Source organism: Cetorhinus maximus, chromosome 8, assembly GCF_964194155.1.
Source record: "Cetorhinus maximus chromosome 8, sCetMax3.hap1.1, whole genome shotgun sequence".
Lineage (NCBI taxonomy): Eukaryota > Metazoa > Chordata > Chondrichthyes > Lamniformes > Cetorhinidae > Cetorhinus > Cetorhinus maximus.
In genome coordinates this window covers 77,714,094-77,858,272 of record NC_135886.1, presented here as the reverse complement: position 1 = coordinate 77,858,272, position 144,179 = coordinate 77,714,094, and positions in this window count along the sequence as shown.

Here is a 144,179-nt window from a genome sequence, read left to right as displayed (position 1 = left end):
GAGCTGCCTTCTTGAGCCATTGCAGTCCATGCTGGTAAAGACCTCATATTGTATATTTTTATTAAACATATATAGATATGCTCAATGGTATTTCTAAAATTTAAAAACTGAACAAAGTTCTTTAAAATCACTGAACCTATGTCTGTTTGTGACCCCCGAACAAAAGAAGCTACTTGGCAGTTTCATGAAAACTCGCACATAGTTATCTCTGAGAAGCCACTAATGACTGATTGGCCCAACTTCAAAGATAGCTAAATAAAGGCTGCCTGCATGTAATAACAAAGGATGTCCAGAAGGACATAGATCATCTTCTAAAACAAACCTTCCCTTCAATTCTTAATGACATTTAACAGTCTTTAGAATCGAGACAATGGATGCACATCCTTTGTCAAAGATGGCGGAGAAGTGGGAGTCATGTGACATGGGCCTCTGGCTTGTGGAACAAATAATATTGCCTTGCTGAACTGAAAAGCTCAGTCTGCTGTTTACCATCTGACAATAGCCTCGCAGGAAAGGAGCTCTGCCCAGGTGGAATACCTGGGCCCCATCTACACTGCTTCTGCTGGAAATTCTGTACCATCACCTACAAGTCTGATTCATCTTTGCATGCCTATCTCATCGTGTGAAGTCAACACCACTGGAAAAGTGAAGTATCCAGTATCGCTTTTCAACCCACTGACCTCCATGAAGGGGTATCTCTTTGGACTTTGATCCTGGACTCTGGAGCTCATGTGAACCAATATTTAGTTTCTCTGTGGTCTCTGAACTGTAGAACCTTCTTTTCTCTATCCCTCTCCTTACTTTCTGAGTGTGGAGGCAATATTGCGACCCTCGTTTCACGGTTTGAATGTATGCAATAAACTAACCCTTTTTTAGTTCATCTCATCTCGAGTTAGCTGTGGGGTTATCAATAGAAAATTGGATCATACAAAAACTGAGGGGTTGGGAAATATGCCACCACTTACAATCAGAACACCTTTCCGTTTATGGGTGGGTGATGAGAGAAGAAGTTAGTGCTGTTTAAATTACCCCCCTCCTGTCCATAACAAGAAGGTATTCCTAAGATTTTGAATCAGCTACAATGATGGGACAGCACTTCATTTTCAACACAAGATGCTGTGTGTTTTGGAAGGGAACTTGCAAGAGGTGACGTTCCTATACACCTGCTGCCCTTCTCTTTCTAGTTGGAAGAAGTTGCAGGTTAAGGTGCTGAATCCTTGGTTAGTTCCTGCATCTTGCAAATGGTACACACTACAAACTATGTCACGTTGCTCAAAAAGAGACTGAATGTTTTCAACCAATGGATGGGATACTGATACTTTGGCCTGGATAGCGTTGTTGAACTGCACTCATCCAGACATAAGGGAAGTATTCCATCACACTGGGCTTCATCTTATGGTGGGGGTGGGTGTGGGTGTGGCAGGGGCAGACTTTTCGCCCCGCCTGGAAAGAAATTGAGCTGGCAGCTGACATGCCAGAAAGAAAGCAGCCCTACAGCCATAATATGCTGCTGACGGGCTAAACTAAGTGAGAGAGGGACTTCTGCCCCTCAGTGGGAGGAAGTCCCACTTTCATAGCTGCCAGACAGTCTGATTGGCAGTGCCAATGCTCAGTAATGGGCATGGCTCGGACTGCAAGAAGGAGCCCGAAGGAGAGTGATGGCTACCGCAGAAAGGTAAGTGCCAGGCTTTTAGGGTGCGGAGGGATCTGAGAGCCCAGGGAATGGGGAAAAGCATATCGGGGGGTGAAGTGGTGGGTGTGCGTTTTGGAGGGCAGATGGTATGGATGAGAGGGGGGGGGTGTGGGGTGACATATTGCGTGGGAAGGGTGGCCAGATGCACACAGGTTACCCTCCAAATGAGGTTCTCCCTTTACTTCCTGTCTTTTTTCATCTAGGCCACAAAAAAATGGCCCACTCACTTGCCGATGCCACCTGTGCTATGGCCTGGGCAGCATGTTATCCTGGTCAATAGTCCTGTGAACAAGCCTAATTGACCTTTAATTATTTAATTAAATATGGCAGATGGGTTGCCAATTTCATTGCCTGCCCACATAGCGTATTATGGAGATCAGCTCGGGGGTGGTCGGGAAGGGGGTGGACTAACCACCTGACATATTTTACATGCCAGCCCCACCAAAAACAGTTGGAGGCCCAATATCCATCCCATTATTGACTTGCACCTTGTAGACAGAGGAAAGCCTTTCGGAATTCAGGAGATGAGTCAATCACCACAAAATACTCAACCTATGACTGCTCTTATGGCAACAGTATTTATGTGGCTGGTCCAGTTAAGATTCTGGTCGTTGTTGATGGTGGGGGGATTCAACTTTGGTAATGCCATTGAATGTCAAGGGGAGATGGTGAGGCCATTTCTTGTTGGAGATGGTCATTGCCTAGCACTTGTGTGGGCAAATATTACTTGCCACTTATCAGTCCAAACCTCATTGTTGTCCAGGCCTCGTCACACATTGACACGGATTGGTTCAGTATCTAAGGAGCTGTGAATGGAACTGAACGCTGTGCAAACATCAGTGAACTATCCCACTGTAACCTTATGATGGAGGGAAGGTCATTGATGAAGCAGTTGAAGATGGTTGGGTCTAGGGAATTGGTCTGAGAAACTCCTGCAGCTATTTCTGAGGCTGAGATATTTGGCCTTCAACAACCACAACTATCTTTCTTTGTCCTCGATGTTACTCCAACCAGTGGAGAGTTTTCCTTCTGATCTCCATTGACTTCAATTTTGCTGGCACTCCTTGATGCCACACTTGGTCAAATGTTGCTTTATTATCAAAGATAGTCACTCTCATCTCCTACTGTAATAAGCGCTAGAGCTGAGTGGTGCTTACGGAACCCAAACTAAGCATCAGTGAGCAGATCATTGGTGGATAAGCAGCTCAAAATAACACTGCCAATGACATGTCCATTACTTTGCTGAGAGTAGGATGATGGGGTTGAAATTGGCCGGATTGAATTTGTCCTGCTTTTTATCGCAGGACATAATTTTCTACTTATGCCAACTCGTCCCTCATACTACATAGTTTTGTTCAAATTTGAGACCTGTTTCTAACTTAACTAAATGACTCTCAAATTCAGTATAAAATTCTATCATATTATGATCGCTTTTCCCTAGGCACTTTTTTACTATGAGATTCTTCATGAACTCTTCCTCATTACACAATACTAGGTCAAAAATAGTTTATTCCCTATTTGGGTCCTATAAGTACTCATCTACAAATCTATCTTGCATGCATTTCATGCAACTCACACTTTTACTCAAATTTAGCTTAACCAATCTATTTGAAGGTTAAAGTTTACCATTGTTGTCATCCCTGAAGAGGCCAAAAATTTTTAAAAAGAGATTTAAAATCCCAGTGACCAACTTAAAGGATCACACAACTTGATTTCACAACTTTTTAAAATTCTTTTATGGGATGTGTTACTGGTAGGGCCAGCATTTGTTGCCCATCCCCAATTGCCCTTGAACTAAATGGTTTGCTAGGTCATTTCAGAGGTCAGTTAAGAGTCAACCACATTACTATGGGTCTGGAGTCACATGTAGGCCAGACCAGGTAATGCTGGCAGATTTCCTTCCCTAAAGTGCATGAATGAACCAGATGGGTTTTTACAACAATCAATGATAGTTTCATGGTCAGCATTGCTGAGACGAGGTATACATTCCAATTTTATTTTTGATTTTAAATTCCACCAGCTGCTGTGATGGGATTGAACACTTATCCACAGGTCATTAGTCTGGTCCTCTGGATTCCTTGTCCAGTGACATTACCACTACGCCACCATGTCCCACCTAAGGCTTCTATTGTAGCAAAGTAAAATCAACATCGACTGAGCATTACTTAGGAGGCAACTAATACATTAAATTGATGGCATACATCTGTCTTGGGGGATGATGGACTGTGCCCAAGGTTTATGTCACTTCTGAATGGATCATCATCTGTTGTGGCTGTAGAGGCTGATTTGTGAGTGGCAATCCCTTTTGTAGCTGGCACAGATGAATAGTTCGAGGTTGACAGGTGCTTATTCCTTCTGGCCATCTGATCAGTTCTTTTGTCCTCTGCTGTTTCCATACCCTTTCTGACTGTTTATCTCCAGGCATTCTGGTCAGCAGCAAGGCTTCGCATGCATCAACTGCGATCCTGCTCAACTTAAAGTCTCACTTACAGACGTCCTTATATCGCAGACATGGGTGACCTGTTGGTCTGGTGCCGATAGCAAGCTCGCCATAGATCATATCTCTAGGGATGCAGCCGTCATCCATTCTGCTCACTTGACCCAGCCAATGTAGTCGCCGTTGACTAAAGAGAACAGAAGTGCTGGTGACTAATGTACGGTGGTATAATTCCATATTGGCACTCTGTCTTGCCAGGAGATGCCCAATATTCATTTGAGGCAGTGGAGGTGGAAGCTGTTCGGCCACTTTTCTTGACTTGCATAAGTTGTCCATGTCTCACTACTCTAATGGAGGGTGCTGAGAACACAAGCCTGGTATGCACGGAGCTTTGTATTTTCAGATAGTTCTTGTTGGTCCACAGTCGGCTATTCAACTTTGACATGGCCTTGGCAATCCTGGTGCTGATTTCGGTATCAAGAGACAGGCTGCTAGTACTTGATGATCCAAGGTATGTGAAGCTGTCGATGACCTCCAGAATGAGGTTGTCAATGTTGATGGAAGGTGGAATTTCTATGCCTGGGCCCATAACTTTGGTCTTCCTGACACTGATTGTCAATCCAAACTCCTTGTAGGCCCAGGAGAACCAATCTACAAGCTGTTGGTAGTGAACTTCAGAATCGGATGCCAACGTGGTACTATTAGCAAACAGCAGCTCATGGACTAGGGCATTATGCACTTTGGTCTTGGCATGCAGTCTTACAAAGTGAACAGCTTGCTGTCAGCTCTGGCATGCAGGTAGGCAACCTCATTTGAGTCACTGAAAGCATACAATAGCAGCACAGAGAAAAATATGTCAGGTTGGCAGGAGGATGCAGCCCTATTTTACCCCACTGCTGATCTTGAAAGTGTCCAATATTTCTCCATTGTAACTGACAAAACTGTGCATGTTCTTGTAGAAAGAAGAAATGGCACTTGTGAGCCCAGGTAGGCAGCCTATTTTCTGCAGCAATTTAAAGAGTCCATCTCTGCTGACAAGATCGAAGGCCTCGGTGAGGTCTATGAAGGCAATGTAGAGTGGTCTGCACTGTTCATGGCACTTCTCCTGTAACTGCTGAAGTGAGAAAATCATTTCAACTGTTGATCTTCCAGCTCTGAAGCTGCACTGAGACTCAGGGTAAATGCATGATGGCAGGGGTCTGCAATTTGGTCAGAGCAACAGAGCAGAGACCTTCCCCATGATACTTAACAAGAAGCTGCCTTGGTAATTGTTGCAGTCATTGTGATCCCCTTTGTTTTTTGTCCAAGATTTTCACATCATGCTTGTCTTGAGGCACAAATCGTTCCTTTCAGTAAAGACACAAAAGTTCATGGAAATGCTGCAGCAGTGCTGATTTCCCACTTTTGATTATTTTGCGTGGAATGCCATCATTCCCTGAGGATTTCCCATTGGCAAGATGGGTCACGGCTTTATTGAACTTTACTATGGTGGGCTCACTGTCCAGCTCCTCCATGACATGGAAGTCTGGAATGGCCCAAGAGCTTCTTCAGTGACTACGTTTTCCATTGCGTGGAGTTCAAGGAAGTGCTCCACCCACCTTTCCATTTGCTTGCTAGATTCAGCGACCTGGGGGGCTGATTTAGTTTCTGCTGAGCATGTTGCTTTCTTGATCTCTTCATACACCCCTCTAGCATACGTGGATTCAGCAGCAGATTGTGTGCTGTTGCAGAATTTTAGCCAGTATTGATTGACGCAGTATCATGCAATCTGCTGAGATTTTATTCTGGCAGCTCTGAGAGCACCTAGATTTTATTGACTGGGGACTTGCTAGTAGTTTATGAAGACTTTCCTCTTGGTTGCAGTAAATGGCTCCATTTCAGTCCAAGAAGCCTAAAACCAGTCAGCATTGCTCTGATCTCTTTTCCTGTACACAGTGAGTGCAGAGTTATAAATGGTGTTGTGAAGATGATCCCACTTTGACACCACACTCTGGCCTTGGGCATCCTAAAGAACCTGATCGAGGATGCGAGTCCTTTCTGGGTCAATGGTACCATAAGTGTTGATCCGAGGATGACCTTTCTTCTTGGAGAGCTATAGTTGCCTTGGCTGAGGCCTGACCTTGCTACACACTAAGGAGTGGTCAGTGTCACAGTCAGTGCTGTGATAACTATGAGTGGCAAGGACACTGTTGAGGGTGGAATGTGTGGTGATTATGAGATCTAGCTGGTGCCAGTGGTGTGATCTCAGATGTCTCCAGGGCACCATATGGCATGGCTTAATTTGGAAGTAGCTGTTCATCACACAGAGTCCATGATAACAGCATAGCTCCAGAAACCTCAGTCCAGGTTCGTTTATCTTGCCGATTCCCCGGTGCTCTATGAGCATTGGCCAAGTTGTGTAGACGATACCCACCCTTGCACTGAAGTCCCCAAGAAGGTACAGTCCCTTGGTGTTGGGAATTCTGCTGATGGCAACGTCAAGGGCCTTATAGAATTTCTCCTCGACATCTGGGGTGAAGGTGAGTGTTGGAGCATAGATGCTCATGAGGTTAACTGGGCCCACACTTGTTGACAAGCCAAGAGTAAGAAGTCTCTCTGAGTCTTCTGTGGGGGGCTCAATCATTGCAAGTAGAGTTGATTTTACTGAAAAAACCAGTCCATACTCACGTGTTGCCTCTTAGGTGTTCCCGACCATAAGAACGTGTAGTGTTTCTCTTTAAGGGATCCACTTTGAGCGAGCCTAGTTTTTTGCAGCACAGCGATGTCTACATTGAGCCTTGTAAGCTTTTTGTTGATTTGTTTTGCGTGTATCATCAACCTGCAGGGGATAATCAGTAAGGCCAGGATGCAGCTTGTGATGCAAAAGACTAGTGTCTTCTTTGTTGAGTTTATCTTGACTGGTACATAGATTAGCAACCCACCTGTCGGGACATGACTCTCCAAACTCAACCACCCATTGAAGCAAGCAGGCTTTGGCAGGACAGCATCTAAATGACTGGGACTGCCCAGCTTGAGATGGGCCGGAGTGGTGATCTCTCCCACCATGGGAAGTAACCTTTGGCGCTCACATTCTACGCCAATTGAGCAAGAGCTTATAACCAGTAACTGTTTCTCCCATGTTGTTTGTTTTATACTTTCATGGGATGTGGGCATTATTGGCAAGGTCAGCATTTGTTGCCCTTGATTGAATCCTTAACTGCCCTTGAACTGACTGGCTGGCTAGGCCATTTCAGAGGACAACCACCTTATTTTACATACCGGCCCCGTCAAAAACACTCCTGGAGGGGGCACATAAAATGCAGCCTCATGTCTCTGCAATGGCTACTGGATTAAACCCATTAATTTCTATCTGTACTATTAATTCATCTTTTTTGTTGGGAATTTTTTGAGCATTCAGATATTGTACCTTTAGCTTTAACTCTTCTATTTTCCCCTGATGTCACTTTAGTCACTAATGCCTTTGTTAATCTCTCTGCCCCTTCCTGATCCACTCTGATTATTTTGACCTAAATTGTTAACCTGCTCTACAGCCTTAACTTTCTCTGAGGGAGGATGATAGGAGATAATCAGCAAGAGGTTTCCTCACCATGATTGATCTGATGCCATCAAACCTCATGGGGTCTGGAGTCAATGTTGAGGACTTATAGGGCCAGTCCCTCTTGTCTCTGTACTACTGTGCCGCCATCTCTGATAAGCCTGTTCTACAACTGGGACAGGACATGGTGATGGGGCATTGGCTGAAAAGTATGATTCTGTGAGTATAATTATGTCAGGTTATTGTTTGAATAGGCTATGGAACAGCTCTCCCATTTTGGCACAAGTCCCCAAGTATTACTGAGGAGGACTTTGGAGGATTTGACTGGACTGAGTGCACCTTTAAAAAAAGAAAATACTATGGATGTTGCAATTCTGAAATAAAAACGGAAATACCCAGCAGATCTGGCAGCATCTATGGACAGAAAAACAGAGTTAACGTTTTTGAGTCGAAAATGACTTTTTAGAACAGGAATCAGTTGTGAAGAATAATCATATTTGACTCGAAATGTGAACTCTGGGTATACCTTTGCGTGGCCGGTGCCTAAGTTGATGCCAGATGGTCTGTTTTGTTTTATTCTCATTATAGTATTTTGTAGTGGTTTTGGTACAACTGAGTGAGTTGCTAAACCATTCCAAAAGGCACTTAAGAATTACCCACATTGCTATGGGTCTAGAGTCACATACAGGTTAGACTAAGTAAATATGGTAGGTTTCCTTCCCTGAAGGAAATTGGTGAATGGGTTTTATGACAATTCAGTAGTTTCATGGGCCAGATACTTACTTACGTTGGGTGGGCTGGGCGGGAGCGAGTGGGGGCGGGCATGGAGCCGATCGCCGCTCGCAATCGGCTGTGCACCGCCATTTTGTGTGGGGTGGCCAATTAAGGCCCACCCAGCGTGACGCACGGCCGGTAGCACTCAGCACTACCTGTGCAGGTGGGAAGAGGAGGGAGAGTCGGGGCCTGCGCTCTTTCGCGCATGTGCGCAAAAGAGCGCAGAAATCTCCCGGAGGCCCAGATTAAGTACACATTGAAATTTTTCAATAAAGAAAGAGAAAAATTATTTAAACATGTCCCCTTATGTGACAGTGTCACATGAGCTGGGACATGTTTGTCAATGTAACAGAATTTATTTATTGATTTTATTAAACCTTCAGGAAACCACATCTCGCCCGTGGATGAGGTTTCCTGAAAAACACGAAGGCCGCTTGGGCTGTTTGACTACCCGCCAACCTTAAGGTTGGACGAGCAGTGCTATTAATTAGCTCAATTACTTTCCTAATGGCCTAATAGGCCTTTGACAGTTGCAGCGCGCACCCATCAAACAAAATATCTAAATGACGCGCGATGACGTTGGGACGCATGCCCAATGTCATCACGCGTCATTTTGTGCATCGGCGTGTCGGTCCCGCCCCCACGCGCCAATGCCAATATTCTGGCCATGGTCACCATTACTGACACTAGAATTTTTTATTCCAGATTTTATTTAATTAACTGGATTTAAATCCCCCAGCTGCTCTAGTGGGATTTAAACTCATGCCTGTGGATCATTATTACATGCCTCTTGATTACTAATCCAGTAACATAACCGTTATGATATTATGCTGTATTCTGTGCAATTTATTCCATTTCTGGGAAAAATGTGCATGAAGTCACATTAATATTCAAAACATTAGGGAATGAAACAATATGACATCAACTGATTTTCTTGAAGACTTTGGAGACCCATTGGTTTCTGGATTGTGTTCATCTCATTGATGATGACAACCAGCTCCTTATCTAAAACTCAAAGTATACACTTTGAAGTTGACTTAGCCACTTATGTTAGTGGTGCCTTCCTCTTAAGGGTGGGCATAAGTTGTTATTATTTGTCCTGCTGGCATGGGTTCATGCCCAGTTTCACTCTATTGACCCAGGTTTAAAATATTTCTAATACATCTACTGAATAATTGAGTGAGCTACTTATGAACTGTATTAAAGAATACCAACTCATTCATTTAGATACCTTCCTAAATTAGTATAGAATTGAACTGAGATCCCATCTCCCTGTTCAAGTGCAAATTGAATGTCTCATGATGCCGTTCAAAAAAGAGCACATGGTTCTTCCCTGTCCTGATCAACATTGTTCCCTCAATGAATATCCCCATAAAGCAGCAGATTGGTCAATTAAATACTATCTGTGGGGCACTTGCTGTTGTGTTTGCTCCACATTATAAGGGTCAGAATACTCTGAAAGAGATTCATTGTATGAAAGCAATTTGAAATGTTTCAACATGATAAGTTACAGCCAAAATGGAAGCCCCATAAACAATCTAAATATCCTCTGCTCAAAGGCAGCCTCTTCATTAATTACCCTTTTTCAAATTAAACTGTTGGCAAGAATCAGGATTAAAATCAACATATTCCTGTTTTGTTTCTCTATCGTGTTTTTATAAATGTATTTTCATTTAAATAGCTAATGCTGATGGCGTTATCACTTTGGCATTAAGCAGCTGAGCTCAACAATACTGTAGTCTCAAAATCTACTTTAATAATTAGACCACATGGAATAATTTATAAGCGATTTGGCTGCAAATTATGCCACACTGACCCCAAAACATCTGACGTGCGCACACATGCTGAAACACACATTTAACTCCCAGCAGAAAGGCAGTGGGAATGGACAGTGAGCGCATGGGAGTGGGAGTCGATGGCCCAGCAGATTTTAACTGCTGAGCTTTATTTTAATCTCATTAGTTGGCTGCTCGGCTGCTTCCAGTGGAAATGATGGCTGCTCAGCAGAGAAGGACAAAAATGGCATCCTGGAGGCTGTCTGTCAGTTAAAATTCCATTGAAGCCCATATACATCATAGACCCCCGTTCGCATTTAATGATGAGGTTCTTTCAGAGTCTGCCGGGAACCTCATTTGCACCAAAATTAGCAAAGTTAAAGTCATGGATGGGCAGAAACAGCATAGGAAATGACACTGCACCACTTGAATTTCTCCCTGCTCTGTTTCCACTGATTGAGGAGAATTAAAATCACTCCTGTATACACAGACCCATCTGCATGTTCATGTATCTGTCTCCACGCCATAGATTCATAGAACCATTACAGTGCAGAAGGAGGCCATTAGCTCATTGAATCTGCATCGGCACTCTGCAGGAGCAATTCAGCCAGTCCCACTCCTCCCCTGCACATTTTTTTCTTCAGGTGCTTATCTAATTCCCTTTTGAAAGCTATAATTGAATCGGCATCTACCATCCTTTCAGGCAGTGCCTTCCAGGTCGGAATCACTCGCTGCATAAAAAAATGTTTTCTTATGTCGCCTTTGGTTCTTTTGCCAGTCCCTTAAATCTGTGTCCTCTGGTTCTGGACCCACTCTGCAAATGGGGAACAGTTTCTCTCAATCTACTCTGTCTAGACCCATCATGATTTTGAACACCTCTGTGAAATCTCCTCTCAAACTTCTTTTCTCTAAGGAGAATAACCCCTGCTTGTCCGATTAATCCTTGTAACTGAAGCCCCTCATTCCTGGAACCATCCTTGTAGATCTCTTCTGCATCTTCTCTAAAGTCTTCATTCACATCCTTCCCAAACTGCAGTGCCCACAATACTCCAGTTGAGGCTGACCCAGTGTTTTATTAGGTCCTTGCTTCTGTACTCTATGCCTCAATTTATAAAGCCCAGAATCCTGTATGCCTCTTTAACCTCTTTATCAACCTGCCTTTCACCTTCACCTTCAATGATTTGTGCATGTCTACCCTCAGGTCTCTCTGTTTCTGCACCTCATTTGGAATTGTACCCTTTATTTTATATTGCCTCATTCTTCCTACCAAAATGTATCACATCACAATTCTCTGCATTAAATTTCATCTGCCACGTGTCCGCCCATTCCACCAGCCTGTCTATGTCCACTTGATGTCAATCCCTATCCTCCTCACAGTTCACAGTACTTCCAATTTTTGTGTCATCTGCAAATTTTGAAATTATACCCCTGTGTACCCAAATGTAAGTCACACGTGTCAAGAAAAGCAGTGGCCTTAGTACTGACCCTAGGGGAACACCACTGTATACTTTCCTCCAGTCAGAAAAACAACTGCTTACACTACTCTGTTTCCTAAAAATCACCCAATTTCATATCCATGCCAACACTGTCACTTTAATTCAATGGGGCTCAACTTTGGTGTCAAACCTATTATGTGGCACTTTATCAAATATCTTTTGGATGTCCATACATACCACATCAGCCAAATTGCCCTCATCAAATTTCCCTGTTACCTCATCAAAAAACTCAATCAAGTTAGTTAAAATGATTGGACATTAATAAATCCTTACTGGTTTTCCTTAATCCACCCTTGACCAAGTGACAGTTAATTTTGTCCTGGATTATCATCTTTAAATGCCACTGAGGTTAAACTGACTGGCCTTTTTGAACAAGGTCATAGCATTTGCAATTTTCCAGGTTCTCTAGCATCAACCCCATTTCCAAGGAGGAGTGGAAGAATATGGCCAGTACCTTCACAATTTCCACCCATACTTCCCTTAGCATCTTTGGATGCATCTGATTTGGTTCTGGTGACTTATCAACTTTAAGTACAGCCACCATTTCTAATAGTTCCTCTTTATCAATTTTAGCCCATCCAGTGGCTCAATTACCTTTGCCTTCACTATGACTTTGACAGCATCTTCTTCCTTGGTAAAGACAGATGCAAAGTGCTCTTTTAGTTCCTCAGTCATGCCCTCACCTCCATGTATAGATTCCCTGTTTGGTCCCTAAATGGCCCACTGCTTCTCTTTCTACCCTTTTACTATTTATATGCTTACAGAGGACTTTTGGATTTTATGCTACTGCCAGTCTCTTATATTTTCTCTTTGCTTCTCTTATTTCTTTTTTCACTGCCTCTGTGAACTTTCTATAGTCAATCTGGTTCTCATTTGGGTTATCAACCTGACACCTGTTATATACCCCCTTTTTCTGCTTCATCTCTATCTCTACCATCACTCAAGTGGCTTCTGGACAGTTAATAATAACCTTCCTTGAATACACATTTTTATTACAGAATGCATGCCACACTGATGTCTATAATGCACATGTAACAGCAGACATTTCGAGATATTCATCTGATTCTTATCACTTGAGGAAGCTCCACACAAAAATTCACCACTTTAATCAGGTAAATCCTACAGTTTCCTGGAAATGCTATCTGCACAAGGCACACAACAGTTGAAGGGGAAGGCCCATCACCTTCTCAAGGTGGCGAGAGATGGGTGATGAATGTGATCTTTCCAGGGTCACCCACATCCCAAGAACAAATAAAAAAAAAGCTTCCTCTTTTTCTCACCATGGAGGCAGGAATAAGGATGTTATTATAATACTGATGTCAACATGATTGACCTTATCAGTTTTATAACCATAAAACTGCTGGCAATTTGTGAGTTTTTTTAAAGAAATACAATGGAGGCATAAAACTTACAAATGACCAATTTTTATGGGAAAGAACAGGTATCAAAGAAGATTCAGGAGAATAAGCAAAGGATATGTGACTATTTGTTTACTGGCCATCTGTTAATGTTTCAAAAACCATTTTAACAGAGGGTCCTCCCCTGTAACATGAAGCTAATCCCTAGTAATTTGCAGCCTAGAACAGACTGTCACTGTGGTATTTTATATGCATTAAACTGATTGGCATTACTTAAAAAATATTCAGAAAAAATGTACCTGATATCCAAGGTTCCTGTAAATTATACAAATAAATCATTCATTTTCCAGTTAGATTAAAATAAATTTATATGCAATGGCAACATTTCTTGGGCATTAATAATGCTGATTGGGAGAAGTTGAGAAATAAGTTCTCTGAAACACAACTGGTACCAGTCTGAATGTTTCAATTCTAATAATTGTGCCAAGTGTGAATGGTGGGATCAGTTTGAAATGTTTGGTGAAATATTCTTCTTTAATGTTATTTGAAAGGTGTTTTCTTTTCCTTGGTGCTCCTTTGCTAAGTTCCATACCAAAACTAAATGCTGAGAACACACAGCAGCTCAATCGAGAAGAGGGATGTCATTATAATACGGATGCCAAAATGATTGATTGTATCAATTTTCTAATCATAAAACTGCTGACAATGTGCAAATTGTTTGTCAGGTATATATATAAAAATGTTTTTGTTAAAAGCAGAGTAGAGGCACAAAACTTATAAATGGCCAAATTTTATCATACCGGACAGGTGTCAAAGATTGTTTAAAGAAAATAAGCAAATATTCCAAAACAGACAAGTTAACTTTTTGTGAAGAATCAGCAATCATCTCACTCAAGTAATGGACAGAAACATTAAGATGTTAAAGACATAAAAGGGGGTGTAAACAGCTACCACACTACTGTACCCTTAGAAATTGAATATTTGTATTTCACCTTTCCCAGTGTGTTTGTGATTATAATTGGGGCTGTATTGCATGATTTATCCTCATTCTTCTTGGTCTCTTTACTGCCTTTGACACGGGTAACCACAAAATTCCCTTTCAACACCTCTCATTTTCTTTCCAGTCTGGTGAAACTGCACTCATTTGGTTCCACTCTCACCTACCTGATTGTAGCCTCACCAGGAATGGTTTCTCCTTCTAATTTGCACTGTTAATTCCTGAAGGAAATGTCCTTGACATCACCTCTTTCTCATCTCTATGCTGCTTCCAGGTGATGTCACTTGCAGACGTGGTATGAGCTTCTGCAATGTGCTGATGACATTCAACCTCTATCTCACTACCCTTTCTTCAACCACTGCACTGCCTAGTGCTGTCAGACTGTTTATCCAACATCCAGACTTAGATTAGCTACAGCTAAAGTCACCACTGTTAGCAGTTACTCTTACCATTGATTTCATCACCCTCCCAAGGCACTGTCATGCTGCTGCTGAAACCCTCACATTTATCTTTTTCAGACTCAACTATTCCAATGTTCACCTGGCCAGCCTATGATCCTCCGCCCTCTGTAAACTTTAGCTCATCCAAAACTCTGCTGCCTGTAAGCTATCCTACACCAACTGCCACTCACCCAATGCCCTGTAGTTGCTGACCTTCATTGGCTCCTGGTCCCCCAAAACCTCAAGTGTAAAATATTCAATCTTATGTTTGAATACCATCATGGCATTTCCTCTACCGATATTTTTACCCTCCTCCAACCCAAAAATTACCCATTAAACTCCCATATCCCCTGATTATGGGCTCCTGCATATCCACCCTCCCTTTGCCCACGTTTTATGTCAGTGTTGTAAGATTCCTAAGCCTTGGATTCTGGAATTCCCACATGTTATGTTACTTCTGCCGGCTCGCTTTGCTTAGTGAACATGGTTGGACGCCTATCTACTGGTGAGTGAGTTGCTAAACAATATACTGCAGACGCAGAGACCAATGTCAGATGAAGCACATGCTGTTTATTAACACAAGTACCAGAGCACTAACACATGTGTGCTTCTCAAACCAGACCCTATTCTAAACTAACGTTGTAGCCTGCACTACACAGCGATTGGGTAATACAATCACGTGGTCAATCTTCTCACATTCTCTTAAAGGTGTATTGCACCTCAGATTACCACATCCCTTCCCCTTTACTTGAAGGTACAATTTACAACCTTTACAATAGATCAACTATTTACATGAATAAACTATTTACAAATTCATTCTCTTTGGAGGCTACTTCAAACATGTTGAATGCTATAGTTCTACGATTTCAGGTGGTTTGTCTGAGGCCTCCCTCTAAGGGGTCATCTGTCCACTAGACTCTCCAGTAGGAACCTGTACTTTTGTCTCCTCAACTTTCTCAGGCTCAGCAGATCCAATAGGCACTTCAAACCAAGTGGAGTTCCTTCCACATGAGGTGTAGACTCCAATGGGAATGCTTTCACCGTCTTTTGGACTCGATCGCCTGCACTCCTGCTGGCCCTCCCCTCTAAGTTCAACAATATGAAAGTCAACTGTCAGGAAGGTTCTCAAAATCAGGATGTTGGGCAAGGCTAAATTCAACATGGTATGATCAGCTTCCTGTTGTGTAAAAAATTTTTTGGGGCCTTATTAGTAATTCCGCTTTTTCTTCCTACGTGTCTTCTTTGATGGGTTTTCTTCTTGGCAATGCTGACTTTAATCTCAGTTTTCTTTTCAATTTCCCTATTGGCCAGACTAGGCGCAGGTATAAACTCAACTTGACTGAACTCGGTGGTTGAGTCTTCCAGCATTTCCTCATCTGTCAGCTCCTTTGAAAACTCAGGGATCTCTATTTTTAAAGCTTCTTGGCTTCCATGTAGCTGATTCTTCAGCTCTTCCATTTCTTTTTTGTTAGTTGTTTCCTGGAGAATAAAGTACTGCTGTGTTTTCTTATTATTCATCTTGGCTAGAGATATGCTGAATTCTTTCTGTTCTTCCTCACACCTTTTTAGTGGTATAAATTGGGATCTGAGGGAATCTTGCAATGTGCAAAAATCCTTCAGCAGGTTTTCTTTTTCTTTTTGGAGGTTACTCACTTCAACTCAAACTCTGTCCTGAAGCATCATCTCTATGAGTTCCTTGGCTGAGTATTTACATACTCCTTTTTCCAAACAGTAGCATTTCCTGCTTCTGTTTGAGATTTCAGTAGTCTCTCAAGATTAATCTCTCTTAACTCAGACCTCTGCCTGCTATCACCATGGGAGGTAGATTAGCAGACTGGCTTCTATATTGTACTGGAACCTTGCATATACCTTTTACTTGTATGTCTTTGCCAGTATATGTCTTTACTCTGGCATCTGAGTTTTCCAGTTTCAGTGAGTGGCCTCCTCCATTCAGATATTTGAACGTATATTCCCCTATAACTTTCGTGGATGTCCCTGTATCCACCTCCATTCAGATGTGTTTCCCGTTGACTGTCATGTAGTTGGCTGTTTTACCCATTTTTAAGTTGTTTGGTGAGTAAATATCTAACTTTGTTTCTTCTGCTTCCTCTATTATATGGATTTCACAATTTCTACCTTTTTGCTTAAAGCTTTGTCTTAATCTGTCTTTACAATATTGCATAATGTATCCATTATGATGGCAGAAGAAACATTCAATTCTTTTAAATTGTTATTCGATTGCAAGCTACCTGGTTCAATTTCTGTCATTATGATTGTGGGTTTTCTCTGTTAAACCATTGCTTTTTGCTGGTCTGCTAATGGTGGCTGTTTCCCGCCTTTCCACTGAGCCCAGCGATTCTACCCCATTTCTAACCGGTGCCTCCCTCCCGACATGAAGGATGGCGCCGTTTTGTGCTCTCTTGATTGCTTCTAAATTCCTGACTGCGCTTTCCATTGCGAGCGCCAACTCCAGCGCCTTACTGAAGTCTGAATTCATTTCTGACATCTACCTTTTTTGAATGATGTCTTCATTAGTCCCACATACTAATCGGTCTCTTAACATGTCGTTAATCAATGTCCCGAACTCACAATGCTCTGTCAATTATTTTAAGGCTGCTACATAGCAAGTGGCTGCCTCTCCAGGGGCGCAACACCTCAAATTCAATTTAAAACGCTGTGTTGTTACCAAGGGTTTTGACTGAAAGTGGCTTTTCACAAGATTTTCCAACTCATCAAAGCTCTTAGAATCTAGGGCATTGGGTGCCGTTAGGCTATCTGTTAGGCCGTATGCTTTACTGCCACACATCAATAAGAGGATTGCTTGCCTCTTCTCCTCCCCCAATATGTAGTTGGACAAAAAGAAGAACGCAAAGTGTTAAATATAATGTGACCAGTCATCGGTGGTCTGATCAAATGGTTCGATGTGGCCAAACTGTGGAATACTGAAGGGAGATAACTTCGAGGGCTATGATGAAGGCTGTACTTCCAATTGTCTTGCAAGGTACGGCTGATATACTTCTGTTGAATTTCCGCAGTTTTCTTTGGTGTCATCAGCTGGTCGTGTTTTGCCTTGTTGCCAGTTGTAATGTTCTTACTGTTGGGTTGCTTTGCTCAGTTAACATGGTTGCACATCTATCTACTGGTGAGCGAGTTGGTAAGCAATATACTGCAGATGCAGAGACCAACATAAGATGAAGCACATGCTGTTTATTAACACAAGTAGCAGAGCACTAACACACGTGTGCTTCTCCAACCAGACCCTATTCTCAACTACTGATTAACAATGTAGCCCGCGCTACACAGCCATTGGGTAATACAATCACATGGTCCATCTGCTCACATTCTCTTTAAGGTGTATTGCATCTCAGATTACCACACCACACTACATTTCAGCTCCTTTAAGCTCCTTCTTAAATCCACCTCTTTGATGAAGCTTTTGGTCACTCCACTTAATATCTGCTTTTTTGGCTCGGGCTGGAATTTTCCAGCCCCCTTATGGCAGGTTGCCCCAATGGCAGGGCCGGCGAGCCATTGAAATCTCCGTTTACATCGGCGGGACTGGAAGATCCTGCCAGCATGAGGGGCTGGAAAATTCCAGCCTCAGTGTCTGTTTTGCTACATTAAAGGTGCTATATAAATGCATCTAGTTATTGTTGTCTGGTTCAAGTATTGATAGTTTTGTGATCTAAGATGAAAAGGCAACTAAAGACTTGAGCTTCCCCAAATTCTATGATTTAGAAAGCAGTTGTGTTCCTTTGTTGAATAGTTCCTTAGTAAAAGGTTAATACAAACCACAACCTTTGCCGTTCAGCTATCATTAGATTTCATTAAGATAACTACTATGTGACAAACCAATGCAGTTACATTCAAAACAGTGTTTCAGAAAAACAGATGAGGAATTCTAAAATATTCAAAAATAAAATCCATCTTCTGATATTAAGTGAAGACATTAGCCCAGTTAAAATCTTTTTTTAAATTGGGAGATGGGGTGGTGGGAGAAGCAAGTAATGTCTATCAAACCTTTGGAGGGAAACTGTCAACTAGTAAGATATTGACCATGTGTCAATATCCTAAGCCCCAGAGCTTAATGGGGTCTATTAAAACAAACATAAGATCTTATAGCTATTATATTTTGCGAGATTACAGCCCACACATTCTAAGAACCATTATCTGTCCAAAATAAAAATGTTGATAATCTGCAGCGGAGACTCTAGTTCTATTTCAGGTTACATAGAATGTGTATGAATAAAGGTCCCAGACCTGTACAGTCATCCATCATTTTAATGGAGGAGTCAACCCTCATTTGTTACCAAAATTCCAGGCTATCACTACAAGTGGGAGTTCAGATTTCTATTGTACTGCTCACAATTTGTCATTCTTTCCTCCTACTATAAGTACATTCCAATTGAAATCTACAAATTGCTTTGAAAGCTAACCAGATGTTCTTTACTTTCCCTTCAACTATTATCCAGCCCTTATGCATCCAAATTGATTGGCACTCCTGACTTATGCATAATTGTCACAAGTTCTTCAAGGCATCCATGTTGCATGGGCACAGCCTGTGCCAGATACCATTTTGAGCAAGTCGGTAATCAGGCTTCAGGAGAGTGCAATGGAAGTATGCAGAATAGACATGATTGATGTCAGTCAACATATAATGCTGATTTGACACCAGCTCTGCCATTTTTGAACTCACCATTTAGCTAATGTCTTCTTTAAGCACGCACAGTTGAATATATATTCAACTGCAGGAAGGACTCTTTCTATCAGGGCTCTTAAATTTTCACCTTAGTTGCTGATCAATTTGTACTGGATCTATCTGAGTTTATAGAAGTGCTTGGTGATTTGCAGAGTTTTTTAAAGTTGATGAAGCTGTCAGGGAGTGGCATTGCATGTGCTGAAGGTCTTGGTTCTGACTTCAAGGGTTCTGGTCAGGCTACTTGCTCCCAGTTATGTGTGCAATTGTCACTGTCCCCCTTGGACTGCAGCATAGGTGGGAAATGGACCAAAGGTAAAAAAAGAGAGGACAAGCTGCTTGCAAAGGGAGGAAAAGAAGGGATAGAGGGTTTCAGCAGGAGACCATATCTAACTAGGATCTCTGGGAGCGTTGTTTACCTCAATCCCTTTCCAGCCAGGCTGTAGGTGTGTGCTTCATTCAACAGTCCCACTGATCACAACCCAAAGCCTTCATTCTATGACAGTCACACGTTTTATCTTCCTTTGTTCACTGACAATCGGTGTCCCCTTGGCCACAATGCTGAAATAAAAGTGACCACAAAACAACCATTCCAAACCAACTTTATCCAACAAATCGACTATTTCAGTCAAAAGTCAATTAACCATCCTTGTGCATTCTCTTATTACCTATCTTGTGGGTGCCTTTGGCTGTCTCATTCTCCTCTGTAGTACCATCCTCGTGGCTCAGCATGGCATGTAGAAGACTGGTGATTGTAGATGACCTTAGAGGACTCCGTTGTGCAGTGCTGGGCCTGGAAGGCCAGTTTGGATTGCATCACCACAGCACGGAGGGTAGCAGCCTGGTCTAGCAGGCTGACAGGCAACAGCAAGGACATTGGCCGAGTTGCAGGGTATGGGAGGACAAATGCAGTCATCCTGAGAGAGGACAGCAGGCTTGTGCACCACTGAGCCACAGTTACTCCCCCAGGGTGACATCTGAACTATCAAGACAATATTTTGGAGGATAGGTTACTGTGAGACCCTGCAAGCCACTTTAAGCACTGGTATCGCAGCCATGATGGCAGGAGTCTGAGTCCTCATGGCATACAGCCAAGATTTTGTGATTTCAGACAGCTTCTATTGCAGCACTAAGATGTTGGGTGGCTTTCACTTGTGCTGAAGCTCAGAATCAGCCAGCAGACATTGCATCATGGGCAGTTTCACAAGTGTTTTCATGGAGTTGACCACCATTTCCATGCTGGAAAGAATAGGCTCCAAGTTCTGTGCAAAGTCCTGTGCCAAGTTGGAGCAGGACTTCTCCATGCTTCTTGACGGTGATCACAGGAGCAGGCTTTCTGGCAGGACTGACAAGGACCCAAACATGTTAATGTGCATACACATCAGTCTTTTGCTGTACACTGCCCCCTTGAAGTCCTCATCTGAGTTCCCTGAAGCAGAATATGAGTGTGGCATTGCCCCTCACAGTGCTGGCAACTGCGCTACCCTTTGCCCCTGCCCTAGCTGCAGGTCACTCATACCTGGTATATCACCATATGCAGATCCCACCTCTGAGCTAGCCTCTAATATGCGCAGGGTCAGTGTCTAAGCTGCTGGCTTTGAGTGTGAGATCAAATGGTGATGTTTCTTCATCATCAGTGTCCTGTTCCTCTTGCACTTCATACTTCCACACCATTGCTTGATGAGGTGGTAATCCCTATGTATCTGAAAGGAGAAAGGCACAGGGTTAAAGTTGTGGTGAGGGAAGGCTGGCTGGATGGTGGGAGGAATGCTTGGGTTACATGCTTACACCATATGCAGCCTGTATACTGGAAAATGTTGTAGGATGAGGGGCAAGTGGGAGGCGAGAAGGTGGATCAATTAGGAACATAATGTCAACATCCATGGTTTCAGCCTTGCCACTGGTTATGGCCTAAATCGTGGCTGCACTAATGATTCCTCGTGCCATCACCTCCATTGGAGTGAGGGCATGCAGCTGTGTTTATCTCCCATTACTTAGGTGCTGCTGCCTGCATTTATGCACCAACTTGTCTTGCAAGAGAGGAAAGTGTGTCAGTGAGTACTTTGCAAAGTGTTTGGGTGATGTGCTTGTCATAGTTGAATAGCTGAAAGTGTGCGCAAGTTGTGAGATATGGGAGTGAGGATTTTTTCTTAATCCATTCTGGGGATTAAGGCAAGGCCAGCATTTGCTGTGCATCCCTAATTGTCCTCCTTGAACTGCTGCAGTCCATGTGGTGTAGGTACACCCATAGTGCTGTTAGGAAGGGAGTTCCAGGATTTTGTCCTAGCGACAATGAAGGAATGGTAATATAGGCCAGAATCTTCGGGTCGGCATGTGGGAGCGGGGCCCGCTCGCCGACGTGTAAAATGACACGCGGTGACGTCAGGCATGCGTCCTGATGTCACCGTGTGCCATTCTGACCTTCAGTTCGGTGGGCACCAGAATCGGCTGCGTGCTTGCCAAACTGTCAAAGGCCTATTAAGGCCATTTAAAAACTAATTAAAATAATTATCAGAGCTGCCCATCTAACCTTAAGGTTGACGGGCAGGCGAAGAGCCCAGGTGGCCTTTGCATTTAGCATGAAACCTCATCCATGGGCGGGATGAGGTTTAATGAAAGTTTTTAAACTTTAATAAATATTTTTAATAAAACTCATAGACATGTCCCAGCACATGTGACACTGTCACATTGGGGGACATGTCTTAAAAATTATTTTTTTTCTTTATTTAAATTTTTCAAAATCAAACTAATCTCCCTGAAGCAGCTATGATGCACATGAAAGGGCACAGGCCTTGACTCAGCCTCCTCCCCCCGCCTGCACAGGGAGCACTTAGCGCTTCTCGGTGCTCATCACGCTGGGCGGGCCTTAATTAGCCTGCCCACGTAAAATGGCAGTACACAGCCGATCACAGGCAGCAATCGGCTGCGCGCCCGCTCCCACTCCCGCTCCCGCTCCCGCTCCCACTCAGCCTCCCCCGACAGGGAGAAAATTCTCCCATAATTCCAAGTCAGGATGGTGTGTGGCTTGAAGGAGAACTTCCCACGCATCTGCTATCCTTGTCCTTCTAGGTGGTGGAGGTCACAGTTTGGCTGCTGTTGAAGGAGGCTTGGCAAGTTGCTGCTGTAGATAGGAAACACTGCAGCTCTAGTGTGCTGGTGATGAAGGGCATGAATGTTGAAGGTAGTGGATGGGCTGCCAGCCAAGAACGCTGCTTTGACCTGGATGGTGTTGAGCTTCTTGAGTGTTGTTGGAACCGTACGGACCCAGGCAGGTGGAGAGTATTTCATCACACTCCTGATTTGTGCCTTGTAGATGATGGAATAGCTTTGGGGAGCCATAAGATGAGTTATTCTCTGTAGAGTACCCAGCCTCTAGCCTGTTCGTATAGCCACAGTATTCCCCCGTCGCATTCCATAGGGACCATTCCCTCCGTGACACCCTGGTCCACTCCTCCATCACCCCAACTCCTCATTCCCTTCCCACAGCACCTTCTCATGCGATCGCAAAAGGCGAAATGCCTGTCCCTTTACATCCCCCCTCCTCACTGTCCAAGACACCAAATAGTCCTTTCAGGTGAAGTAGTGATTCACTTGTACCTCCTTCAATTTGGTCTCCTGCATTTGCTGCTCCCAATGCGATCTCCTCTACATTGAGGAGACTAAACGTAGACTAAGTGACCACTTTGTGGAACACCATCGCCCGGTCAGCAAGACTTAGACCTTCCAGTCGCTTCCCATTTCAACATACCATCCTGCTCCCATGCCCACATGTCCATCCTTGGCCTGCTGCAATGTTCCATTGAAACCCAACACAAACTGGAGGAACAGCACCTCATCACCCGATTAGGCATTTTACAGCCTTCAGGACTTAACATTGAGTTCAATAACTTCAGACCATGAACTCCCTCCTCCATCTTTATCCCTTTCTTAACCCAATTTTTAAATTTTTGTTCATTTCTACTTGTTTATTTATTTGTCTATTCATTTTTAATTTTTATTTTATATATATTCTTTTTATGTTTCTTTTATTTTTAAAATCCTTTTCTTAATCCTTTCCCCATTGCCCCCTTCCACACCCACCCTCCTACCCCCCCTGCCTCCGCCCCATTGGGCCATCTGTCACTCATTTCTATGTTTTGCTTTCACAGAATGCTGACCCTTGGTTGGCCAGTGCACCTTCCGCTATCTTACTTTTATGCCACTATTAGCACCTTCTTTAGTCTTTAACACTACCATTAACACTTCCTTTGTCTTGTGCCTATGGCATCCTTGTCAATCTCACCTGAGCTCCCACCTAGCCCTGACCTTTTATTTTGCTCCACCTGCTCCACCCCATCTTAAACCATATAATATCCATACATTTCTACTTCTCTTTATCTCTGAAGAAGTCATACGTACTCAAAACGTTAACTCTGTTTCTCTTTCCACAGCTGCTGCTGAGTTTTTCCAGTGTTTTCTGTTTTTATTTCAGATTTCCAGCATTCACAGTATTTTTTGCTTTTATCTTATACTCTACTTATCTAGTATTTATAAGGCTGATCCATTTCAGTTTCTGGTCAATGGGAATTAGGGGGAAAACCCTCCAGTTATCTGAATCATACCTAGCAACCCGTTGTGGTTGTTGGAGGGCAAACACCTCAGGATATTGCTGCAGGAGTTTCTCAGGGTAGTGCCCTAGGTCCAACCATCTTCAGCTACTTCATCAGTGTCCTTCCCTCCATCATAAGGTCAGATGTGGGCATACTCACTGACGGTTCCACAGTGTTCAATACCATCATGACTCCTCAGATATTGAAGCAGACTGTGTCAGCACGATTGGACAACATTTAGGCTTGGGTTGATATGTGGCAAGGAACATTCATGCCACACAAGTGCAAGACAATGACCACCTTCAACAAGAGAGAATCTAGCCATCTCCTCTTGGTGTTCAATGGGATTACCATCACTAAATCCCTCACTATCAACACCCTGAGAGTTACTATTGATGAGAAACTGAACTGATCCAGGCATATAAATACTGTGGCTACAAGAGCAGATCAGAGGCTGGGAATTTTGCACAGAGTAACTCACGTCCTGACTCCCGAAAGCCTGTCCATCATCTACTAGTCACAGTCAGGAGTGTGGTGGAATATACTCCACTTGCCTGGACAAGTGCAGCTCCAACAACACTAAAGAACAGATCTGCTGATAATCCATGAGGTACTGTGGGCCATTATCAGCAGAATAATTGTATTCAAACACAATTTGCATCCTCATGGTCTGGCATATCTTTCACTCTACCATTACCATCAAACCAGGGAATCTACATTGGCTCAGTGAAGAATGCAGGAGAGCATGCCAGGAATAGCAACAGGCAGACCTCAAAATGAGTGCCAACGTGGTGAAGCTACAACACAGGACTACTTGCACGTTAAACAGCAGAAGCAGCGTGCGATGGACAGGGCTAAGTGATCACACAACCAATGGGTCTGATTAAAGCTCTGAGGTCCTGCCAAATCCAGTGATGAATGGTGGTGCACAATTAAACAACTAACTGGATGAGAAGGCTCCAAAAAATCTCCATTCTCAATGATGGAGGAGCTTAGCACATCAGCACAAAGAGACAGAGCTGAAGTATTTGCAGTAGTGCCAAGTGGATGATCTATCTTGGCCTCCTCCTGAGATCCTCACCATCACAGATGCCAATTTTCAGGCAATTCAAATCACTGCATGTGATATCAAGAATTGGATGGAGGCACTTGATACAGCAAAGACTATGGGCCCTGACAACATACCGACAATAGAATTGAAGATTGTGCTCCAGAACAAGCTGTGCTCCAAGCCACGCTGTTCCAGTACAAGTATAACAATGGCATCTACCTGACAATGTGGAAAATCACCCATATATGACCTGTCCTCAAAAAGCAGGACATATCCAAAGTGGCCAATTACTGCCCCGTGAGTCTTCTCCCAATCATCAAATCAGTGATGCAAGGTGTCATTGACAGTGCTATAAAATGGCACATCCCCAGCAATATCTTGATCATCAGTACTCAGTTTGATTTCTGCCTGGGCCACTTAGCTCCAGACCTCATTACAGCCTTTGTCCAAACATGGGCAAAAGAGCTGAATTCAAGAGGTGAAGTGAGAGGCAGCAAGTGACATCAAGGCAGCATTTGACCAAGTGTGGACCACATTTGGCCCAATCCTGCAGCAGTGCTAAGTGTGTGAGGGCGAGATGAGACTATGAATATTAGAGATGAGTTGCCCTTGATAGGAAATTTTGGTAGGTAAATAAAGCAGGTGTGGTGAATTGTGCAGTGTGTGAGGCGAGAAAGGTTGGGTGAGTGGGCAAAGACATGTCAGGTAGAATACAATGTAGTGAAGTTACCCGCTTTGATAGGGAAAAAAAGAAAATTTTTTTGAATGGTGAGAGACCTGGGTGTTCGTGTACATGAATCACAGAAAATTAACATATAGGTATAGTGAGCAATTCGGAAGGCACATGATATATTAGCTTTAGTAAGAAAGGGATTAGAGTATAAGGGTATAGAAGTCTTACTACAATTATACAAGGCATTGGTGAAGCCACACCTGTATTATTTTATGCAGTTTTAGTGTCCTTACCTAATGAAGACCATACTTGCCCTAGAGAGCGTCCAACAAAAGGGGTCCTAGGGTGAGGGGATAATCCTAAGAGGAGAAATTGAGACTAGACCTACATTCTCTTGAGTTTAAAAGAATTAGAGGCGAGTAGGTTCGAAAAGCCAAATGGCCTACTTCAACTTCTATTTTTTAAATTCTCCTGTAGAGATTCATTTGTAAGAATATGTCATTTGAAGATGCATTCACTGAACTTGACTAGTTGCATGAAATCATTAAACTTCTTCCTGCACTGGATCTAGGTTCTCTGCACAAGACTGCTTGCACTGACACCAGTAGTTATCTGCTCCCACTGACTTTGCAATGTCTGTCTGGAGGGCCTCATGGCCTACTGAGGGAAGAGGGCCTCTCTCCTCCTGCCCACCTCCTGCACCAAGGCCTCCAGTGTTGCACCAGACAACCTCTGCACTGTTGTATTGTTCTTCCTGCTCAGAGACTTTACCAGCCACTTCTAGCACCTACTGCAAGCAGAATGTACTGTCCCTCTTAACATGCATGCTGACTTTAAGTGGTGCTAGTGTTACAATGATGTGGTTTGTAAGATTATAATATCTTGGGAGTGTAGCTTTAAATTTAGGACAAATGAAGGGGGTCATGTGACCTCTTCTGAAGTCTGCCTGACAGTAAGCCTGGGTGGTTTAATTTTTAGAGATCAATGGAAGGCTTTGATTGTTTTACTGAGAAGGCGGTGTAAGGTATTCACACCTGGAGACAATGGCAGCAGTCTCTGGGTTTCTCAAAGTCCTAGAAAGATGGTGAAGGTACCGGGCTGTAAACAGTTGTGCTGTGAACTATCCATTTACTTCTGAGGTGAAAGGGAATTGAGATCAAGGAGAGCTAATTAAGGAGAGGCAACTTGGTTTTGTGAAAGGGAAATCAAGTTTGACAATTTTATTAGAGTTCTTTGATAATGTAGAAAGCAGGGTGGATAAAGGAGAATGAGTTGATGTAGTGTATTTGGATTTCCAAAGGCATTTAATAAGGTGCCAAACAAAAGATTAATATACAAGATAAGACCTATGGCGTTGGGAGTAATTCATTAGCATGGTTAGAAGATTGCCTAACAGGAAGCAGAGAGTCAGGATAAATAGGTCATTTTTAGGTTAACAAACTGTAACTAGTGGAGCCGTAGGGATCAGTGCTGAGGCCTCAACTACTTACTATTTTATTTATGTGAAAGACTTGGATGAAGAGACCAAGTGTATTGTAGCCAAAGTTGCTTATGATACAAAGATAGGTAGGAAAGCAAGCTATGAGGAGTCTGCAAAGGGATATAGTGTTATCACTACTGGACTTTATAAGGTGGTTATATTGTAAACTGTCTCCTTTAATTCAAAATAAAATGGAGTAGTTTGAAGAGGGGGGTGTGACTTACAAAATTTGCCTATAGATATATGGACAGTTAAAGTCAGATAGACAGAGGGATATGGGGAAGAATACCGCTGTCATGCTGAGAAGAGGAAAAGGACTGTTTTTGTGTTAACCACCAAACTGAGTGATGGCGAGGGCAAATTCCTTGTTTGAAGGGATGAAATTTGTGGAGATTTAAAGACCAAGGAGTTACTAGAGGGTGCCTTGCTACTAGAAGCCACAGATTCATTGATGGCACAGAAGGAGGTCATTTGGCCCATGGAGTGTATGCTGGCTCACTGCGGAGCAATCCAATCAATCCCACTCCTCTGCTTGATTCCTGTAGCCCTCTGAGTTTATTTCCTTCAAATACCCATCCATTTTTAAAAATAATCATTGTTTTTGTTTCCACCACCCTCATGGACAGTGAGTTCCAGGTCATTTCCATACAATTATGCTCAGAAGATTGTGTGAAGGGACTGTTTTGAAAAAGACACTGGAAAATTAACCCAGTTGGGACAGGAAAAAGAGATCATATAAAAGACAGGAGGAGCTTGGGACTTTATATACAAACCTACATTTCTACTGACAGTATGGCATAATACATAAATGTGACCTGAGATTTTGAATTGTGTTAACAATTTACTGGGGAATACCTTTTCTCTAGTTTTGAGTACACTAGTTGCCTACTAAGTAATGTTTAGCTGTGTTGATTTTATTTTGTCACAGTAAAAGTCTTAAATGGTGAAATCTTGTTGTCTGATCCTTTGTTTCAGCCATTAGGAAATTCATATCTCTTTTTGGAAGTAATTGGTATATATGGGGATTGTAACAATAGTTAGGTTAAGTGAGTGGGCAAAACATAGATGGAGTATAATGTGGGAAAATGTGAAGTTGCTCACTTTGGTGGAAGAATAGAAAAGCAGAATGTTATTTAAATGGAAAGTACAGAATGCTGTGCCACAAAGGGATCTGAGTGTCCTTGTACATGCATTATAAAAAGTTAGCATGTGGGTACAGCAAGTAATTAAGAAGGCATATGGAATATTGGCCTTTATTGCAAAGAAGATGAGTATAGAAGTAGGGAAGTCTTGCTACAACTATAAAGGACATTGGACATGATGGACATGACCATATCTAGAGCATTGCATACAGTTTTGATCTCTTTATTTAAGGTGAGATAATCGTAACATTGAAGGCAGTTCCGAAAAGGTTCACTCGGTTGATTCCTGGGATGAAGATGCTGCCTTATGAGGAAAGGTTGAGTATGTTGGGCCTATGCTCATTGGAGTTTAGAAGAATGAGAGGTGACCTTATTGAGACATATAAGATTCTCAGGGGGCTTGACAAGGTACATGTTGACAAGATGTTTCCTCTCTTGGGGGAATCTAGAACTAGGGGCACAGTTTCTGTGGAAACTTTGGAAAGGGATCTCTGAGTTAAAATGAACAGAGGGAGGAATTTCTTCTCTCAGAGCATTGCCAATCTTTGGAATTCTCTACCCCAGAGAGCAGTGTAGGCTGGGTGATTCAATATATTCAAGGCTGAGTTAGACAGATTTTTGATCTACAAGAGAATAAAGGGTCATGGGACACAGGCAGGACAGTGGAGTTAAGGCCCAAGAAAATCAAGCATGAATCAAATGGCAGAGTGGGCTCAAGGAACCAAATGACCTACTCTCTGGCCCTGTTTCTTATGTTCTTATCCCAAGAACCTCTTCATTGCTCTTGTGTTCTCTCCAACTAACACACTCCATCCTTTTCCAGAACCACATTTCATGACTTTCTAGCCTTTGGATGTCCGCTTTTCTTAAGATCCACATTTCAGCCCGATAGAACAAGATACTCAAATCACAGTCCCGATAATTCTTTTCTTAAGATCTCTACTTATTCCTATGCTGAGCAATCCTTTATGCTTGGAGGCTGCATTCTTTGCCACGGCTATTCTAGCTCTGATTTCTTTATGTTAGTAACCATCATCTGACGAGGTGTTTCTCAGCAGTGGCTGTCCCTTAATTGGAGGATGATGTCTATTCATAACTGTAAGTTTCTTGCCATATGTCTTCATTTGACTGAGCTGACCAACTTTCGATCTGCAGATCTTTGGGCACAATGGGCAGGATGTCCAATGACAGAGGTCTAGGGTGCAAGATTTACTTCCTTTTCTTTCCTTCTCTGCCATCATTCTGCCTCATCATTAAGATGTTGGGGCTCAAAGTGTGGTGCAGCTTATAGACAAATTGTGACCATTGTGAACAATTGGTAGCAATCTCCTTCCAGTATAAGGTCAATGCTTTAAGGAGAGCTTCAGAGTGTCTTTTAAGAGTTTTCTTTGTCCTCCCCTAGAACGTTGGCCATTTGAGAGTTGAGGAAACAGGATCTGGTGGGAGAAGATGATTTTCAGCCAAATGGACATAGTGACCAGTTCATCGATGTTAATTTTGCAGGAGCTTTTCCTGAATGCTTGTTGACCTGGTTTCACCAGCATTTGCTCAACAATCTTCCCATTGATACCCTAGCCTATGTCTCACTGTGGCACAGGAGCATGGTGATGATAGCTGCTTTGTTTACTAAAACTTTGTTGATATGCAGAGGTCTTTGTTGTTAAATACTCACTGGTATAATTTGTAGAAGGCTGAATTGGTGTGTCTGATCTGGTGCTGGATCTCCTCATCAATGACAGCCTTTAGAGAGAGGTGGCTGCCAAGATATGGGAAGTGCTCAACATATTCCAGCATATATGGGAGGTGGAATATTTGGCTGACCAAGTGTGGGTTGATACATGAGTTTTTTTGACAATATTCAAGGACAGGCCAAGAGTCTTGTATGCAAAATTGAAGGGATCAATAGTGGCTTGCAAATCTGGTGCAGAATGACAATGACACTGCAATCATCCACAAACTGTAGATCATGTATATCTATGGTGGTTAGTGCAATTTTGGCATGGAGGTGACCGAAGTTAAAGAGTTTTCCATCTAGTTGGTATTTAATACTGACACCAGAGTGCAGTTGATCTTTGATAGTGCGAATAGCCACCATCAGGTAGATTATGGATAAAATAGGGGCTGCCACACAACATTGCTTGAACACAGTCTGCATTTTGAAGACATCTGTTTCAAATGTTCTACTCAAGACAGTTGTAATCATATCATCATGAAGCAATTGCAGGATTGTGAAGAAGTTTCTTGGACATCCAAATCATTGGAGCACAATCCACTGAGCCTCATGATTTACTGAGTCAAATACTTTGGTCAGGTTGCTGAATGTAATGAAGAGTTCCCAGTATTGTTCTCGATATTTTTCTTGGATTTGTCCGGCAACAAAGACCATGTTGGAGATTCCCCTCTGGAAGGGCTAAAGCCTCATTGTGAACCTGGGAGGATTTCCTCAGCCACAATAAAGAGGAAATTCAGGAGAATGCATGTCAGGATTTTCCCTGCTATGGACAAGAGGGAAATGCCTTACTAGCTCCCACAGAATGATTGATCTCTCTTCATGAAGATAGTTACAATTGTCACATGTCTGAAGTCAGGAGGTGGGATAGGGAGTGAGGGGTGGGGTGAGGTGGTGGGGTGGTGGGGGGTTCTTTATCTTCCCAAATCCATACAATGAGTGCATGGAGTCTTCATGTGAGGGCAAGTCCACCAGCATTGAAGATCTCATCGGGGCCATAGGCTTTGATATTTTTCATCTGTTTGTTTGCTTGTTACAGCTCTCCCATTGATAGTGTTTCACCCATGGATTCTACCACAGGACACTATAGTATAGCCTGGAGGGTATCAGCTGCTACTGTGGATTCATGGTTGAAGAGGTGTTCAAAGTGTTCTTTTGAGCATTGATGGATGGCATTGTCATCTTTAAGAAGAGAAACACCATCCTGTGAATGAAGGGCACTTTGTACATTTGACCTTGGTCAATAGATGGTGACTTCAAAAATGCCTCTCATGTCATGGTGATCAGCATACTGTTGGATCTTCTGGGCTTTCTCCTCACACCACATCTCCTAAATTTGACTTTGGACATCAGCTTTGAGCTTTGGATCTGCTGCTTTCTTGAATTGCAGCCTTGGGTTGTTCTGCCAGTAATCAAGGCTGCTTGCTATTTTTCTCCCTAGGAGGTCACATATTTGAGCAATAGTTTCATGGAACCAGTCTTGGTCACGATGATGCTTGAACACAATGATCTGGCCATTTAAGCCTAGTACAGCTGATTTTATTTGGCTCCACTGTTCTGGAATTAAGTTGAATGTGTGAAGATTTTCCATTTTGATTGTAAACCACACTTGGGATTCTTCTCTTTGGTTGGGCTGTTTTAAGGCTGGGACATTGATCTTCTTCCTTGTGCACTTTTGAGCCTTGTGCCAGGTGAATGTTCATTACTGACTGAGCAAGTCCACAATCTGTCCAGCAAGCATCAGTCCCCTGCATGGATCGAATGATATAGACATCATTTTTTCGTTACTTAAATTGTGTTACCTGTTCCAGGTGTTGACCATTTATCTTGATTTGTGGTTTCCCACCATTATTTCTTCCAATCTTCATAAAATTCATCTTTTTTATCTTAATTTTCATTCCATAAGCTTTCACCACTTCATTTAATCTATCCAGTAGCATCTGTGGATCTTCTTCTGTGCTAGCTGCTAGGGCCTGGTCTTCTGCAAATCTTCTTTGGTATCACCATTCTCTTGAAGTCTATAGTCAAATCATTTACATAAGATGAACTGAAGCAGTTCCAAAACCCTGTGACATGTTACTATCCAATTCCAACCACTCTGAGAAAATGTCTTACCTCCTGTTCTCTGTTTACTGCCACACTCTAACCAGTTTTAGTCCAATTTGCCACACTTGCCCTAATTCCAAAATCCTCTATCTTTTCCAGTGGTGTCCTCTGTGGCACCCTGTCAAAGACTTTCACAAAACCCATTTACACCAAATTCACTGTATTTCTCACATCCACCATATGTTTCACTCTCTCACAGGTCTCTATCAAGTTTGTTAAGCACAATTTTCCTTTCTGAATTATTATTGCATTCCATTGTGCCTGAAGCATTAGAACTTCAGTTCCAGTTTTTAAAAATATTTTAATTATTTTTCTCCCATACCAATTCCTGACCTGCAGGGTAGATAGGTGACCTGTGCCAATGTATTTGCCTTAAACAAACCAGATTGAAAAAAAATCCCTTGATTATTACATATTCAGGACATAAAAATGTAGGTTTCATCATTATTTCTTGCAAAATTATTATTGTTGTTCAGAAAGAATAACCAGCAAAATCTCCCCTCCATAATATACAAAAGGTACACTCAATAGCTTGACTTTACTACTTCAATTTTCTTCTGCTCTCCCTCAACAACCTTTGCTGAAACTTGGAACACGCCATGTATATCATTAAATAAAGTAAAATTGTGGATGTGTAATTCAGTAGCCATTAATAATACTGACTACAAAAAGTGTTGTTTACAAAAGCAAAGCTTTAGTAATAACTGAGTGTGAGTTCTGCATGGTACAGTTGGCCCTACTTCAGGAGTTGGCAAAAGAATATACAACGCTAAAGATTTAATGTGGAACCTGTCAACATTTTATGTACCTCTCTAATTGTGTGACAGAGGTTAATAAATCATTAACTTAATTTGGAAAAACAACACAGTACAGTTGTTAATTCACAAGTTTTCTGCTAGCACTTGTAACTGATGGCTTCACTTTATATTCAGCTTGGGAGGGGCATATGTGGATTCTGTCAAAGGTAAGATCAAGCAGCAAAATATAAAAGGCTCGATTATTGCCAGAATATTGGAGCCCTGTACTGGCACGTTGCATCAGTAGCTGGAATCATGATTATGAATGAGGCTTTTTCCCGGTAGCAGTCCAAAGTCTCTGGCACTAGTTCTTCTGCAGCTTTGAGTCATTGCCATTAACTAATGCAAATATCATGAAATATGGCAACAATAAATCATTGTGCATGGGCAAACGGCAATGGAATGGACTACTTGATATGCTAATAGAGCAGAGTGGTGAATATTCTATTGTATTCAGACACAATGTACTGCTAGTGTTAACATTCAAAATATGCCAATTTTAAACTGCTTACTGCATCAAACAATAAAAAGTTGCAACTTTAATTCCTTTAATGTACTAACAATAACCTTCAATCACCAGTGTATTTTCAGAGAAGTAGCTCTTGTACTTTAATTAAATGCCTCAGCCACCATTTTCCCTAACTGATCAACTGGGGCGTCTTATACTGATACATGCAAATGGGCATTTTACCACATAAATATATCATTAAGCACAGAATTTGCTCATGTTATCACAGCTTTGTCATGATAATGAAGGAAAAAACACTGAATTGCACCTGGAAATATTGGACTTTAAAAATAAGGCCTGAGCTTTTGAAAAATGCACACAAGCCACTGACTGGAATGGTGCAAGGTGACTTGCTAGAGGTATTGGAACCCCACCCCGTTGCCAGATAAGGTACTTCTAAAGACATCCAGAAACTAATTGCTCCCTCCGGTAGAAACAATGGGACATAATAGGAGATGAGTAACATCTCTTCAAGAAATCCTGAGCAATGCCCAGACAGATTTGTGAATTCGCTTCCCACTTGGAGTATACAAAGGAGGGGTTAAAAGTGAGCTGAAAAGCTGCCCTGGTGCCTGTCTGTTGGTGGGTGTCCTGAGAGAGAGCAAGTGCTGGAAGTTTGACTCAGAAGTAACAGCTACATGCAGTATCCCTGCAAATCACTATTTGCAAGCATCCAGATCTCTCTCCTCTCCACTGAAGTCAACACTACTGGAATGCCGAAACCGACTATTTGCCTACAGAAGTCAACACTACTGGGACCTCGAAACTGACTATTCGTCTACAGGAGTCAACTCTACTGGAATCTCGAATCGCAATGACTGCAACGCTCAAGCACCATATATGCATGTGTTTTATCCTTTCTTGCCTTTAGTAGTTAATAAACTTACTCCTCTTTAACTCAAGAAAGTCTGATCAAATTAGCTCCTCAAAACCAGAAACATTGTGTCTGGGAAAAAGGTATCCGCGAAAGGGTCCTTTTTAGATCAAATCTTGTTGTGACCAACAGAGGGGGTGGTGCTGAATAAAGACAGGGGGGAGAACGTTCTCCCCATCGGGAGGGTTGGGCGGGAGTGGGTGCGGGTGGGCGCGCAGCCGATCGCCATCCATGATCGGCTGCGCGCTGTCATTCTACGTGGGCGGGTCAATTAAGGCCCGCCCAGCGTGACACACACTGAGCTCTCCCTGTGCGGGCGGGGGGGAGTAGGCTGAGTCAGAGCTTGTGCTCTTTCATGCATGTGTGCAAAAGAGCACAGAAATCTCCCTGAGGCACAGAGCTGCCTCAGGGAGATTAGTGTGATTTTTAAAAATTTTAATAAAAAATTTAGTGTCACATGATCTGGGACATGCCAATGAATTTTACTAAACGTTTTTACTAAACTTTAAAAACCTTCATGAAACCTTATCCCGTCCGTGGATGAGGCTTCATGAGAAATGCAAAGGCTGCCTGGGCTCTTCACCGGCCCGCCAACCTTAAGGTTGGATGGGCAGCTCAGTGAATTATCTTAATTAGTTTTTAAATGGCCTTAATAGACCTTTGACAATTTGGCGGGTGTGCAACCGACTCCGCTGCACGCCCGGTCAACTGAAGATCAGAATGACGTGTGGTGATGTCGGGACACACGCCCGATGTCACTGTGTGTTGTTTTATGCGTCGGTGAGCGGGGCCTGCTCCCGCTTGCCGACCCAAAGATTCTGGCCAGGGAGCCAGTTCACCCCTCCTCACCCGGGGCTTAACAATTTTGGGGTGTCCCAGCCAGACGGTGACAAATGGAGGGGTCTCGCCTCGATCAACAACTTTGGGGGATCTCACCTGGGGGTGGCTCATAACAAATTGGGGCACTTGTCTGGGATTTGAACAAATTGGGGGCTCGGAGTCTGGAATATTTTTTCCCCACAGACAAAATAAATGAATTCGAGTGGGGAAAGTAAATTGTCCTTTTGAAATCAATTTTTTAGAAACTGCCAAATGACTTTCTTGAGTCTTTGCTACTGAAGTGTTAAAATGTCCACTTTTGATGCCAGTACCTTTCTGGCAGAACCTGAGGCAGTTCCATTCAGGATCTAAAAGTTCTTCCTCTCTAACAGTTAAAAGAGGAGTTCAGGGTTAGAGTTTTGGCCGAAAGCCAGAAAACATGCAAATTTCAAAGGGGCGGCCAATGGTCTACGGGTGGAAATTGAGGATGATGAAATGGACAGCATAGCAGTGGAGAGGTTAATATTGGAGAAGTGGAAATTAGAATTTCAGGAGAGAGAAAAGGAAAGGGAATTTCAGGAAAGGGCACAAAGGGAAGAGAGAGAATTTCAGGAGAGAGAAAAGAGAGGGAGTTTCAACTAAAACAGATTGAACTGAGGAGCAGGCATCCTGCTGGGTCCCTTGAAGACACCACTAGCTCGGATTTAAGGATTAAGGTAAGCGGTTTGATCATCTAATCCCTAAGTTTGATGAAGCAGAGGTGGAAGCCTTCTTTATATCTTTTGAGTGATTAGCACAGCAGTTAAAGTGGCCAGCCCAAGTAATGGTCCCTATTACTGCAGAGTAAGCTTTCAGGGAAGGCCCACGAGGTTTACTTCCTCCTGCCTGAGGAAAGTGTCACTGACTATGAGGCAGTAAAAAGGGCTTTATTAAGTGCGGACTAGTTAGTGCCGAGGCATACTGTCAGAAATTCCACACCCTCAGGAAATGGCCTGATCAGATGTACCTGGAATTTGATAAGCTTAAGCAACTTGTTTTGACCAGTGGATGCGGGCACTTAAAGCAGCAGCCACTTACAAAAACCTCCGTGAAATAATTCTCCTTGAGGAGTTTAATAACTCCCTACCCTTTCCAATAAGGAGCAGGGGGTCACAGAGCCAGGCAGGCAGCCACACTGACTGACAATTATGAGTTGATCCACAAACCCTTGTTTCAGAAGAGATCCTCTCCTGGTCACCCCAACCAACTGGGAATGATAGAAGGGGGTGGTGGTGGTGGAGAGTGATAGGAAATTGAGCATCCTTGGGAGAGAGGGAAATGCTGTGGGCCCTCCTCAGGATAGAAAGTTTGGTGCTGAGATAGAAAGTGAAGCCAAGAAGCCTGTGTATTTTAACTGTTGGAAGGCAGGGCACGCCTGGGACAACTGCTGGCAGCTATGGGAAAAACCAGTGGGATTTATCCGGGCACATACACCCCATGCAGAGAATGGGAGTCAGTCAGAGAGCTTAGCAGACCAGGCTATGGCTCTGACTGTGACTGCGAATCTCTGTAGGGGCACTTCTGAGAGGGTGGATGGGGTTAAATGAATCCCTGGGATTTTGTATCCGAAGGAAGGGTGGCCACATTTTCCCAGGGTGAGGTGAGTAAGCCTTGTAGTGATACTGAGGGGTACAGGGGCCAGCCAGACTCTACTGCTAGGAAAAGGCAGTACCTTCCCACCAGAGAGTGTCATAACTACTGGTGAAGGAGATTGAAGAATGCCCGTTCCCCTATACCGGGTACATCTGGAGTGTGACCTTGTATCAGGGCCAGTACCATGGGAGTCTTCCCCCGTTTGCCTGTGGATGAAGTCAACCTGCTCCTCGGCAATGCCCTGGCGGGATCAAAGGTAATAGCATCTCCAGTGGTCTCAGAGAAGCCCATTGAGGTCAAGGAGACCAAACAGCTGCAGGAGAAAGTGCCGGGCATTTTCCCTGACTGTGTGGTAACCCGGTCTATGGCCCGACAAGCTCCATCAGAGGAAGTTGACGTGGCACTGCAGACAGAAGACCCTCCGGTCTGGTTATCTGAAACCAATTTTGGGAGTCCAGAAGACCCTAAGGAGGAGATAAATAAATCTTCCTTGGTAGCGGCCCAGCAAGCTGACCCACTCAGAGCTGAGCAGCTCAGACTGCTCACAATGAGGCCGAGGCAGAAGCAGTCCATGAATGCTGCTACATTAAAAATGAGGTGATGATGAGGAAATGGAGACCCCCTCACAGATCTGCAAATGAGGAGTGGACAGTGATCCACCAGGTGGTAGTGCCGCTGAGGTACCCTGGGGAAATCTTGCAGCCAGCTCATGAAATTCCAGTGGCTCGGCATGTCAGTATACGCAAAACCTAAACTTGCATCAGCCAGCATTTCTACTGGCCGCAGTTCCACAGGGATGTGGTAAGGTTTTGCAGAACCTGCCACGTGCCAGGTTGTGGGAAAACTCCAACCTGCAATATGACCTACGCCTATGATTTCTGTGCCGGCTTTTGGGGAATAATTCAGCAAAGTGTTCGTGGACTGTGTGGGTTCCCTACCCAAAACAAAAGGAGGATACCAGTATATCCTTAACATCATGAACGTGGCTACATGTTTCCCAGAGGCAGCTCTCCTGAGAACTATATCTGCCAAAACAGTGGTGAAGGAATTAACCCAACTCTTTACCAGGTATTTTCTACCCACCGAGATCCAGTCAGGTCAGGGCTCAAATTTCATGTCCAAGATATTCCAGGAAGTCATGGGTAACCTGGGAGTGACCCAACTGAAGCCTTGACCCGCAATTGGAGGGGCTAGAACGGTACCGCCGGACCCTAAAAACAATAATCAGGGTATACTGCCACGGGTACCCTCATGACTGGGATAAAGGACAAGGTTTCCTTCTGTTCACTACCAGGGACTCACCCAATGTGTCCACCTGTTTACTCCGTTCAAATTAGCTTACGGGCACCAAGTGCGAGGGCTTCTGAAACTAATCAAGGAGAGGTTTTTCGAGCAGAAGGAGGAGCTATCCATGTTGGATTACATAGCCGTGTTCCAGGAGCAGTTCCTGATAGCCTGCGAGGGGGCCCAAGAGCATTTGAAAATATCCCAGGTGGCTATGAAACACAGGTCGACAGACATGTCGAGACCCGAACCTTTCAGCCAGGAGACTACGTGTTAGTACTCTTACCAATACCAGGTGAACCCTCACAGGCCCGGTACAGTGACCCGTACAGAGTAGCAAAGCAACTCGGGGAAATGAACCATCTAATTGAGACCCCAGATTGGGGGAAAAAGCAAAGGCTGTGTCATGTCAACATGATAAAGCAATATCACAGCTGAGAAGGGGACAAACAAGTAGCCGCCATTGTCCCATTGTCACTGACCTGGCAGAGGAGGGTAGCAGTGGGGATGAATTAGAGGGAGACATGGGTGAGGCCACATTGAACCCCCTGCTACCCGGTTAACCAATACAGAAATACTATCCAAGTCCTTGTTCTCTCACCTAGGTGCAGAACAGCGAGCAGACCTGATGAGGCTTCTCACTGCATTTAAGGCTTGTGCAGAGACCAGCCAGGCTGCACCACCCTAGCCCTACATGATGTGGATGTGGGAGAGACCCCTCCCATAAGGCAATATCCCTACCATCTAGGCCCAGAGAAGCTGGCCCAAGTCCAGGGGGAAAATTAACTACATGCTCGAGCAGCAACTAATAGGGCCCAGCAACAGTAGCTGGAGCTCCCCAGTTGTACTTGTGCCCAAGCCGGGTGGCTCCACAAAGCTCTGCATTGACTCCAGAAAAGTTAATGCAGTGACCAGAGCTGAATCCTACCTGATACCCTGGCTGGAAGACTGCATAGATAGGCTGGGTAAAGCAGCCTATATCGCAAAGAGAGGTTTACTCAAGGGATACTGGCAGGTTCCCTTGGCAGCTCGCGTGAAGGAAATCTCCACCTTCGTGATTCCAGACGGGTTATACCAGTGATGGGTTACGCCCTTCAGACTCCAAAATGCCCTGGCTACCTTCCAAATGTTGATTAACCAGGTGTAGCGGGCTTGTCCAATTGCATCGTGTACCTGGGCGATCTCCTAGTGTACAGCAACACCTGGGAAAACCACGTAGAGTAACTGGAAGCCCTCTTCCAGAAAGTACAGTCAGCTAACCTAGTGGTCAATCTCGCAAAGAGTGAGTTCGCCAAGACTAAAGTGACTTATAAATAACATGTAGCATGTCAACAATAGATACTGCCCAGGGCTGCCAAGGTACAAGCTGTGTAGCCCAGTTCTCCATTCCCACCACAAAAAGGGGAATCATGAGTTTCTTGGGATGTGTGGGTTCTACTGCAAATTCGTCTCAAACTTTAGCACAGCTAACTCCCCGCTGACAGACCTACTTCAGAAAAAAGCAAAGGTAGTATGGACCGAGAAATGCCTGACAGCTTTCAAAAAGCTGAAAGCCATTTTAATAGGAGAGCCCGTGCTTGCCCCCCAGGCTTTAATGAGGCATTTAAAGTAGCCATTGATGCAAGTGACATCGGGGTAGGGGTTGTTCTCCTACAGGAGGACGAATCCAGAAGAGAGACCAATCGCTTACTTCTTTAAAAAACTCAACAAGCATTACAAATGGTACTCCACAGTAGAGATGGAGACCTTCAATTTATTATGGCCCTCCAGACACCTTGAAATATATGTCCGAAATGGGTACAGAGAGACCACAGCCTGTACCAACCACAATCCGTTAACTTTTGTGGAAAAGTTTAAGACCCAGAATTCCAGGTTATTCCGTTAGAGTTTGTTCCTCCAGCCATACCACTTAAAAATCACCCACATTCCTGGGAAATTAATGGATGCCCTGTCCAGAAGTTCGACGAGCCCAGTTAAAACCGGAAAAGATAAATTGACCATTGCTAAAAGAATGAATGTGTGTATGAGAGTGTTCTGTCGTTTATAACTTTTTCCCTTTTTTGTAATGAAATGGGAATGAACCTCATTCAATTCTGGGGAGGAGGGGAAGTGCAATGATCATGAAGGAAAATACACCGAATTGCGTCTGGAAATATTACTTTAGAAAAAGACCTGAGTTGTTAAAATATGCACACAAGCCACTGACTGGAATGCTGCAGGGTGATTCGCTAAGAGGTATTGGAACCCCACCCTGATGCCAGATAAGGTACTTTTGAAGATATCCAGAAACTAATTCAAAAACAGAATTACCTGGAAAAACTCAGCAGGTCTGGCAGCATCGGCGGAGAAGAACAAAGTTGACGTTTCGAGTCCTCATGACCCTTCAACAGAACTAAGTAAAAATAGGAGAGGGGTGAAATATAAGCTGGTTTAAAGTGGGGGGTGGGGGAGAGAAGTGGTGGGGGGGTGGTTGTAGGGACAAGCAAGCAGTGATAGGAGCAGATAATCAAAAGATGTCACAGACAAAAGAACAAAGAGATGTTGAAGGTGGTGATATTATCTAAAAGAATGTGCTAATTAAGAATGGATGGCAGGACACGCAAGGTACAGCTCTAGTGGGGGTGGGGTGAAATAAGACTAAAAGGGCATAAAAAGTATAGATTTAAAAATAATGGAAATAGGTGGGAAAAGAAAAATCTATATAAATTATTGGAAAAAACAAAAGGGAGGGGGGAAGAAACGGAAAGGGAGTGGGGATGGAGGAGGGACTTCAATATCTAAAGTTGTTGAACTCAATATTCAGTCCGGCAGGCTGTAAAGTGCCTAGTCGGAAGATGAGGTGCTGTTCCTCCAGTTTGCGTTGAGCTTCACTGGAATAATGCAGCAAGCCAAGGACAGACATGTGGGCAAGAGAGCAGGGTGGAGTGTTAAAATGGCAAGCGACAGGGAGGTCTGGGTCATTCTTGCGGACATACCGAAGGTGTTCTGCAAAGTGGTCGCCCAGTCTGCGTTTGGTCTCTCCAATATAGAGGAGACCGCATTGGGAGAAACGAATGCAGTAGACTAAGTTGGGGGAAATGCAAGTGAAATGCTGCTTCACTTGAAAGGAGTGTTTGGGCCCTTGGACGGTGAGGAGAGAGGAAGTGAAAGGGGCAGGTGTTGCATATTTTGCGTATGCATGGGGAGGTGCCGTAGGTGGAGGTTGAGGAGTAGGGGGTGATGGAAGAGTGGACCAGGGTGTCACGGAGGGAACGATCCCTACAGAATGCCGCCGGGGCGGGTGAAGGGAAGATGTGTTTGGTGGTGGCATCATGCTGGAGTTGGCAGAAATGGCGGTGGATGATCCTTTGAATGCGGAGGCTGGTGGGGTGATAAGTGAGGACAAGGGGGACCCTATCATGTTTCTGGGAGGGAGGAGAAGGCGTGAGGGCGGATGCGCGGGAAATGGGCCGGACACGGTTTTTATCCAGAAACTAATTGTTCCCTCTGGTAAAGACAATGGGACATAATGGGAGATGAGTACCATCTCATCAAGAAATCCTGAACAATGCCCAGACAGATTTGTGAATTCACTTCCCACTTGGAATATACAAAGGAGGTGATAAAAGTGAGTTGAAAAGCTGTTCCGGTGTCTGTCTGTTGGTGGGTATTCTGAGAGAGCAAGCGCTGGAAGTTTGACTCAGAAGTAACAGCCACACACAGTACCCCCTACAAATCACCATTTTGCAGGTATCCTGATCTCTCTCCCTCTCCTCCAAAGTCAACGCTACTGGGACCTCGAAACCAAATATTCATCTACTGGAGTCAACTACACTGAAACCTCGAAAGCGACTATTCGTCTACCAGAGTCAACTCGACTGGAATCTCGAAACCGACTGTTCATCTACTGGAGTCAACTCTACCAGAACCTTGAAATTGTCTATTCGCCTACTGAAGTCAATTCTACTGGAATCTCGAATCGCAATGACCACAATATACAATCACCTACTCCCCATGAGTCAAGGACTGTTAAGTATACCTTTTTTTAAATATATATAAGATATTCACTTGCTTCAAGCTAAATTCTTACTTATAACCTGTAAGACCATATATGCATGTGTTTTATCCTTTCTTGCCTTTAGTAGTTAATAAACTTACTCTTACCTTTCACTCAAGAAAGTCTGATCGAATTGTCTCGAATTCAAAGTTGGAACAATTGGGTCTGGGTAGGTATCCATGAAAGGGATCCTTTTTAGATGAAGTCTTGTTGCGGCCAACAGAGGGTGTGGTGCTGAATAAAGACAGGGTGCCAGTTCATCTCTCCTTACCTGGGGTGTGACAATTTGGGGGTGTCCCAGCCAGAAGGTGACAAATTGAGGGGTCTCGTCTGGATCAACAACTTTGGGGAACCTCACCTGGGGGTGGCTCATAACAGCTTAGAAATGGGTGACAAAGGCCATTTAACCCATCCTGGCTCATTGAGCCAGGAAGAATTCCACACTTTCTCACCAAACCATTCAACTGTTTCTTTAATGATTGTTTTTGCTTCCATTACCTTGCCTTGAAGTTACCTGTATGCTTCTCATGCTTTGTGTAGAAGAATTTGCTGATAGTCCGAAATTTGCCTTTTACAAGTTTGAAACAGTCCTGCCGTAATGGTTTAATTTAAAGTGCATTCTCATTTATCTTTTTCACTTACTATCTTATAATATTTAAAATCTCTGCTGCCCATTGCCCCAAGTCTCGTTCACCTATCATCCCTGTGCTTGATGATCTACATTAGTCCCAAATTCGGCAATACCTCAAATTTAAAATTCTCATCCTTGTATTCAAATCCCTCTATGCTCTTGCCAATCCCTATCTCTATAATCTCCTCCAGCCTTACAACCTTTTGAGAACTTTGTGTTCCTCCAATCCTGGCCTCTCGTGCCTTCACTCACCATTGGCGGCTGTGCCTTAAACCACATAGGCCCTACCCTGTCGAATTTATTCCTTAAATCTAACTCCTTCTCCTCCTTTAAGACCCTTCTTTGAACCTACCTCTTTGGTGAAGCTTTTGATTGCCTGCCCTCCTGTGGCTCAGCGTTTAATTTTGTCCAATTCCATCCCAGTGAAGTGCTTTGAGGGATTCTACAACCTTACAGGCATTATATGTAAATGTAATTTGTTGTTGTTTAAAGTAGGTACCTAGAACAGCCCAACAAATTGGAAAAGCCTCCACTATAGTCATCCAGGGCTTGGGGCTGAAATTGGAGGTAGACCCTTTGCATATGCAAATTGAGGGCCCAACACTTGTTAAAAGACTCCTTCCTGAAATTAGGCTGCTTTGAATGCAGCTGGCATGGAGCCACCTGCCACAAACAGGACAACTAGGTTCACATGCGGCCTAAGCAGTGGTTTTTAAAGGGATCACTTGAGGCTACCACTAAAATGGTAAGTCTTGCAAAAAATGCAAACCTGACTGTAGACCTAGGAGGAGAATGCTGAAGAGAATTGACAGGTCCTGCTCAGCTCCCTCTGATCACCATCCCCACATCCCCCCTTCAGGTCTGAGAGTTGCTGCCGGCATTGGAACTGCACAAAATTGATGTCTATTCACTGATGAGCTTCTTGGGGATGTGCAGCAAATATCTGCAACTTACTGATCTAAATGAAATGAGGCCCAAGGTCCAACTTCAATTTCAACCACCCCATTTGTTTGGCCTGCTGGTGAACTAGGCACAGGGAATGAAGAGTTAAGCCTGAGGTTCAGTTTCAATTCTCCAATTTCTCACCTTGCTCAAATACTTCTAACTTGCTGCAGCTTCCTGATTTAGTACTTTTGAAAGGTATATGCATAACAGTAAATCTTTAGACAGAATGTTACCCTTTCTCTGCTCCAGGGTCCAAGTCATCTGAAGGACCCAGGAAGAAGGCAGGGGGTTCACACATCACCTTGTAACAGTTGAGTGGCAACATTATGCAGCCCCAGGTCATAATGCTATGTGTGTGAGCTAGAGAATTAAGTTGAAAAGTAATGGGATAGATTAAATGTGTTGCTCAATGAAAGCTCTGACATAAAATGTTATATCTAAATTTCTCCTTTAATTCATTTTCAAGCTACAATTTGTACAATATGTCTACATTACTTGTAAAAGGTTTTAAAACTAAACAAGATTGCAGTCTATCAGTAATCTGCTTGAGAACAGTCCTTAGGATGTCCCTGATGTGGCCCATTGTTATGGTTCTTTTCAGACAGTCCCTGTGGCTGTCAAAAACAGCACCAACACAAACCATTTGCTCTGTATTTGACTAAATCCCTCATGTATGACTGCAGTGATGTTCAAAGTGGACTACTTTACATTCTCTTGCAGATGGTCACAGCACAATTATAGGAATTCATGAAGGTCTTTTGATTCTAGATTAACTTCTGTTGTGATAGTGGGGGTCAATTGGATAGCAATCCATTGCTCCTAGTGTAGAGAAAAACCTTGAGTTCATAGTCTCGGTCTGCTCACTGTGGTGCTTTCCTGTCAACTCCACTTATAGGAAATGTGAGTGTTTGGCACAAGTTGCAATGATATGCCATGTTCCAGTTGATGTACCCTAATCATCTTGGGAAGACTCTATAGCGAGAGGAAAGGAAGTTGAGTTACATTAGTTCTCCAACTCAATGCCTTCAGATGATCAAAATCACAATACATTTGAGATGTTATGCTCCTGTAGAACATGCTTGTGATGATTCAGAAAGTAAGTTAGGGTAGGAACAACAATAATAAATGTAGGATTCTTGCTGGAAGGTGACATCATGCGTCTGAACCTGCCCTTGCCTACATCTTCCACAGTTTCCTGTCAATTGCAATATCAGCTTCAACATGAGTGCCTGCTCCCACCTGTATTGACTTTCTCTCCCTGTGCCTGTTAGCATGTAACATGTGCGAAAATGTTAAAACACCCCAAACACTGGGCGGGATTTTCCCCTCCATGCACTAGTGCATTGGCGGGCGGGCAGGCAGCATTTCCTAATGGCTGCAATGGTGGGTTTTCACACTGTATTGTCCTGTAAACTGAAGCGCTTCTTTAGCGCTCCTCCCATTCTGGCTCCAACTCGCTAATGTCGTTCTGTGAGAGACTGTCTCTCCATTCTGGCCCAGAGGACTCTTCCCCCACCACCCCACCAACACCATTCCCCAGTCATGTGTCTAAGTGCAACCTTCCCCAGTCTCTCCCCGCCCCCAGTCAAGTCCTTGTCCTGCAGCCCCCTTCCCTTTCCTCTGTCTTGTATTCCCACCCCACCCCCAAGTCAAGCCCTCACCATGCAGCACATTGCAACCAACCCCTGCCTCACTGCTGGTCTGCTACATTGAGTCTTGCCTCCGAAAGCCCCCTGAAAGTGATGTGGTGCTGCCTGCAATGCCTGGCACGGAGTCCGAGATGCTGCAAGCACTGTACGATGCAAGGTAGGTGAACAAACCTCAAGTCATGGACGAAGTGCAGGTTGGCAGGTACACATTGCTTGTATGCAGCTGTGAAACACGCTGGTCTAATTAGATGCTGGGCATGGCCTATTGATCCAGCATGGGGAGCTAATTCCGGTGAGCTGCCTTGACAATGAACATTCATGAGCTTCAAATGCATTCAAATGACGTTCCCAACACAGCCTGGCAGGAAACATGTGCCACCATTGAGGTCTGGAGCAGACAATCACAACCTGTTATTGTGCAGATGGGAAACTGATTTTTTCGCTCCCATGATCTTTTCCGCTTCCACCCGCCATGAAGCTCACCGCGGGAGGGAGCAGATAATCCTGCCGCCATCCCTGTGGCAGCTCCATCTTGCTCCTCTGCAAGAGCAAGTAGATTGCATGCTGTTAGCTGAACTTTGAACTGTTGTGTGCAAGCTATTAGTTTGTCAAATCAGAATCAGATTCTACAAATTCCAGTGGAAGCACTCTGGAGCATGTAACTTGACCCGAGGTATAAGACAACTCCATCTTTTCAGCATCAACATGCATGTTTAGATCTATATTCGTCGTCTAAATTGACCCCTATTTTTGTGCTGATAAATGCATGTTTAGGGTTATACTAGGAGCCGGCCTCAATTTTACAGCTTGGAAATACAGATTTAGGGTCTCACTCGCTTTATAAGTCAGAGCATGGGATCAAGCAGGTGATATGGGCCGTGTTGCGAAGAAGAGGCATGGGAATTTAAGACATGCTCCCACAGAGCCAAACATGCATGGCGACCAATAAACAGTGATGGGCCCACTGGCAAAAAGAATGAAGTATAAAGCTGGTTTCAAGCTAAAAGTTGTAACATTTGCTAACTTTGTCAAATAACTGTACTGCAGTGAGGGAATTCATTGTTAGTGAAGACCTGGAGTGAGAATGGAAGAAGGAGGAATCCATCCTGAAGAAGATACCCAATACATGGAATGGATGTTTCCTTTTGTGGCTGAGTCCAGAACTAGGGGGCACTGTTTTAAAATTAGGGGTCGCCCTTATAGGACAGAGATAAAGGGAAATTTTTTCTCTAAGAGGGTTGTGTGACTTTGGAACTGTCTGCCTCAGATGGCAGTGGAAGTGGGATCACTGAATATTTTTAAGGCAGAGGTAGATAGATTTTTGTTAGGCAAGGAAATCAAAGATTATCATGGGTAGATGAGAATGTAGAACTCAAAACACAAACAGATCAGCTATGATCTTATTGAATGGCAGAGCAAGCTCGAGGGACTGAATGGCCTATTCCTGTTCCTATTTCGTATGTTCATATGTTCATAAATGTACCATGTGAACAGGGGCAAGACACTAGCTTGATCTTGAGAAGCATATATTGGAATAGGTCCTTGAAAATAGACAGAATGGCCACATTGCCACCAGAAATGCAATGCGTACATACGCACTTAAGTGAGCCAAATCTAACCCTAAGCTCAGCAAAGATTTCAGACCAAAACATAACACTGGTTGATGTAGCCACTTTATGGAATGAAATATCCAGTGTTATGGCAGGAGGCCCAAAACACTCAAGAGACTACCAAAAGATTTCAATGCCAAAATGACTATTTTCCAGTGATTCATAATCATTTAGCAGCAAAAACACGAGTAACCGTTATGTCACATCAGCAATGTGGATTAAACACCCAGCAATGAAATGTCCAGATCATTCAAAAAACGTAGAATATCCAATTCATTGGATGGGGAGGAAAATGATATCTTATGAAGGGATGATTATGAGACTGAAAACGGCCCATCTGATCCAGAGTGGGATCCTTATGATGGTGCCATAGTCAAAGTGACTTGAACTCTTTGCATCAGATGCCAAAGACAATAAACTTGATGGCTTTTAAAACGTTATGACCGTGGCTCAAATTATCCTTGTAGAATTATTTCATTAAATAAAACGTGACACATTAATTTAATCTGAGTTACCAGAGTCATATTTTTTCACATTTCAAAATGGCAACCGCCAACGCCAACACCAGTGGGTCACATTTTATACTCGGTATACAAATTGACCCCTATTTTTGGAATGATTTTTTGAAGCTTCGAAGGTTGACTTATACCCCGTGATTTAGAGTAAACGGTTCTTCAAAGCATTGCTAACTGTGGGACCATCTGTGAAAATTAGCTGCTGTGTTTACATATATTAAAAAAACAATGACTACATTTCGAAAGTAACTGATAGGCTGTGAAGCACATTTGAATCTCTTGAGAATATGTAAAGTGCTGTTTAATTTCAGATTTAGTAAATTTTCTGTGCAATGAGGGTGAGATAAAAGAGAAAGGTTATGTCCATGCTTTGCAAGCAATCTTCCTGAGAGCTCAATTTTGCATTTTTGTGAGACTTTCTAAGACAGTATAGCATTGAATATAACTATTTGTGAAAATATGAAGTTTTAAGATATTTTGCGCATTTTGGGATAACTGGCTTTCAAAAGTATATTGCCACATTCGAGACGGTCCAGAGATGAATGACAAAGTTACTTGTGGGAAGTACAACTTTAAGTTTTAAAGACTGACATAATTTATGGTTGATAGAGGCATTCTCCATGCCCTTTAATTGCAAAGGACGAATATAATGGCCCATATTTTCTGGGCAGAGATGAATGAGCGGTATTCGCTGCATGGACATCTGAAACAGAATGGCATCCTCTATAGGGGATTGTGACATGTGTGAACAGGACAAGTAAAAGCATATTTCTTCAACCAACCCTCATAGTGATATGCAGGGTGTGAAATAAATTTGCCCTGCTTTATGGGCATGGCGTCTGTGATTTGCACCATGTCCATGCCCATTCAGTTTGAAGTGGGTAAGGCACAAAATTGGTTTATCTACCTCATCCGCATAATTTCAGCAACATTACTTATGCCTCCAGAGGTGGTCTCTCCTCTAATTAACACTGTTGGTGCGCTCTACACACAGCAGGTGGTGCGCAGTACAGATAGCCTGTTTTGCTTAAAGGCAGGCTGTGTCTTAAAGAAAAGATGGAATAATATTGTTGCAATGGTAATTCTTGAAAACTAAACACCAGGACATGCAAAGGGATTATGCACTGATGGATGCGCCGCTGGATGCATTAGTGTTGCAGGAGGAGAAATACCATGGTTTGAGGAGACCCTCAAGGACCACCCTAGAAGGAAGTGGGAGCAGGTGGTGTGAAAGGTCAACTCCCATAGTCTGACTCTGAGTACCACAGTGGTAGCAGTGCCACAAGAGGTCTAATGACCTCATATTTGTGGTCAATATCAATTAATACATTTTCACATGAGGGCTGTTAACCAGCACACCACCAGCCATTCACAATGCTCAATGCATCACATCCCCAACACTCACCCAGCAGCACTCCCTGGCACTCAGGACTCATGGCCTAATATCCAATTACTCCACCTCAATATCATACATTTACCAATGCTGCCAGCCTCACCACCCACCACCCCCCCCACCCCCACCATTGCCTCCACCTACCTCCAACAATTCAGCTATAGCAGGCACATCACCCAAACACAGTGCCAGACAATTTTTGACATTCTCTCTCTTGCAGGGCCAGGTGGTACTTGGAAGGGAACATAGCAGAACCAAACGTGGACCAGGACACTTGCATCTTCTAACAATATAGAAGAGATTGTTCTCTGCATCATGGGACTAGCTGTAATGGGTCTGCAGCACCTGACATCACTGAGAACAATGAGGATGATGCCATCTTCCTGCCTTGTGCCTCTTCTCAGCTCCCAGCATACTCTCATGCTGCTCTCCGGTATGATGAGCAAGCTGCTGGTTGTACTTCTCACTCTATCCTCTTCCCTCACAGCAACCTTGCACCTTTGAGTTCTTGCTTTCAGACACCCAGGCCAGATTCTTCTGTTCTACGTGCAGGGGCGGGCCCCTCACACCGATGCGCGGTGACGTTGGGCGTGTGTGACACTGTCACTTGAGGGGACATGCCTGAGTAATTTTATTTTTTCTTTTTTGCAATGTTTTACTACTAAATTAATCTCCCTGAGGCAGCTTTGTGCCTCGGGGGGATTTCTGCACTCTTTCACACGTATACACGAAAGAGCGCGGGCCCCGATTCTCCCTCCTCCCCCCCGCCCGCACAGAGAGCGCTGAGTGCTTCCGGGTGTGTGTCACGCTGGGCAGGCCTTAATTGGCCCGACAACGCAAAATGGAGGCACGCAGTTGATCGCGGGTAGCGATCGGCTCCGCGCCCGCCCGCCCCGCTCCTGAACCGCCCGCCCAACGGGGGGAAAATTCTCCCCCCAGAAACTGCTGCCTGCCCAGCCACAGGAGCATCAGAAGGACAAAACAGTGCATCAGCAAATACTGACGACGAGGCTACACTTGATCTGAAACTTGCAGCCACTAGTTCACGCACTGGCACTGCATTCACCACGGAGGTTAGTATGGAGTTGGAATCAGCACTGGTGAGTCATTGCGCTTGAGTGGGCTGTATGTAGGCGAGAGGTCAAGGATGGGTTGTAAGCACTGGAGGGCGAAATGGCAGAGCTTTACTGCATATTCACATGAGGACCTCGAAGGGGCAGCTTATAGGAAAGCACTAAATAGGCATGAATGGCGAGGTACATGCCAAACCGTCACTTGCCACTGTTAAGGACCATGGAGGAATTTGGCTGCAACTTGGCAGAGGGTATTGTACATAACTTGCCCTCTTAGCAGCTTCTTGTCATGTTGGGGCAAAGGCACTGCAACTGCAGCTCCCATACCTATTGCAGCCATAAAGGTAAATGCTGGCAGGAGTGGGAAATGGCCCTTAATTTGTCTCTTAATTTGTTTAATTGACCACCTGTCTCCAGCCATTGGGTGGCTGCTCTGCTGAGAATAAACTGTAGTGGCGGGAAGATGTTGGGCTCCTCTCTCAATGCCTTCTGCTGCCATTTAATGATACCTCATGCCTTCTGGCCCATCTCAAGTGAACGGATATAATCTAGCCCAGTATCTCTGTAAACAAAGGCTTATAAAAGTGCATAAAGATTGGTTCCAGTTCTATCCTTCACCTCCTAGCTGCTTGGAATATAACATGCATTCTCCAATTTTGGTGACCTGATGTCACATTAACCGGTTATGTGAAGTCAAAATAGCGCTGCTTCATGGTTGCAGTGTCTCAACCAGGAAAGGCAAGTTAGAATATTTAATTCAATGAAAGATCATGTACTGAATGCAAAATAAAAGGAGAGAAAGAATGATGGGATTGAGAGAGAGGAATAAAATAGATAGGGGAGAATAGTAAAACAAATAAACTTCTTTATATATAATGTTTAATATCTGAAGGAACTTGACTTTGCACTTGTAAAAGTTAATATGAAGTGCCATCAGGTTGTTTTGCAGTAACGAAGACTTCTCACACTAAGTTAAAAAAAACTTTAAACTTGAAGGGACAAGGCTTGATATTTAGTGGGTAAACAACATAACTTTACACCCTTACATGTATTTCAATGCTGAGTCTATTGATGCGGTATAGGCGCAGTACAGCTTGTGGTGGAGCAGGGAAAATCAGGCAGCTTGTTCCAGATTTCCATGCATTGCGACACATGTGTGCAGATGCTAGAAGTTACTGTCCAACTTACACTGCAATAACAGTGAGCACAATTAGCCTCAACATTATTATTACTGCAATATCTGAGCCATTGTAGATTTAGCATTTTACTTAACCTGAATAAAGATGACAGAAGTAAAGCTTGTGATCACTAAGTGGAAATGCAAGACTAGATATTAAACATTTTTCATCTGAAAGAGTAATGGATACATTGGCCATTCCCATTAACAATTTTTTTTAACTTATTCAGTCACAAGATGCGACGAGGCCAGTATTTATTGCCCATGCCTAAATGTCCTTGAGAAGGTGGTGGTGAGCCACCTTCTTGAACCACTTCAGTTTATGTGGTGTAGGTACACCCACAGTGCTCTTAGGGAGGGAGTTCCAGGATTTTGACCCAGCGACAGTGGAGGAATGGTGATATATTTCCAAGTCAGGATGGTGAGTGGAGGGGAACTTCCAGGTGGTGGTGTTCCCATGCATTGGCAGCCCTTGACTTCTAGGTGGTAGAGATTGGGGGTTTGGAAGGTGCTGTCGAAGGAAATTAATGTTATGCTGATTGACTCCTTCAAAAAGAGCTGGATGAATATCTTAGTAAGTTCATTTCTATAGGTTATTATATGAGTATAGATGTTGGTGATCAAATGCTCTGTGGAACATTAATAGCCTTGCAGCTTAATTAGTTTCTAAGCCAGTACCTATATGTAATTAATTTGTTTCTCAGATGTATAATTTGTTCTGGTCTCGATCGCTATGTAAGTGTCAAATTGAAAAAGAATTTCAACACTACCTTTCGAGAAAGGGAATTCAACACAAGATGAAATGTGTATTGTTATCAGATCAGCAATTGCTCAGGAAAATGTCATCATTTTATGATAATCTATGAAACTCTTTGAATTCATAACTTAACAGTTTTGCACATACGTTATTAAAGCAAGACTTCATTATGGCTTATGGCCAAATATCTGGATACAAAATGCAGTAATACAAGACAATGTGAGAACTAATATATCCATTTGAGGATTGCAAGTAAGAATAGGACCAGGTTATATTTTTTCTTCAGCCTCTTGACTTTTGGATTATGCCCATTTAGCGACTAAAAGAATGGGCACCCACCCTCCTCGTAGACATCTATCAATTCCAGAGCTAGCTATTGGAGGCATGAAGATGGGCTGGTGGTGACTATTCCTGCAATTCCTGTTTATCTTTATTTGAGTAATGGGGTCTTCCTTGGCCAGGCTTTTAGAACGCAGGCTTTTGATCACAGTAGGGGAGTATAAAGAAGCAGGGCACTACAATAGGAAAAGGCAATAGGTTATTGTAGAGAATATATTAAAGGTTTTTGTATGGTTAAGCTATGGCTTGGGAAAAACAATGATAGGAATAACCATATGGTGTGAAAAGATATGAAGCCCCTTGGCCCTATCTGACACTCTGTTCAAAGAATAGGGATCATAAAATACTCTATGGTGTTGAATCCAGCAGGAAGTAGAAAATAGTTAAAAAAGGAGATTTAAATTTGATCAACAGGATCTTTGCAGATCTTCAAAACCAGGTGAATGAAAAGGCTTGGATAAGCCATTCTTGTGACGTACTGCTAGAAGTTCACTGCAAAGATGGATTCAGATGTGTTGCTAGGTGTGCACTATGTTGCATGAAATATTAACTGATGAAGGTTTTGAATCAAGAATTAATTATGTTAATTCTCAGACATAGTCCTGACTCTAGCTTTACAAATCTGTTGAAAGGATAAGGAAGGAATTATGCCAACAGTTCTCAGATTTCATACATCACCTGTCAACTACCACAGGAAACACAGCAAGCTGATTACATGTGGACAAAATGTAATTTTGCAGAGTTCCTGCAAAACCTTTCACCTGTTCAAGGAAGAGTATAGTTTGAAACATCTGTTTCAAAGGGCAAGAGCTGTGATTTGGTGTATGCTTTGATTTTTGATAATATAGTAGGATTTGTGGTATTTTTTATAAAACATTTACAATCTTGAGGATCTATCAAAATGCTTTATAAAAATAAAAATCTGTTTATGAAACAGCAAACAATCCTCTTGTCCTTAATGCACATACCCCCTCATTCCCGCCCCCCCTCACTCTTCATGCTAGTGTATGCCCCCCATTGGCCCCCATACCCCCATGCCAACCTATGACATTTCAATGCCCATTTACCCAGGCCCAATAAACCCTACAGTAACAAAAAACCCAGTCATTCAGTCATAATTTTCTTACAAAAAACTAATTTTACTACAGCCCTATAAAAGTGTCAATCAACCAGCCCTTTCAAGTATCAATAATAGAATCTGACAGTACTTGACACCTCTTTATTTTGTGGATATAAACATTGAGAAATTGAGAAATAGGTCTAAGAGAGAAACTGGCACCAACCTGCATCCTTATCCTGCACTGATGAAAATTGGAGATGCAAGGAATGGGGCAGAGAATCTTGGAATCAGGTCCCGTCCACCATTTTTAAAGGCAAAATCCAACCCGACATCCTTTCTCCCTCGACATCTGGCAAGACTGAAGAAACAATCCTCTGGAATGTGCTAGGTGTTGAACTTGTCCATAGGGCATTCTGCAGTACTGAAACACAACTTTGTGAGTAACAAAAGCAGTAAGGCATCGTCTCTACACTGCCAGTGGCATCTGGAGATAGCTTAATCTCATATTGAACTTCGTGAAGACTGCGGAGTCATGAAATGATGCTGATAGTTCCTGGATCATAGGAAGTGGACCCTTGTCTGGGATGATAGCTTTGCTGACCCCCTTAAGATTGATGCACAGTCTAAGTTTGCCATTTTTGCATCTTAAAATGACTAGGTTCATTATCCAGGGCGAAGAGTCAATTTGCTCAATGATACTATCTGATTAAAGTCGTTTCAACTCCTGTGATACTTCGGTATGGATTGCAAACAGCAACCATCTCAAATTTTTCAAAACTGGTGGAATTGATATGTCAATGCGAGGAGCATGGCAGTGCTCATTGATCTCCTCAAATCCAGTAAATAGGGAAACATGTTGTTGTGTTACTCTGTGTCATTGATCACGGTAGTGCTCTGGTGAGGTCTGCAAGTTTAAAGCCAAGCCTATCGAAAAGGTTTACCCCCATAAGGCCACATAGAATGTGAACCTGTCTAGGGTGATGTTTTTGTAATGTACGAGAGCTGTACTTGCTCCCAAAACTGAAGTAATCAAATCATCGTAAGCTCGAAGAGTATCTATCGTTGAACCCATTCAGAAGACTGCAGACCTGCAATGTGGGAGACTGGAGATGGTAAATTAGAGACTGAGGTAACTATAATCTGTAAAAGTGCATGATCTTTATTTGTATCCATTGTGTATGTGTGTGTATAAGTGAGACTGAGTGTGTGTGTGACGTTGGGCGGAATATTCCTTGCCCGCTGGCATCGGGTGTACTCAGTGGTGTGAGCACGCAATATGGCGAGAAGGTCAAAAATCAGCTTCATGATGTCGTGAAACCAGTTTGCAATTGTTCGCTCAGCCCGTTGATGGCTGCCTTTCCCGCCATTGGGCGTCGGGAACCTCTTTGTAATAAATCCGCATATCATTATAAAGCCTGCCGGCGGAATCATCCCCCTACGCTGGATTGTCCGTCCACATCGGCGTGATTGAATACCGATGTGTTTCCTAACAGCACATTTAAGTCGTGCACTTGGCAGGTTTCACTTTGAGGGGAAGTCGGAGGTGAGTGTGCAGTAATGTTGTGTAGTGCTTGCCTGGGTTACCTGTTGGACTTCAAGGTTGCAGCATGTTGCAAGCGTAGGGGCAAGGGCTGCCCTGCAGTTGAGGCAACTTGGGACTGGGGGCAAGGGCTGCCCTGCAATTGAAGGTAGTGCACAAGCACGTACAGGGTGAGGGGCAGGAAAGCGGCCACCTTGTATAAAGTGACCATTCCTCTGCAACTGAGACAGTTCAGACACAGCTGCATTGTCATGCATGAAGTTGGGCCTCTAGCTTATCTGTCCACTCAAGTAACATGGAAGTATGCAATTGCCACCAAGTGCTCCAGAGCTTTCCACCCCTTGGGCACAGACTGCAAAGTCATGAGCATTTTAGTGGACTGCAGAACAGTTGGATGACTGGGCACATTTTACAATCTCCTTGCTCAAGGTGGCCTGGAGCAGTCACTGGTGGAGGCGCTCACAGCCCCTTGTAATGCCAGCATCCCAGTTTGGACCAGTGTCTCCCATGGTTCAAGCTAACAGTGCAGCCTTAGAGTGCGGGTTAGAGACTGCCTGCCCCTGAGCTGAGAGCACAGGATGGGGTCCAATGGGCAAAGCTGCAGCCAATCAGTTAGGTGGAGTGGGGCGGAGATGGGTGGGTTTTCGGGCAGCCATGCAGGGCACTAATCTCTGGTCATCAAAGTGGTGGTCAGCACTCTCCAGGATGCATTAAGGGGCCTTCAGGCTTAACCAAGAGAGGTTCTTAGTACACCCATGTTAACCCATGCATCGCTCTCTTTCATCCTGCAGGATGAGTACAACAGGAGCATGGAGCCTGGTGAACCAGCTGTATGCCTCATGGCTTACAGGGAGTGGAGATGGTGGAAAATAGAGCAAAGGAGGCACCTGGCTGTGCAGAGGGAGGAGCAGCACCCTCAGGAAGAAGGGGCGGCTGGAGCTCCCACACACGATGCTGAAGAGCCACAGTGAGCCATCATTGGCCAGTGTCTAGCTTGACCCAGGGTCTATAGACCGCCTTTTATTCCTGCAGAAGACCAAGAAACAGTGTCGCTAAAGTCTGTGGATGTCTAGGGAACTGTTTGGTCACACCTGCCAGCTGCTGCAGGATTTGGTGCCATGGGGACATGGAGGGCATCCACTGCCAGTGGCTGTGAGAGTGACCGTGGCGCTCAATTTCTATGCCAGTGGCTCCTTTCAGGGCTCCACAGGTGACCTCAGTGGGATATCACAAGCCTTCACTCACAAATGCATCCATGAAGTCACAGATGCCACCTTCGCGAGGGCACACAACTTTGTGCATTTCACCCAGGGTCAGGAAAGCCAGGATGCAAGACCAATTCGATTTTCTCAGAGCTCAGGTTTCCCACAGGTTCATGATGCGATCGACTGCACTCACGTAGAGCTTAGATGTCCATCACCACAAGGTGTCAACTATGTCAATTGCAAGGGCTTCCATTCGCTGAATGTACAGCCAGTATGTGACCATTACAAGTGCATCCTACAGGTCTGTGCACGGTTTCCAGGGAGTGTGCATGACTATTACATTCTTAGTTGGCCTCAGATTCCTGATGTCTCCCAAGGTCCACAGAGGCTGCAGGGTTAGCTCCTAGGGGACAAGGGCTACTTGCAGAGGACATGGCTGATGACACCTGCGCGGCTGCCTCAGACTGCAGCAGAGCGACAGTATAACGAGGCTCATGCTGCAACTCGCACCTTGGTGGAACAAACCACCAGAATGTTGAAAATGAGGTTCTGCTGCCTGGATCGGTCTGGTAGAGCCCTGCAATATAGTCCACTGAGGGCGTCACACATCGTCATCGCTTGCAGCGCCCTTTACAACCTGGCGCTGGTATTTAGTGTATGGCAGTGGCCTGTGAAACAGAACACATCACCCAAGGCATGGTTGTCTGATGAGATGTTGCACTGCTAGATCCTCACTTGATAGAGCATCGCCGACCTTACCGTCAGCACTGGACTGGTCCAGATGGTCAGCTGGATGGCTCTGTTTTCAAAGTTCGTGAGGGTCTTGAATTCAGGCATTCCTCCACCAGCCTGCGACCTCTCCCTTTTGTTATGTGCCAGCTTGTCCTGCATGAACAGAGATGAAGAGAGTGTAAGCAGTATGCCTGCCAGGCCAGATGGTAAGTATGCCTGGCATGTGTGGGTGGTGAGTGGTCCCATGGACGAGATAAGGACAATGAAGGTGTGTGTGAGAGCGTAAATGGTGATGTCTCTTGAACTGGCAATGGGTGAGGACTCTTTGGATGTTTGATGGGTTTGTGAGTTTGTGAGTTCAGAGTGATGAGAAGAGTGATTTACCCTGGCGGAACGGACATCATTCATCCTCTTGTGGCACTGGGTGGCTGCCCTCTTTTGCAGGGTGTTGGCACTGACCACTGCCTTCCAAGTCGGATTAGTGATGTTGCTGCCCATCCTGCATCTAGAGTGAGGGTAGAGGACATCACGGTGGGCCTCCACAGCATCCAAAATGCCCTGGAGGGATGCGTCATTGAACCTGGGGCTGCAGACTTCTTGCCTTTCGTGGCCATGTCTACTGTGCAGCAGTCGTGGGCTGGAAGCACTGAGAGGTGCGCACACGGCTACACTTTAAGTATGGCGCCTGTGTGATGAAATGGCAAGGTGATGGCGTGGTGGGTGAATGGGAGCCTGCTGGTCATGGAAACAGCATATTTCCTGGGAATGCATAATTAATGTGGTGGGTTTGGGTTGAAACAGCATGAGATGCCGCCATTGTGGCCAATGGATAAAATTATATTTTTCCCACCCACCACCGCACTTGGTGCAAATCTGGGATGATTCTGCCCATTTTGTTTAATTCAGGGCAGGTGTGTGAGAATAAATAACCTTCTTTACTTTAAATTTACCAAAACTTGCTGCTGAATTATTTAATTGGAATGTGCACTCCAAGGATAAGAAAAGACACACCTCTTTCCATTCAAAACATACTGATTTCCAACAGTAAGAAAGCAAATTCATTCTGTCCATGACAATACCAATTTTTAAACTGCACACTGCATTTAATGTAATGTAAACATCAGAATGATAAACAGTGAAAGGAAAGCATCAAAGAATTAGGTTGAAAATGCTTTCAAATCAGTTTTTATGCAAATGTAAACAGTGTAGCCTCAATAGCGCTTCCATTTTTAAAAAGTAGCAAATGTAAATGGGCTAGTAATTAGTCAAATTTTCATGGATTATTTTTCATGCGTCTTTTCATAAATTTCCATGGATCATTTATGGACTATTTTACTTCTCATTTTCCTACATTCAGTGACTCTTGTTTGATGACATTTTCACCTGTACTAACAGCTATTTGATACCTCGCTCAAGAAGCCAGCAGTTGAGTGTGTGCCTAGGTGGAGTCAGTAGGTCAGTCAGCTATAAAGGGCATCGTAAGAAAGCCTGAACCTGTTCTCACCTAACTTCCACACACACATATAGTTTGCAGAAGAAGTCTCTGATAGTGATCAGGAGTAGAAAATGTGACAACATTTCCATCTTCCTAATCTGGTGGCATTGAGAAAATTGTAATATGCCACTGCTGGTGAGGTCACCTACCTCAGTACAGACCAGTGTCAAACGTGGGATCTTTCTAAATTTAAAAGCAGAAAATTCTGGGAAGGCTCAGCAGATCAGGCAGCATCTGTGGAGAGAGAAACAGAGTTAATGGTCTGGATTTTCATCTTTGATGCAGGTAGTGGGAATTGGGACATTTTCTGAATTGGCCTGCCTGCCTCGGGATAAAGTGTCAGCAAAGACGGGATTTTTGTTCTGGGGGTGGGGGGTTGAGGGTATGGTTGCGGGGGCGGTGATGTGGGAGTGGGTGTTCACAGGAATCAGGCCCACAGCCCCAGAAAGTGTTTGTAGGCAGTCACAGGGGCTGCTGAGCGCTGAGGCGGGCTGTTTAAAAGGACCACCTTGGTGCTCTGGGCCTTTATCCAGTTATAATAAAAACAGTAAGGCTCTCTAGCCCTCACCCCCCCATGCCCTCTTACTCCCACATGCTCTCCATGCCCTGTCCATGCCACCTCAAGCCCCACACCCATCCCTCATGGCCCCTTGTACCCCCATGCCAACCTATGTCCCCCACCCACCTCAACCAAACCTCATCATTGGCTGAGGGGCCTGACATCCATTAGACTGCTGAAACAGCTGTGTTCCAGGGAAAACATTGCTTGATTGACAGGTCTAGCTCTCTGATGTATTATTTCAATTGCACAATGTTTATTTAGAGATGCAAGTGCTTGCAGTTTCTGCTATTGATACTTTAAAGGGTTTGGATGATTGGCATTTTAATTGGGCTGTAGTGAAAACAATATTTTTAACGTGGCAAGTTATGAATGAATGACTGTTCTTTAAAAGCTTTTTTAAACAAATCCGGTTGTCACTATAGGGTTCATTGGTTCTATATAGAGTGAATTGGCATGGAAGTGCCATAGCTTGGCATTGAGGGGCCATGGACGGTAAGTGGCAGCCATAGGTTGGCTTGGGGTGCATGAGGGGCTATGGGGGTGGGTGGGGGTGGGGCATAGGTTGGCATGAGGAGGTGTGGGTAAGACAATTTGAACTTACAATTCAAAAGGTTCTCTCATCCAGACTATGGCTCACAACACCTCTAAGGCGGAGCTAGTCAGGTCAGGAGTGCAGTGTACGGGGTCATGACCCAAGTCAGATTGCACCCTTATCCTGCAGTGTTGAAAACCAGAAACCCTGGGAATGGGGTTGGGAATCCTTGAGCCGAGTCCCAGCTGCCATTTTCACACCTCCATGGGGCAGATTTTCTGCCTTCCGGGCGGGCGGACCCGACCCAATCTCCAGTGGGCGGGGAGCCGATCCCCACCAGAGAAGCGGGCCCCACTGCCATTTTAAGTGGGCGGGCCAATTAAGGCCCGACCAGCGTGACGTCCGGTGGAAAGCACTATGCGCTTCCTATGCGGGTGGGGGGGGGATTCCCCAAATGCGAGAGTGCACTCTTTCACGCATGAGCACGAAAGAACGCACATCTCCCTGAGGCTAAGTGCTGCCTCAGGGAGATCACTGACATTTGTGAAAACATTAAAAATAGAAAAAAAAAATCCTTAACATGTCCCCCTCATGTGACAATGTCACATGAGATGGGACATGTTCATAAATTTCACTAAAACTTTATTAAACTTTTTAATCCCTACATGAAACCTCATCCCACCGGTGGAAGAGGTTTCATGTTTTTTCTATTCCCCGCTGGGGCTCCTGGCCTGCCCGCCAACTTTAAGGTTGGATGGGCAGGTCCTTTAATTGTTTTAATGATCTTGTCAATGGCCTCAATTGGCCATCAACAGGTCGGCGAGCGGACAGCTGATCGCACTGTGCCCCTGCCTTCCTGAAGATTTAAATGGGGTGGGATGATGTCAGACGTCATCCCGTGTCATTTTACGCATTGGCGAGTGGGCCCTGCCCCCTGCTCGCCGATGGCAAAATTCAGCCCACGGAGTATCTCCGACTCCCTGAAAATCCAGCCCAATGTTTCAGCTTGATGACCTTTCAGAAAGTTTATTATCCTTACACATTCATCACTGTTCTGATAAAAGGCCGTTGACCTGAAATGTTAACTTTTTTCCTTCCTTCACAGATGCCACCTGGCCTGATGTGTGTTTCCAGAATTTTCTGTTTTTATTTCAGATTTCCAGCATCCAAGGTACTTTACTTTTGTTTTACTGGGATCTTGCTGATATGTACAATGCATCATGGAGTATATTTACTTGCTAAGCCATCAAGGCTACTGTTCTGCAGTAATAAATAGAAATAGCAAGTTGCAGGATTTAAGTACAAACAGAATACAACAGTGAATGCTGAAGAGTATGGGATTGGAATCTAATAATTGAGTCGGAATTTTTGTAGTAGTATTTCAGTGTAACTGACACATAACTGACAGTTTGTCTATATTTGAAACTATTTTATGTACTTTTTATTTGCCAAACCCAGGGGGAACTGAGCATTGAAATTCAGGAGATAACTTTCGAATCTGATTTGTAACCCAGTGACAAAGAGATAGTACTGCTTTACCAGAACTTAAACACAGTACAGTGCTTTAGGCGATAGTGTATAATGCCGACTTAATAAGAACATTGGCTCCTGTCTCAGGCTTTGATGTATTTCACAATTCTACTTTAGGCTGTTCAATATAGGATAGAAGTCTCCAGAATGCAGGATTTTGCCAAAACTCCCTTTCTGATGTAAGTTAGTGTGTGTCCAATTATACATTTATAACTTTGAACATTTAAGACCTTTTTCTCGGTACCAGTTGACAATTGCGACTTCACTTTTGGCTTTAAGGAGAGGGCAGTATTTGCAATGTTTACCCAATTAATGAGCAGGGTGTTTGATTATGATCTAATGGGTTGAGGGTTAAAACCACATTTCAAGGATTTTCAGCTGATGGCTAACAGACCTGCTCATATTTAGCTGTTTCTTTTAAAATGACTTTCACCACTAGGAAGGCAAACAATATTGCATTGGAGGATATTTAAAGATATTAAGCTGACTAAATTTTGTCAAATTTTAACTATTTCTGGTCCCACTTTAAAAGAAAGAGAATTTGATTCCAGTACTTCTAAAAGCTTCTCTTGTTTTATTTTTTGTGGAATAGTGCAATTCTTTTTGTCTGTATGCATATATGTGTGTGTACTTTCCATTCAGAGGCAAACACATAGTTCTGATGAAAAGTCATTGACTTGAAACGTTAACTCTGTTTCTCTCTCCACAGACCTAGCATTTTCTGTTTTAACTTCAGATTTCCAGCAGTATTTTACTTTTGATATTATACTCACATGTGTGTGGGATCAAAGGAAATAAATGCAAATGTTGAAATTTGGAAATAAAAATGAAATGCTGGGAGCAGATAGTGAGGCAGTGAGCATTTGGGAAGAGGGAGAGTGGGGAGGGCAATGTCCATGGGCCAACAGCGACCCTCAGGTGAGCTGTGGAACTGGGAGCCACATTCCTGTTTCTTGTGGTTGCACACAAGGCTAAGTTAGATTTCAACATTGTACCTTTTCGCTGGTGATCATATTAAACGCTTGAAAATCTCAGAAGGGCATGCGGAGCTCAGTGTGAACAAAGTCTGCTGAGGAATCTGTAAAGAGACATTCTCCCCCTCATTAAAATATGCAAGAAGCCTAATGCCTGTTTCAGATGGCCACCAGAAACATCTAGAAAGCCACCTTTACCAATATGGCAGAACTCATAACACAGACTTTTGAAAAAATGGGCACAAAAAGGACCAATTTAATGCCCGTGGAGTCTAATACTCAGTCCAGAGGATGAGCTATGGAACATATTAAATGAATTTAACTATGCAAAAACTTAAGAAAGGCTAGATTGAGAAAAGGCCACTCAGCCTTGATTCCATGTATGTTTTCTTTAATCATGCACTCTCCCACTAGTCGGATTGCCCCTCTGTCCATATTGATTCCCTACTTTAAACAGAATAGTAGGATGTGTGGAAAACTTTAAGGGATGATTTAGTAAGATATTTGAGAAAATAGGTAATTGAGATGTATTAATTTTTTGAGGACATTCAGGTGGACTGCAGAGTTTTTCCAATCCTGTACTTTTCTACATGCCTACTTTTTCCTTTATCTACTTCAATCTGTAAAAAACTCAAGTTAAACCAATACCCCTGTAAACTTCAATCTCCCTTCTCAATAGATATAAATTCAGCTCCATTTAATTGGTCAACTGGTTCTAAATAAACTGCTTTATATAAAAACCTGTATCATTATTATCATTCTCCAGTGGGGTAAAAAGATTTTTTAATCTCTAACTTTGCTCAAGGCTTATTAATTTTCCGTTTCTTTTCTAAGTTGAATAGTTGCTTTAAAACTAAAAACTTTAACCTTATCTATGCCTTTCATCATTTAAAAAAAACTGTAACATGGGCCAATTCTTAACTCCCAAAAATTGATGTGTTGCAGTCGTGTCATTGGTTAAAATGCAAAAAATCTGGAACAGGAAATGAACACATTTTGATCTCGTTCACTTTCACTTCTAACAGAGGCAGGATGAGGGCTGAGTGACCAATATGCTCATGGGTCGAAGGTTGGTTATTTAAAAAGAAAGACTTGCATTTGTATATGATTTTTATTTCTTCATGGGATGTGGGCTTCGCTGGCTAGGTCAGCATTTATTGCCCTTCCCTAATTGCCCTTGAGAAGGTGGTAGTGATCCACCTTCCTGAACCGCTGCAGTTCCTATGGTGTATGTACACCTACAGTGCTATTAGGGAGGGAGTTCCAGGATTTTGACCCAGCGACAGTGAAGGAACGACGATATATTTCCAAGTTAGGATGCTGTTTGGCTTGAAGTTGGTGGTGTGCCCCTGTATCTACTGCCCTTGTCCTTCTAGGTGGTAGAGATCGTAGGTTTGGAAGGTGCTGTCAAAGGAGCCTGGGTGAATTACTGTAGTGCATCTTGTAGATGTACGCATTGCTGGCACTCTGCATTGGTGGTGGAGGGAGAGAATGTTTAAGGTAGCCGATGGGGTGCAAGTCAAACTTTGTCCTGGATGGTGTCAAGCTTCTTGAGTGTTGGTGGAGCTGCACTCATCCAGGCAAGTGGAGACAATTCCATCAAACTCCTGACTTGTGCCTTGTAGATGGTGGAGAGGCTTTAGGGAGTCAGGGGGTGAGTTATTCACCACAGAATTGCCAGCCTCTGACCTACTCTTGTAGCCACAGTATTTATATGGCTGTCCACTTCAGTTTCTGGTCAATGGTAACCCCCAGGATGTTTATAGTGGGAGATTCAGTGATGATAATGCCACTGAATATCAAGGGGAGATGGTTAGATTCTCTCTTATTGGAGATGGCCATTTCCTGGCACTTGTGTAGCACTTATCATCCTAGGTCTCACTGCCGATGGATACTGACTGCTTCAGTATCTGTGGAGTCGTGAATGTTGCTGAACATTGTGCAATCATCAGTGAAGATCCCCACTTCTGACCTTAGGATGGAAGGAAGGTCATTGATGAAGCAGCTGAAGATTCTTGGGCCATGGACATTACCCTGAGGAGCTCCTACAGCAGTGTCTCATGACTAAGATAATTGACCTCCAACAACCACAACCATCTTCCTGTGTGCTAGGTATGATTCCAACCAGTGGAAAGTTTCCCCCCAAGATTCCCATTGACTTCACTTTTGCAAGAGCTTGATGCTGTACGTGGTTAAATGCTGCCGTGTCGTCAGCAGTGTCGCTCTCACCTCACCTTGGGAGTTCAGCTCTTTTGTCCATGTTTGGACCAAAGCCTTAATGAGGTCAGGAGCTGAGTGGCCATGGCAGAACCTAAACTGTGCATCAGTGAGCAGGTTATTGCTGGGTGAGTGCCACTTGATAACACTGTTGACAACAGCTTCCATCACTTTACTGATGATTAAGAGTAGACTGATAAAGTGGTAATTTGTTGTGTTGGATTTGTCCTGTTTTTTGTGGACAGGACAGACCTGAGGAATTTTCCACATTGCCAGGTTGATGCCAGTATTGTACAGTTTGGAACAGTTTGCTAGGAGTGCGGCAAGTTCTGATGTTCTGAAGCACAAGTCCACCACCACTGGTCTGATCCATTGGCTGAAGGATCACTTAGCTCTATCACATGCTGCTTAGGCTGCTTGGCATGCATGTAGTCTTGTGTTGCAACTTCACCAGGCTCACATCACTTTTTTAGGTATGCCTGATGCTGCTACTGACATGCCTCCCTGCACTCTTCATTGAACCAGCTTTTCATAACCACTGGAAATCTCAAAGCGCTTTACAGCCAATGAAGCCCTTTTTGAAGTGTAGTTATATTTGTAATGTAGGAAACGCGGCAGCCAATTTGCCCTTAGCAAACTCCCGATAATATGATAATGACCAGGTAATCTGCTTTTTTGTGATGTTGAATACGGGATAAACATTGGCTAGGACATTGGAGATAACTCCTCTAGTCTTCTGCAAAATAGTGCCATGGGATCTTTTGCATCCATCCGAGTAGGCATATGGGGCTTCAGTTTAACGTCTCAAGTGAAATACAGCACCCCTGACAATGCAGTGCTCCCTCACTACTGCACTGGAGTGTCATCCTTGATCTTTGTGCTCAAGTTCCTTGAGTGTGACTTGAATCCAGAACCTTGTGATTCAGAGATGAGAGTGCTACCAACTGAGCCAAAAAATAATGAAGCTGATTGCCTTCATTTTAACAGTCATTCTATTTTTAACTACAGGTAGTCTTGTTTCCTGGGCCTTGTGAAACCTGGTAGCCTAAACGAGGAAGCACAGGCTGAATCCATGAAGTAAGTGCTTTTACATCACTGCTGGTGACCAAAAGGAGCTGGTGTACTTCCTCCAGACCCAAAAAGCAATCCAGAAACCACCAAACCCCATCCCACCAACCCAGTTATCTGTCTGTTTCCACCCTGACATCTGCTACCCCTGACTGCTATTAGACTCCCTAACAACCATCTGAACTTCCCAAAATACAATGGGACCCTTCCCCACGATCAGGGCCCTCAAGGATCTCCATGGGATCCTTCCCTATGACTGTGACCCAAAGATCACCATGGGACCCCTCTCCCCAGAATCTGAGCCCACTCCATCATCTGGACATTCCCGCCCCATGTAATTGGGCCCCACATCCCACAAGATCTCTCACCCATGCCCCACCTGCCTGCTCTCAGGCTTCCTGCCCAAAAGACCTTCAGGCTGCCAATCAGATTGCCTGTGGGCAGAAACTGTACTGTAGGAGCCATTCTTCTGAGTTTCCCAACCTCACAGCAGCACCCCAGCACATCTTGACTCCAGAATAAAATCTAGGCCCATGTCTCTCTTCAATTATTGTTTCTCCAGTGAAAATGCATTCAATTGATTGAGCCTGTTGTCATAGCTTAACCATTACCCGCTATAGCAAAGAACTGTGCCCTCCTATAGCATTCCTGCTGTTTCATGAGATTGTGTGCTTGAGTGTGATACCAATTCAGTTCAGTTTAAAGTTTCCTTATCTAGTGGCCCATGAGGCAACTCATTGTTGTCTGTTCAGAGTAAAATGTTTGATGCCACTATAAGTTGTCTTGATTGCCCTACAATAGGTCATTCTTTGTCTTTTTCATCTTCTCTTCCCACCAGGTTGAATCTAATGTAAGACATACCTCTATAGCATAATGACTTGACCAAACCAGCATAACTGTCTCTGTCTGATTACAGAGCGCATAATCGCTGGGGCTTGAATGGAAAAATCCAAGCTGGCAAACTAGTGAATAAGTGTTGTACCCTTAGAAGTGATGTCCTTTGGATGAAATTTAAGGTGATATGCTGTCTACCAGTTCAGGTGGATGTTAAAGATCCAATGTTATTGTTTAAAGAAAAGTAGTTAATTCTTTTTGTGTTTTAGAAATATTTCTCCTGTCAGTGTTGGCTGTTTGTGGGTTTTGCTGGTTTAAAATGGTGGTTGTATATTGTTAAATAACTGTAACTTCCCTCCAAAAATGATTTAGTTACGAAACTTCTCTTAAGATATTTTGATATATTTATTTTATTTTAAATGAAAGAAGGAAAAACAGTTTGCATTTGATGGAGGTAAGTGGAGGACATTACTATTTACCTCAGAACAAACCAGTTCTTTGCAGATAATTGAATAAATAATATTTGTGGAAAAGGCACATCATAATTATCTTGTTGAAGGAGAAATATGTGAGGATTAAGGATTCCACTAATCCCAACTAAAGTATCGTTGAAAAAAGAAACACACTATTGAAGCTTTTTGTCTTGCACTCATCAGGACAGTTATGCAAGGTAAACCAACAGTAAGGGGAACAACAATTTATACTGCATGGAAGAGATTGCTGATTGGTTGGCAAGTAAACTCTTACTGGTAGAGGCATTGCCATGGAGAATGCAGCAGAGAACAGTTAACTGTTAACTGCTAAGCTTTGTTTTCAAATTCAAACCAGGGCAGATAGACTCTGATTGGTCAAGGCATAGCCATGGAGAATGAACCAGGGAATGGTGGTTCCCCCTAGCTTTTGTTTAGTTGGAAAAGGCATAATTTATGGACATGCTCCTTCTGTCTGCAAAGGACAGGGCCCTGTGTATGAACATATGTGGCTTCAAGCGTGTGTGAATGAGCCACAATGCGAGCCTGACTGTTAATCTTAAATTGGTTTTCAGTGTAATTCTTAGAACAATCTGGGTTGTTTAGCAAATGTTGTCCAATTGCGGAATCACATCTAATGTTGGACACGATGGGTGGAATCGTCCCGTCCTGTTGACAGCGGGTGTCAAGGGCGGGGGTGGAGAATTCGGTGTGAAGGGCAGAAACTAGTTTCACGCCGGTGTGAAATCACAGTGGGATCATCCGATGGTGTCCAGCGGACCGCGAATTCTGTTAGAGGCCAGCGTGAACATGATTTGCATCCCGCTAATGGGATGCAAAGTAAGGCCCGACCAGAATCGTATCCCCCACGCCTGATTTACCATTACACCGGTGAGATAACATGTCAGCCCAGAACGCGTTTGGACAAGTGCGACGTGCAGAAGTTGGGACTTACCTTTAAGGCCTTGCTCAGATCGTGAACATCCGAGGAGAAGAAGGTGCTGGAGCCCTACAGTTACAGGACCCTGGAGGAACACGTGCATCGTTTGCTGGGTGGATCCTCACTCACATGCCTCTGCTGCGAAGCAGCTCACGGAAGGTGGGAGGTCTCCATTGATGTCTGGGGTTTGCTTTGGAACATCACAGTCTTGGCCATGAGCTGCTATGGGCAATCGGCGAAGGGGGTCGGGGAGAAGAAGGTCTGGGGTGAGTGGGAGAGGAAGGTATACCGGGGAGGGGTGAGGTTGGGAGTGGGGGATGAAGGAATCGGGGGGGGGGATGTGGTTGGGAGCGAGGACGAAGGTGTTGTGAGGGGTGGGTGGGATGAGGTTTGGAGTGGGGTGCCGAAGGCATCCGGTGGGGGTGGGAGGAGGGAGTTTGGAGAAGGAAAGGTGCTCGGTAGGGGGGAGAGCGGAAAGGGGAGGAGAGACTTCAGAGAGGGGGAGGTGTCCGGGAGGAGGAGGGAGTAAGGGCGGAGGAAGGAGTAAGGGTGGAGGAGGGTGTGGGGGGGTGGGGTGCCCAGGCGAATGTGCAAGAGAGGGGTCTGCGGAGTCAGTGACTGCATCCTGGGGAGTGAACTGAGGGTGGGCATGTTAGGATGGAATGGTCAGTGTGAAATGGGGCAGAGGGAGCCAGTAGGTTGGTAGGATCAGGGTGCATCGGTAACAGTAGAAGGCATGGCAAGGGTAGTTGGTGGGGAAATAGAGGCAGACATGGACCCTGGGGGTCAGAAGGATGAGGTCAGGGAGGTCAATGTAGACAGGGTGGGATTCCCCTGGAGGTAGGGAATGTGCACATTCACCTGGACATCCTGGAATGACAAGGATTCGGGTTGGTAAGTGACGGAAGTGAAGTCCCCGTAAGTGGGAGGGTGGAAGGTGATGCCAGTGGGGGTCCCACGGTGACTGGGAAAGGACACGGGTAACTGGGGGAGAGGAAAGGACAGGGAACAAATCAGGAACATTACCACGACCATGTTTGTCTAATTGAAAGTGAGTGGAGCCTCGTGTTGGATGGGCACAGGTGCTGCATGGAAGTGTGATCAGTGGGTGGGTGGAGATGCAGCTCAGATGGACAACTGAAAGAGAACCCTAGCAGGCAGTATTAAAAATGCTCGGGACAGTGAGATTAGTGAGATAGATGGATGAAGGCTCCACGTGTGTGGGAGAATGCTTGCATGAGGCTCCGAAAGGCCCTGCCCCACAGACACTTCTCCCTCCAGAATCACTCATGGTCCAGCTGCATGCAGCTGAACTGCTAGTGGGCAGAGTGGGGGGATGGAGGGGGAGGACACAAGAAGCCTGTCAATGAAGCTGAAAGACAACATTACACATTATTCAGTGAATGAGAATATATTTTCAGATTATAAAGTGACAAAATATGTTCAGCCGTGCAACCATGTGTGATCAGAATTTCTTAGCTTTTCTAGGCCTACCACTTCCTCTAGGTGCTACCCTGACATCCACAGCAGGCATGAAGACAGCCTGTGCTGTGGTTGGCCCTGTTGCCTCTGATGACTTTGGCATGCGTCTTCTGCAGAGCTGAGGCCTTAAGGGTCCCAGCTTGCTTTGGCTGTCCTCCTGTGGGCCAGCTGCTCCCTCTGTGGTGACAGAGGACGAAGTTGAGGGGGGTCACAGGCATAGGGGACTCAGAGGGATGGGCAGTCTCTGAGATTCCTGAGTGGATGACCCAGGAGTGTCCAGCTGCTACTCCTCTTCCCTTCAGGTGCCTGAGGGCCCGGCCTGACTCCTTGAGAGGAAAGAGCACCTGGAGGGATGTTGAGGTTCCACAGTTCCCATTCGCATTGCCACTGTAGGAACTCACCCATGGATACTGCTATGGAGTGCAAGTCTGCTGGACCAGGGTGTCCATGGTGTCTATCATCCTTCCCATGGAGACCTCCATACATGCACATGTGAGCACCACTTCATCAGAGAGCAGGAAGGCGCACTCCTCTGACTCGCATGCCACTCTATTGAGGGCTTCCAAGCTGACCCTGCTCTAGATCTAGGACCCACTGAGGTTTGTGTCTCTGTGCTGGTGCAGGATGTGGGTAAGCACTGTGATGTGTCTTCCAGGCTGCTTATTTCCAGCTCTGCAATGGGGGAGGTGTCCTCTCGGCTGGAGGTGAGGACGTGGATGGAGCTGAGGGACTGGATGGCTGAGGGTGTCGGTCGCTTGGTAGAGCTCCCTGTGAACCAACGTAGAGATAATCAGTGCATGGCAGCAGAGTCAAAAACAGGAGAGAGAGCACTCACAGTTGCGTTGAGAGAGGGATGATCCTCAGGAGCCTGACAAGGGTGTTCACTGCCAACCTCACCGTCGCCGCAGGCACGGTCCACGTCCTCACCAGTCAGCATGATGGCACTCTCCTCAAAGTGAGCGAGGGGCCTCAAATGGTTCATTCCACCCTTGGTCTGGGACCTCTCCCTGCTGTTGTGAGCCAGCTTCTCCTGCGTGAAAACAGATGGTGAGAGTGTGAGCAGGACACATGGCTGCATGGAATGTTTGTGTAGTGAGCGGAGCCATGGATGGGATGAGGATGAGAGCTCGAGAGGATATGAGCCTGATGGATTGTGAGGGTGTGTGTGAGAGTTAGTGGTGTCGTCTGTTGAGGCGTGAGATCCCTGCAGACGTGCGATGGGTTTGTGAGTGCGTGAGTTGAGAGTGATAAGGTGGTTGACTTACCCTGGCGGAATGGATGAGGGCATTCATCCTATTGCTGCATTGGATGGCTGACCTCCTCTGTGCTCCGCTGGCGCTGACTGCCGCTGCCACTGCCAGCCAGGCGAGATTGGTGGCTCTGATGGACCTGCTGTGGCCAGAGCAGGGGGTAGAGGGCATTGTGGTGGCTTTCCGCTGTGTCCAGCAGGTGCCCCAGAAAGATGTCTCTAAATTTGGGGGCTGCCCCCTTCCTGGCTTTCAGGACCATCTGTCGCCTGGAGCAGCCCTGGGCTGTAGACATGAAGCCGGCTGCGCTCTGGTGCTTGCGCTCCCAGAGCAAGGAAGCACTGAGGTTATGGTGAGGCAGGCAAATCCAAGCTCACCCGCCAGCGATCCGGCGTGTTTCCTGTAAATGCATTATTAATGAGGTGGGAAGGGCTGGGAAGTGGCTGATACGGTGTGAAAACCGCCATTGCGGTCAGTGGGATAAACGTCTTTTTTCATGCCCGCTGCCGCACTTAGTGCAAATCTTGGACGATTCCGCCCTGTGTTTTGAGTTTTGCAAGCATGGGCTTGTTGGGTACAGTCTGTTGCGAACAGCCAAAATTCATTCACAACACAAGATTTTGGTTTTTATCATGATTTTACAAAGTTTGGAGCAGCTGTCCTCAGGTTATTGCCAAAAGGGAAAGGGAATGCAATCAAAGGCTGGGGGATGGGGGGAGCAGTGGTTGGGTCGGGTGGTGGTGGTGAGGAGAAGAGGGAAAATACAAGGAAAGGGGGCTCGACCAGAAGAGGTGCATGATATATGAGGGAGGGTGGGGAACTGGGACTGGGCACAGTTTGGACATCGGTATCGGGTGGGGTTGGGGGAGTGGCAGGGTCAGGACAATCAAGATTCAGGGAGGGCAAGGCAGCCAGCAGTGGAGCTGAGAGGAGCATTCCTGCATCTGTCAGGTCCCCATTCAGGTAAGTATTTGTTGAATATTTATCTTTTTGGTCACTGCCCACAATGTTCCTGTTAAGGACCACTGGCTAGATTACATCTAGACCTGGTTTTCCTGAAATCAGACAGCTAGCTGCGTTTAGGGCAGCCTAATTTTGCACAGCTTGGTTCAAAAAGGTGTTAGAGCCCTTATTTCCCTAGGACCTCACTGAAAGCCTGTTTCGGGTGCTGAGCCTGGAAGCCTATTTTTTGCCTAAAGCAATGAAGCAGGTGATGCACTGTTGGATCGTAATGAGCATACACTTCCTGCCCATCTTATTGGAAGCTTTGCATTGACTTTAATAGAAATAAAAACTGGGAAAGATGTAAAACTGGCTTCCAACTTGCAACCACCCATTTTACACTCTCTTAAAGTCAAGATCTATCCCTGTATAAGCAATTTAAATGTATTTCGTTTCATGTCACATATCATTTCACCCACAATGCCAGAAGTGTGTTACCTTTACTGGAGTCACAGAAAGCTCTGGAAGGAGAGTTTTACAGAGACAGACTATAGGGCCCTGCAGAAACTGCAAATTAATTCATTTTCATAAGACAAGTCACTGCATAGCCCAGTATTGTGCAGGATATGCACACTTATATCAGTAGGCAATTTTAGCCTTACCACATAAGCCATAAATCTTAAAGAAAATATTTGTCTCATGTATGTTCTCAGAATTGACTACAGGTGCCAATTTTCAATTTTCATCCCTGAGCTGTGATCTCAGAGGAGGACACGGAATGTTCAATGCAGCAAATGTTTATTTTCTTTCCCTGTTATAAGCTCCAATTTGAACAAAAAATAAAATCTCTTGGTGACACAGCACCCTTGAAACAACAGACATCTTAAAGAGAAACCTTGAAATAGGTTTTTCATTAGGTTTTGTTTTGTGTTTTCATAAACCCTTTGCTGTATTTTGCTTTGTGCACCAGTTGGTTTTGTCAGGGAGGTCTCCATATTTGCATTTTTATGTTTAACTATCAATATTTTTCTTCATTATTATTTGTTGCTGCTGACTTCATCACACTATTCAAAGATGAAGGTGGGTATTGCTCTTGGGTTACAAATGCAGGTGCACTAACTCCAGAGATATTTTAACGTCTCATCAATACCAAAGCACTTGAATTTATAGACACCTGTACATGTACCTCTGTTTCAGAGGACACATGTGAAAGCATTAAAAAGACAAGGGCTCTGTTTCTCCAACTTCTGTGGTCTTGCAAGCCTCTGTCCTTGGCTACATTCACTCACTTCCTGCCTCGACCCCATTCACTCCCATTCATTCCTGAGCATCTGCTACTCAACATGGGAGCCCTGCAAAGACAGGTGTGCAAGTTATTGAGTTTATTTCCTAATATCAGAAACATGTTTTCTCCTAATTATTATCCTCAAACCTGGAAAACACTTTTTTTTGCCAAAGGAAGTAAACAGTAATTGGCCATGAGAATATATGGAATAAGAAAGGACAATGTTCCTTCAAATAAGTTACACAGATCATCAAACTGAAAAAGCAATGGTATCAAGTCTGAGATGAGAGTTTATATTTTTATTCCTAAATCTTTTCTACCCACAGATGTATTCCATGCAGTCTTTGACCTCTAGTTTTTACACAAATCTCCTTCAGGCCCATAAAGGTGCTATATAAATGCAAATTGTAGTAGCTCTTTATTTAGATCCTTTTCAAAGGGATGGACAACAAAATGTGCCATTGCCAGCATTGCCCACATTCAAAGAACCAAGATAAAAGTTGGCATAACACTAATTAGTCTTAGTGGGAGTCCACTCCAGAAAATTCTGTAATTTCTTCGGGAAGGTGTAATTATTCTAATGTTTCATTCCACTCAGGAATGGCTGATTTCACATTGATGTTTTCTAACATTGAGATTGTTGTTCAAGTTTGATAACTGATTACATCCATGCGAACAACACTTTTCAGCATATTGATGTACTCGGACAACGCATCTCTATTTACTTTCAATTATCCAATTCTGTCAGCCCATCCTTGTAATGTAAAATTTTGAGCCCTGGAACTTTTCTTGTTACTCTTCTCTGCGGTTTCTTCAATGTGTCAGAGTTTTTAGGAGGTAAGTCACCCACAACAATATAGAGTACTTCAAATGTGGTTTCCAATGAATTATAGGCTGGAATTTTATGCCTCAACACTCCCGGAGGGGGCTGGGAGGCAGGGGCATGTGACTTAAAATTGGACAATATGGCAGCGGCACCGTGCCCATCACCTTCCCACTGCTGCTGGCATTTTACCAGTGGGGTAGATGGTGGGCGATATGCCTGGTGTAGGCCAATTGAAGCCCTTAAGTGGCCAATGAATGGAATTTTACCATCAATGGATGAGCTGCTTGCTGGGGAGGCTGCCCAGTAAAACCTTTAAAAGGGGGTCATCCTGCTTCAGAGGCATGGAAGCCATGAATGCAGGTTATTAATTACCTGGGCAGAACCTTCCGTTTGGCGTGCGGGGGTGGGCCCTGTAAAACGTAAAACGACGCGTGGCGATGTCGGGCGTGTGTCCCGACGTCACCGCGCATCATTCTGATCTTCCAGCCGAATTGTCAAAGGCCTGTTAAGGTAATTTAAAAACCAATTAGCTCTATTGAGAAAGCTGCCCGTCCAACCTTAAGGTTGGTGGGCAGGCAAAGAGTCCAGGCGGCCTTTGCATTTATCATGAAACCTCGTTTATAGGCAAGATGAGGTTTCATGAAGGTTTTATAAATGAAAGAAAAATTTTAATGAAAATTCACAAACATGTCCCAGCTCATGTGACACTGTCACATGAGGGGGCATGTCTGAATAATTTTATTTATTTATTTTTCCCAACTTTAACACTGAAGTTGATTTCCCTGAGGCGGCCTCACTCCCTGTCAATGGCAGGCAGTGTTTCCTGCAGTTGAATGTCAGGAACTTAATTGTAATAAATTAGCATCTAATTATTGTGGCCATACGCTGGAATCTTCCCCCTATCTCAAATTTAAATCCCATGTTGGCATGATTTCAGGATGGTGTGATTTAGAAGTGCCTTTAACACATGTGAACCTGGCGACCTCAACTTTGATGGGAACTCGGAGGTGAGTGCGCACAACTTTTCATTCAAATGATGATCCCAGTGTCTCCATGGATTCAGGGGGGACACAGGCAAGTCTCTGTGGTGGCTTTTTCATGGCTGGCTTGTGGTTCTGGGGCAAGGGTGACAATGCAAAGGGGGAGAAGGCAACCTCGGGGCAATGACGACAGTATTGGGGGGTGTCATGGCAGCACAGACTGAAGCTTCAGCACAAGCACATGAGGAGCGGCGGGGAGAAAATGGCGGGGCTAATGGCAAGACATGTCAAAGCTGAACACTCCACCGCTGCTGAGAGTGTTTAGCTTGAGCTCATGCTTGGAGTCAGCCGAGTCAAGTAACTGTGCCAACTCAAGCAGCACTAATTTCTCACAGTACCAATGATTGCTCCTTCATTGTTAACCCCTCGAGTACACAATTCAAACTCGAACGACTGCTATGGTGCTGCAGAACCATGGTGCAACTGGCCAAGACTGAGGATCCCGTTGGGAAAGGTGAGTTCAGGATGCAATTGAGCGGCCAAAGCTGCCGTCACTTGATCTGTGGTGCACGGTGGTGCTGGGTGTGGGCATGGTGAGCATCATGCGCACTAAACATTGGGCATCCGTGTGGTAGCCTGGACTCTCCGGCATGCGTTAAGGGACCTTGAGCGGCAGCCGCAGGTGATGATTTGACAATTGCTGACCCTTGCATCTATTTCTTTGATAGCGCAGTGAGGAGACCATCAGGAACATGGATCCTGGTGATCGCGCTGTTTGCCTCATTGCTTATAGGCAGGAGAGAAGAAGGGGAAGAATGTGACGGAGGTGCCTGACTCACCAAAGGGAGGAGCAGAACCCTGAAGACCAAGGCGGGGGGGCACGGCCTCCTCCACACGCAGAGGATGAACCCCACAGAGCCATTGTTTGTGGGCGCCATCGCTAGACCCAGGGTCTACAAACGGTGCATGTGCTACCTGCAGATGAGGGAGAACCAGTGTCGCCGACTCCTGTGCGTGTCAAGAGAATTGGTCACGCACATATGCCACCTTCTGCAGGATTTGGCACCACGGGGACTCGGAGGGCATGGACTGCCATCAGCAATTAAAGTTGCTGCCATGCTCAATTTCTACAGCAGTGGCTTCTTCTAGGGGACCTTTGTGGGATCTCACAAGCCTCCACCCACAAATGTATCCAGGAGGTCATGGACACCCTTTTTGCCAACGCACACACTTTGTCAATTTCGACAGGGTTCAGGCAAGCCAGGAAGCAAGATTTCCAGATTCCCACAGGTGCAGGGTGCCATCGATTGCACGCGCATGGCTCTTAAATCTCCCTGGCAACAAGCAGTCCAATATGGGAACTGCAAAGGCTTCCACTCTCTCAATGTTCAGCTAGTCTGCGACCATAACAAAAGGATCATACAGGTTTGTGCAAGTTACCCTGGAAGCATCCACAACTTGTACATTCTCAGCAGGTCTCAGATCCCTGACATCTTCAAGGGACCACACAGGATGCAGGGTTGGCTCCTCGAGGAAAAGGCTACCCACAAAGGATTTGGCTGATGATACCTTTACGACAGCCTCAGACTCCTGGTGAGAGAAATTTCAGCGAGGTTCTTGCCGCAACCCAGAGTTTGGTTGAGCACACCATTGGCGTCCTGAAAATGAGGTTCTGGTGCCTGGACAGATCTGGTGGAGCACTGCAGTACACTTCCAAGAGGGTATCGCACATCATAGTGGCTTGCTGCACATACACAACCTGGCGATGCAAAGTGGGTGGACCTGGATGATGAAGAGATGCAAGAGCTGCACACCTCCTCCAATGAGCAGGAAGTCAAAGGAGTTGAGGGTGGTGAGGTCCTGGAAGGGAGGGTGCAGACGATGAGGCCATTGCACTGGCCAGATGAGGCAGGTGCAGTTGTGAGGCCCTCATTGCCACAAGATTCCAGGAGGATGATGACAAGATGCAGTGAGGACACTCCTGAGATCTTCACATTGCATCTGGGAATGTCTAACACCTGTCTGGCTGAGGGCAGTGCACATACGCTCTGTGAAGAGGTTCATATTATCGAGACGCTGCTGAGAAACAGCAGCCACATGGACTTTAAGACAACTTGATCCTTTGGCAGACTTCATCACCTGTTCGCCTCAGCACCACACCTTCACCTGTCAGGGGTGGTGTCAAGATGGGGGAGGGGGTCCAGCCTCACCTCAAATAGAGAACACCACAGAGCCCAGTGACGTTCGGGCACGAGATTCTTGCAGCAAACACAAGCCACATGGAAGTGCACACATCACTAATCCGGACTGTGACTTTGAAGCCGGACAATCACTGCTCAAAAGGTTACACTCTACACAGGATAGAGGCCTTGGACTACAACAGTAACCTTTGTTTTGTGCAGGAAGCAAGGTTTCACATCCGATTGACACAAACACTACTCAACATAACAAGGAGCCATAGGCAAGGAGATGTTCTTGTGAGTGTATTAACATGGTCAACATTAAGCACAAGTGATTAACCCCCATGCCCATGTTGTGTAACTAAACCCTCTTGACCTTTCTAACCCTGCCACTATGTCTTTGTGCTCCCCCGACATATACAGAGGAATTGGAGGCAGCCTGTTGACTGCTATGCTCTGTTGTCTGTGATGACTTTGGTGGGCATCCTCTGGAGGGCTGTGAAATGGAGGACCCCAGCCTGCTTGTGGTGTGCTGCAATGTCCTCACCAGATTGTGACCCCGAGGCTAACCTCGAACTCGATCTCACCGGGGTGTGTGTCTCTGCACTGGTGGATGTGTGGGTGAGTGCAGTGACGGGCCTTCAACTGGGGTGTCATCAGTTCCTCTTCAAGGTGTCTTTGGGGCAGTTTGAAGACCTGGTTCATGGACCTCCTCCGCTGCATCACAGATGTGCCTGCAAAAACAATGAGAGATAATTAGTGCATGGCAGGGACTGCAGAACAGGGGAACTGACTCACGGCATGGTTGTCTGATGGATGTTGCACTGCTGGATCCTCACTTGGTTGAGAATCACCAACCTCACCATCAACACAGGAATGGTCCAGATCTTTGACAACCAGCTGGATGGCTCAATTTTCAAAGCCTGTGAGGACCTTGATGTCAGGCATTCCTCCACCAGTCTGCGACCTCTCCCTTTTGTTGTTTATTTTTATTCATTCATGGAATGTGGGCTTCTCTGGTTGGGCCGGCATTTATTGCCCATCCCTAGTTGCCCTTGAGAAGGTGGTGGTGAGCTGTCTTCCGGAACTGCTGCAGTCCATGTGGTGTAGGTACACCCAAGTGCTATTAGGGAGGGAGTTCCAGGATTTTGATCCAGCGACAGTGAAGGAACGGCAACATATTTCCAAGTCAGGATGGTGGGTGACTTGGAGGGGAATTTCCAGGTGGTGGTGTTCCCATCTATCTGCTGCTCTTGTCTTTCTAGGTGGTAGTGGTCATGGGTTTGGAAAGTGCTGTCAAAGGAACCTTGATGAATTCCTGCAGTGCATCTTGTAGATGGTACACACTACTGCTACTGCGCGTCGGTGGTGGAGGGAGTGAATGTTTCTGGATGTGGTGCCAATCAAGCGGGCTGCTTTGCCTGAATGGTGTCAAGCTTCTTGAGTGTTGTGGGAGCTGCACTCATCCAGGCAAGTGGGGAGTATTCCATCACACTCCTGACTTGGTTCTTGTAGATGGTGGACAGGCTTTGGGGAGTTAGGAGGTGAATTACTTGTTACAGGATTCCTAGCCTTTGACCTGCTTTTGTAGCTACAGTATTTATATGGCTAGTCCAGTTCAGTTTTTAGTCAATGCTAACCCTAAGGATGTTGATAGCAGGGGATTCAGTGATGGTAATGCCATTGAACGTCAAGGGGCGATGGTTAGGTTCTCTCTTGTTGGAGATGGTCATTGCCTGGCATTTGTGTGGCGTGAATGTTCCTTGCCACTTGTCAGCCCAAGCTTGGATATTATCCAGGTCTTGCTGCACTTGGACATGGACTGCTTCAGTATCTGAGGAGTCATGAATGGTGCTGAACATTGTGCAATCATCAGCGAACATTGCCACTTCTGACCTTATGATGGAAGGAAGGTCATTGATGAAGCAGCTGAAGATGGTTGGGCCGAGGACACTACCCTGAGGAACTCCTGCAGTGATGTTCTGGAACTGAGATGGCCTCCAACAACCACAATCATCTTCCTTTGTGCTAGGTATGACTCCAACCAGTGGAGAGTTTTCCCTCTGAATCTCATTCACTCCAGTTTGGCTAAGGCTCCTTGATATCACACTCGGTCAAATGTGGCCTTGATGTCAAGCGTAGTCACTTTCACCTCACCTCGGGAGTTAAGCTCTTTTGTCCATGTTTGAACCAAGGCTGTCATGAGGTCAGGAGCTTAGTGGCCTTGGTGGAACCCAAATTGGGCATCAGTAAGCAGGTTATTACTAAGCAAGTGCCACTTGATAGCACTGTTGATGACCCCTTCCATTACTTTACTGAGGATGGAGAGCAGAGTGATGGGGCGGTAATTGGTCGGGTTGGATTCTTCCTGGAATTTTTTGTGTACAGGACATACCTGGGCAATTTTCCACATAGCCGGGTAGATGCCAGTGTTGTAGCTGCACTGGAACAGCTTGGCCAGGGGCGCGGCAAGTTCTGGAGTACAAGTCTTCAGTGCTAATGCTCGAATATTGTCAGGGCCCATGGCCTTTGCACTATCCAGTGCCTTCAGCCGTTTCTTGACATCATGTGGAGTGAATCGAATTGGCTGAAAACTGGCATCTGTGATGCTGGGGACCTCCGGAGGAGGCCGAAATCGATCATCCACTCGGCATTTCTGGCTGAAGATTGTAGCAAATGCTTCAGCCTTCTCTTTTGCACTGATGTGCTGGGCTCCCCCATTATTGAGGATGGGGATAATTGTGGAGCCTCCTCCTCCAGTGTGATGTTTAATTGCCCACCACCATTCACGACTGGATGTGGCAGGACTGCAGAGCTTAGATCTGATTCATTGGTTGTGGGATTACTTAAGCTATGTCCATCACTTGCTGCTTATGCTGTTTGGCACACAAGTAGTCTGTGTACCTGTACAACTAGAAATGGTTGTCCTGCATAAATACAGATAGAGAGGGTGTAAGCAGGTCGTCTGCCAGGCCAGGTGAGAAGGATGCCTGGCATGTGTGGGTGCTGAGTCATGCCATGGACGGGATGAGGACAGGATCTGGAATGTGGATGAAGGTGTGTGTGAGAGAGTGAATGGTGATGTCCCTTGAGCTGGCAGTGAGTGAGATCCCTGTGGATGTGTGATGGGTTTGTGAGTTGAGAGTGATGAGGAGTGACTTACCCTGGTGGAATGGAAGAGATCATTCATCATCTTTCGGCATTGGGTGGCTGTCCTCTTTTGCAGGCTGTTGACGCTGACCACTGTTTCCACCACCTCCCATGCTGGGTTTGTCACCTTGCTTGCTGGTCTTTGCCCAGAAGTGGGATAGAGGACTTTGCGTCAGTCCTCCACTGCATCCAGTAGGCACTCGAGGGAGGCATTGCTAAATTTGGGAACAGCATGTTTCCTCCCTTTGGCAGCCGTGACTTTCTAGCGGCTTCCGATGCCTTAGCGCTCTGTGCAGGTGTGCCCTTTAAATATGGTGCCTGGATTACTGAAGGCCTGATGTCACGGCAGGGCGGGTGAAACAGAGGCCGACCCATCAGCGATCTAACGTGAAACCCGTGCCTCTGCATTTTTAAAACAAAGATCCACATCGTGTGGCGGAAAGGCCATCATTGTCGTTGGTGGGCCAAACAGCTCTTTCCCCGCCCGCTATCAGACTTTGCCGATTGCTGGGACGAATCTGTCCTATGAAACTATCGCTGATTGTCATAAAAGCCCATCTGGTTCACTCATGCCCTTTAGGAAAAGGAATCTGCCATCCTTACCTAGCCTGGCCAAGATGTGAGTCATTGGGTGGAATTCTCTATAAATGAGAATAAGTGCGGCGCCGGGCAATTTTGGCATGCCAACCCCGCCGACTGGAATGGTGGGAACTCGCACCCGATTCTGCGCTTGGAGCCTCATTAACTATGCAAAGGCGTGTATCGGTCCAAATCACTTGGTGGGTTAGAAATTGGTTTGTGCAGCCGTTGTCAGCTGGCAGGTTTGAAGGTCTGGGCGCCATTTTTAAAGGCCAGTCCAACACACAATCTCACTCTCTCCAGCCCACCAGACATGTCTGGCAGCCAGAAGAGGAAGGCCAAGAGCCTCAAGAACAAGGCTTCACCCACCAGGCCCTCCAGGCCTTGATCAGAGGGGTGTAGGCGCAAAGGCACACGCTCTATCCCAGGGATGGCTGCAGGAAGCACAGCAGCCTCACCTCTCTGGCCTGGGAGGCCGTTGCGGAGCAGGTCAGCACAGCTAGCCCCTGTACCTGAAGTGCCACCCAGTGCAGGAAGAGGATGAATGATCCCATCCTTCAACTCCCTCCAATATCAAACTGTCATCATAGCGTCATGCACTCAAGCAGCTACTCTCTTCAAGGGTCTCATGCAACCATTAGCCGGGGACATATATCAACACTCGTTCTCTCACCGAGACTTTCACATCACGACCATCCCATCTATCATGTTGCTCACATTCCATTCTCCAGCCCTTCTAGGGAGGGCTCACCACACAGAGGGGACATGCATCTCACTCAACCTCTGCTCCACCCCTTCTCATCACATGCCTTTCTTTCTTCTTGATACAGGCCAAGCTGGCACACAACAGATGGGAGAGAGCATAGACCGAGGAGAGGGACAGCTGACATCATCACCCTCAGTGAGTTCTGAGTAGCCCTTTAACAGAGCTCACAAAGCTGTTGGCTTTAAGTGGCTTTTATCGCAAGAAGGTCTTCCTCCTTTCTTTCAAAGCAGACTCTTGCTCACTTTTTTTTTAAATATAAAAAAAACCTGCAGCAACAAGAGGTTAGAGGGCGACCTCAGAAATGCCCCCATTGCGTTCACCCTTCCCCCTCACTGCCATTCCACAGCCTTTCCTCCCCCTCCCCTCCATAGCGTTCACCCTTCCCCCTCACCGCTAACCCGACCCTTGTCTCACCACCCACCCCCGGTTGAAATGCTACCCTCTGAAAGTGGAGGCCTGCATGGGTACCACAGCACAGCGGTGTTCATCGGGATGATGAAAGCAAAGAGCAGGAGCAGTCCAACCCTACAGCCCCAACAGAGTGGCATTCATTGCAACAAGACCGGCGCAGCGCTATGGCAGGCATGTTCCACTCACCTCAAAGTTACCAGTGAACTAAAGTCCGACTTGTGCATGGCACCCTTTTTTCAAACAGGCTTGAGGCTGACGTGATTTCCCACTGGCGTGACGGAAGATTGGAAGGCATGGCAAGGTTCCAGTGAGCAGCTCTTTTAATGAGCGTTCATGACATGCTAATGAATGCAAACGATGTTCATGCCACTGCAGGATAACCGGCCCACCATGAACACACTGTTGGGAGAATTGCGGCTTATTTTTATGACGACGGGTTTACGACTTTTTGCCTGCAGCTGGATTCTCTGCTCCCGCCCACCACAAAACCCCCTGCAGGTGGGATGGGAAAATTCTGTCCATCCAGTCCCACAGCAATGAGGTTGACTCTTAAATGCCCTCTGAAAATAGTCTGGTAAGCCACACAGTTCAAGGGCAATTAGGGATGGGCAAGAAATGCTGGCCTTTCCAGAGATGCCCAAATCCCTTGACTGAAATGTATTAAAAAAATGTCAGATCTTGAGAGCAACAACTCTTCAACATCTCAATAAAAAATGAATGATCAATAATCATACTTTAGTCTTTTGCTTTAACCTTTTGCAATGAACACCTGCTCACCTTGTATACATAACTCCATCTTGTCCTCACTGATGAGCATTACATTATATTTATCTTCATTAACTTTATCTGCCATTCCTTAGTACACCTCATTTTTCAATGTCTATTGATAGCTATCAAATTCCCCTGCACTAATGACTTGTGTAAACAACAGGTAATGCTGAAAAGAGATCTGTAGAATTCTGCTCATTACTATATCTAGAACAACCTATATACATTCATTAGCATTTTCTTTTGTGAAACTAGCATTTTATCCAGATTGCTAGTGTAACTTTCATTCAACATTTTTATTGTTTCAAGCGCTATGTTTGAAAACACTTTTTAATTGACTTCTAAATATCTGAATGCGTAATATATACACAATCTACCTGGTCCAGTACCTAATTTACCTCCTCAAATAATTCTAAAAGATTCATGAAGCATATCTGATCCCATATAAAACCATGTTAACATTTCATGATGACATTGATTTTCTTGCTCTTCAATTATTTCCATACTCTCAATGCTAGACCAGTTGATCTATAATTCCCCAAATATTATCTTGCTCTTTTTGATTTAATTTTGGGATTGTATCATTGGCACTTCATTCCTTAGGTGTAACCAATTTAGTTCCGTAGCTCTGAGATTATTTCCTGGTGCCCTATTTCTTCCTCCGCTCATTTACTTAAGGATTCTAGGCCGTATGATATTGCTGTAAGGAAAGGATTAATGGACTGACTACAAGTTCAGAGCAGTGTTTGTTATGTGAAAATTGGATGGGTGGGATACTTACTAATTATATCGATACTTGTTAATTTTAGTAATACTGCTGAATTGAATAGAACAATATGAATTGAATAGCACTGTTAACCACAGCAAACTGATTGAAATCACTGGGCACTGATTGAAACTAGACAGATAAACACAGTAGGACAGGAAGAAGCCCTTATATGGCTAAGCCAATGGAAGACAACACGGGAATATGTGAACCAACAAACAGTTGATCATGCACTCAACTAACAATCCACATCCAAAAGATGATTGCGCATGAGCTCTTTCAAAAACTGCATTTTGTATGTAAACCCCCAACAAGACTGACCCAGGGGTGCTCAAGAAAGACAAAATATACGTATCGACAGGTAGCACTCAAAGAAAGAGGGCTGTGGAGGCTCCGTTGTTGAGTATATTCAAGACTGAGATTGATAGATTTCTACAAATTGAAAACATCAAGAGGTACGAGGATAGTGCAGGAAAATAATGTTGAAGTAGAAGATCAGCCATGATGTCATTGAGTAGTGGAGTGGGCTCAAAGGGCTGAATGGCCTACTCCTGTTCCTGTTCCTTATGTTCTTATGTTCTTAAAGAAGACAGAAGATAAGCATTGATGGGAAGAGTCCTGCTGATCTTAGGAAGATCTCGGTCATAGATCATTACTGAGTGACTTACAGTCCTCTCAGATTGACCACCTGATGGGTAACTGTATGATTTAACTGAAACAGATTTTTTAAAAAATCCTCAGTAAAATTGTTGGATTTAGTGTGTCGATCATAATTCTCGATCTCCATATCTAAGAAAGAGGTAAAATCTCTTACATAGCGATCCCCTGTGATAGATACCTTTTGATTACTTCCTTCTTCTCTGACCCACCTAAATAATTCTATATCCACCTATTAGGATAAAAATTCACCTGGACCCATATTTGGCCTCATCAGCTCCATCTGTGAGCCGGCCGCACAAGTCATTCCCCCACAGGCAACTGGCCCAAAGGGAGTTATCCATTTTGAGCCATCTGCCTTGCTGTTAGTGACAGCCAGGCAAGTTCTGAGAGGAGGTTGGTCTGGGTTCGGGGTGGGGGACAGTGTTGGAGAAGTGGGGGATGGGTGAGTGGGGAGAGAGGGGGATTCCTACTCCTCCTAGCTCCACAGGAAGGATTTTTTAAAACAAAAATGTTTACGCTTACTTAGCTGCTGAAGAATCCAGGGGCAGGACTAATGCAGGCCCCATCCATTACTGACCAGTTTTGAAAAGAATCCTTCAGCATGTGTTTACATGTTATCTTAACATATCATTACTATCTACAAATCCACCTGTCTACAGTGTCCGTCCAAGATTCAAAAAATGATGGAGCCCACAAATTTATAAGCGGGACCACCGTCTGCTAAGAATTGACACCACCCATTCCACTGCTAATTGGTATATTTTGCACTGGTTTTATGTCCAAAGAACAAGTGGAGCGCATGCCAAATTTGACCGTGTTCAATTGAACCTCTCAGTTGCCAATTTTAGCTTTATTTCCCTGATTATTATTCAAATCACCACTGAAAATTATTCTGCTCATTCTGTCTGTACCAAACCAAAAAGATGTTCTCAGCATGCCTCTCTGTTTATTCCCTCCTCTCACAGTGATCCTCTAGTTTCCTTAATTGTACTGGGTCCCTGGGCAAACTCTATAGTAAAGCTCTAATGATACTGACATAAGTCTTGCCTGACAGTTGAGAAATACCAAAACAGTGCTGCATTCACTATTCAGTTGAGTTATAATGGTGAGCTGCCCTATAATTATTTTTTTTAGATATATCTTAGCTTGGATAGTGCACGTTCTGGGCTTTTGCCCAAGCCTTTGGGGCTTTGCTAAACTGGGTGGAACAATAACATCTATATACAGGTTGGTTTAATATTTTTGGCTTACATTTGGGAACACAATTTTTTTCTGTTTGAGCAGATTCATATTGATTGGGGGAATTGAGGTTTAACTTACCCCAGACAAAGGATGCACTGTAATACAATGATATCAAGAGTTTGGAAAATTTTCAAAGTTTTCTTTCTGCAAAAGCTTACATGATAGAATTGGTAAAGCCAAAAGCCAACATTCTTCATGACTTTTGTAACATGTTTTGGTGTTATTTTGGTATACAATTTTTTTGAGATACTGAAAATACTAGTAGATGGTAGATGGACAGTATGACAAAATTGCTCTTTGGGTGCAGAAGTTTAGTCTGTTGAGAACACATGGCAGGATGGAAAATAAGTGGATGGAAAAACACATGCTCAAATTCCTAACCTCAGGGTTCCTCCCAGTGCTACATGCTAGTGAGTACAGAAATAGTAGGACAGATCAAATGAATGCACAACCAGAGAGATGGTATAGGAAGGAGAGCATTAGATTTCTGAGGTCCAGTTCAGAGGCAGGTGGGACCTATACAAGGAGAACAGGTTGCACCTTAGCAGGACCAGGACCAATATCCTTGCAGGGAGATTTGTTTGTGCTGTTAGGGAGGGTATAAACGAGCTTGGTAGAGGGATGGGAACCTGAGAGGTAATTCCGGTAGGAGAGAAATAAAGTTGCTAATGGTAGGAAGAAAAGTAGTAAGCAACATTAGAAGGCAGCAGAAACAAAGAGCAGCATCAAAAAGGCTCGAAATACAGAAAAATGTTAATTAAATTAAAGGCACTCTAACTGAATGCACCCAGCATTCTCAACAAGGTAGATAAATTTATGAAACAAATAGAAGTAAACAGGTATGATCTAATTGCCATTATGGAGATGTGGCTGCAGGGTGACCAAAGCTGGGAACTGAATATTCAAGGGTATTCAACATTTAGGAAGGAAAGGCAAAATGGAAAATGAAGTGGGGTAGCACTGTTAATAAAGGCTAAGATCAGTACATTAGTGAGCAAGGATCTTAGATTGAAAGGTCAAGATGTAGAATCAATGTGGGTGGAGCTAAGAAACAGAAATGGGCAGCAAACATTGGTGGTATATGTTTATAGATCGCCAAATTGCAGTGGTAATGTAGGGCATGGTACAAATCAGGAAATCGGTGGTGTATGTAACAGGGTATTATAGTAATCACGTGGTACTTAAAAAAAAATAGCAAATTCAAATGTGGGCTCACTACATGCAGAGACAAGAGAATTTATAATGGGGGAATAAGGAAATGGCAGAGAAACTAAACAAATAATTTGTGTCAGTCTTCATGCAGGAAGATACAAAAAAACTCCCAGGAATGCTAGGGAACCAAAGGACTAGTGAGAATGAGGAACTGAAAGAAATTAGTATTAGTAAAAAGGTAGTACTGGAGAAATTAATAGGACTGAAAGTTGATAACTGTTCTGCATTTGATGATCTACATCCCAGACTGTTGAGAGAGGTGGCTGTAGAGATAGGTGATCATCTTCCAAAATTCTGTAGATTCTGGAATGGTTCCTACAGATCTGAAGGTAGCAAATGTAAACCCAATATTTAAGAAAGGAGGGAAAGATAAAATTGGGACTCCAGACCCTTTAGGCCCCACATAGTAGGGGAAATGCTGGAATATATTATTAAGGGTGTGATAACAACACTTAAAAAATAATGGTAGGATTAATCAGAGTCAACATGGATTTATGAAAGGGAAATCATGTTTGACAAACCTGTTGGGGTCTTTTGAAGATGTAACTAACAGATAAATAAAGGGAACCAGTGGATGTGGTGTAATTGGATATCAGAAGACTTTCAATATGGTCTCACACAAGAGGTTAGTAAACAAATTTAGAACACATGTGGTTGGGGGTAATAGACTAGCATCGATTGAGAATTGGTTAATGGGCAGAAAACAGAGAGTAGGAATGAATGGGTCATTCTCAGGTTGGCAGGGTGTGACTAGTGGACTGCTGCAAGGATCAGTGCTTGGGCCCCACCTATTCACAATCTATATCAATAATTTGGATGCGGAACCAGATGTAATATTTCCAAGTTTGTTGATGACGCAAAACTAGGTGGGAATGTGAGTTGTGAGGAGGATGCATCTGAAGTGCTGCAACCTGCAAGGTTACGGACCAAGTGCTGGAGAGTGGGATTAAAATGAGCGGCTAGTTTCTTTTTTTCTCTTTTCTGCCAGCGCAGACATGATGGGATGAATGGCCTCTTTCTGCATCTTAACTTTTCTATGGTTCTATGGATGCAAACATGCTTCAAGGGAATTTAGGCAGGCCAAGTGAGTGGGAAAGACCATAGAAGATGGAATATAATGTGGAAAAATGTGAAGTTATCTATTTTGGTAGGAAAGCCAGAAGTGCCAAGTATTTCTTAAATGGTGAGAGATTGGGGAGTGATGATGTCCAAAGGATCTGGGTGTCCTTATTCATGAGTCACTGAAAGCGAACATGCAGGTGCAGCAAGCAATTAGGAAGGCAAATAGTATGTTGACCTTTATTGCAAGAGGATTTGAGTACACAAGTAAAGAAGTCTTGCTGCAATTATCTAGAGCCTTGATGAGACTGCACCTGGTGTATTGTGTACAGTTTTGGTCTCTTTACCAAAGGAAGGGAGTGCAACGAAGAGTCACTAGATTGATTCCTGGGATGGCAGAATTGCCCTATGAGGAGACTAGTCTGTATTCTTTAGAGTTAAGAAAAATGAGAGGTGATCTCATTGAAACATACAAAACTCTTATGGGGCTAAACAGAGTATAGGCAGGAAGGATGCTTCCCCTGGTCTAGAACTAGGGGGACACGGTCTCAGAATAAGGAACAGACCATTTAGGGCTGAGATGAGGAGGAATTTCTTCACTCAGAGGGTGGTGAATATTTGGAATTTTCTAGCCCAGTGGGCTGTGGAGGCTCAGTCATTGAGTATGCTCAAAACAGAGATTGATAAATTTCTATATATAAAGATATCAAGGGATAGTGCAGGAAAATGACATTGCAGAAGAAGATCAGCCATAACCTAGTTGAATGGCAGAGCAGGTATGAGGAGCCGAATAGCATGCTGCTGCTCCTGCCCAACAGGTTTGAGGTTCTTGCAGCTTATATGGATGTGAGGGCTGCAAGGTGAATGAGCAAACTGACTATGGCACTGTGGTGCAAGGAGCCATTCAAATGGGGGGAGTAACTAGGAATGTTGTGGTAGTAGGGGACAGTATAGTCAGGGGGATTGTTGGATCCAGTGCCCTTTGGTTTGCTGGGGCTAAAGGAGCGGGTTGCACGCTTGTTTCAGGGTGACCGAGTTGGTACAGAGACAGAGAATATCAGGAGATCGTTGTTAGAATAAACATACACTGTTTATTTACAAGCTAAATGCAGCAGCTACACTTGTTTGCTCACAACTCTAAACCCTTTTTCACTCTTCAGTGTCTAACTCAAGAGTCGCTCACAGAGGTAGCCCACACTTTTCTGCTATTGGGTATTAAGATCATGTGATCTCACATTACAACACTTGTCTTAAAAGTATATGACATATTAGATTACTAAAGGGATAGACACAGTTCTTTGCAGCTGAGATCATGAGTCCATATGGTTTTATTGCCTGCCCAGTACCAGGGTTTGCAACATCTGCCCGGTGCTGGAAAGGAACTTGTAGTAGGAGGGTGAGGATCCAGTTGTTGTGGTCCACATGGGTACATACAATGACATCGATAGGAGTAGGCAAAAGATTCTGCTTTGGGATTGTAAGCAGCTAGGGGCTAAATTAAAAAGCAGAACCACTAAGGTTCTCTGGATTGCTACCTGAGCCAAGAGCAAATTGGCATAGGGTAAATAAGATTAGAGTTGAACATGTGGCTCAAAGATTGGTGTGGGAGAAATGGGTTTCGATTCATGGGGTAAGTGGGAGCTGTAGCATTGAGACGGTTTCATGTGGACTGTGCTGGGACCAATGTTCTGGGGGGTCATATAACTAGGTCAGTTGAAAGGGGTTTAAACTAAACAGCGTGGGTGAGGCTTCACCTGAGGGGAGGTGTGGTAAAATTAAGAGAAAGGGCAAAGCAATAGAGCAGTGGTAGTGACATGGGTAATGATAACCAGAGCGTGGCAGGAAGGGACAGAGCATATAAACTTAAGGGTGCATCAGCAGATAAAGCCAGAGTTTACAAGAATGGTAAAATGACAAAATTAAAGGCTCTGTAGCTGAATGTGTACAGCATTTGTAACAGTATGGATGAATTGATAGCACAAATAGAAATAAATATGTATGACCTGATAGCCATTTCAGACACATGGCGGGAGTTTTTCATTTTGGAGACTAATTGCAGTGGTGGGCAGGTTTTGTGGTGTGTTTCTTGCTGGGCGGCGAGGCAGGAAATCACACCCGATTTCATACTCAGAAGCTAATTAATTATGCATCTGCGAGTAGCTCTCTGGATCACATGGTGGGGCGGGGACTGATTTGTCCACCTTGCCATTTCCTAATGGGGTCAAAGGTCTGGGCACCATATTTAAACACCACCCGAACACACACATTCAATATCTCCAGCCCAGTTGTGTGGAGGAAGCATCGCAATATGGCTGTGCCCAAGAAGAAAGCTGCAACAAGATTCAGCAATGGCCGGAATTTTCCAATAATTAAACTAAGTGCGGTGGCGGGCAGTTTTGGCAACACCCAGCCCGCTGTCCGTAATGGCGACAATTCAAGGCCGATTCTGCCTTTGGAGCCTTGTTAATTATGCAGAGGCGTGTATCGGTCCAAATCATCTGGTGGGTCAGGAGTCGATTTGTCTGGCTGCTGTCAGCTGGTGGGTTCAAAGGTCTGGGCTCCATATTTAAAGGCCAGTCCAACACACAATCTCACTCTCTCCAGCCCACCAGACATGTCTGGCAGCTAGAAGAGGAAGGCCAAGAGACTGAAGAAGAAGGCAAAACCCTGCTTCACCCACCAGGCCCTCCAGGCCTTGATCAGAGGAGTGCAGGCACAAAGGCACATGCTCTATCCCAGGGATGGCTGCAGAAAGCACAGCAGCTTCACCTCTCCAACATGGGAGGCCGTCACAGAGCAGGTCAGCATGGCTGGCAACTGCGCCTGAAATGCCACCTTGTGCAGGAAGAGGATGAATGATCTCATCCGCTCCGCCAGGGTAAGTCATCCTTCAGCACCCTCCAATATCAACCTCTCATCATGGCATCATGCACTCAAATGGCTACTCTCTTCAGGGATCTCACACAACCATTAGCAGGGGACACATATCAACACTCATTCCTTCGCTGAGACTTTAACATCACCACAATCGCATCTATCATGTTGCTCACACTCCATCCTCTGGCCTTCCAGGAACGGTTCACCATACACAGGGGACATGCATCTCACCCAACCTCTGCTCCATCCCTTCTCATCACATGCCCTTTTTACTGGCAGGTGCGAGAGATCCCAGACCGGGCGTGGTGGAGGACGGCCGACATCATTGCCCTCAATGAGGAAGCTGCAGCCAAGCTGGCTGGGGAGGACATGGATCGCTCCTGTGAGGGAGGGGAGATCGGCCTCTTCCACCAACTAGCACGGATCACAGCTCTATCATTTCATCAAATCCTGACATTCACACATTCACAGTAAGTCACATGCAGTCTTATCTAGCTCATGCGTATTAACTGAAACTCTATTTTCTAGGCCCCAGCAGATCGAGGCCCCAAAGCCAGTCCAGCACCAGTGCAAGCCCCCAGACTTCATCCGAAGAGGAAGATCAAGAAGAACCATCACAGCGCTCACACGCATCCTCCACCAGCTCAGAGACACATACGTTGATGGGGCACAACTGTAGATTAGGCTCTGGAGAACACCTCACTGACACGTCCCCACAGCAGTCAGAGGCAGGGACAGCCCAGGTCTCCAGCACTCGGAGGGCTGCTGGAGACCAGCCACCCGCTCAGTCCGAGGCAGATGATGAGCATCTGGAAGTGGCTGCCAAATCAATGGTGGAGATGCAATGAAAGGTGACAGAACATCAGGTGGGGATTCGACAGTCACTCAGCAGACTAGAGTGAACGATGGAGGAGTCCATCTGCATTCTGTCTGATGTCATGGCTCCGACATGCGAGCGCCTCGAGGTCACCATGGGGAGGCTGGTGACCACCATGGAGACCTTGGTCCCACAGGCCTTGCTGGTTTTGCACTTGGCCCTGCACTCCGTGGACACACACCCTGTTGGGCACCATCACGATGTAGGCGTCATGGGGACAAGGTACCTAGATCTTCCTCCAGGTGCACCATCTTCTGCAGGAGTCTGGACGGGGCCCTTAGGCACCCACAGGGAGGATGAGCGTCAGCCGGGCACCCTGTGGGCATCCTCTCAGGACACTCCAAGGGTGCACATCCGCTCATAGCCCCCTCTGCCTGTGACCCCATCCACTCCAGATGTTCAGGCTGCCGAGGGCACTTCTTTCCCTGAGCAGGAGACCCTTATCAGGCTGGGGCCCTCCAGGCCTCAGGCCACCAGAGGCCATCTGCGAAGGTTATCGCAGACATCAAGAAATAGCAGTCAGCAGGCTGCCTCCACCTCTGCTGCAGATGTCGGGGCTGCAACCAGGCGTAGTGATAGAGTTGGAACGTTAAGAAAAATTTATGTCAGAATTGGGTCACGGGTTTGCTGGACATGTAAATAAATTACACTTCTGTTAATAAATTTGATGTTTATGTGAATGCTCCTGTCAACTGAAGGCGTTGTGATTTTGTGCTTTCGAATCCTCTTATTTCAAGATTTAGCCTTGTTCCCACTCAGTGATAGTGTCCCACCGTGAGATTCATGTTCCTGTGATATCAACCTCAGTTGAACTAGTCTCTGCATGCATCCCTTGTGTGATGTCAGGGAGATGTATTTAAATTTTTATTTGAAGTGTTTGGTGTAAGCGTTTCTAACCCTTCTTCCTCAAGGAAAACCATTGAGTGAGGGCAGCTCATCAGCATTGATATTCTAACGGTATTTGTGTCTCCTCAGTAGTGGTGGCAGAAGAAAAGACATGCATGGGAGGAGATCCCTAGGCATGTCCACATCTCAGTCACAGCAGTGTTTGCATCATTAGATGGCGGCAAGGGCTTCAAGCATTGCTCTTGTTCCTAAGTAGACTCTCAGTTCCAGAGTGAGCTCAGTCACAGAGCCCCATGGACCAAAGCAAAGATCATGATCTAGTGATTCATGAGGCCAGAACACGCAAGTTCTCGTTCTCGCTGCAAGTAGGAGGACATCCTCTAGGATGAAAGGGAATGGCATTGAGGGCTAGAGGGATGTGGCCATATTCCCTCACTTAGCTTTACTCTTCCTGGAACCAGTCAGCAGTTAACGTATCACTCATAGAGGTTTACAACCCAGAAGGAGGCCATTCGGCCCACCGTGTCTGTGCCGGTCAACAAAGATCTGACTACGCTAATCCCATTTTCCAGCGCTTGGCCCATAGCCCTGGAGGAAATGGCAATGCAAGCGAATATCTAAATACTTCTTATATGTTACGAGAGCTTCTGACTCAACCACGCTTTCAGGCAGTGAGTTCCAGACTCCCACTGGCCTCTGGATGAAAACGTTTCTCCTCAACTCCCCTCTTAGCCTTCTACCTCTTACCTTAAATCTATGCCCCCTGGTTATTGACCCCTCTACTAATGGAAAAAGTGCCTTCTTATCCACCCTATCTATGCCCCTCATAATCTTATACACCCCTATCAAGTCCCCTCTCAACCTTCGCTGCTCCAAAGAAAACAACCCCAGCCTATCCAATCTTTCCTCATAGCTCAGACCCGCCAGCCCAGGCAGCAACTTCGTAAATCTTCTCTGCACCCTCTCCAGTGCAATCATATCCTTCCTATAATGTGGTGACCAGAACTGCATGTACTCCAGTTGTGGCCTAACCAGCATTTTAGACCATTCCAGCATAACCTGCTCTTGTATTTTATGCCTTGGCTAATAAAGTAAGGTATCCCATTTGCCTTCTTAACCAGCTCATCTACCTGCCCCGCTACCTTCAGGGATCTGTGTATATGCACACCAAGCTCCCTCTGATCTTCAGTACTTTTCAGGGTCCTACCATTCATAGTGTAATCCCTTGCCTTGTTAGTCCTCTCCAAGTGCATTACCTCACACTTTTCTGGTTTGAATTCCATTTGCCAGTGCTCTGCCCACGTCTTCCTTCCTCCATGGCATGATCGTGCTCATACTGACCCTTAACAGCCTAATGAGGTTCCTCGGTCTCCGGATCTTCATCCTCTGTTGAACTCTCATCCTCCTCCAGTTAATTGTCTGGCAGGGGTTCACCTCTTTGCATTGCCAGATTGTGAAGACTGCAACACACTGCGATGATGGCACCACATCCACAAATATCCACCACCAATGCACAGTAGCAGCAGTGTGTACCATCTACAAGATGCACTGTAGGAATTCACCAAGGCTCCTTTGACAGCACCTTCCAAATCCATGAGCACTACCATCTAGGCAGCAAATAGATCAAAACACTACCACTTGGAAGCTCCCCTCCAAGTCACTCACCATGCTGACTTGGAAATATATCGCTGTTCCTTCGCTGTCGCTGGGTCAAAATCCTGAAGCTCCTTCCCTAACAGCACTATGAGTGTACCTACACCACATGGACTGCAACGGTTCAAGAAGGCAGCTCACCACCACCTTCTCAAGGGCAACTAGGGATGGGCAATAAAAATGCTGGCCCAGCCAGTGAAGGCAATATCCCATGAATGAATATAAAAAAATAATTTGGGAAAGACAGGAAGCTAGAAAAAGTTTGTGGGGTAGGTCTGTTAAGGATGATATTAGTGCAGTAGTGAGAGATGACCTTAGTTCAGAAGATCACGATGTAGAATTAGTTTTGATGGAGATAATAATTAGATAAGTATAGAAGTATCTTCTGGGAGTTCTTTATAGGCTCCCCAACAGTAGCTACACAATAGGTTGGAATGTATAGGAAGAAAAAATGGGGGGTAAAAGAGGGTACTCCAATAATTATGGGTGATTTTAATCTTCATATAGATTGGATGAATTTCATTGGCAAAGGTAACCTGGAAGATGAATTCATAGAGTGTTTCAGGTTAATTTCTTAGAGCAGTACATTCCAGTAGCAACCAGGGAGCAGGCTATTTTAGAGCTGGTGATGTGCAATGAGACAGGATTAATTGGTGACCTCATAATGAAGGAAACTCTAGGCAACGGTGATCATAACATGGTAAAGTTTCATATTCAGTTTTAGGGTGAGAAGCGGGGTCTAAGACGTGTGGATCTTAAACTTAAAGAAAGCTATTTACTAGGGTATGAGGCCGGAGTTGGCTGAAGTGAACTGGGAAAAGTGGTTAAAATGTAGGACAGTAGAGAAGCAGTGGCAGACTTTTAAGGAGATATTTCATAACTCTCAGCAAAGATGTATTCCATTGGTAAAGAATAACTCTATGAGAAGGATGGGTAAATAAGGAAGTTAAGGATGGTATCAAATTGAAAGAAAAAGTGTTCAATAATGCGAAGATTAGTGGTAGGTCAGAAGATTGGACAGATTTTAGAAATCAGCAAAGAATCACTCAGAAAAGAGGCAGAAATTAGAGTTTGAGAGAAAGAAACTAAAAATATAAAGAGATAGCAAGAGTTTCTACAAGTATTTAAAAAGGAAAAGAGTAACTGAAGTGAGCATTGATTCCTTAGAGGGTGACACTAGAGAATTAATAATGGGAAACAAGGAAATGGCAGAAGTGTTGAACAGGCATTTTGCATCTATCTTCACTGTAGAAGACACAAAAAAACCCCCAAGAATACTTGACAGTAAAGAAGTAAAAGGGAGGGAGGAATTTAAAACAATCACAATCACTAGGGAAGTTACTGTGAAAACTATTAGAACTAAAGGTTGACGAGTACCCTGGACCTAATGGCTTTCATCCGAGGGGCTTTAAACAAGTGGCTGCAGAGATAGTTAATGCATTGGTTGTCATTTTCCAAAATTCCCTAGATTCTGGAAAGATTCCAATGGATCGGAAAATTGCTAATGTAACATCTCTATCAAGAAAGGATGGAGAGAGAAAGCAGGAAACTATGGGTCAGTGAGCATAACATCTGTCATAGGCAAAATGCTAGACTTCATTATGAAGGAGGTAATAGCAGAACATTTAGAAAATCATAATGTGATCAGGCAGAGTCAACAAAGGGAAATTATATTTCACTAATTTATTAGTACTCTTTGAGGAAGTAGCAAGCAGGGTAGATAATGGGGAACTGTAAATGTGGTGTACTTAGATATCCAAAACTCATTCAACAAGGTACCACATCAAAAGTTACCACACAATATAAGAGCTCATGGTGTAGTGGGTAGCATATTAGCATGGATAGAGGATTGGCTAGTGAACAGGAAGTAGAGAGTAGGGATAAATGGGTCATTTTCGGGTTGGCAAGCTGTTACTAGTAGAGCTAGTAACTCTAGGTCCTCAACTATTTACAATCTATATCAATGACTTGGATGAAGGGACTGGATGTATGGTACCTAAGTTTGCTGATGACACAATGATAAGTAGGAAAATAAGTTGTCAAGGAGGCATTAAGAGTCTACAGAGGGACTAGGGAGCTTAAGTGAGTGAGCAAAAATTTGGTAGATGAAGTATAATGTGGGAGGAAAAGAAAAGCAGTACATTATTTGACTGCTTCAGGTAAATATAGAGAGACTGCAGAACACTACTGTACAGAGGAATCTGGGTGTCCTGCAATATGAATCACAAGAGGTTAGCATGTAGGTGCAGCAAGTGATTAAGAAGGCAAATGGATTATTGATGTTCATTGCAAGGAGAATAGAGTTAAAAGAAGGGAAGTGTTGCTGAATCTGTACAGGGCCTTAGTTACGCTGCATCTGGAGTACTGTGTACAGTTTTGATCTCCATATTTAAGAAGGGATATAATTACAATAGAAGCAGTTCAGGGAAGATTCAATCGACTGATTCCTGGGATGGAGGGGTTATCTCATGAGGAAAGGTTAAGCAGGTTGGGCCTATACCCATTTGATTTTAGAAGAATGAGGTGATCTGATTGAAACATATAAGATCCTGAGGGGTCTTGACAGGGCAGATTGTGACAGGATGTTTCCCCTTGTGAGGGAGCATATAACCAGGGAACACAGTTTAAAAATTAGGGGTCTCCCATTTAAGACTAAGGTAAGGAGAATGTTTTTCTCTCAGGGGTGCGCTAACCCATGGAATTCTCTTTCCCAGAGAGCAGTGGATGCTGAGTCATTGAATATATTCAAGGCTAAGTTAGATAGATTTTTGATCAGCAAGGGTAATGTGGGAGCAGAAAGGAAAGTGGAGTGGAGGCCACAATCAGATCAGCTATGATTTTATCGGATGTTGGAGCAGGTTTGATAGGCTGAATGGTCTATTCCTGATCCGAATTATTCTGTTCTTGTGTTCTTGTAATGTTTTATCACTGTTTTATGCTTTAGGTAAATATATATATATCTACGGTTTTCCAGGTCACCTACTTGTGGTTAGGCAATCAAATGTCATTCCATAATCTAGAAAATTCCAAAACCAGAAATGACTTGGTCTCAAGTATTCCAGACTGAAATACTACAGTGTATGAAAGGAAAATATTTTGTTCAAGAGCTTCAGTACTTTTCTCCAACAATATAGGTTTATGGGCCCTGACAATATTTCGGCAATAGTACTGAAGGCTTGTGCTCCAGAACTTGCCGAGACTCTAGCCAAGTTGTTCCAGTACATCTACAACACTGGCATCTACCCAGCAATGTGGAAAATTGCCTAGGAATGTCCATCCACAAAAAACAGGACAAATCCAACTTGGCCAATTACCACCCCATCAGCCTAATCTCGATCATCAGTAAAGTAATGGAAGTGATCATCAACAGTGCTATCAAATGGCACTTGCTTAGCAATAACCTGCTCACTGGCGATCAGTTTAGGTTCTGCCAGGATCACTCAGCTCCTGACCTCATTACAGCCTTTGTTCAGACATGGACAAAAAAGCTGGACTCCAGAGGGGAGGTGGCAGTGACTGCCCTTGACATCAAGGCAGCATTTGACTGAGTGTGACATCAAGGTACCCTACAAAACTAGAGTCAATGGGAAACAGGGTGGAAATTCTCTGCTGATTGGAGTCAAACGTAGCACAAAGGATGATGGTCATGGATGCTGGAGGTCAGTCATCTCAGCTTTAGGACAGCAGGAGTTCCTCAAGGTAGTGTCCTTGGCCCAACCATCTTCAGCTGCGTCATCCATGACCTCCTTTCAATTATAAGTTCAGAAGTGGGGATGTTCGCTGATGATTGCACAATGTCCAGCACCATTCATGACTCCTCAGGTACTGAAGCAGTCCATGTCCAAATGTGGCAAGACCTAAACAATATCCAGGCTTGGGCTGACAAGTGGCAAGTAACTTTTGTGTCATACAAGCGTCAGGCAATGACCATCTCCACCAAGGGAGAATCTAACTATCATCCTTTGATGTTCAATGGCATTACCATTGCTGAATCTCGCACTATCAACATCCTGGAGGTTGCCATTGACCAGAAACTGAACTGGACTAGCCATATAAATACTGTGGCTACAAGACCAGGTCAGAGACTAGGAATCCTGCGACGATTAACTCACCTCCTGACTCCCCAAAGCCTGTCCACCATCTACAAGACACAAGTCAGGAGTGTGATGGAATACCTTCCACTTTCCTGGATGAGTGCAGCTCCCACAACACTCAAGAAGCTTGACACCATCCAGGACAAAACAGCTCACTTGACTGGCACCACATCCACAAACATTCACTCCCTCCACCACTGACGCACAGTAGCAGCAGTGTGTGCCATCTACAAGATGCACTGCAGGAACTCACCAAGGCTCCTTTGACAGCACCTTCCAAACCCATGACTACTATCATCTAGAAGGACAAGGGCAGCAGGTGCATGGGAATAATACCAGCTGATGTTCCCCTCCAAGCCACTTACCATCCTGACTTGGAAATACATTGCCCTTCCTTCAGTGCTGTTGGGTCAAAATCCTGGAACTCCCTTCCTCACAGCACTGTGAGTGTACCTACACCACATGCACTGTGCTTCAAGAAGCAACTCACCACCATCATCTCAGCAATGCCCACATCCCATGAATAAATAAAATAAAAATTATATGTCCATTCCTTGGTTCTCCTAAGCAACATTGTGGACACATTTTAATCATGCTTATCCTCTGGCTGTACCTTTGATCTACCCTCCATCAAAAACATCTCACAACCTCTTCCACTATGCCTCTTGCTCAATGTCCATTGCAGCTCTATCTCCAATGCCTTAAGTAATGTACAGTGGTATGGTTCCTGTGCTATGTTCTCTGTTGCGCCCGTGCCATGCCTGCTGTGCACCTGAGAGTAGGGCCTATACTTATATTGTACATGGTATTGTATAGTGGGAAACATCTAACCCAGCATCCTTAGCGATTTCCAATCTTATCTTAGCCCTCTTCAGCACCTCCATAGCCTACCTTCCTTATTCAGTGTTGCTGGGCCACCTCAATGCTTCCAGTCTCACTCTCACCTGAGAATTCCCTGCAACTCTCAAGTGCTCCATATGCAGTCACTCCAAAGTATTTACCCCAATGCTTCACTAAGCCTATCTGGTCCCAAACCTCATTCCCCTTATCACCATCTGTATATTCCTTGGTCTTCATCTCCAAAGCTATCTGTTATCTGTTGGTGCCGTTTCTGGGGGAGGTGGGACCTGTACAAGTTGGACGGGTTACATCTAAACAGGAACAGGACCAACATCCTTGTGGGGAGGTTTGCAATGCTGTTGGGGCGGATTTAAACTAAATCGGCAGGCGGATGGGATCCTGAAAAGTAATTCAGAGGGGAGAGAAGCTGAGATGAAATTAAAAGTTAAAACGCTAGTAAGTCTGGAAGGCGGAGGAAACATAGGCTAGATAAGAAAGAAGTGAGTTTAACAAGGCTAAATGGAATATATTTTAATGCAAGGAGCCTGAGGAATAAGACAGATGAGCTGAGGGCACATATAGGCACATGGGAGTATTATATCATAGCTATGACCGAGACTTGGCTAAAAGAAGGGCAGGTTTGGCAGCTTAACATTCCTGGTTATAGGGTATTCAGATGAGATAGAGAGGGGGATAGAAGAGGAGGGGGCGGGTGTTGCAATATTGATTAAGGAATCAATTATAGCAGTGAGGAGTGATGATATCTTGGAAGGATCATCAAATGAAGCCGTATGGGTAGAAGTGAAAAACACAAAAGGGGCAAACACACTGTTGGGTATGTACTACAGGCCCCTAAACAGTCAGGGAGAGATAGAGGATCAAATATGTAATCAAATTTCAGGGAAATGTAAGAATAATAGGGCTGTAGAAGTAGGGGATTTTAACTACCCAAATATTGACTGGAGAGTTTTCGTATCCAAGGTAGGGAGGGAGCAAAATTCTTAAGTTGTATCCAGGAGAACTTCTTTAGCCAGTACGTGGAAAGCCCAGCAAGGGAGTTCTGGACCTAATATTCAGAAATGAGCTCAGCCAGCTGGATAGCGTATCAGTAGGGGAGCATTTTGGAGATAGTGACCATAACTCAGTTAGATTTAGGATAGTTATGGAAAAGGATAAGATTGGGCCAGGAATAAAAGTTCTAAACTGGGGAAAGACTAACTTTGTCAAGATGAGATGCGATTTGGCCCAAGTAGACTGAGAGCAGCTACTTGCAGCTAAAATTGTGTCAGAGCAGTGGAAGGCATCCGAGGAGGAAATAGCAAGAGTACAGAGCAAATATGTTCCCGGAAAGACAAGGGGGGGTTGGGGGAGCGGTTGGGGGGACCAAGTCCGGAGAATCTTTGATGTCAAGGGACATAAAGGTTAGGATTATGAAAAAAAGAGAAGCTTATGGAAGATACCTAGGGCTCAATATGGCAGCGCCCTTAGAGGAGTATAAAAAGTGCAGAGGGGAACTTAAAAAGGAAATTAGGAGAGCTAAGAGAGCGCATGAGAAGGCATTGGTGGGTAGAATTAAGGAAAACCCAAAGGGGTCTTTTAAATATATAAAGAGCAAGAGAAAAACTACGGAAAGAGTAGGGAAAATTAGGGACCATAGAGGTAATCTGTGTGTAGACCCAGAAGACGTGGGTGCAGTCCTCAATGAATACTTTGTGTCAGTCTTCACAATGAAAAAGGATGACACAGGTATAGACATCAGGGTGGAGGACTGTGAAATATTACTCACTGCCTGAAAGCGTGGTTGAGTCAGAAACTCTTGTAACATTTAAGAAGTATTTTGATATTCACATGCGTTGCCATAGTCTCCAGAGCTATGGGCCAAGCATTGGAAAATGGGATTAGTGTAGTCAGATCTTTGTTGACCAGTGCAGACACGATGGGCCGAATGGCCTCCTTCTGTCCTGTAGACGTCTATGACCCTATGAGTCTAACCTTGAAAATTACAATGGGATATTTTTGGTTTCTACAGACATGGCAAGACTCTGCTTGCAATGATGAGATAATTATTAGAAGAAGTATTTCTCTTACCTAGTAAATACTTTGAGTTTGTGACAACAACATCTTACTGAATTCATGCCAAATTACATTTTTTAATAAATGGTTTAAAGAATAGGAACAACATTAAACAAAAAAAAGTCTGATAAGAATCAGCAGTCAAGGGCCTAATTTATTTATAATGCATGTAAGCTCCTGTTTACTTCTGATGTTCTCAACCGCTGTGGTTATTAGGCTAGTTTGAAGGTAATAACTACATAATTATATACATATTGAGACATACTGCTCATCACTGGATAGAAACTTATCTGAGCCAATGTTTGGCTTTGGACTCAGTGCTGTGTTGCCAGTGCATTCCAAATGAGAGGCTGCAGGCTGCTCCAGAATTGGGCCTCAAGTCTTATTAACATTTCGTGTGCGAGCTGTCGCTACCTGTTGCACACCCACATGGGAGGCGCATGTTTGAATGGCACAAATGTTGGGCTGTTTGCCTCATTGCTTGGTCTCAGGAAGGAGGTTGGAGCAACCAATGTGGGGAATTGGGGGTGGAGGGGGTCGCAATTATGGTAACTATGGAATTGAGAAAACTCTCCAGCTTCCTCTGACTCCACAGGAAGTTATATAAAAAGAAAATGCCCAAAATCAAACCCATAGTTGCAAGCCACAGCAGTTGCTTAAGAAACCTGAGTGATGTGGGCCCAATACCTGCTCTGTTCTCTAAGGTGAACTATTACCAGCAAGCATTAGGCCCCTCAGTTACATAAAGCACCTGTTTTTAGGTGGCCATTAGGGATGCCACTAAAATGCCCCAATTCAATTTCAGGTCTGACACTTTTCATGGCTCTTGGGGACTTGACTTATCGCGGGTTCAGTAAGGTCAAATTTCAATCCAATTTATCCATGTATGTGCATTGGAAGGATGTACCTGGTGGTATCCGACAAGGTGTTGGGGCCTCAACTGTTTGCCATATTTATTGGTGATTTAAATAACAAAGTAGACAGATATATATATCTGAGTTTTCAATGAGACCAAAATAGAGGTCATTGTAAGTGGTGTAGACAAAAAAAAAAGTTACAAAGCAACATTGATAGATTGAGTGAATGGCGTGGGAAAAAATGTGACAGATGCAGATAAGTGCAAGGTCATCCACTTTGAAACAAAAAATAATAGATCTGAACATCTTTTAAATGGTAAAAGGCTAGCAGGTCCATAGTGATTTACGGACCCATGCATACAGATCACTAGTGGTCAGGGAGAATAAATAATCAAAAATCATAATGGGATGTTAGCCTTTATATGTAGAGGACTAGGATATAAAGGGAGGAAGTTTTGCTGCTGCTATGCAAAACTCTGGATAGGGCACATTTGGAATACTGTGTACTGTTTCGGGAACCTCACCTTAGAAAGAATATCTAGGCCTTGGAAGGAGTACAGCACAGATCCCCCAGAATGTTAGAGTTCAAAGGGTTGAATTATGAGGGGTTACATAATTTAGGCTTGTATTCCCTATCATTTAGAAGGTTAAAGGGCAATTTCATTGAGGTTTTAGGATTTTTAAAGAATTGATAGTGTAGATAGAGCAACATTTTTCCGTTAGTGGGAGAATCTAGGACAAGGGGACATAACTTTAAAATCAGAGCAAGCCAATCAGGAGGGAAGTTGCGAAATACTTCTTCACACAAATGATGGTAGAAATGTGGAACTTTCTTCCACAAAATACAACAGGTTCTAGCTCAATTACGAGCATATGAACATGTGAATTAGGAGCAGGAGTAGGCCACTCGATCCCTTGAGTCTTCTCCGTCATTCAATAAGATCATTACTGATCTGATTGTAACCTCAACCCAACTTTCCTGCCTGCCATTGATAACCTTGATAATCAAGAATATATCCACCTCTGCCTTAAAATATTCAAAAACTGTGCTTCCACCACCTTTGAAGGAGAGAGTTCCACAGACTCATGATCCTCTGAGAGAAAACATTTCTCCTTATCTCAGTCTTAAATAGGCGATCCCTTATTTTTAAACAGTGACACCCTAGTTCTAGATTTTTCCACAAGGGGAAGCATACTTTCCACATCCACCTTTTCAAGGCCCCTCAAGATCTTAAAGGTTTCAATCAAGTCACCTCTTACTCTTCTAAACTCCAGCAGACACAAGTCTAGGCTGTCCAACCTTTCCTCGTAAGACAACCTGCCCATTCCAGGTATTAGTCTACTAAACCTTATCTGAACTGCTTCTTAGGCATTTACATCTTCCTTAAATGAGGAGACCAATACTGTACATAATACTCCAGATGTGGTCTCACCAATGCCCCGTATAACTGAAGCATAACCTCCCTACATTTGTCTTCAATTCCCCTCACAATAAACAATAACATTCTATTAGCTTTCCTAATTACTTGCTGTATCTGCATACTAACCTTTTGTGAGTCATGTACTAGGACACCCAGATCCTTCTGCATCTCAGAACTCTGCAATCACTCACCATTTAGTTAATATGTTTACTTTTTATTCTTCCTGCAAAAATGGACAATTTCACATTTTCCCACCTTATACTCCATTTGCCAGATCTTTATCCACTCACTTAACCTATCTATATCCTTTGTAGCCTCCATGTGTCCTCTGCACAACTTACTTTTCTACCTATCATTGTGTCATTAGAAAATTTAGCAACCATACCTTTGGTCCTTCCATTGCAAAAAGTTGATGCCCCAGCCTGATCCCTGTGGCACACCACTCATTACATCTTGCCAACCAAAAAATGATCCATTTATGCCTTCCCTCTGTTTCCTATTAGCTAGCCAATCTTCTATCCATGCCAATATGTTACGCCCTACACCATGAGCTTTTATTCTCTGCAATAACCTTTGATATGGCACCTTATCAAATGCCTTCTGGAAATCTAAGTACAGCACATCCACCGGTTCCCCATTATCCACAGCATATGTCGCTTCTTCAAAGAACTCCAATAAATTGTTTAAACATGATTTCCTTCTCACAAAACCATGTTGACTCTGTCTGATTACCTTGAATTCATCTAAGTGTCCTGCTATAACGTCTTTAATAATAGTTTCTAACATTTTCTTTATGATAGATGTTAAGTTAACTGGCCTTAAATAATGTTGGATCTGAGATCGATAGATTTTTGCTAGCAAGGGTATTAAGGGATATGGAACCAAGGCAGGAGCATGGACTTAGTATGTAGATAAGACAAGATTTCAGTGAATGATGGAATAGGCTCTAGGTGCTAAATGAGCTCCTCCTCCTCTCTTATGTTCCTATAACAGCAACAGGCATTCAAAGAAATGTTTAGCAGAGTATGAAGCGGAAGGAGTGTCACAATAGGTAGATACTTTATTCCTTAAAGATCAGGAAAAAAACAGTGGCATGAAATTAATTAATCACATTAGTCTTCACACATTCCCACTCTGGTACCATTACCATCAACATAACATTCTTACGTGGGTACTTTTACCTTTTTATTAACTTTTTAAAGCCAAAGTAACCAGCTTCTTCTTTTGATGTCAACTTGAAAATCTATTCATTGATCTGAATTGTACGTTGGAACTTGAAGTTACTGTTCATTACTCCTCTAGTTTGATTTTTGCTCACCTAGGGTATTAACAGAAATGGAGCCAAAGTGCCTGGATGGAGTTACTCACAAGGTAAAGAATTCACACAAAATAACAACACACCTATCATGTAGCAGATTCAGGGAATCAATGGATGAGATTTGATTAGGAAACGGAGACCCTTAAGCAAAATTATTATTTTATGATTGTCAATGTTCTCTTGACAGTCATCCCCATCCCCTCAGCTAGTCATTCATTTTCCATTACACAATATGTGAAATAATAATTGTTAAGCACACTGCTTCAGGAGAAAATCACTAACCAGTGAGAGAAGAGATACTCATACGGGAATAATGATCATCATGTGTTAGGAATCTTCCCCAGTATATTTGCTATCTCAAGCAAAGTCATAATTAATAACTTTCTAAAAAAAAACACCTTTAGGATTTTGCTGGAAATTGTGATCAGAGGGAATCTCCCCTTTGCTATAATGTTCTCCCTTACAATTATGAAATAATAAAAATTGATTGAAAGCATTATAGGCTATAATGTAAAATATATGATTTTTTGTTTCTTGTTTGCCATTAATATATCAAACTCACTAGACTGTTTTGTGGGTTATGGTGCTTTGTTAAGCTGATTTACTTGTAAGAAAGTTATTCATATTTGCATTTATGACACATGAACTAAATCCCTCCACCGCCACCCCACCCCACTCCAATATACGCCGTTGGTGTAATAACCTCTATTTACTTTCTGGGCGCATACTGTCTTGATTGCTATGCAAAGTAATAATTAACTGTAGTGAAAACAAATAACAATATCTACCTGATTTTAGTTATCACTTGATAGCCAACATTGGGCAGCATATTTCAAAATACATCCAGAAAATAAATAGGTATCCATGTCACTAACAATGCTTTGCAGAGGTTCTTTTACTCAGAAAAAGATCATCTTAAGGCTATCTCCATAACTGATTAGCATCCTTAGCCATACAGGTCCTGGGGTAAAAGTCCGTTTCTTTTGGCAATAAAATTCTGTCACTCTTTCACTAGAATCTAAGGCTATAAAATAGAACCAGAGACAAACCCCGAGGCAGTAATGGACATGCTTGGAGGCTAAAGGCTATGAGCTTGAATTCACACTACCAAACCAATGGCTTCCACTATAACTCCAGTGGGCTGCCACAAGAATGGCATTGACCTCAGCCAGGACCAGGATACAATGGCTCATGATCAATTCTTGGATTTCATGGCCACTGTTAAGACCATAAGACATAGGAGCAGAAATTAGGCCATTCGGCCCATCAGGTCTGCTCCACCATTCAATCATGGCTGATAAGTTTCTCAACCCCATTCTCCCGCCTTCACCCCGTAACATTTGATCCCCTTACCAATCAAGAACCTATCTATCTTGGTCTTAAATACACTCAATGACCTGGCCTCCACAGCCTTCTGTGGCAATGAATTCCATAGATTTGCCATTCTCTGGCTAAAGAAGTTTCTCCTCATCTCTGTTCTAAAAGGTCTTCCCTTTACTCTGAGGCTGTGCCCTCGGGTCCTAGCCTCTCCTACAAATGGAAACATCTTCCCCACATCCACTCTATCCAGGCCTTTCAGTATTCTGTAAGTTTCAATCAGATCCCCCCTCATCCTTCTAAACTCCATCGAGTATAGACCCAGGGTCCTCAAACGTTCCTCATATGTTAAGCCTTTCATTCCTGGGATCATTCTCGTGAACCTCCCCTGGACCCTCTCTAGGGCTAGAACATCCTTCCTGAGATATGGGGCCCAAAATTGCTCACAATATTCTAAATGTGGTCTGACCAGAGCCTTATAAAGCCTCAGCAGCACATCCCTGCTTTTATATTCTAGTCCTCTCGAAATAAATGCCAACATTGCATTTGCCTTCCTAACTACTGACTCAACCTGCAAGTTAACCTTAAGAGAATCCTGGACTAGGACTCCCAAGTCCCTTTGCACTCCAGATTTCTGAATTCTCTCCCCATTTAGAAAATAGTCTATGCTTCTATTCTTCCTACCAAAGTGCATGACCTCATACTTCCCCACGTTGCATTCCATCTGCCACTTCTTTGCCCATTCTCCTAACCTGTCCAAATCCTTCTGCAGCCTCCCCGCCTCCTCAATACTACCTGTCCCTCCACCTATCTTTGTATCATCTGCAAACTTAGCCAGGACGCCCTCAGTTCCTTCATCTAGATCATTAATGTTTAAAGTGAAAAGTTGTGGTCCCAACACTGATCCCTGTGGAACTTCACTAGTCACCGGCCGCCATCCTGAGAAGGACCCCCTTATCCCCACTCTCTGCCTCCTGCCAGACAGCCAATCTTCTATCCATGCTAGTACCTTGCCTCTAACACCATGGGCTCTTATCTTACTGAGCAGCGTCCTGTGCGGCACCTTGTCAAAGGCCTTCTGGAAGTCCAAGTAGATAACATCCATTGGCTCTCCTTTGTCTAACCTACTCATTACCTCCTCAAAGAATTCTAACAGATTTGTCAGGCATGATCTCCCCTTGATGAAACCATGCTGACTTTGCCCGATTTTACCATGCACTTCCAAGTATTCTGAAACCTCATCATTAATAACGGACTCTAAAATCTTACCAACGACCGAGGTGAGGCTAATCGGCCTGTAATTTCCCGTCTTTTGCCTCACTCCCTTCTTAAACAGGGGGGTTACATTAGCGATTTTCCAGTCCTCTGGGACCCTCTCTGACTCCAGTGATTCCTGAAAGATCACCACTAATGCCTCCACTATCTCTTCAGCTATCTCCTTCAGAACTCTGGGGTGTAATCCATCTGGTCCAGGTGATTTATCCACCTTCAGACCTTTCAGTTTTCCTAGCACCTTCTCCTTGGTAATGGCCACCATACTCACCTCTGCCCCCCCGACTCTCTTGAACTTTGGGGATGTTACTAGTGTCTTCCACCGTGAAGACTGACGCAAAGTACCGATTCAGTTCCTCTGCCATTTCTTTGTTCCCCACTACTACTTCTCCAGCATCATTTTCCAGCGGCCCAATGTCCACTTTTGCCTCTCTCTTACCCTTTATATATCTAAAAAAACTCTTGCAATCTTCTTTTATATTACTGTTATAAAGGATAGAGTCTCCATCTGACCCTTATAAGAGTACTGATGGCAAGAGGGTGGGAGGTTGGGTGGGGGCAGAAATTCCCGAGGCTAGGTGTTCTACTTATATAGCCATATGTGACCTGGTGTGTGCTTGGAGACCATTATGCTTAGAAGCAAGGAGATACTTCAAAAAATGACAAAAAAGTCTGATTGTAGACATTTGTTTTAAGGAGCAATCTTAATGAAGGAAAGAGAGGACATAGGGGCAGAGAGGCATGGGAGCTTAGGGCCTTACCTGAAGCTACAACTGCCAGTGATGAAACAGTTAAAATTGGGGATAGAATATAAGACCATAAGACATAGGAGCAGAAATTAGGCCATTTGGCCCATCGAATCTGCTCCGCCATTCAATCATGGCTGTTAAGTTACTCAACCCCATTCTCCCGCCTTCTCCCTGTAACCTTTGATCCCCTTACCAATCAAGAACCTATCTATCTTGGTCTTAAATACACTCAATGACCTGGCCTCCACAGCCTTCTGTGGCAATGAATTCCATAGATTTGCCATTCTCTGGCTAAAGAAGTTTCTCCTCATCTCTGTTCTAAAAGGTCTTCCCTTTACTCTGAGGCTGTGCCCTCGGGTCCTAGTCTCTCCTACTAATGGAAAAATCTTCCCCACGTCCACTCTATCCAGGCCTTTCAGTATTCTGTAAGTTTCAATCAGATCCCCCCTCATCCTTCTAAACTCCATCGAGTATAGATCCAGAGTCCTCAAACATTCCTCATATGTTAAACCTTTCATTCCTGGGATCATTCTCGTGAACCTCCCCTGGACCCTCTCCAGGGCCAGCACATCCTTCCTGAGATATGGGGCCCAAAATTGCTCACAATATTCTAAATGTGGTCTGACCAGAGCCTTATAAAGCCTCAGCAGCACATCCCTGCTTTTATATTCTAGTCCTCTCGAAATAAATGCCAACATTGCATTTGCCTTCCTAACTACCGACTCAACCTGCAAGTTAACCTTAAGAGAATCCTGGACTAGGACTCCCAAGTCCCTTTGCACTCCAGATTTCTGAATTCTCTCCCCATTTAGAAAATAGTCTATGCCTTTATTCTTCCTACCAAAGTGCATGACCTCATACTTCCCCACGTTGTATTCCATCTGCCACTTCTTTGCCCATTCTCCTAACCTGTCCAAATCCTACTGCAGCCTCCCCGCCTCCTCAATACTACCTGTCCCTCCACCTATCTTTGTATCATCTGCAAACTTAGCCAGGACGCCCTCCGTTCCTTCATCTAGATCATTAATGTATAAAGTGAAAAGTTGTGGTCCCAACACTGATCCCTGTGGAACTCCACTAGTCACCGGCTGCCATCCTGAGAAGGACCCCCTTATCCCCACTCTCTGCCTCTCTGCCTTAATTTAGTTAAACTGAAGATAGTCAGGCTGCAAGGTTTAAATCATCAAAGAGTTAGATGTAAAAACAGGCTTTTGAAGTGGAGATGAACAAGCTATGATGGGAAACAAGTAGATACAAGATTAATAAGAATTTGCATTTGGAGATAAATGGGATGTTCAAGACACCAGAATTAGAGGACTGCAGTTATCTTAGAGGACTGTGGGGCTGGAGGAGACTACAGGGATGTAGTGGGGTGGGGTGGTGGAGCAGTGAGGAGGGTGCTGGGAGTGGGTAGTGAAAGGCCTCAGAGGGATTGCTTATCTGGGAGCCAATGCAGGTCAGCGGTCATGGAAGTGATGGGTCACTGGGTTTGGATGAACTCACGTTTGTGGAGGGTAGCATTTGGGAAGTCAGTCTGGAGTGCATTAGAGTTGTCCAGCCTAAAGGTAGCAAATACATGGATGAGAATTTCAACTGTAAAGAAAAATATCATTTTTTTCAATATTACTATGGGATACTGTGAAGCAGGCTTGTGGGGGCTGTGTGTATGTTTGTATGTGTGATTAATTTAGTTAAACTAAAGATAGTCAGGCTGCAAGGTTTAAATCATCAAAGAGTTTGATGTAAAAACAGGCTTTTGAAGTGGAGATGAACACGCTATGATGGGAAACAAATAAATACAAGATGAATAAGAATTTTGCATTAGGAGATAAATGAGGAGTTGAGCTCTTAACTGTTGAATTTCAAAGGAAGTTTTACAACTGGCAAAGATCATAAATGAATAAAGCAAAGTTATTAAGTTTATTTTTTCCAAAAGTAGTGACCATAAAGATCACATGGAAGATTTTTGTATTCTGGGAAAGGTAACTTCCAAAGAAAGTTGAGAAGAATTGGTTTAAAAAGAGAGAAAGAGAAAAAACATATTTAAGGAAAGATTGAAAGCTGTATGGGTTATGAGGCCATGTGATATCTTGAAAAATGTGCTGTGCGAGGACAGATCTGGGAACTAAGCAGCCTCTAGCCACCCCAGAGAAGTGTTTGTTCCAGAAAGCAAGGCTTTATTACAAGCCTTGGATTTATATTGTCAAGTGAGAAGGAGAAAGAAGCCTGTGAAATACCTCCCCTATAGCGACAGTGGGTGCCTTGTGGCAATATTACTGAATTTTTTATAGTTTAAGAATTTATAGGGACTATTGCCTGAAAAAGGCTGTTTATTTGTGAGTCTAGTTAAGTAGGAATCTTTTGGGAAATGTAATAAAACTAAATATAACAGTGTAACTGTAATCTTGTGTGTTTAAGTTTTCTTTTCCTTTGTTAATAAATGTTTTAATTTAATACTTAAAATTTCCAAAAGTGATAATGGAATCTTTACTTCTGACTTCAGTACAAATGCTTTCTCATAATAAAAATCCAAATTGCAAATCGTTGTGATAGCTTGACCAAGTTTCCCTTTGGGATTTGGTCAGCCCAGAAATTACCACCTGGTATATCATAACACAACCACAGATAAACTGAGGCAGGAGTAGAATTGGGCAATGTTACAGAGGTGGAAATAGGTGGTCTTAATGATGGCACAGATGTGTAGTTGAAAACACAACTCTGACACAAATATGACACAAAGATTGTGAACATACTTGTTCAGCCTCAGAGAGGCGTCAGGAGAGGAATGGAGTTGGTGGCTATGGAATGGAGTTTGTGGTGAGGACCAAAGACAAAGGCTTTGCTCTTCCAAATAGTTAACTGGAGAAAATTTCTGTTCATTCAATACAGGATGTCGACAAGCCATCTGACAATTTAGAATTGAGAGAGGTGTTGGAGAGAAGTAGACAGTATATTTGTGGAGATGACGCTATGTTTTTCGATGATGTTACAGGGAAGCGTGTAAATCGATATGGGCCAAGGATATAGTCTTGTGGGACACCAGAGTTAACCTTCACCATAATCACATAAGATGTCGGCCGGGATTTTCCAGCCCCATCATGAAGGAGATGCTAACAAGTTTTGATGTTTCATGATACCTTCCATTGATTTTGGTTCCATTATCCACAACATAAAGTTCCAATCCCTGTCTCATTCAAATCTGCCTGTGCAATTATTCTTTCTTTTTTCGAGCAACATGCTATAGGCAATTGCTATAAAATATCAAACTTGTGGGTGTTGAAGGTCAAGGTAAGGAGGTTGGACTTTCTCTTTTTCAAGATAGTGATTACCTGGCACATAGAAGGCGTGAATGTTACCTGTCGCTTGTCAGGCAAAGTTCGTTCCCAACAATGCAGGAAGAGTTGCTCTGATTGCTATACACAGTGACTACATCAATTCTACCCACAATATGTATTTAATTCAAACATAACAAATATATTCCAAAGTATTCATCAAGGCAAAATAATTCCAGGTCACTACAAAATTTCATAAGCAAGTATAATTCCTCCAGACTGAATGCTAACTCCATGACATTTATAATGTTATCTAGTTTTAGCTAATCCATTCTAATTTACATCAGGATATTAATACTGCATGTAGCTAAAGTTATACAAAATTTGAAGGAACGGTTTGCTGTGGCAATGAAAAATCCGATGAGTGAGCCTTGGCATGTTATAGAATGTATTAAATATAGATTTGAATAACTGCTGGTTAGCAGTTTTATAGTTTACAAAGACAATGGTACAGAATCTACCAGAGAATCATTGGGGTTGATTTCTGCAGGGGGATGGTTTGCCAAATGTCTGCCGTAACTTGAGAAACTGCAGTGTTAATGCTAGAAAGGTTAAAAGAATTGGACTTGTTTTTCTGTATTGTGATGACAGTGAGCTGATCCGACTAATATTTTCAAGATTATGAGAGAGATTAATAATACTGATTCAGTTAAATTGTTTATTAAGGTGAAATCTTCAAAGAACAGGAGGAGTTAAATTAGGAAGTTTTGAGTAAGAAGCAATATGAGGCAAAATTTCCTTTTAACACAATGGCTGGAATTTTCCTGCCCTGTTGGCATTGGGCATCATGGCAGGTGGTGGGGGAGGGGGGGAGGGGAGGAGGGAGAATATGGCAAGAAGGCCAAAAATCGGATTCAAACTGTTGTGAAACCAGTTTGCGATTGTCCGCTCAACCCATCAATGGCGGGCCACGTTTCCTGCCGCAGCACACCGGAAACCTAATGTCAATACTTCAGCATCCCATTATAGCCCTGCTTGCTGAAATCATCTCCCCACGCTGGATCTTTCCGGGCAAGTTGGCACGATTGCACACCAGCATGTTTCACTACTGTACACAAGCGACATGTAGCTGGCAAGCAGCACATCGCTTGGGACTTCGAGGTTTGTTTGCCCACCTTGCTTCAGGCAGCATTCTCAGACATCAGTGCCAGACTTCACAAGTAGCAACACTGCGAGCAACACTCATTTTTAGGGTGCTCAGAGGCAGGTCTCTACCTACTAGACCAGCCGTCAGGTGGGGACGGCTTTTCAACAGCTGCAGGGCTAGGGCTAGCTTGGGGAAGGGGGAGAAGTGGTCTCAGGTAAAGGAAGAGGCTGCAGAGCGAGGGCTGTACTGGGGAAGAGGGGTATCCCAGGGTGTGTGTGGGGGCGGATTTTGACCTGTGCAAATGGCCTTAAGATGGTGAGGGCTGAGGAGATAGTCTCCAGAGGAGATGAAGCCAGATGGAGATGTGAGGGTGTGTGTGAGAGAGTGAGTGGTGATGTTCCTTGAGCTGGCAGTGAGTGAGATGCCAGTGAATGTGTGATGGCCTTGTGAGTCTGTGAGTTTAAAATGATAAGATGGTTGCCTTACCCTGGTAGCACGGATGAGATCATTCATGTGTTCACGGATGAGATCGTTCATGTGTTTTTTGCACTGGATGGCTAACCTTTTGTGTGCAGCATTGGCACTGACCACCTCTGCCTCTGCCTCCCAAGCCAGAATGATGAGACTGATGGGCCTCCTGCGGCCAGAGTCGGGTAGGGGACATCGCGGCAGGCTTCCAAGGGATGCGTCACTGAATCGGGGGGCTGCACTGTTCTTGACTTTTGGGGCCATGTCTTCACCGGAGCAGTCCACGTGGCTGCAGTTTAAATATGGTGACTTGCACGAGTAAGCAGTGAGGTAATGGCATGGCAGGCAAGTCGGAGGCCGTCCACTAGCAAGATGGCATGTTTCCTGTGGCTGTATAATTAATGAGGCGGGATTGGGGTGATATGGTGCGAAAAGCTGCCATTGCGGCTGGTGGGTAAATTGATTTCATTCCCGCCCGCTAGCACAAACCTGGGACGATTCTGCCCAATGGGTTTTAGGCTTGTTGAATAAGCTGCCACTGAAGATTGTTGAAGTGAAGAGTATATATAGGCTCAAGGCATAATTCAATGCATTTCTGAAGGGGATGAGGATTATGATGAGAAGACAGATGGACCAGAGCTCTGAATTATTAAAAGGTGAAAGGTTTGTTGAGCTAATGACCATTTCCTCTACTTATATTTTAGGAAGCTGAATTTCCATGCCCTTTCTCCCAATTTTTCACTGTAATTTTGATGGAAGATCTGTGGTAAGCTTGAGAAACAATATAGCCACAGTCATGTTTACATCATTTCCACAGATTGCTAAAGTCACAAGGCAAAATCTTCACAGTCCCGCATGGGCAGGCTGGAAGGCAGCCAGATTGAGAAGAATGTTAGGGATTATGGTGCCACATCAACATGTTCCCACCTCTGAGTCACCTTCGTGGAGGCAGGTCATCATCAACAGAGGCTACCTGCTATCATAAAGCTATTAAAGCATGTAATATTTTGGAAAATATTTTTCTTTTAAAATGGAGGTTTAGTCTGTGGGTGTGTCTTAACTAGATTAAAGCCAGCTAATCTGGATGCTTTGATGGGTACAAGTTTTGATATGTAAGAGAGATAGCGTGCATTTGCATAGGGCATTCAAGAAGTGGGGTGAAAACTTGACGCCTTTCTAGAAGCTACCAAGGCATATGTTTATATTACTAATAAAATTGGTACTGTGAAAGGGGTTTTATTGTTAGAGAGGTTTAGTTGAGAGGTTGGTATAATGAGGATTAACATTCAATGGTCAGTGGTAGGTATAACAAGACAATTGGTTTGGGTGTGCAGAGCAGAGGCAATGTGAAATCAAAAGGCAGCTGTAAGCCTCCAACTGGCTCCACAGGAACCAACTGAAAGGAACCTCATTTTGAGTTCGTAAGGTGAAAATGCTTTGTCTGGTGTCTGGTTAAGTCTATGGGTTGCTGTTGCCTTAACGGAGATTAGTTTGGGAATTTGTTAAAAGTTAGGAATTTGTAGCCATTTGTATATATATTTTAACCTGTGTAAATTAATAAAATGCTTAATTTAGTTTAACGTCAAACCTCGAGAACTGATGGTCTGATTCCTGAATTTAGAATCACATCTCAAACATAACACTTAAAATTATAGGTTATGACAGTTGTTCAAAGTTTCCCTCTGGGATTTTTAAATAACTCAGCCTTACCAACTGCATCGGTCATAATACCTGCCCAGCAGAGATGAGTAGCCATTGTGACTGGGGACAATGCCAGGATGTTCCCATCAGTGAATGAGCCCCACTGAGGGCCAAGCTTAGCAGGTGCCTGGAGATGGCTTGGGGGTAGCTGGCCAGGGGGTCCCTACAAGGCTTCCTATGCTCACCTCCTCCACCAGAGCAGCTTTGATTAGCGGGTCACAGCTGTGATCACCAATCATCCTGTCCCTAATTGGATGGACCGCCACTTGATTGACCACCTCTGGAAGACCTCCCAAGCGGGTGAGCTGACAGTCAGAATAGAATTAGGACCCGAAAATGACCCCAATTCTCAAATATTTCTTAAAGTGCACAGGATTCCTCCTATGGCAGGAAATTAGGAGAATCTCACATGGAAATTAATGGCATATGATTTTTATGTAAGAGGTATCCATAATATGATCTATAACTTATCTAGTCCATAGATATTGCACTTAATAGTTAGCATTTATTTTGCAACATTTGTGGTAGTTTTAGGTTTGTAAGCTGGTGATTCTTGACACTTAGATCAATAATGGCTGTAACCAATCTGCTCATGGGCAGAATTGTCCCCTTGTCGAGTGGGCGCGGTGGGAGGGCCTGGGAGTGACTGCGAAACTGACCACCACCCACAATTGGGCTCTGACTGCGGTTTCACACCGGCAGGCCAATTAAGGTCCATCCAGCATAAAACGCAGCTCCGCACAGGCCGGGAAGGGCCGAGCGGGAGTCGGGGCCTGTCGGCCACTGGGTCCAATGGCGACCCAGCGACCATCTTAAAAATGGCGCAGGCAGCCCCAGAAAGGCTGCCAGGGAAGGACGGATGTCTGCTCTTGTAACAATAGAGTCGAGTGTGGCTGCAAATGTCAGGCGGGAGAGCAGTTCAGGTGGGCAGTCAGCCCCCCACTTTTCTGATGAGTGCCTCGTTGTCCTCCTGGAGGAGGTGGCTGCCAGGAGGGACACCCTTGTCCCCAGAGATGGGAGGAGGGGGCACTGCACTTCACCAAGAGGGCATGGGAGGAGGTGGCAGCCCTGGTTAGCAGCCAAGATGTGGTGCAGTGCACATGGGTGCAGTGCCGGAAGTGCTTCAATGACCTGCTGTGCTCAGGAAGGGTGAGTACCGTGTTGGCATGGACCAGTGTGCAGAAGTGTTAAGGTGCGGCCGTCCCCCCGTGGACAGTGCTAGAGTCTGAGTGCCAACTGTCAATGAAGCCAGAGCTGGCCAAGGGGGTGAGCCCTGGCTGCTTGCTCTGAGTGCCTTGAGGCTTGAGGGCCATGACTCGGATGTGCCATGAGAGGTGTTCCTCAGCTGGGGTTGGCCAGGCTCCAATGGCGCTGCAGGTAGGGAATGGACTAATCAATGCTCCTCTGTCCTTTCAGGAGAAGACGAGCCATAACAAAGCTGAGAGGTCATGTACAGATGGAGGCTCACCCTGCTGCTCTCCCGGTTCAAGCAGGATGCCCTGGAGCTGCAGAGCCGGCACGGTCCCCATGCAACTGGGCATGGAGAGGAGGGGGTGTCAGACGAAGGTAAGAGCACAGTGCACAGAGGTGAGAGTTTCAGATTGTGCAATCATTCTAGTGCAGTCTCCTAATTGATTTGAGCATCGAACCTGGAGTCCCCATTGTTCATTGAAAGATGATAGCACTGATCTACATTGTCTCACCAGGGTGCCTGGCGTGCGCAGTGACAGTGTGATGACTTTAACTAATGACATGTCCTTCTTCTCCTTTCAGGTGTCCGATCTGCAGACCCTGAAGGGCCACCCCTGACTCTGGAGGCGTCATTTTCACCTGCATCACACCCACTTTCTGAAACAGGCATCAGCGCCTCAGTGGGCATTAGAGCGGCGGCAAGTATCTCAGTGCACATTGGTGAGGGCACTTCACAGTCGCTTGAGGAGCAGACGGAATCAGAGAGTGCCCAGGGCGTTGGCAGTCAGAGGACTGCTGGGAACCAGGACAATGCTTAGCCAATGGCTGATGATGAGCCTCTGGAGTCATCCATTAGGCAACAGATGCTGGATGTCCAGCGAGATGTGTGGGAGGATCTGGCGGAGATCCATGAACGTATGCATGCCATGGTATCTGTGATGGAGGAGTCCATGCGGAGCATGAGTACTGCATTGACCGCCATGGGCGAGCGCACTGCCTCCTCCATTGAGAGTGTGTCGACTCTCATGGAGAGGCAGCTCCAGGGACAGAATGAGGGGTTCCTGGGGTTGCGTTCAGATCTGCAAGCCCTCACACAGGCTATGACCTCAGGCAGTCAGTGTCAGTGTGGGAGATGGATAAAGCACCCAGTATCCCAGCTAGGTGCCTGTCCACCAGTGGTGTGCAGGGGGGTCCAGAGCGACCTCTTGTTGGCGCACGAGCTGCCTGTGATCTCTGCAGGCACCTCAAAGGGCACTCTGGATGACAACAGCATCTCCTCTGCCCCTCTGCCAGTGACCGTGGCATCTGATGAGGCTGCGGAGACTGGGGAGATGTCAGCCGTGGCACTGGCCGCTCCCTCCCAGGTGGGGCCAGCACAGGCTCCACTGGCCAGAGGACGCCTGCCAAGGTCATTGAGGCCAACAAGACAGCAGAGTCAGCAGGCTGCCTCCAATGCCGGTGCCAACGAGGGGCGGAGTGGGGGGGGGTGTGTCACCTTGACACAGCCCTCGCAAACGTACGTTAAAGGCACCAGGAGCACAAGAGGGACAGGTCACGGGTGATTTTATGTTTTATGTTCATTTACGTTTACTTTATCTCTGCTGGCCTGGCAATGAAGACTAGAGAAGTTAATGTAAATAGTTTGGAATTGTCAAAATGAGATAAATTTTATTTTTGTCATCATGGCCTGAGTATGCTTCACCTTTGTATTTTATTGATGCGGAGAACACCGGTATATAATGCTGGACGTAAGTGGCTCTGAACTTTATTGTACAGGTACTCAGTGTCTTTGGGTTCAAATGAAAGGGTCCTTTCAGACATCCGGGATGGAGGAGGCAGCCCTGGCATGCGGTTGACACTAATCTTTGGTAGCCTAGCTGAAGGAGCGTTGGATCAAGACGTCCCTGGTGTCCCTGTCTTCCTGGAGGTTACCGAGGCCTGGCTCCATGCCTTCAGCATTATCCTCACCATGCTCATCTTTGGACTCACTACTGGACTCATCATCTGTGGCCTGTGGAGCTGTGTCAAAATCCTCTTCCCACAGTGGGTCCCCCCCTTGCCAGTGCCAGATTGTGGAGAGCGCAGCATGCAACCACTATCAGTGACACCCGCACTGGGGTGTATTGTAGTGCTCCCCTTGAACAGTCCAGGCATCAGAAGCGCATCTTCAGAAGACCTATGGTCCTCTCTACCACCGCCCTTGTGGAGGCATGACCCGTATTGTAACGCTTCTCTGCCTCTGTTCTTGAGTGGCGGAGAGGCATCCTGAGCTACCTCTTCAATGGATAGCTCTGGTCACCCAGCAGCCATCCATCCAGTCGGGATAGAACACTGAAGAGCCTTGGCACCTGGGAGTGTCTCAGGATGTACATGTCATGGAAGCTGCCAGGGTACTTTGCACAGACTTGCAGAATCTGCATCCTGTGGTCACACACTATGTGCACGTTCATGGAGTGGAATCCCTTCCTGTTGACTAAGGCACCCGGCTGACCCGCTGGCACCTTGATGGCCACATTTGTCCAGTTGATGGCACCCTGGACGTGGGGGAATTCAGCAATCGCTGCAAAACCTCTGGCTTGCTCAGCCTGGCTGGCCTCATCCATACTGTAAGAATAAAGGCCAGTACCCACCTGAACAGAGCTTCTGATGGTATGTTTCCTCCCTATGCCAGGGTCAAGGATGTCATATAGCAGCTGCAGGACATTCTTCTGGAGGAGGGTGACCAGCCAGAGATTTGGTCTACCTTGGTACCAATGATTTAAGTGAGAAAGTGGATGTGGCCCTGGAAGCAGATTGCAGGGAAATTTCTGAGTGCAAAAACAATAGGGCAATGATAGCTAGGGACTTCAGCTACCCTAATCTCAATTGGGATACGAACAGTGTGAAAGGTACAGGGGGCCCAAAATTCTTGAACTGTATTCAAGAGAACTTTTTCAGCCAGTATGTAACCAGTCCAACAAGAGGGGGCCTAATTCTAAATTTAGTCTTAGGAAATGAAGCTGGGTTAGTGGATGAAGTAGCAGTGGGGGACCATTTAGGGATAGTGAACATAATTCAGTCAGATTTAACATCATTATGGAAAAGGACAAAGATAGAACAGGAGTAGATGTTCTACATTGGGGAAGACAAATTTTACAAAGCTGAGAGGTGATCTGGTGAGAGCGGACTGATACAGCTACTAAAAGGGAAAACAGTGTCAAATCAATGGGAGGCATTCAAAAGCGAGATTCTACGGGCACAGTGTAGGCACATCCCCACAAAGGAAAAGGACAGTACTGCTAAATCTACAGCTCCCTAGTTATCCAGAAGCACACAGGGTAAGATAAAGCAGAAAAAGAAAGCTTGTGACAGCCTCAAAATGCTTAGTACTGTAGAAAGCCTAAAGGACTATATAAAGTACAGGGGTGAAGTATAAAAGGAAATTAGGAAAGCAAAGAGAGGATATGAAAAAATATTGGCAGGTAAAATCAAAGAAAACGCAATGTTTTACCAGTACATTAAGAGCAAGAGAATAACTGAGGAAAGGGCAGGGCCTGTCAGGGATGTACATGGTAACTTGTGCGCTGACGCTGAAGATATGGGCAGAGTTCTCAATGGGCACTTTGCCTCTGTCATCACTAAGGAGAGGGATGATGCAGATATTCTATTTAAAAAGGAGAAGTGTGAAATATTAGATTCAATAAGCATAACGAGAGAGGATGTACTGGAGGGACTGACATCCTTGAAGGTGGATAAATAACCAGGGCCGGATGGATTGTATCCCTGAATATTAAAGGAAGCCAGCAAGGAAATAATGGATGCTCTGAGGATCATTTTCCAATCCTCACTACATACAGGTGAGGTACCAGAGGATTGGAGGTTTGCAAAAGTTGTACCATTATTTAAAAAGGGCATGAGGGATAGGCCAGAAAATTATAGGCCCGTCAGTCTGACTTTGGTGGTGGGAAAATTGTTGAAATTAATCCTAAAATACACGATAAACTTAGAATGGAACTTAGCAAGGTACAGATTGATCAGCGATCAGGGATCAGGGATAGTCAGCATGGCTTTGTTAGGGGAAAATTGTGTCTTATGAACTTAATCAAATTTTTTGAGAAAGTAACAAGGAGGATTGATGAGGGTAGTGTAGAGGATGTTGTCTATATGGATTTTAGTAAGGCATTTGACAAGGTCCTGCATGGCAGACTGGGCAATAAATTAAAAGCTCATGGGATACAGAGGAAGGTGGTGAGTTGCATTCAAAATTGGCTCAGCAACATGAAACAAAGGGTAATGGTTGATGGATGTTTTTGGGAATGGAAGGTGGTTTCCAGTGGCATTCCACAGGGCTCAATGTTGGGTCCCTTGCTGTTTGTTGTATAGAATCATGATTTGGACTTAAATATAATAGGCATGATTGGGGAATTTGCAGATGACACAAAAATTGACCATGTATTTTATAGTGAAGAGGATAGCTATTGTCTCCAGAATTATATCAATGGTTTGGCTGAATGGGTGGAAAAGTGGCAATGAAATTCAATCTGGAAAAGTGTAAGGTAAGCATTTGGAAAGGGCAAACAAAGCAAGGGAATACTCAATAAACAGAAAGATATTGAGAGGAATTGAGGAAGTGAGAGAACTTGGAGTGCAAGTTCACAGGTCCCTGAATGTGGCAGGACTGGTGGATAAGATGGTAAGGAAAGTATATGGAATGCTTTCCTTTATTGGATGAGGTATTGAACACAAAAGCAGGGATGTAATGCTGGAACTATATAAAACGCTGGTTAGACCACAGCTGGAATTTTGTGTAAAATTCTGGTCACCACGTTACATGAAGGACGTAATTGGTTTGGAGAGAGTGCAGAGGAGATTTACAAGAACATTGTCAGGGCTTGAAAATTGCAGCTATGAGGAGAGATTGGATAGGCTGGCATTGTTTTCCTTAGAATAGAGGAGGCTGAGGAGTGACCTAATTGATGTGTACAAAATTATGAGAGGCCTAGATAGGGTAAACAGAAAAGACCTGTTTCCCCTAGCTGAGGCATCAATTACTAGGGGGCATAGATTTAAGGTGATTGGTAGAAGGGTTAGAGAGTACATGAGAGAAAACTTTTTCACCCAGAGGATGTTAGACATCTGGAATTCACTGCCTAAGTTGGTGGTGGAGGCTTGAAATGCTCAACTCATTTAAAAGGTACCTAGATATGCATCTGAAAAGCTGTAACCTGCAAGGCTACGGACCAGGCGCTGGAAAGTAGGATTGAGATGAGTAGCTAGTTTCTTTTTTCCTCTTTTATGGCCAGTGCAGATATGATTACACTTGGAGAGGCAGGGATTAATCAAGGACAGCCAGCATGGTTTTGTTAAGGGGAGGTCATGTCTGACCAATTTGATCGAATTTTTCGAAGAGGTGACCAGGTGTGTAGATGAGGGCAATGCATTTGACGTAATCTACTTGGACTTCAGCAAGGCTTTAGATAAGGTCCCGCATGGGAGACTGATAGCGAAGGTAAGAGCCCATGGGATCCAAGGCAATTTGGCAAATTGGATCCAGAATTGGCTGAGTGGCAGGAAGCAGAGGGTGATGGTCGAGGGATTTTTTTGTGACTGGATGCCTGTGTCCAGTGGGGTTCCACAGGGATCGGTGTTGGGTCCCTTGCTGTTTGTGGTATGTATAAACGATTTAGGCTTGAATGTAGGAGGGTTGATCAGTAAGTTCGCGGATGACACAAAAATTGGTGAGGTGGTAAATAGTGAGGAGGATAGTCTTAGATTACAGGAGGATATAGATGGGCTGGTCAGATGGGCTGATCGGTGGCAAATGGAATTTAATCCGGATAAGTATGAGGTGATGCATTTGGGCAGGACAAACAAGGCACGGAATACACGATGAATGGTAGGACCCTGGGGAGTACCGAGGATCAGGGGGACCTTGGTGTACGTGTCAACTGGTCCCTTAAGGTAGCGGCACAGGTAGATAAGGTGGTTAAGAAGGCATATGGGATACTTGCCTTTATTAGCCGAGGCATAGAATATAAGAGCAGGGGGGTTATGCTGGAACTGTATAAAACGCTGGTCAGGCCACAGATGGAGTATTGCGTGCAGTCCTGGAATCCGCATTATAGGGAGGATGTGATTGCACTAAAGAGAGTGCAGAGGAGTTTAGCAGGATGTTGCCTGGGCTGGAGAGTTTTAGTTCTGAGGAGAAATTGGATAGACTGGGATTATTTTCCCTGGAGCAGAGGAGATTGAGGGGGGACATGATTGAGGCGTATAAAATTATGAGGGGCATAGAGAGGGTAGACAGGAATGAACTTTTCCCCTTGGTGGAGGGATCAATAACCAGGGGGCATAGATTTAAGGTAAAGGGCAGGAGGTTTAGGGGGGATGTGAGGAAGAATTTTTTCACCCAGAGGGTGGTGGGAATCTGGAACTCACTGCCCAAAAGGGTGGCAGAGGCGGAAACTCTCATAACATTTAAGAAGTATTTGGATGTGCACTTGCAATGCCATGGCATACAAGACTATGGGCCTAGTGCTGGAAAATGGGATTAAAATAGTTAGGTACTTGTTTGACTGGCATAGACTTGATAGGCTGAAGGGCCTTTCTCTGTGCTGTAGACCTCTATGACCCTATGACTCTATGACTCTATGATTATGGGCTGAATGGCCTCTTTCTGTGCCGTAACTTTTCTATGCTTCTATGGTTCTATTGTGCTCCATCTGCTACCTAGTTACCTGTTCACTTAACCTGTATATACATCTTTGCAGCCTCTGGGTCCTCCTTGCAACTTATATCCCCACCTAGCTTTGTACCATCAGCAAATTGGAATACATTACTCTTTGTCTAAGTCATGAACATAGATCGTAAATAGCTGAGGCCCTAGCACTGGTCCCTGCAGCACTCCACTAGTTGTGGCCTGCTAACTTGAAAATGCCCCATTTACCCTTACTCCCTATTTCCCATCTATTAACCAATCTTGCATTCACATTAGCCCCAATTCCATGAGCTCTCATCCTGCATATTCACCTTTTGTGTGACACCTTATTGAATGCCCTTTGGAAATTCAAGTATACCATGTTTATTGGCTTCTCTTTATCTATCCTACTAATGACATGCTCAGAAAACATTAATAAATTTGTCAAACATGACTTCCATTGACTCTGTAGCCCTCAGGAGCAGGCTGGCTGGTGGGGGAAGGGGGGCATAAAATCATGTGTATGGTGGGGGGTGGGATGGGGGTGACGTGCCCATTGCCTACCTGCCTCCACTGGAATTTTACCACTAGTTTGGCTGGGCCAATTGAGCCCCTTAGATGACCACAACCTAAAACATTGGGCCAGGTTTTCACTGCCGAGGCACGTAGCTTGAATTAGGAAATTTCGCAAATTGCCGACAGGCCTTGGAATAAACACTCCCGAATGTCACAATTTTCATTCTGGCGAGGTGGGTGTGTATGTAATCGGGCCCGCTGTACCCAGAAGTGGAAATCAAGTGGCCATGGGGACAAACAATGCCAAGGCAGGCTGGTTAGAGGGCCAGCTTCGGTTGTCTCAGTTTTCACCCCAGTCGTTATAAGATTTTAGGCATTCCAGCCCGCACCCCTCACCCCATAGCCCTTGCACTCTCTATGCTAACTCATGCTGCCATCCACCTGGCACGGCCCCTTATACCCTCATGCTAACTCATGCCTCCCAACCACCACCATGGCCGTTTACACCCTCATGTTAACTCATGCCAATTCATTCAGTACCCACTCTGGGCAGACCTCTGGAGTCATGTAGAGATGAAATAAAATAAAGTTATAAAAGTGTAATACAGCTCTCACTATACAGACTTCATAGCAGAAAAAAATCCTGTATAATTGATGCATAACCTCTCTACTTTTGTATTCAATTCCCTTCACAATAAATGATAACATTCTATTAGCTTTCCTAATTACTTGCGATTCATGCGCTAGGACACCCAGATCCCTCAGTATCCCAGAACTCTGCAATCTCTCACCATTCAGATAATGCTTCTTGTTTATTCTTCCTGTAAAAATGGGCAATTTCACACTTTCCCACATGATATTCTATTTGCCAAATCTTTGCCCACTCACTTAGCCTATCAATATCCCTTTGTAGCCTCCTCATTTCCTCTTCACAACTTACTTTCCTACCTATCTTTGTATCATCAGCAAGTTTAGCAACCAAATCTTCTGCCCCTCAATCCAAATCACACCACTCATTACCACAGGCAGTGATGTTGGGGCCGGGGGTGGCCGGAGAGTGACAGCAGTAATGACGATAGCTTCACTGATTGTAGGATGGGGAGGTTAGCTCAGTTCCAAAGAAGAGTTACATTGGGACTCGAAATGTTAACTCTGTTTCTCTGTCCACAGGCGATGGCAGACCTGCTGAATATTTCCAGTTCTGTTTCTATTTCAGGTCTACAGCATCCGCAGTATTTTGCTTTTATTTTACATAACATTATTTTGATTTACATGATCAAATGTTAGTAATAAATGGCCAGGATCTGATAATGCGATGGTGTTCTGTATTATTGCTTACATAGACCTAAAGCCTATGATGAAAAGGCGACTGGGAATTTGCACACAAAGGCTGGGATTTTCTGGACGCACCACCAGCCGGCATCGTCGCGGGTGGGGAGGAAAGATTTGAAGAGCCGTTGACCAAAATCTGTGAAATTCTCACCAAAGACGTGGACAATATTTAAGTTATGGAGCATTGCCAGGATGTTACTGAAGTATATAAGTGACAAGTGCACCGAACCTCTTGGAAACATTACCAACCCCTTCCTGTATATGGTTATTCTTTGCAACCACATAACAGAAATTATTAGGTTAACCTTTTGTATATTCGGCTTTTTCCTTTTCAGAAAGAATTCAAACTATACAAGCATGCAAGGATGATGCAGTCCAATGGCCCAGCTGCCGCCAATTGGTCAAGTGGAGTGAGGCGGAGGTGGGTGGGGCGTCGGACATCCAATGAGCACACCACGTACTGGCCACTCAAATGGTGGCCAGCACTTTCCTGCATGCATGAAGGGGCCTTCAGACTCAACCAAGAAAGGTTCTCAGGACACATATCCTAATCCACGCATCTCTCTCTTTGGTCCTGCAGGAGGAGAACATCAGGATCATGGAGCCTGATGATTTAGCAGTATGCCTCATGGCTTACAGAGAGCAGAGAAATAGAAGAAAAGAGTGGGTAGAGTCACCTGGCTCAGTAAAGGGAGGAGCACCTTCCTCAGGGTGAAGGAGCGGCAGGTCCTGTTGCGTATGCAGCTGAAGGTCCAGAGCAAGCTATCGCTCGTGGGTGCCTTGCTAGACCCAGGGTCTGTAGACGGCACCTGTCACTCCTGCAGGTGACTGAGAACCAGTGTTGCCGAAGACTGTGCATGCCTAGGGAACAGGCCGGTCACATATGCCAGCTGCTGCAGGATTTGGCGCCACTGGAACATGGTGGACATCCACTGCTAGTGACTGTGAAAGTGACCGCGGTGTTCAATTTTTACACCAGTGGCTCCTTGCAGGGCTCCACAGGTGACCTGTGTGAGATTTTGCAAGCCTCCATGCATAACTGTGCCTTCGTGAAGGCACAGGATTTTGTGCATTTCGTCCAGGACCAGGAAATCCAAGAAGCAAGAGCACTGGGATTTGTGCAGATCTCTAGTTTTCCACAGGTGCAGTATGCCTGGCGGAGGAGGAGATGGAGGAGCTGCACGTATCCTCAAATGAGGAGGACCTCAACGGGGATGATAGTGATGAGGTGCTCGAAGGCGCGGATGCCGGTGATGAGGTCATCACACAGGCCAGACAAGGCAGGTGCGCTGGGGAAGCCCTCATAGCTGCAAAATTTGTGGATAATGATGACGAGATGCAATGAGGACAGCTCTGACATCCTCACCTTGCATCTGTGAATGTTTGACTCCTGTATGACTGATGACTGCGCAGATACCCTCAGTGCTCATGCTCATGTCATAGAGATGCAGCGGAGGCCCTACTAGTCACTAGATTCCAGGAGGATGATGACGACATGCAGTGAGGACACTCCATAGAACTTCACATAGCCACTGAGAATGTCTGACTCCTGTCTGGCTGAGGGCAGCTCGCTTGTGCTCTGTGATCTGGGTCATATCATGGAGATGCAATTGCAAGGGCTTCCACTCATACCCCGGTGCCATTCACCCAGGTGACTCTGGGTGTGTCCGGCCCATCCAAATCCCCTCTTCCTGTGACCCCAGCAGTTCCAGCTCCACGGGCCGAGAGGGTGCCACTGCCACACAGCAGGACCCCAAAAGCAGGCCGGGGCCCTCCAGGACTCGGTCACCTGTCACAAATGCTGAAGAGATGGGGGGCTAGCCACACCTCAAAGGTACTGAGAGCACACAGAGAGAATGATGGAACTCTGTGACACCTGCCCACTACATTCTGGCAGCATTGACAAGCACCGTTCAGGTGCAGGCATCCCTAATGTGTCCAGGGAGTGCAAAGTCAGGCCATCACTTTGGTCTGAAGGTTACACACTACACAGGGAAGATGCCCTGGACTGAGACACCTGCCTTTATCTTGTGCAGAAAGGTTTCAATCTGAGTGACACGAACAATGCTCATCATAACAAGGATCCATAGGCAGGGAGACGTTCTTGAGAGTTTATTTACAATAGCGAAGATTATGTACAAGTGATTGACACCCGTACCCAGGCTGTGCGACTACATCTTCTCAACCTTCATAATCACATGGAGTTAGGGGTAATATATTAGCTTGGATAGAGGATTAGCTAACCAACAGAAAGCAGAGAATCGGAATAAATGGGTCTTTTCCTGGATGGCAAGCTGTAACTAGTGGGGTGCCACAGGGTTCTGTCCTTGGGCCCCAACTATTTACAATCTATATTAATGACTTGGATTCAGGGATAGAAGGTACTATAGCTAAATTTGCAGATGACACCAAAATAGGTGGGAAAGTAAGTTGCAATGAAGAAATAAGAAATTTACAAATGGATATGGACAGGTTAGGTGAATGGGCCAAAATGTGGCAGATGGAATTTAATGTGGATAAGTGTGAGGTTATCCATTTTGGTCGGAAGAATAAAAAGGCGACTTATTATTTAAATGGAGAGAAACTTCAGAATGCTTCAGTGCAGAGGGATCTGGGTGTCCTCATGCATGAATCACTGAAAGCTGGTATGCAAGTACAGCAGGTAATAAGGAAGGAAAATGGAATTTTGGCATTTATTGCTAAAGGAATAGATTATAAAAATAGGGAAGTGTTGTTGCAACTGTACAAGGCATTGGTGAGACCGCACCTGGAGTACTGTGCACAGTTTTGGTCCCCTTACTTGAGGAAGGATGTGGTTGCACTGGAGGCGGTTCAAAGGAGGTTCGCTAGATTGATTCCAGAGATGTGGGGCTTGTCTTATGAGGAGAGATTGAGCAGTTTAGGCCTATACTCACTGGAGTTTAGAAGGATGAGAAGAGATCTAATTGAGGTATATAAAATGCTAAAGGGGATAGACAAAGTAAACATGGAGCAGATGTTTCCCCTCGTGGGCCTAGAACGAGAGGCCATAGTTTTAGGCTAAGGGGTGGTAGATTTAAATCAGAGATGAGGAGGAATTACTTTTCTCAAAGAGTCGTGAATCTGTGGAATTCACTACCTCAGAGTGCAGTGGATGCCGGGACATTGAATAAATTTAAGAAGGAGATAGACAGATTTTCAATTAGTAATGGGTTGAAAGGTTATGGGGAGAGGGCAGGAAATTGGAGTTGAGGTGAAATGAGATCAGCCATGATTGTATTGAATGGCGGGGCAGGCTCGAGGGGCTGAATTGCCTACTCCTGCTCCTAGTTCTTAAGTTCTTATGTTCTTATAATCCTGCCACTACGTCTTGGTACTCCCCTGACACTACAGTGGAGGTAGAGGCAGCCTGCTGACTGCTATGCCCTGTCTGTGATGGCCTTGGCGGGTGTCCTCTGGAGGGCTGAAACCTGGAGTGCTCACCTAAGGCTATTCTAAAGCTACGCTGGTAGGGGGTGTGGGTGAGCACTGTGACAGGTCTTCAATGAAGGTGCCTTCAGATTCCTCTTCAGAGGTTTCTTTGGGGCTTGATTGGAGGCCCTGGGTCATATGCTCTGTCGGCTATTTCCCGGACGTGCCTGCAAAAGCAAGGAGAGATAATTAGTGCATGGCAGGGGACTGTGGAACAGGGGAACTGACTCACAGCATGGTTGTCTGATGGATGTTGTACTGCTGGATCCTCACTTGGTTGAGCACCGCCAACCTTACCGTCAGCACAGGAACGATCCAGATTGTTACCGGCCAGCTGGTAACTGATTGTCACCGGCCAGCTGGATGATTCTATTTTCAAAGTCTGTTCGGATGCTGATGTTGGGCATTCCTCCACAAGCCTGCGACCTCTCCCTTTTGTTGTGTGCCAGCTTGTCCTGCAGGAAGGCAGATGGAGAGAGTGCAAGCAGGATGCCTGCCAGGACAGATGATAAGGATGGCTAGCATGTGTGGTTGGTGAGTGGTACCATGGACAGGATTAGGATACAAATCGCAGGGCAGATGAAGATGTGTGTGAGAGAGTGAATGGTGATGTCCCTTGAACTGGAAGTGAGTGAGATCCCTGTGGATGTGTTATTGGTTTGTGAGTGTGAGTTGAGAGTGATGAGAAGAGTGACTTACCCTGGTGGAATGTAGGAGATCATTCATCCTCTTTCGGCACTGGGTGGCTGTCCTCTTTTGCAGGACGTTGGTGCTGACCACAACTGCCACCGCCTGCCATGCTGGATTGGTGACCTTGTTTGCTGGTTTTCACTGAGATCTGGGGTAGAGGACTGCACAATGGGCCTCCACAGCATTCAACAGGCAACAGAGGGAGGCATCGCTACATTTGGGGACAGCATGTTTTCTCCCTTTTGCAGCCATGACTTTCCAGCAGCTTCCGATCCCTTAGAGAGAGCTAGCTCTGTGCAGGGGCACCCTTTAAATATGACGGCCGGATTACTGAAGGCCTGAGGTGACGGTGAGGTGGGCAATTCAGAGGCCCATGCTGCCAATGATCCGGCGTGTTTCCTGGGAATGCATTATTAATGAGATGGGACATTCCGGGAATGGGATGATATGGCGCGAAAAGTCGCAATTGTGGCAGACGGATAAAACGTCTGTTTTCCTACCTGCAACCGCACTTTGTGCAAATCTGGGATGAATCTGCCCGACATCTTTTATTAATTGTAGCCTGGAAATTACTGTCAGTATAAGACCCGAAGGCTACAGAAATACTCCATGGCAGCCTGAGCTTCCACTTACCCTCTGTCACAGCTGTAGGCAGCTGCTACTCTTATCCTTTACCTCGACCTCCGGTGTTTCATGTGAGACAAGTCACGCCACCGTTCCCCTCCCTTCTTCCCCCGACCGTAGTGTCCTCCGGGAGTTGTAGTCTGCTTTCCACCAAGTTTCCTGCTCTTCACTATTCGGGAATAGAGGCTACATTTCCCGGCCAGAGCCATGGGACCCTCCTTCCTGGTTTCATGGGTGATGATACTTATGGACCAAACTGGCTCAACCCAACTCAATGGCGCCAATGTGAAATATTGTTTTAAAATCTCCTGAAAGACTTTCTTTGGCTACTGGGAGATGGATACCAATTTCATGAGACTCCTGGCCATTCCGGGAGAATTGGCAACACTAACCGCACCCCTGTGCCAGTATGTTATAGCCTGAGGCTGCCCCGATATTGGGCCTCAAGCCTCATTTCAAAGCTGCAGGTAGTGCAAAAAGGGACTGCTGGTGAAAAGGAGAGCATGGTTGGATCATCTCTAGTATCACCGTGGCCATTGGGTAAATTGATCCAACGGTTGTGCTCAGGATTGGGGGTTGGAATAGGCAGTAATGGGGGTTGGGGCGAGTGATAGCAGTAGTGATGATAGCTTCCTTTATTGTAGGATTGGGAGGTTAGATCCTGCATCTTATGGCTCAACTTTTAGGTAAGTTATTGAACTTCTTGGTTGGGCCTAGCAGACTATCCCTCTGCCTGATATTTCAGTTGCCTCATACCAGGCCAATCTTGGAGAGGGTGCCTCATACTAGCATTAGGCATCTTATTTGAATATGCAAAAGACATAATGCTAGTGATTGTTGAGCATTCTCTGCTTTTGCCCAATATGGTGAGTGGTGTACTCCCTGACAGGAGTATTCTCAAGCTTCCTGCCTGGCATATTCCAGATTTAGTAACCCAAGCCCCCAAACAACTGCTGTGCAGACCAATTTCTAGGCCACAACCTTTAATGTTGTATAAAGCAAGTTACACAAGTAACTAGAAACAAGTATGAAAAGGCAATTTTCAGTTCAGCTTCAGAAACTCCACTTAAAACACTTAAGTGCCTTTCTTTTTTCCAAGTGTTGAAAGATTGCTGTCTGTTGCCAGCATTTTCAGCTTTTCTAGGTTTTTCCTTATTGTCATTGGCATAGATATACGATGAGCATAATGCATTCACATGCCACAAACTGATACGTCAAAAAGTCATAGTGCCCTTTTTATTATCAAATGATTCAGTTCGCAAACTCACATCCTGCTTTACTTTAGTAGCATAGCGATACCAGATAAACACTGATGATAATCTCAGTACATGTTGCGACACATCTGAAACCTTCTATTATAAATGCATTATGGAGTGTGGAGTTTTTATTTGATTGATGCACTATTCAAAGCAGAGTTTTAAGTGTATTTGTGATCACATTTTTGGTTTAAATTCAGTATTTCAGTTCTTTGCAGCAAGAAGTCATTCTGTGGTTGTAGGCCATATTTTTCCAGATTTCTGGAATTCATTTCCTTTCCCTGTTTTCTCCCCACCTTTGCTTTTGACTCTTGAAGGTTTTGGCTGTGGCTCCAGCATTAGCAGCCATCCACTATCTCCTCCAGCTGGTCATTCTTCATGTGTGGTTAGTGAGAGTTGGCACACTGTATAGATTTTGAAAGAATTACAACACAGCCTGATCATTTTTACCCAATACACACAAAAGCTCTGATATTGAGTGCAGCGAATTCCGTGAGCAGGAGGAGGGTTTTGTGCAGGAAGTCTAGATTCCCCGCATGTTGTGGAGTGTCGACTTGGTTTCCTGTCATTCTGAAGATACTCTGGAGGAGGCCGCAGTCCTAGGGGCAGGTAGGAAGTCTGCATCTGGGTTAGTAGGGACATGTGTGGGAAGAGTCAGTGATCCCTGTGGTGCCAGGAATGGCAGTGGCGGGGTGGTGGTGGGGCTGCGGGGTGGCAGGGGAGTTTGGATCCTACAGACAACTGACCCCTGACCCAGGAGGTGGGTCCAAAACTGGGTGGGGAGGTGCGGGGTGGGGTTCGAGATGGTGGCAGAGGGATGAAATCTGACCCCTAATCTTACAAGGATCCAAGCACTAATTCTGTTGTGGGGAGGTGTCTGATTCCAGATCCCAGAGGGGATCTTTGGATGGGTGAGGTTTGTTAACAGTCAGGGAGGAAGGTAAACTTGGTCGGCTGGGAAGAAGCGCTCCTGCTCCTCCTGGCCCACAAGCCATGCAGTAAAGGCTCTTGCTTTTCCCATGAAGCAGTCCTTGCCTCACTGCAGCTGCCAGGCTTCCCAAGGCCTGGGTAACCTGGCCAGCAAGGGCTAAATCAGGGAGGCAGGTCAATTATGAGACATGCAGCCTCATTATAATATTTAAAAAGGCAACTTGCCTCCTGAAAGCGGAATAGTTGCTCACCCTCCATCCTGCCTGGTGTTGGTTTAGGGTATTAAAAATTTTAACATCCCATTTGACTCCAGCCTAGCCTCTAAAATTAGCTCCTTACAGCCAACTGTTTTCCAGCAGAAAACAAAAGAACAACATTAAAAAGTGGGAACACAAAGCAGGCTAATTAGTCACTGTGGAAAGAGCAAACTTCCTACATTTCTTAAAGGGCCCCACCGGATGAAGAGTGGTTGGGTCACAGTTCAGAAAGACACAGAGACCATTCTTGTGAGGAATGAAGGTGTAGAGGGACAGTGCATCCATTGCAAAATGAACTGATTTGCCCAACAGCTACTGTGATATCAGAAGTGATCCAGTCTTGCTCTCCTCTTCACCGGCAGTCTCTTTTTGCACTACCTGCACCTTTGAAATGAGGCCTGTGGCCCAATATCGGGGCAGCCTCAAGAAAAACATTACAATGGCAGAAGACAATACAGGCAGGTTAAAACTGGACAAGGCAAAGATGGAACGCAGGACGTTATGATTATAGGGAATTAGTTCTGTTGTGATAGGGGCAGGCTGAAGTGATTGACATATGAGGACATTCCTGCTTGTGCACCTTTGAAAGAAGGTAGAAATGGGTTGTGCAGGATTGGGAACAATGGAGTTAGAGGCAATGAGGGAAAGGATCTCCATGAGAGATTGGTAACAGCTTGGTTTTTGACAGTGGGGTCATAGTCCAAATGGAGACAAGAGTCGATATCAGACAGCTAGCGTTTGGTGGCAGCCAGGTCCAGGCCCTTTCCACCATATAACAATGCCACTGAGAGCAGGTCAACAATGGCAGTGGATTTGATAAGGATGATATCAGGACTGGAATCGAGGGAATAAAATGCGGAAGTTCAAAGAGAAATGGATAAGTGAGAGGAGAAACGATGAAGTCTTGAGCCCTGGTAGCAGTTGTTGAGCAAAGATGGAGGGAAGGTGAACTGCATGAAGGAGGGGTCCAGTTGGAATGGTAAGATGAATGCGAGGAGCCACCTGGTCAAAACATATTCTATAATTCTATTGGGCACAGTTAGTTTTCCCATTGGTTACCCAATAGGAACCCAGTAGCACAGAGCACTCAAACAGTCCTTGTTGCTTGTCTAGCCAGCAGCACTCTCCCCATTCAGACACAAGCTTCCAAGGTTTACTGAAAAGGAGTGAGGTGAAGCTCCTAGTGACAACTCAAACCTTCCAGCTCCATCAGAGAGCTAAGCAGACTGATCAATCATCAAAATTTCGCAAGAGCACTAAAAACCCAACTGCCTCAAATATCAGTTTACTGAGTCAACCACAAAGGGTTAACTTTTTTCTGGCTTCCATTGGTAGGAGTGTCATCTTAGATCCACATCAAAACCGCATCAAAGCACTTAGCTTTACCTCCATTATGAAGAAATTTCCAAAATCTAGGGAGAGCACCTAACTTCAGTACCTAATTGTTGCTCTAACTCAGCATAAACTAAGGATCAAGCCTGGGATTGTCATGGTCTATGTGGCTTAAAGGAATAGCAGATTGTAATTCAGCCCCTTGATACTGTTCCACTATACAGTTAGATCATGGCTAATTGGTACCACAACTCCATTTACCTGGCTTCCCACGATATCTCTCAATACCCTTACCTAACAAAACGTTATCCATCTCAGTCTTGAAAATTTCAATTAACTCAGCATCCACAACATTTGGGGAGAGTTAGGGAGGAAGCTTGTTGCAACAGCGAGCGTCCTGACAGTGGGACTAGAAGGGAACAAGTCTTCCACACAGAGGCGGGATTGGCTGGCTACACACAATAACAGTGCAGCCAGCCAATTAGCTATGCCTGGGTCAGGGGTGTTGGCAATTGTCTGGCTGGGATGAGCAGGAAGTCACCAACCCTGCTGTCACTTTAAAATGGTCGAGGGTCCCCTGACATACTTAAACGGCCCCACTCCCTGCCAACTAGCAGCATCATTCTACCTGTCTGAGAGGGGGATTTTGAATGTGAACTGCCGGCAGCCCCTCCCCATCTGCCACACTTGGATCCCTGGAGCTGTGCACCATCACCCTGCACTCTCCCTCAGTTACCATTGACCTTCCATCCATCATTCTCGATCCTCCCTCCAAATCCCTAGCCCTGTCTTCTGTGAGCCTCAAGCCACCCACCATCACCCTTAATCAACTGTCAACTTAGAACTGTTCCCCCATCCCCGTCATTATCGAACTGTCCCCCAGCACTGTGGACCTGGCCTCCATTCAGTCTTGACCTGCCAACAGCCATTTTCGACCATCCCTCTAACACCCTTGATCTGCCTCAATCACCTTGGATCTCCCCTCTTTCATGCTTGAGCTGCTTTCAGTGGAGATTGACCTTCCCTCTGTCGCCCATCCCCCTCCTGCATCCCTCATAACCCTTTTTAGGGCTATTACAGCCCGACCTTCCTCCCACAGTTCAATGCAACAGCTCATTCTCCTCTGCCCTGGTCCAATGGAGTTCTACATAAGAGAAAAGCAGCTCCCACTCGCTCCAAAACTACCAGGAAGCCGACCTTGCCTGCTACAGGCCACCTTTGACTAGTTGCGAATTTGAAGGCATGTGTTTCTTATTTGCTGCTGACTTAGTCACAAAAGTATGACTTAATCTGGTGACCATGTGTTTTAATGAGCCTACATGACAATATAATGCATTAAAAACAGGCTCCTGTCACTTGGCATTGGGAACCATGAGCTGCCTTTAATCCGCTGCCACCTTATTTCCTAACTTTCATCCCATCATCAGGATCGGACATTTCAACTCCTTCACAATTAAGCGTCCCCCACCTGCCTCATCGCCTGCTTCCAGGAGCTTCATTGGATTCTGCCCAGAGTTCCAGATTTCCAACACGCTTTGTGTGCACAAGTGCATCAAGTTCTAATTTTACAATTATGCCCCCTTGTTCTTGATTCCCTGTTAGAGAGTAATTTGCCTGTCTCTACATTATCAAATCCCTTTACAGTTTAAAGAGCTTGATTACATCATCCCTCAACCATCTCAACTAAAGGAAATACAGGTCAAGTTTATGTAATCTATACTGTACTTATTATTTAATATATTAAGCTCTGGTATCATTCTGGTGAATCTGCATTATATCTGCATGGCCAATATATCTTTCCTGATGTTTGGCGCACAATAATAAATGCAATACTCCAGATGGCGTCTGAGAATGGTTCTGTACATCTGACTCGAGGGAGATGGTGGTGCGGTGGTAATGGGTGGGATTTTCCAGTCCTGCCAGCGACGGGCACCATGGTGAGCAGGACTGGAAAATTCGGAGTGTGGCCAAAAGTCAATTTCCTGCTGGCATAGAAGCAGATGGAAATTTTCCGCTCCCGACTTTCATGGCGGTTCAGGCTGCCCACTGCGCCATGCTGGGAACCACATTTGCATGTTTTGCATCTTATGAATGCTCATTAAAAACCCAGCTTGGTGAAATCACGTCCCCGCTCCTCATCTAATGACCATGGCGGCAGCTAATTAGACCAGTGTGAATCACGACTGGATATAACTGACATGCACCCGGGGAATTGCATTTCACTCACGAACTTGAGGTGTGTGTTTACAGCGTTCGCCTACCTTTCACTGCGCTGCACTCATGGCTGCTCTGACTCTGTGCCAAGGCTGCTCAGGTAAGTGCAGTGGGAAGGGAAGCGCTTGAAGGCACACGCTTGACTTGGGGGTGGTGGGTTACTGGTAATCGGGAGAAAGAGGTGGACAGAGACACATGACTGGAGTACAGGAGGGAAGGACTGGACAAAGACCCATTACTTGGTGGGGGGGTTTAAAGGAAGAGGCAGTCCTGGGCCTGTGCGCACCATTTGGTCGAGGCCAGAAAGCAGAGGCAGTCTTTCACCTGTGCACAATGTAGTTGGGGCAAGAAAGCACAGCCAGTTCTGGGGCTGTGTATACCATGCTACAAGGCTGTGCCTGGCACACATGTCCTGGTCCCTGTCCAGGGAGGGGAGGCCTATCCATGCTGTGTCAGTCGCGCACAGCATCGTGTGCAGGGTGTGGTCAGACCCTCACACATTTGGGTCGTGGGGATTGGTGGCTTGATGCTGGGCCACAGATTGCACAGTCACAGTCATGGGAGACATCTGCAGCCTTGTAACTAATTGGTGGGGGGGCACTCGATGGTCTCATGGGGGCTCTGGGTAGGTCGCTTAAGGGGGTTGGGACGACATGAGGAATCGGGACATCTACTGAAAATGGTTCAAGGAGAAGGACACGGAAATCTACAAGAATTACGATGGGCTCCAGGATTAGAGGGGGAGGAAGGAGAGTGATTGGAGGGAGGGAAGCTTGCACATGACAATAGGACAGGACAATAGGATGGACTTGGATGGTCACAGTGGGGAGTTGGAAGCTGGCCTTATAGTGGAAGGGGAGCAGCAGCATTTCAACAGCCAATGGAATGATGCAGTTGAAAAATAATCTGGGAAAAAATTGCCAGGGGAGGGGTCTGGGGCCTTGTGGGAGGAGTCGACTTCTGCACCTTTGGGCCGATTGAAGGGGCACCTTAATAACTTCCGCTTTAGGACATGGAGAGCAAGGCTCAGCTGAGACATGTTAGGAAGACTCAAATGCCAATTGAAGGGTTTGGGCACCTTAATTCATGGTGCACATTCGTGCGAGAATCCATTGCGGCTTGGGGCCAAATGTTGATTGGGTTTAAATGACCATTTGTTCCTCTCATAGGAATGTGCCAAGGTCAGATCACCAAAAACAGATTATACGGGTTTGTGCGAGATACCCTGGGAGCTCGCATAACTTGTACCTCTTGAGTCACTTGCAGGTGCCATGGATCTTTGAGGGCCTTCAGTGCTTTCAGGGTTGGCTCATCGGTGATAAAGGTTACCCCTAAAAGACGTGAATAATGATGCCTGCTCAGTGGCCACAGAGTGCATCAGAGGAGAGATACAATGCCGCTCATTCCGTGACATATTCCTTGATTGAGCAGACCATTGACATGCTGGAGATGTGTTTAAGATGCCTCGACCGGTCAGGTGGTGCTCCCCAGTACTCTCCCCAGAGGGTGCCCCACATCATCGTGGTTTGCTCTACACAGCCTAGCACTCCAAAGTGGGGATGAGTTGCCAGATGGAGGGGTGGAGGCGCTACACATCTCCTCCGATGAGGAGGGCATTAAGAGAGATGAGCTCGATGAGGGCGAGGATATTGAGGACCTAGAGGAAGAGGCCATAGCATGGGTGAGACATGGCAGATATCCCCATGAGACCCTTAGAGTCGATGAAGAAGAATAGCTCATATGAGCCTCTTTCACGTGTGTCCTCCATGCAGGCTCAACACTAACACCTTCTTTGCTATCCTCAGCATCTCAATAAGGGACATCCATCTCAGAATGACAAGTCACAATCTTGCATAATGATGGCCTCATCTTTGGAACGCTAAGCAACCTATGGAGCATATGGCCGAAATATTATGGGATAAGAACTCCACCAGTGCTCACTGTGAAGCTAGGAGACATGGTGCAGTCTTTTCAAGCTTCGTGCCAACATTTCACTGCCTATGACAGCCTTTAAGAGGCAGGAGCAGCACTGCAAACCTCAGTGCACTCATGGCAGTATGCCTGGGGCATTGCAAAGCGCCCCAAGGAGGACAATCATTAATCACTGGTTCTAGCATGAACATTTGAGAACTGATCTGAATTCAGACTGCGACATCTCTCCACAGGCCGTCCCTCACGCAAGAATAATGTTCTGGCCTCATCCTCACACTGAGTCCCCAGCATGAGATCGTTCTTTAGGACTCTGTGATCTTTCACTCTCAGTCATGGATGCGAGCCTGCGAGTCTGGTTACCTTTGTGTGCACAGAGAGAGCTTCAGCACCACTATCATCTGATCACTGACAAGCACTCATGACCCAGCCTTCACCTGGAGCTTCCCAGGTTCACATCCAGCATTGCCTTGGCATCTGGGTGCGAGGTGGCCCAGTAAATGTCGACACTGCATTTAGGCATTACTTAGTAACTTTGTTGATAATAAAGAGAACACATCCTGATGTACTGCAGCTTCGCTCTGACCTCATGTGAGGCCTCCACATTTGCATTCCAGCAGATTCAGATAAACACAGGAAGCCTGGGACTCTGATGGCACTGTCACGATCAGATAACCATGACGATTGTGCATCAGAGAGCTGGCTCAGGGATTCTGTCAAGCTACACTAGACAGACCTTCAGGTACATACCAGCATCCTCCCATTTAAGGGTTCGCCTTCTGGGGCATCGACACATGCCTCTGATCTCGCATAGCAGGGTCCATCCAGCAGATATTTCAGCGATCACCAAGTGCTAGCTAGGTCCATAGCTCTGCATCATGCAGGTGGAGAATGGAAACTACTATAGGAATGATATCTAATTGTACACACGGTCATGACGTTACGCTACAGGCTGCCATGAGCACCTAAAGTCCCGACTATTACTTGAAATGTAACCCACACTCAAACATGACAGACATGACATGGAGGCCATCGAAAAATGCACCAGGTTAGAATGACTCCAATGCGCTCGACATTAAAACCTATATGATCCACATAGAACAGACTTCAATGCAGCAGCATCAGGAGAATAAACAAAACTGCAAAATCTATACTCATGAGGCCACATATGATCCTCTGATGCTGGTCTAAGATATACTTTGCCCACCCACCATGTTGATAGAGCAACAGGCTTTGCTCATGTTGGTGCTGTGGACAGAAAGACGAATCACTGTACTGAGATTGTGTGAAACACCATAGACCTGAGGGACACAATGGGAGATAAGTGAGGAGTGGGGGCACCGGTTATACTTGTATAATCTTGGAGCTTTACATCAGATAGAAAAGCCATTCACGCGATAAGAATTTCAGATATATTTACAGATGTGCAAGTGTATACAGTGAGTGAACACAGTGCCACCTTTATGCTCTCGACATTACTTAATTTTTCTTACCCTGCCACTACATCTTGGTGCTTCCCTGACATTTGCAATAGAGATGGAGGCATCCTGCTGACAGCTATGCCCTGTTGTCTGGGATGACCTTGGCGGGTGTCCTTTGGAGGGCCAATGCCTAGAGGGCTCCGGCCTGCTTTGGGTCTCCTGCTGTAGGGCAGATACATCCTCTGCAGCCTGAGCAGCTGGTGTTGCTGGGGTCACAGACAGAGGGGACTTGGAGTGGCTGGACAGCCCAGGAGAGTCCTGTATGGATTGCCTTGAGGTGTCCAGTTGATGCCCCTCCTCTCTGGTGGTGCCCGAGGGCCTGTCCCTGACTGCTTGAGGAGAAGGGATTCCTGGGGCGAGATTGAGGTGCCCCGATCCCCCTCTTACATAGCCACTGATGGATCCCACTCATGGCTGCGGCGATGGTTTGCATGTCCGAGTGTATATACAGCAAAACTGAGCATTCTGCTGGACTAGGATCTCTATGATGGTCCCATTATTCCAATGGCATGTCAGAGACAACACATCAGGCAGAACATGGATGGACTGCTCTATCCTCTGCTCTAATCTACTGATGGCCTCTGACAACCCTGCCTGCTGTACCCTGCCTGTCTTTGGAGCTCCAACATCTCTCTGAGGGCAGATTCCAGAGGCTCATCAACTGACTCGGACTCAGCAGGAGCCTGGTCTCCTACAGTCCTCCGAGTGCCTCTGATCTTGGCTGTCACTACATTCGCCTGCTGTGGACCTGAATCTGCGCTGTGCCCTCTGGGTGGTGACCCCGAGCCTGCTCTAAAACTAGGTCCCTCCGAGGTGTGTGTCTCTGCGCTGGTGGAGAGTGCAGGTGAACACTGTGGCAGCTCGACATCGAGTGGGTGTTCAAGATCCTCATCCGAATGGTCTAGAGGTTGATGATGGTCTGGCTGGTGGTCTGGCTCCTCCTTTTCTTGTTGGTGGCTGTAATAGAGAGAAGAGATATTTAGTGATTGATTGGATAGTCATCTACATTAAAGATCACTCACAGTTTTGGAGGGAGGGTGAAGACTGGTGGATGGGGCTCACTGGTTTGTTGGGAGATGCCGATCTCGCCTTCAGCTCAGGAACGGTCCCTGTCCTCACCAGCCAGCTCTGCCACCTGCTCCTTAAAGGGGGCGGGTGGCCTGAGTTCCGGCATCCCCCTCCTATCAGCGGTCTCTCCGTTTTATTGTGGGCACAAAGACAGGTGGACAGACTGAGCAGGACGGATGCCAAAGCAGATGATAAACTTTCCTGCCTTCTGTGTGTGATAAGTAGACCTATGTAAGGGCTGAAGATGTGACTTGTGTAGGATGTGACAAGAGATGAAGATGTGAAAGTGCGTGTGAGTATCAGTCATGATGTCCCTTGAGCTGGTAGTGTGTGAGGTCCCTGTGGACCATAACCCCGTGAATGCTTGATGGCCATATGGGATTGTGAGTTGAGAGTGAGGAGAAAGTTGATTTACCCTGGCGGAGCAGATGAGATAATTCACCCTCTTCTTGCACCGTAGAGCAGTCCTCTTCTGAAGTCTGCAGGCAATGACCACACTAGCGACCTCCTCCCAAGCCTTGGTGGTGAGGTTGCTGGGCCTCTGACTCCCATCACTGTAAGGGGCCTGCCGTTGGTCCTCGTCTGCCTGCAGAAGCGTTGCTAGGCACTTGTTGCTGAACTTCGATGCACAGTGCTTGTCTCTTCTGGGGGCCATCCTGAGCTGTAGGGAGTAAATGTGTGCGTGGGCGCTGTTTAAATGTGACGCCTGGAAATACGACTCAATGAGTAACAGCAAACCGGCCGAGTCCCAGTCTACCCAGCCACGAGATAGGATGTCCTGCTCATTTATGCACACATAATGAGGTGAAACTGGACAATCTGGCACAGCAACCCACTCTTTTGGCCAGTGGGACCGTGCCGATTTTCCCGCCTGCCACCGCACTTAGTCTCTTAGAAAATTCTGCCCAATGTCACTGGGCTAGTAATCCCGAGGCCCAGGCTAATGCTCTAGGGACACGGGTTCAAATCCCACCATGGCAGCTGGTGGGATTTAAATTCACTTAATAAATCTGGAATTGAACGCTAGTCTCAATAATGGTGACCATGAAACTATCATCGATTGTTCTAAAAACCCATCTAGTTCACTAATGTCCTTTAAGGAAGGAAATCTGCTGACCTTATCTCATCTGACCTTCATGGGATTCCAGATTCACAGTAATATGGTTGCCCTCTGAAATGGCCTAGCCACTCAGTTTCAAGGACAATTAGGGATGGGCAACAAATGCTGGCCTTGCCAATGATGTCCACATCCCATGAAATAATAAAAAACAACTCACTTTTACTATTGCAGTCTTCTTGAGATAAAGGCCAAAATTTCATGAACCTTTTTCATTAAATGCTGCAGCTTTTACTGATTTGCATACATGGAGACCTAAATCCCTTTGTGCCTCAAGCTATACTAATGACTCAGGTGAAGAGACTGAGAGTAATGTATCTAAGTTTGCTGATGATGCAAAGCTACATGGGAAGTAACCTGTGAAGAGGACTCTAAGATGCTACAAAGAGATATAGGCAAGTTCAGTGACTGGACAACAAGGTGGCAGATGGAACATAATGTGGGGAAATGTGAGGTTATTTATTTAGGGCATAAGAATAAAAAAGCAGAATATATTTTAAGAGGCTTGAAACTTGTAAATGTTGATGTTCAGAGTGACTTGTGTGTACTCGTGAAAGGAATGCAGAAAGTTAGCATGCAGATAATTAGGAAGGCAAATGGCATGTTGGGCTATATGCAAGGGGATTGGAGTGTCAGAAAAAGGAAGCCTTGCTAGAATTGTACAGGGCTTTGGCTATACTACTCCTCAAGTACAGTGTATAATTTTGATCTACGTAATTAAGGAAGGATATATTTGCCTTGGAGGCAGTACAGCCAAGGTTCAATAGATTGGTTCCTGGGATGAGAGGGTTATCCTATGATGAGAGGTGAGTCATATAACGAGGGTGCTAGAAAGGGCTTGAAACTAAATAGTGGGGGTGAGGGATCAAGTGAGGGAAAATGTGATGATTTAAATGGAGAGGACAAGGTAAGAGAGCAAGGTAGCAATAAGGCTAATGATAAACAGAGCATAACAGGAAGGGACAGAACATACACATTTAAGAATTCGCCTGCAGATACAGCTGGAGGTTGCAAAAATATTAAACATTTAACAATAGGCTCTGTATCTGAATGTGCACAGCATTCGTAACAAAATGGATGAATTATCAGCTCAAACAGACATAAACATGTCTGATCTGATAGCCATTACCGAGACAAGACTGCAAGATGACAAAAACTGGGACCTGAATATTCAAGGGTACATGACATTTCAGAAGGGCAGGGAGCTACGAAAAAGTGGAGGGGTAACTCTGCTAATTAAGGATGGCTTGAATAAGATAGTGAGAGATGACCTTAGTTCTAAAGATCAAGATGTAGAATCATTTTAGGCAGAGATAAGAAATAGCAAAAGTAAGAAGTCGCTTGTGGGAGTAGTTTATAGGCCCCCTAACAGTACCTACACTGTAGGATGAGGTATACAAGAAGAATCAATGGGGGCTTGTAAGAAAGCTTCTGCAATATTCATGGGTGATTGTAAGCTACATATAGGTTAGATGGATCAGATTGGCAAATGTAGCCTGGAAGATGAATTCATACAGCATTTTTGGGAGAGCTTTTTAGACCTGCATGTTCTAGAGCCAATCAGAGAGTGGACTACTCTCGGCTCGGTAATGTGTAATATGACAGGATTAATTAATGACCTAATAGTAAATGCACCCCTAGGTAGCAGTGATCATAACATGATTGAATTTCACATTCAGTTTAAGGGAGAGAAGAGTGGGTCTAAGACTAGTGTTTTAAACTTAAATAAGGGCAATTATAAAGGTATGAAGACAGAGCTGACTAAAGTGAACAGGGAAATTAGGTGAAGGAATAGGTCAGTGGAGATGCAGTTGCAGATATTTAAGGAGATAGCTCATAACACTCATTAAAGATACATTCCAGGAAGAAAGAAAGGCTATAGGGGAAGGATGTACCATCCGCGGCTAACTAAAAAAGTTAAAGATTGCATCAAATTGAAAGAAAAATTGTATAATTATGCAAAGGTTACTGGCAGGTTAGAAGATTGGACACTATAAAAATTAGCAAAGAATGACTAAAAAAATGAGGGAGAAATTACAGCATGAGGGGGAGCTAGCTAGGTATATATATATATAAAAATAAAAGTTTCTACAGATATTTAAAAAGAAAAGTGTAAGTCAAGTCAGCATTGGCTCTCTACAGGGTGGATTTGGGGAATTAATAATGGAAAATAAGGAAATAGTGAGAGCGTTGAACAAATATTTTGTGGCTGTCTTCATTGTAGAAGACACAGATAAGAACCCAGAAATAATTGTATCTCAAGAGGTGAAAGGGTGGGAGGAACTTAAAACAATTACAATCACCAGGGAAAGGATACTTAGAAAATTATTAGAATTAAAGGCTGTCAAGTTCCCAGATCCTGATGAACTTCATCCAAGTGTCTTATAAGAAGTGGCTGCTGAGATGGTAGATGCTTTGGTTTTAATTTTCCAAAAATCCCTAGATACTGGAAAGGTCCCATCAGATTGGGAAATAGCAAATGTAATGTAGTGTTAGGGTGTTCAGGGCAGAAAGGGTTAATTTGTCGGACTAGGGAAACAGTACCGCTCACATGATGATGTAAGAGATAGTCACATGACTGAGAGTCAAGAAGAGGACAGCTCTGGCTTAGACTGAGTAACACCAGTAGTCTGTATGTCTGTATATAGCTACGCTCAACTCATAAATCAGTTATTGTTCAGGCATATCTATGTATCTGCAACCATTCCTTAGCTAGTCACAACCAACATATAACATATAACTCCCCCATTCAAGAAAGGAGGGAGGCAGAGAGCAGGAATCTATAGTTAGCCTAATATCTGTCATAGGGAAAATGCTGGAATCTATTATTAACAAGCAGGGCACTTAGAAAATCTCAAAGCAATCAGGCAGAGTCAGCATGGTTTTGTGAAAAGGAAATTGTGTTTGACTTATTTATTAGAGTTCTTTGAAGAAGTAACAAACAACATGGATAAAGGGTCCTGTAGATATGGTGTACTTGGATTTCCAGAAGGCATTTGACAAGGTGCCACATCAAATGTCACTATACAAAACAAGAGGTCATGGATAGAGGATTGGTTGGCAAACAGGAAAGAGAGTAGGCATGAATGGGGCATTTTTGGGTTGGCAAGATGTAAAAATTGGAGTGCCACAGGAATCAATGCTGGGCCCTCAACTATTTACAATCTAAATCAATGACTTGGATGAAGGGACCAAATGTATAGTTGCTAAATTTGCCAATGATACAGAGAGTTGGAGAGTAAGTTGTGAAGAGGACATAGACTACAAAGGGATGTAGATAGATTAAGTGAGCGGGCAAAAATTTGGCAGATGGAGTATGAAGTGGGTAAATATGAACTTGTCAGAAAGAATGGTAAAGCAGTAGATTAATTAAATAGAGAAAGATTGCAGACCGCTGCGCTACAGAGGGATCTGGATGTCCTGGTACATGAATCACAAAATGTATGAAGGTATAGCAAGTGATTAGGAAGGTAAATGGAATGCTGTTGTTTATTGCAAGGATAATAGAATATAAAAGTAGGGGAGTTTTGCCACAGTTGTACAGGGCACTGGTGAGACCACATTGGTATACTGTGTACAGTTTTGTTCACCTTATTTAAGAAAGGGCATAATTGCATTAAAGGCTATGCAGAGAAGTTTCATTCGACTGATTCCTGGGATGAAGGGATTGTCTTATGAGGAAAGGTTGGATAAGTTGGCCATGTATCCATTGGAGTTTAGAAGAATGAAAGATGGTCTTGTTGAAACATAAAAGATCCTGAGGGGTCCTGACAAGGTGGATGCTGAAAGGATGCTTCCCCTTGTGGGAGAGACTAGACCTAGGGAACACAGTTTAAAAATAATGGCTCTCCCATTTAAGATGGAGATTAGGGGAAGTTTTTTTTCTCACAGAGGGTTGTTAGTCTGTGGAATTCTCTTCCTCAGATAGTGGTGGAGGCTGGGTCATTGAATTAGGTTTTAAAGTTGAGTTAGATAGATTTTTGGGAGTCAAAGGGAATGGGAGGTAGACAGGAAAGTAGAGGCCACAATCAGATCATCCATGATCTTGTCAAATGGCAGAGCAGGCTCAAGGAGCTGAAAGGCCTACTGCTGCTCCTAATTCGCATAATTGTATGTTCGTATGAGAGGCTGAGCAAATTGGGTCTATATTCTCTGGAGTTTAGAAGAATGATCTCACAGAAGCATATGAGATTCTGAAGGCCCTTGACAGGATAGATACTGGGACACTGGGGAATCTAAAACACAGGAACACAGTCTTAGATAAGGAGCCAGACATTTAAGACTGACAGAAGAAATTTTTTTTTCACTCAGAGTGCTGTGAGTTTTTGGAATTATCCAATACACCTAAGGCTCAGATAGACAGATTTTTGGTCTCTCAGGGATTCAAAGGATATGGGGAGCGATTGGGCAGATAGAGTTGAGGTAAAAGATCAGACATGATCCTAATAAATAGCAGAACACATTTGAGGGGCCATTTGGTCTACTGCTGCTTCTATTTAGCTACGTTTTTATGTTATCAGCTGCGCTTAATCACTCACTATTAAGAAAACATTCCACTTTGGTTTTTTTCGAATCCAAAGTGGACAATTTCACATTTTCCATTTGTTGAC